We start from the raw sequence: 144,179 nt of genomic DNA, 5'->3' as shown, positions 1-144,179 counted from the left end.
GAAATGCCCCGAAATAGTCCATAAACTTTATGTTTGATTTTTATGTTCTTCAAAACTTGTTTAAACCTATGCAACTTGTGTCTAACACATCTCATGCCTATGTCCTAATGCTTACAACTTATTCCATGGTTGGTTAAGCTTAAAAACAAGGTTGAGACATTTGAAATCAGAGGATTAAACCTCATAAACTTGGTGTTTTGTCTAGGGTTTCAACCCACAAATCATGTCAAACATGGTCTTTGATACATGAGTGATTATGGAACAACTTGGGTTGTCCAAACATACAATCCACATGATTTGATGATTTCTATTAGTTAGTTTACTTTACCTACATGTAATGACCTTAGTTCATGACCCTCCTTGGTTGTTTTTACATCAAGTGTAGTGGTGAACATCAAAGGGGTACCTAAATGGAAGCCTTGTCTTCCTACCCCATCCATGACACCCATGACTCAACTTGAGGTACCTAAATGAAGATGTAATCTTCTACCTCTTACTTGAATACTTGAACATTTGGACTTAATAATATGTGTATATTATACAACCTAAATACTATCTATGTACACTCGAATCTTTGATGTTGAAATCATATTCATTTGTCAAAGTAGTAGGTTATCATCTAAGGACCTAAACCTTGTTATGATTCTTATGGGTGTTCAACTCATGAAATCATTATAACCCTTGTGGTTACCAAGTGTCATACAAGTGTTATGTGTGAAGATGAATATTTTGAAATAATATCTTCATGTCACTTTCATTCCGAATCTCGACTCTAAACATGCTTGAACTTAAACCTTTACGCATTCAACCTTCCAACCTCGTCAACTTTGTCACATTGGATAGTCGGAAAACATATGCAAACTTTGTGAGTATACTCGTATTTCCCCCTTTTACTTTTACCACTTTTGGGGTGTAACATGTTTATCTATCAACAAACTTACACATGAACATTTTGCTTAAGCACATGAACATTCCTACAACATGCTTGTATACGTGATGGCTTGATGCTTTAAACTTGGACTTATCTTATGTGTTGAATTTATCATTAACTTCGTACGAGTCAAACCGTGACATATGTAGCGCTATAGGATTAACGACCCGCCCCTTTATCTCGGTTATGTCATGAGCATATTGCGTTTCCTTGGTTTGATATGTTAGACACATACCATATTTAAAGGCTTATCTTGAATCACATGCTTGCTATGAGGAATTGTTCAAAACTTATCTTTTGCTATGTACGTATCAAACTTGTATACTCGCCTTTGCTTTTGCATTGAACTTTATTTTAACATGTTACAGGTGGATGTTGACGATGCATGGAATCTAGTAGGATGCTTAGATACACACTTAGAAAGAATTATAATTGTATTGTATCATTTTATTATTCATGTTGTTGTACTTTGTTTCAAAACCTTGTACTTGATTCTTTAGAAATGAAATGAAATGATTATTTAAATACTTGTCACAATTATTAGCGTTATGATGTCTCGAGCAATCTTCACACTTCGTCTCATCCCGATGTTTCCGCCATTGGTTGGGGTGTGACAGATTGGTATCAGAGCCATAACTATAGGGAATTAGGAAAAGTAGGAATGTTTTCACCTAGTCTATAGTTTTAGAGCCTTATTCGTATGCTTTGCTTGGACTACTACATGATACTTTATTTGTTACTTATTTATGCTCTTTTAGACATGTATGTTACTCGTGTGTAATATTTGACATGTTGTTCTTACGCATTAATGCTTGTTTTATTACGTGTTAACACTTGTTTCGTTGTTCGATTCTTTATGTGTTATCCTTGACATATTTCTCTATGTGTTAATACTTGTTTTATCATTTCATTATTTAAGTACCATTCTTGATATGCTTTCCTATGTGTTTATACTTGTTTGTGTATCTCCTTCGACATACACTTCCCTCATGCATTTTACTCGATTTTTTTTCTTAAACTCGAAAACACTCATATTATACGAACAGGACGAGTTTATCAAAATAGGCGTGAAACCCACAATTTGGTAAGCAACTCTCACCCCGCTTGATTCTATTTTTCGCATGAAATTCACCATTAGGTTAGGAGTGAAATCCACATCTTAACGGAAATTTCAAATCTCAAATTCTAGTGGACCCTCGTCGAAGAGTTGAAATTAAATTTTGACCCGACGAGTACCAACCACACTTAGGATACGAAATCGTCAAGTTAGGGGTGAAACCCGCACCTTGGCGACTAGTTCCACTCCTTGATATTTTTGTTAAATCCCGCCAAGTCTCGAAATTTCGATTGATTTGGGACATGTAGTAACCGGAAGGGTAAATACCGTTAACCGACTTGTCGGCGAGAGTATTTTACCTATTAGGCCAAAGCATGCTCCTCAAATTCAAAAGACTTTTCGACCACTTTGGTTAGTCAAAGTTCCGTTTGGAACACTCCAAACTTTGGTCAAACATGTGTTTCTATTGTTCATTTTATACGATGCAATCTTTCAACGTTTACCTTTGATTTCTCTTTTCACACGCACAACATATCGAACCTTTTCGATACACTTATATATGCATGATTTTCATATAATTTAAACTCATATTCCTTGTAACAAATAGTGGAGATGTATCATCGAGATTGGAGTGACTTCCTTACCTTGACGATTGACTCCACCCCTCTTCCCTTAAAACGACCTCACCAACGAGTTAGGGGTGATTCCCTTACTTAGGTGACCGTTACCAAAACTTCTCTTTCGAAATATCTTATTATGCAAACTCGATCATACTTTATACCCAAACTGTTTAATGTTATTTAAAAATACCCACTCATACAGATTTCGAAATACATTGTTTTATCAAACGTACTTTTTATTCTACAATCTATTTTCACTCAACTCATATACGCAAAATTCATAATCATGTTTTAAAACGTTTTATTGCTCGAACTTCAAAACCTTACGAAATGCTACCTATCAATTTAATCGGTTCAATGAAACTCTTGCCCATGAACTTCATATTCGACTTAATCACTAAAACACGCCCACCTTCTACTTTTAATCAAAATCCAACCAACCTTTCCCGAATACTTATAAGATCTTATAGAAGTTATATGATTGTTTTACCAAATACCCTTTCCAACACCAACAAATCAATTGTTATTTTATTTTATTTCTAAGTCCTTTTGCTAAATTTCTCTTCTAAAGATCCTAGTTTTCACAAGGACCTCCTAAATTCATAATTTCTTATTTGATGAAACGAACTTACTTTTTAACGAAAACCTTTTTCCTACACCAAATTACAAAACACGCGGGCAAGAAGTCTTCATGGGAACCGACAATCTTTGACTTACATGAAATTTTTTTTAACAAAAGTAGCATTTCAATCATTACAAAAATACATTATGCTTAACCAATTAGTACTTTATATCCTCTTACATACACAACTATATTCTACCCTTTCAACCAAGGTCAACCTAATTTTGATTCGATAAACTCAATGTTTCATTTAAACAACTATACATGCATATCATCGTACACATTTTGGTCGATACCTCGCGATAACATCATTTATATCATTCGTATTTACATACTCGACCTTTTGAATGTTTTATACACTTAGATCCGTGGTGTCCCAACAAACACTATATACGCAATATTTATTTTTCATACCTACACCTATGTTCATACGTCTTATGCTTGTACTTATACGCATACTACTTATACGTTTTACGCTTCTACTTGTACACATACTACTTACACGTTTTATGTTTATGCCCATACATACATGCGTATTCATACTTAAACTTATGCTCATACTTTCATCCTTACTCATGATTCATACATTCGTACCTATACGCGAGCGCAACCCGAGGGATTCGCTTGCGTGGGTCCCACACATACTTAAACATGGACTGGCTTATATACTACATTCTTGTACGTACACATTCTAAACCTTTTTATGTATACCCCGATTCATACACAACTAGTACAAGCTATGCGGGTCATGCGACGATCAAAATAATCACGGGTGCACATGGGATTATAGTGATAGGCGTATGAGAACCATAGAGTGTGCTACTGCGTATGGTAATACATGGAACGTAACATGACACCGAAGACGAAACGGACGTAACATGGTCAAAACATGGTGGATACGCCGCTGGTACTTCCTATAGATAAGTGTTTTCACCATGTTACCAAACCGTCGTAAAACGTGCCATGAGAAATTCAGTGTTTTGCAGACCCTTTGACCTAATACAAACTTTAAATAACTCACAAACGCATTATATCCGATTATCCATGACGAGACTTCATCTTTAACACGCTACTTTCGTCTATCTAATACTTATATCATTCATATACTTGCATTCATTTAGTGTCAATTGTTCACCCCATACTCCTATTATTCTCCATTATCCTTTCTTTCATATGAACCCCGTTCACATTCAAACTTATTTAAACTCCTTTGCCTATGCGCACGCATACCCGTTTTACCTATGCTTAAACGCCTCAACTCATTTTAGTCAAACAAATTCCTATCCTATCGTTCTTCAAAATTTCGTACTTTTCTAAACGTTTCAAAACTCCCAAGTCTCGATTCTTTTAGCCAAAATGCTTTTTCTCCAAGGTCTTCCTCTTGAATAAATTTCGGGACGAAATTTCCTAAAGGAGGGGAGACTGTAACGCTCTGCTTTTTTCATACTTTCCATAATTAGAAAGCTCGCCTTGTAATGCTATTTTTGGAAATCTTGTATTATTGTAGTCGTCTTTTCGTTGTAAAATCCGAGACTTGGATCATAAGTAAAATTCGTATTTCTTTAAATTCACCATCTACATATTCATACATGTTCATACGTTCGAATTCATTGTACATCGAATCCTTATTTGTAATTAATACTTATACTTATTCACGATCCATGTCCATGCTTGTCCTTATATTGTTGATACCTAAAAACCCCTAATAATATGCTTATTTATACAACGGTTAATCATCTAATATGTGACATATACTTGTCACTTACAAACATGTTACATACTTGTACATTACACTTTTTACCTAGTTAAATCATGTTTTATTTCATATTTCACCTTGTTACAAGTTAGGGGAAACATTGTTGCATATTATTACACAACTTAATTAACAAAATTGCTCATTATAATGTTTTAAAAATAAAAAAAATAAAGAAATATGGCAGCCCCAATTCAGCCAAATTCAGCCCCATATAGTTGGGTTTTGTGAGCTAGTTTCAAGGTGTAACCCCTTCTAAACACTTCCAAAGCCCAACCCATTGAAACCCTAATCCTTCCCCTTATAAATACCACTTATTACCAGCCTCCCTACCACTTTTGCAACACTAAAAACTCTCAAAACATCCTCCAAACCGTAGCTGAAAACAAAGGTTCGAGCAGATTGACACCCCTTCACGAAAATGAGCATAACTCACTCAATTCTTATCCGATTCACTTGATTCTTTTTCCTACTTGCTTGGATAATCATGGGGTTCGATTCCTAGACTTCTCCTTGGAGAAATCAGACTTGGAAATGCCCCGAAATAGTCCATAAACTTTCTGTTTGATTTTTATGTTCTTCAAAACTTGTTTAAATCTATGCAACTTGTGTCTAACACATCTCATGCCTATGTCCTAATGCTTACAACTTATCCCATGGTTGGTTAAGCTTAAAAACAAGGTTGAGACATTTGAAATCAGAGGATTAAACCTCATAAACTTGGTGTTTTGTCTAGGGTTTCAACCCACAAATCATGTCAAACATGGTCTTTGATACATGAGTGATTATGGAACAACTTGGGTTGTCCAAACATACAATCCTCACATGAGTTGATGATTTCTATTAGTTAGTTTACTTTACCTACATGTAATGACCTTAGTTCATGACCCTCCTTGGTTGTTTTTACATTAAGTGTAGTGGTGAACATCAAAGGGGTACCTAAATGGAAGCCTTGTCTTCCTACCCCATCCATGACACCCATGACTCAACTTGAGGTACCTAAATGAAGATGTAATCTTCTACCTCTTACTTGAATACTTGAACATTTGGACTTAATAATATGTGTATATTATACAACCTAAATACTATCTATGTACACTCGAATCTTTGATGTTGAAATCATATTCATTTGTCAAAGTAGTAGGTTATCATCTAAGGACCTAAACCTTGTTATGATTCTTATGGGTGTTCAACTCATGAAATCATTATAACCCTTGTGGTTACCAAGTGTCATACAAGTGTTATGTGTGAAGATGAATATTTTGAAATAATATTTTCATGTCACTTTCATTCCGAATCTCGACTCTAAACATGCTTGAACTTAAACCTTTACGCATTCAACCTTCCAACCTCGTCAACTTTGTCACATTGGATAGTCGGAAAACATATGCAAACTTTGTGAGTATACTCGTATTTCCCCCTTTTTACTTTTACCACTTTTGGGGTGTAACATTTTTATCTATCAACAAACTTACACATGAACATTTTGCTTAAACACATGAACATTCCTACAACATGCTTGTATACGTGATGGCTTGATGCTTTAAACTTGGACTTATCTTATGTGTTGAATTTATCATTAACTTCGTACGAGCCAAACCGTGACATATGTAGCGCTATAGGATTAACGACCCGCCCCTTTAGCTCGGTTATGTCATGAGCATATTGCGTTTCCTTGGTTTGATATGTTAGACACATACCATATTTAAAGGCTTATCTTGAATCACATGCTTGCTATGAGGAATTGTTCAAAACTTATCTTTTGCTATGTACGTATCAAACTTGTATACTCGCCTTTGCTTTTGCATTGAACTTTATTTTAACATGTTACAGGTGGATGTTGACGATGCATGGAATCTAGTAGGATGCTTAGATACACACTTAGAAAGAATTGTAATTGTATTGTATCATTTTATTATTCATGTTGTTGTACTTTGTTTCAAAACCTTGTACTTGATTCTTTAGAAATGAAATGAAATGATTATTTAAATACTTGTCACAATTATTAGCGTTATGATGTCTCGAGCAATCTTCACACTTCGTCTCATCCCGATGTTTCCGCCATTGGTTGGGGTGTGACATTTAATAACCCAAGTTTTATTTAAATAACAGTGGTCTTAATATATTAGTTCTAAAAAAATTGTTGAAATGTCGAGATTAGTCATATAGCAATTAACCAGTTAGATAAATTTATAGCTTACAAAATAATATTTAAATTAATCAGATAAGTATAAATTATCCGTAATTATTAAATTATATAACTTTAAATTTAAATATACAGACGTGAGTTGCATCTTAAAAGGATGGTTATTTTTGGATAAATTTATTAGTATGATAAATGTAGTTATTATTCTTCTTGTCTTTTAAATATTTTAAATAAATAAATAATTTGTTAAGCAAGAAAATCGTTCCCTCCACCCTGTTATGAAAATGTTCGATATTTGTTTCAATTATTAAGATATAATTACTAACCTAGTAATTAATATAAATAAATAATAATTTTATGAAACTTTATCCGTAATTTCTTAAATGTTTGAAACATATATTAAATTTAATAATTTAAATTAAATAATAATTATCTACAATTAAGTTAGAGAAGGAAGCGGGAAAACAAAGAGTAGATGATCTAAAATAATGACAAGTGTCCCTTCACTGGTTTCTTTTATTATATAGTACTAGCGGTAAGACCCGTGTGTAAACACGGGTCGTTTCTTAGAAAACCATGCATAACACATATTGACAGAGAGTACAAAAATAATTACTGCAGACTTACAAAATTGATATAAATTAATGATCAATAGGTTTATTCAACAACAATTCCATTATGTTGATAGGAAACCACTGTTGTCTATTAATTGTTAAAAACTTCTGTTGTTTTCCAACAGACTTTACTAAGAACTGTCATCCATTATCTCCAACAGAGCTTGCCAGATGGATAGATAGTAACTATCAGATGATAGTCGAACCATGTTAAAAAGGTCAGTCAACAGAAATTACAAAGGTTAGTAAACAGATGTTGAGAGAATAGTGTTATTAACAACGTATGGTACTGCAGCAAACATTTTGTAAGTTTATTATGTTAAAATATTATTCCTCATTCTTTGGATGTTAAATGTTTGTTACAATTAAGCTGTTTTTTGTTACTTTACTTAAATACATTATGTATTTCTTATTAATTATTGGTATTTTATATTTATTTTTAAGCGTCTGAATGTGAAAGTAGCATCTTTATCAAGGATTCACGGAACATTGAAGATGAAAGTTGAAAATCTGAATGGAGTTGACACTTTAATTGACTTTCGACGGGAGAAGCATGGCAAGGGATTTAGATACGCGGCTTGTCAATTCACCAAGAAGTTCACGAAGCCCAATGGTAGCTACAGAAATATGAGATGCAAATTTGTCTACTCTGAAGAAAAAGTCAAGCTGATCTTAAGGAAAGTCTACAGATAGTTGTGGTTGTTGGTATTATCTCATTTGAGATAAATTATGGGATGGTGATGTATCAAACTTCTATATTTTGAAAACTTACGACTTACGAATATTTAAATTATAATCATGTATGCTTATCTTGTTATTTATATTAACTTAAACCTTTGTTGTACATTCTCCATATATTTTAATTGGCTCTTTATGATACATTACAACTTGAATTATACTCTGTAAATTTACGGGCAGTGATGGATACTTAAAATGCTTCAACAAATTTATGGACAGTCATCGACAATTAAAAGGCTTTTCTTAAAAGGCTTCAACAAATTTATGGGCAGTCATCGACACTTAAAGGGCTTCAACAAATTTATGGGTGATCATTGTCATAACGTCACTTGAATTAACCTCTGACTACAAAAAAAAATTATGCACTCAACCTCTATTTAGATAAAGTCTGACAAACCAAAAGCTCTGTCAAACAGAAAATCTGTTCAAGCAAAGTCTGTTCTTCCAAATGTAACACCCCGTGTTTTTCCCAAAAGTCAAAGTCAAAGTCAAGAGTTGACTGTTATTGGAATTAAAGATCAATAAAGATTAATTTCATTTTAGTTTCATTTTGATTTTCATATTATTTGGAGTAAGTGTTGTATAATCAAACTAATCGGCCGATAATCGAACTGTGAATCAACGACCGACTGTGAATGATAGGAAGTAACAATGCAATAAAGCTAGTCAATCAATAATCAAGCTAATCAAACCAATCATCGAACTCAAGTGTGGATAATTTTAATGCTTTTATACGTGTGTGTGTGCCTTACGTGTTACTTGTGCATGTTACTTTATGTTAAAGTGTGTGGTGAATCAATCAAAATCAATCAAGAATCGAAGGATAATCAAACATTATCGAAACCGACTTTGAAAATAGGTTGTAAGGATGCTTGTATGTCAGATATAGTAGTTGGGACTGAAAGTAATTTGAATAGAAACTCTATCCTACCCTACTCCTCAACTATCGAACTCGGAATATCAAAAATCGTCGCGAAACACTCAAAACCAGGCAAGCCGATCGAACAGGGCAACCTGATCGAACAGGCTAGCCGATCGAACAGGCTGTTCGATCGGGCAGCCGCTCGATCAGGGATGCTGTTCGATCAGCCAACCCTTTCCACTTTTGGAAGCCTATAAATAGGGCTGTCCTTGTCAAGCTTTCCACTTTTGGAAAAGCTCTGACCGACCAGCCTTCTATTCTCGCCATTTCTCAGATTTCTCTCAAACCTGTAAGTATTTCACTCCAATCTTTGTACAATCTTGTTCATTAATCGATTCTCCATCTTTCTATCTTTCAAAATCTGAATTCCAACCGTGAAATCACAAAGATCTAAGCATTCTTGGGTGATGTCATCATGGTGTTCTTGAAGAACACTAAGATTGACATCAATCCGACATGAATAGCTTGAATCTAACCGATTTCCACATAAACAACGTAAAATCTTCCAAAGATCTTAACATTTCACGGTGGAAAAAGATTGAAAGACGGGTTTTCACCAATCTTTCAACTCTTTTACACTCAAACCGGCGAAAACGAAGCTTGAACCGACCTATAAATCATTCTAAACAAACACATGGTTCAAGATTCGGACTTCACCACGAGATTACCGATTACGAGTTAAACGTGAAACTTAGGCCCTTGAACGCTCCCTGACCGAGCTTGGGTGATTCCAGCCGAGTCAGTGAGCAAAGTAAAGGCTGAGGTTTTTGTGGATTCAACTTGTGGTCAAACTATCTTTAAAACATCAACAAAATAACGGGAAATAACCAAGTGCTAGGTGATGGACTAACCAGGTCAGGGGCTGGCCGAACGGTTAGGCTATTCGAACGAACAGCCCAACCGAACGACTACGCCAGCCGATCGACTAGGCTAATCGATCGACTAGCATCTGGGCTCACAAACTCATGAGGTGTAGTATTGACAGGGTTCTGTTCGATCGATCGAGCCACTCGATTGTAAACATTACTCATCGAATCATGAAATACTACACTTCAACGCTAAACCTCTTCGAAACATTGGAATGTCACCCGATCGAGCATGCCACCCGATCGAGTGACAACTTACCAAGTGTGCAATGCTAACCGATCGGTTGGGCCAACCGATCGAACGGACTGTTCGATCGGCCAACTTGAAAGGTAATGCTGCAAAAACTTCAAAAGTACAAACCATCATACACAAACACATCCTTCACATCAAAGGAAGAAACAATCCACTTGAAGGAACCAGCCGATCGAGCCAGCCGGCCGATCGAACGGGACGTTCGAACGGACTTTAACCCAATCGAACAGCCCACTCGATCGAACAGCCGTCCGATCGAATGGTCTATCCGATCCAGTTTCCACTGTTCACTTTTTCCGCATTACTCATTGTATTGTTATCGAACTATTCAGGCTAACCTATTCTCTGTGCTCCTTTCAATCCACAACCAACCACTGTGAGTATACTCGATCCTTTTTTGCTTTCAGCACTTTTGGGTGTTACATACGTAATCTATCAAATTCACAAACGACACCAACTATTTGAACGCTAACCTACTTGCATGTATTACTTGACTAAATGATTGCTGTTTATTATGTTTACACGTGGAGTGCTATCTGCCTGCTTTAGCAACGTAGTACTATAGTTTGGACTCAGCACCCGTTCACACGGGGGTTGCTAAGGACAATTACTTGCATGGATTACAGTGGTAATCATGTATTGCGAACTGTCTCGGACAGTCAACTCGAAGTCGTTGGTATCGATGGTCCCATGTTGATAATTTACATGCATCGTTTGCCCTTGTGTACGTGCTTGGTTATGCGTAAACTTTTCGAACTTTATATGCTATATTAAACTTGTGTACTCACCTTTACATTATATGTATTGACTTTTATTTTAACGTATGTGACAGGTGTTTAAGCTACTAGCGTGCTAGGGAAGCGAGGCAATAATAAGCTTCTAGGAGCCTGTGACCTTAGGACAGTGTCCACATACCTGCTCCAGGGCCATAATTATCTGTAGATCTTGTACTGGCACCTGTAGTCAGTAAGATCTACAGATAGCCGTCTAGAAGTCTTAAAACAATATTTAAATTCGGTCTGTAATAATTAAGAGTTTGAGTTGTCGGAACAGTTCCCATATTGTTTAGTTGATTTCTATGATAACTTGTTATTATTTGGGACACGGTATGGGACGTGTTATATAACTGAATTGTATGATAGTTGTTATGGAAACTTCTGAACAATCTGTTTCGCTCAGTGCCGCGCCCCGATGATTCCGCCATCGGTTGGGGTGTGACAGATTGGTATCAGAGCCATAACTATAGGGAATTAGGTTAGACACGATCTAGTCCGGATCGCTGTCTTAGAGACCTAGACTATAGCTAGGAACCAAGAGACCAAGATTATGTGCTTATTTTATGTTGTTTCCTTCTATTCTATCATTACATCCGAACTCCGAGCCAAATTTCGTAATTTGGACGGGATTAGGAGTGAAACCCGCGAATTCCTGCCTAAATTACAAATTTTGCCAATTACTTTGTGCAAATTTCTATCAACAAACGGGGGAGAATTATACCAAATTAGGGCTGAAACCCGTAATTTGATGAAAACTTTCCTCTAAATTTTCTTAAAACAAGGAAGAAATTGCTGAGCTAGGGGTGAAACCCTAACCTTGGCAGTTATTCCAACTTTATTTTATCTCGCCAAGACAATTGACGGACTCCAACGACCAGAACCCACGAGTATGGCCTAGAATGCGCATGCATAATGCCCAAGAATCGAGGCAGAAACATGTCCCCTAGAGTCGAAAGTGACGACAAGTCAACTGTGAATAGTTAAATTGCCATGGTTAGTCAAAGTCTAGTAGCCGCAGACAATCCATTTCCCGATTTTGAGTGTTGCTTCATTGATTTTATATGATTTACCTGTTTACGTGTTTTAAGATTTGTTGGTTACTCCATTTGTTATCAATCTGCGTGACCTTTGTTGCTATCCTATCTCGATTCAAATCCCTGTTGATGTGATCTAAACGAAACCAGTGTGCTATGCTACGCTATACGACTAAGTTAGACAATACAATGTGATGCTATCCGATATGCAAAACAAACGACACTCGACTTGTGGTTATAGGTTTCTGTTTTCTGACAGCCTCTGTGATAAAATTGCGTACGTGTTTAGGAAATTAAGTGCTCTATTTGCTTAATTGCTTATGTGCTCTAATTGCTTCTGTGCTTATGTGCCTCTGTGATGACGTGCTTATGTGTTTATATGTGTTACGTGACGTGAGATGCGACGTGATTCTAAGCTTTAGTAAACTAAGACGTGCGAGATTCGAATTCGTTGTGTTGAGCCCTATGGCGATGTCTATTGCAGACCATGTCGTCATCATCGAGAACTCGCCAAAACCTTTCCCGTCAGGAAAAGAGAGACCGACGTCTCGCCAAGCTCATCTCAAGGTCTGTAGCGAAAGCTGTCAGCGAGGTGTACGAAAACACCAGCAAGTCGTCGGAAGAATCCCGAACCCTCACTGAATCCAGCAAAGCTCCGTTCAGTTTCAAGCAATTTAAGGCGTGTGGACCGAAGGAGTTCACCGGTGAAGAGGGCCCTACAGGCTTATTTCACTGGTTTGACTCTGTGGAAGTTACCCTTCGTCAAAGCGGATGCCCGGATCATCTTCGAACTCTCAATGCTACCGGTGTCTTCCAGTCGCGGGCATTGGACTGGTGGACAGCCGAAAGGAATAAGCGCGGGAACGACGCTGCCTACGAGCTGACGTGGGAGGAACTGAAGGCTATCATGCTGGACGAGTTCTGTCCTCCCCACGAACGCCAAAAATTGGAGGATGAGTTCTGGACCATCAAGCAGAAGGAGGGCGACAACGCTGGTCTCACCGCCCGTTTCAAACAACTGAGCATTATCTGTCCAGACCAGGTCAAGACTCCCGAGATGACCATCAAGAAATACATCCGTGCTCTTCCGGATTGTGTTGCAGATTTTGTGTTCGCCGCCAAACCCGCATCAATCGAGGAAACCTACTTACTCGCTGCCGAGATTAACGACAAGCGAGTTAAGGCTGGTGTCTGGGATAAGCCATCCAAGTCGTTGCATCAAGTTACTGCCGCATCAACCGACAACCCTGCTGCTCAAGCCTCCAAGTCCTCGAGAAGAAGAAAGAAGAACAAGAGTTGCGCCGCCGCAACCAATGCTGCTCCTCTTCAGTCAGTACCGCCACAACAGCAACAACCACAGCGCACTGCGCCAGTGATCAATGCGCCGCCGGCTAAGCGTGCGTACACCGGCCCCCACCCACTCTGTGCTACATGTTCTTATCATCACCCGGTGGGTGTGGCCTGCCGTTACTGTGCCCACTGCAACGTTTACGGGCATTTCACTACGAATTGCCGCTATGGTCCTCGTCAAACGCAAGCTCAAGCCGCTGTTAACCAAGCCCTGCTACCTGCTCCTCAAGCTCCTCAAGCTGTACAGGCCCCGGCAAACAATGTTCGGACCTGCTTTGCATGTGGTGACCCTAACCACTTCGCAAACCGGTGCCCGAACAGAGTGGTGAAACAAGAAGCCCAACAACCCCAGCAACAACAACAGCAGCCTCAACAACAGGCCGCTCACGCCAGAACTTTCAACATCAACGCACGCCAGGCTCAAGCTGATAACAACGTGGTCAATGGTACGTTCCTTGTGAATGGTATATATGCATCATGTTTGTTTGATACTGGAGCCGATAACTGCTTTGTGTCGTTTGAATTTGAGAAGCTTCTTAGACGTAAGCGCTCTTATCTTTCGTCACCCTTCGAAGTAGAAGTCGCTACCGGAAGAACCATTGCTGTCAATTCTGTGCTCCGTGATTGTACTCTCGAGCTCAACAATCATATATTCCCGATTAATCTCATCCCAATGCAGCTCGGAAGTTTTGATGTCATAGTAGGCATGGACTTTCTTCATGAAAACCATGCTGAAGTTGTGTGTTCCGATAAGATGATTCGTTTTGTGCTAGCTAGTGGAGATACTCTATGTGTTTATGGTGAAACTACTGCAAAAGATCTCAAGCTCATGTCATGTCTTCAAGCTCGCAAATATCTCCGCAAGGAATATCGAGCCTTCTTGGCCAACATTGTTGTAGCAGAGACGGACAAGAAAAGGAAAGTTGAAGTCAAGGATGTCCCCGTTGTCCGAGAATTTCCTCAGGTGTTCCCTGATGATCTTCCTGGATTACCTCCAAGTCGTGATATCGACTTTCGAATCGACCTTATTCCAGGAGCCAACCCAGTGGCCAAAGCTCCGTATCGACTCGCTCCATCTGAGATGCGAGAACTCTCAAACCAACTCCAAGAGTTACTTGAAAAAGGCTTCATTCGCCCGAGCACTTCTCCATGGGGCGCACCAGTCCTTTTCGTCAAAAAGAAGGACGGGTCGTTCCGAATGTGCATCGATTACCGGGAATTGAACAAGCTGACCATCAAGAACCGATACCCCTTACCAAGAATCGATGATCTGTTTGACCAATTACAAGGTGCTCAGTGTTTCTCCAAGATTGACCTACGTTCAGGCTACCATCAGTTGCGGATTCAAGAGGAAGACATACCCAAAACCGCTTTTCGAACCCGGTACGGCCACTACGAATTTGTTGTCATGCCTTTTGGTTTGACCAACGCACCCGCGGTTTTTATGGATCTGATGAATCGCGTGTGTAAACCGTTCTTAGACCGTTTCGTCATTGTATTTATCGACGATGTCCTGATCTATTCCAGATCGAGGGCCGAACATGCGCAGCATTTGCGATTGGTTCTCGAGTTGCTTCAGGGAAACCAACTCTACGCCAAGTTCTCCAAGTGTGAGTTCTGGTTGGAGGAGGTTCAATTTCTGGGTCACATTGTGAATAGTCGGGGTATACACGTTGATCCTGCAAAGATTGAGGCAGTCAAGGGATGGGTTACGCCAAAGAATCCGTCGGAAGTTCGCTCTTTTCTCGGATTAGCAGGTTACTACCGGCGATTCATCGAAGGGTTCTCAAAGATGGCTGTACCGCTTACCTCCCTTACTCATAAAGACAAGCCTTTTGTGTGGGGAACCGCGCAGGAGACTGCTTTCCAAACCCTCAAACACATGCTGTGCCATGCACCAGTTCTGACACTGCCGGACGGAAGCGATGACTTCGTTGTCTATTGTGATGCTTCAAACCTTGGACTTGGCTGTGTTCTCATGCAACGAGACAAGGTTATAGCTTACGCATCTCGACAGCTCAAAATCCACGAGAAGAACTATACAACCCATGACCTTGAGCTAGGCGCAGTTGTCTTTGCCTTAAAGATTTGGCGACACTACCTGTATGGTACAAGGTGTACGATCTTCACCGATCACAAGAGCCTACAACATATCTTTAACCAGAGAGAACTCAATATGCGTCAACGCCGATGGGTAGAACTTCTCAACGATTACGACTGTGAGATCCGTTATCACCCAGGCAAGGCGAATGTAGTTGCAGACGCCCTCAGCAGAAAGAATTACGTGATAGGCGTTCGAAACATCCAGGCTCAGTATAACCTCGAAGCTCTCATCCGCGAAGCACAACACGCTTGCTTTAACGAGCGTACGTTGAAGAGAGAACGAATCTATCACGATGGAACTCAGCTCGTGAGCAAAGCCAACGGGATATTCTATTATCTGGACCGAATCTGGGTTCCGAGGAGGACAGATTTGCGAAAGATCATCATGAACGAAGCCCACAAATCCCGATATTCCATTCATCCCGGTGCGGACAAAATGTACCAGGACCTTCGCTACAAGTACTGGTGGCCTGGGATGAAAAGGGATATTGCTCTATATGTTGGTAGCTGTTTAACTTGTGCAAGAGTCAAGGCTGAACACCAAAGACCTTCAGGCTTACTCGAACAACCGCCGATACCCGTATGGAAGTGGGAAAGCATAGCTATGGATTTCATAACTAAGCTTCCGACCACGCCATCAGGTCACGACAGTATTTGGGTTATAGTCGACCGTCTAACCAAATCAGCCCACTTTCTGCCAATACGAGAAGACTATAAGGTGGCCAAGTTAGCCCAAATCTACACCGACGAGATCATTAAGAATCATGGTACGCCTCGAGACATCATTTCTGATCGCGATGCTCGGTTTACATCGAGATTGTGGGAAACTTTTCAAGCAGCTCTTGGTACGACGCTGAATTTGAGTACCGCATTCCACCCGCAAACCGACGGGCAGACTGAAAGAACGATTCGTACTATTGAAGACATGCTCCGTGCGTGTGTTATCGATTTTGGTGGTAGTTGGAGCAAACACCTACCGTTGGTCGAATTTTCGTACAATAATAGCTATCACTCCAGCATCGAAATGGCACCTTTCGAAGCCTTGTATGGTAGGAGATGTCGCTCGCCTATTGTATGGCACGAGGTCGGTCATTCACAATTGACTGGGCCCGAGATTCTGCAAGAAACGACTGACAAGATCCACCAGATAAGGGAAAACTTGGTGAAGGCCCGGGACAGACAAAAGATGTACGCCGATAAACGACGCAAGCCCCGCGAATTTGCAGTTGGCGACTACGTACTCCTAAAGGTATCACCTTGGAAGGGAGTAGTCCGATTCGGCAAAAGGGGAAAACTTGCGCCTCGATTTGTTGGACCTTTTAAGATTCTGGAAAGGATCGGTAAAGTTGCCTACAAACTCGAATTACCGGAGGAACTCAGCAATGTCCACCCGACTTTCCATATTTCAAACCTTCGAAAATGCGTAGCCGACCACGACGCAATAGTACCACTCGACGATCTTCAGGTCAATGAGACGCTACACTTCGTGGAGAAGCCTGTCGAAATCATGGATCGACAGACCAAGCAACTCAGACGCTCTCGCATTCCTATTGTAAAGGTACGATGGGAAGGCAAACGAGGCGCGGAGTTCACTTGGGAACTCGAAGGTGACATGAAGGCCAAGTACCCGCAGTTGTTCAGATAGATCTGAAGCATCAAATTGGTAAAATTACACGGCGATGTACGGTTCTCGGCCTAATTTCGGGACGAAATTCCCTAAAGGAAGGGAGACTGTAACACCCCGTGTTTTTCCCAAAAGTCAAAGTCAAAGTCAAGAGTTGACTGTTATTGGAATTAAAGATCAATAAAGATTAATTTCATTTTAGTTTCATTTTGATTTTCATATTATTTGGAGTAAGTGTTGTATAATCAAACTAATCGGCCGATAATCGAACTGTGAATCAACGACCGACTGTGAATGATAGGAAGTAACAATGCAATAAAGCTAGTCAATCAATAATCAAGCTAATCAAACCAATCATCGAACTCAAGTGTGGATAATTTTAATGCTTTTATACGTGTGTGTGTGCCTTACGTGTTACTTGTGCATGTTACTTTATGTTAAAGTGTGTGGTGAATCAATCAAAATCAATCAAGAATCGAAGGATAATCAAACATTATCGAAACCGACTTTGAAAATAGGTTGTAAGGATGCTTGTATGTCAGATATAGTAGTTGGGACTGAAAGTAATTTGAATAGAAACTCTATCCTACCCTACTCCTCAACTATCGAACTCGGAATATCAAAAATCGTCGCGAAACACTCAAAACCAGGCAAGCCGATCGAACAGGGCAACCTGATCGAACAGGCTAGCCGATCGAACAGGCTGTTCGATCGGGCAGCCGCTCGATCAGGGATGCTGTTCGATCAGCCAACCCTTTCCACTTTTGGAAGCCTATAAATAGGGCTGTCCTTGTCAAGCTTTCCACTTTTGGAAAAGCTCTGACCGACCAGCCTTCTATTCTCGCCATTTCTCAGATTTCTCTCAAACCTGTAAGTATTTCACTCCAATCTTTGTACAATCTTGTTCATTAATCGATTCTCCATCTTTCTATCTTTCAAAATCTGAATTCCAACCGTGAAATCACAAAGATCTAAGCATTCTTGGGTGATGTCATCATGGTGTTCTTGAAGAACACTAAGATTGACATCAATCCGACATGAATAGCTTGAATCTAACCGATTTCCACATAAACAACGTAAAATCTTCCAAAGATCTTAACATTTCACGGTGGAAAAAGATTGAAAGACGGGTTTTCACCAATCTTTCAACTCTTTTACACTCAAACCGGCGAAAACGAAGCTTGAACCGACCTATAAATCATTCTAAACAAACACATGGTTCAAGATTCGGACTTCACCACGAGATTACCGATTACGAGTTAAACGTGAAACTTAGGCCCTTGAACGCTCCCTGACCGAGCTTGGGTGATTCCAGCCGAGTCAGTGAGCAAAGTAAAGGCTGAGGTTTTTGTGGATTCAACTTGTGGTCAAACTATCTTTAAAACATCAACAAAATAACGGGAAATAACCAAGTGCTAGGTGATGGACTAACCAGGTCAGGGGCTGGCCGAACGGTTAGGCTATTCGAACGAACAGCCCAACCGAACGACTACGCCAGCCGATCGACTAGGCTAATCGATCGACTAGCATCTGGGCTCACAAACTCATGAGGTGTAGTATTGACAGGGTTCTGTTCGATCGATCGAGCCACTCGATTGTAAACATTACTCATCGAATCATGAAATACTACACTTCAACGCTAAACCTCTTCGAAACATTGGAATGTCACCCGATCGAGCATGCCACCCGATCGAGTGACAACTTACCAAGTGTGCAATGCTAACCGATCGGTTGGGCCAACCGATCGAACGGACTGTTCGATCGGCCAACTTGAAAGGTAATGCTGCAAAAACTTCAAAAGTACAAACCATCATACACAAACACATCCTTCACATCAAAGGAAGAAACAATCCACTTGAAGGAACCAGCCGATCGAGCCAGCCGGCCGATCGAACGGGACGTTCGAACGGACTTTAACCCAATCGAACAGCCCACTCGATCGAACAGCCGTCCGATCGAATGGTCTATCCGATCCAGTTTCCACTGTTCACTTTTTCCGCATTACTCATTGTATTGTTATCGAACTATTCAGGCTAACCTATTCTCTGTGCTCCTTTCAATCCACAACCAACCACTGTGAGTATACTCGATCCTTTTTTGCTTTCAGCACTTTTGGGTGTTACATACGTAATCTATCAAATTCACAAACGACACCAACTATTTGAACGCTAACCTACTTGCATGTATTACTTGACTAAATGATTGCTGTTTATTATGTTTACACGTGGAGTGCTATCTGCCTGCTTTAGCAACGTAGTACTATAGTTTGGACTCAGCACCCGTTCACACGGGGGTTGCTAAGGACAATTACTTGCATGGATTACAGTGGTAATCATGTATTGCGAACTGTCTCGGACAGTCAACTCGAAGTCGTTGGTATCGATGGTCCCATGTTGATAATTTACATGCATCGTTTGCCCTTGTGTACGTGCTTGGTTATGCGTAAACTTTTCGAACTTTATATGCTATATTAAACTTGTGTACTCACCTTTACATTATATGTATTGACTTTTATTTTAACGTATGTGACAGGTGTTTAAGCTACTAGCGTGCTAGGGAAGCGAGGAAATAATAAGCTTCTAGGAGCCTGTGACCTTAGGACAGTGTCCACATACCTGCTCCAGGGCCATAATTATCTGTAGATCTTGTACTGGCACCTGTAGTCAGTAAGATCTACAGATAGCCGTCTAGAAGTCTTAAAACAATATTTAAATTCGGTCTGTAATAATTAAGAGTTTGAGTTGTCGGAACAGTTCCCATATTGTTTAGTTGATTTCTATGATAACTTGTTATTATTTGGGACACGGTATGGGACGTGTTATATAACTGAATTGTATGATAGTTGTTATGGAAACTTCTGAACAATCTGTTTCGCTCAGTGCCGCGCCCCGATGATTCCGCCATCGGTTGGGGTGTGACACCAAACAACCTCTGCTGATAAACACAAAGACTGTTATAGCAAATAACCTCTGCTGATAAACACAACCTCTGCTGCTGAATATGAATACAAAAGCATCATAAAGCTAACATCTGCTGTTACTTAAAAGGCTTTTCTTAAAAGGCTTCAACAAATTTATGGGCAGTCATCGACACTTAAAAGGCTTCAGCAAATTTATGGGTGATCATTGTCATAACCTCTCTGATACAAACCTCTGACTACAAACAAATTTATGCACTCAACCTCTATTTAGATAAAGTCTGCTGATACACACAAAGACTGTTATAGCAAATAACCTTTGCTGATAAAACAACCTCTGCTGATAAACACAAAGACTGTTATAGCAAATAACCTCTACTGATAAAACAACCTCTGCTGCTGAATATGAATACAAAAGCATCATAAAGCTAACATCTGCTGTTGAAACAAAGGTCTGCCAAACATAACATCTGCTGATCATTCCACGGTATAGATTGCTAACATCTGTTGTGACTTAACAGAAGATGCAGTTCAACAGAGGATTTCAAACATCTGTTTACACGCCCCTCATGATTAAGGCTGGCAAATCGTGTCTTAACAGGTTTAACAGGTTTCTGACGGCGCGCACAACATAAGTTTCAAACATGATTACGACTCATTTAACTACTTTCTACCTCATGTTTATAAAACAGTTTTATGTTTTATGTACAAAGATGAATAATGATAGATCCTAACATTGTAATTTTAATTATTTTAAAAATTAAAAAAGTCAAAGGGTGTATTTTTCAGTCAAACAGGTCTAATCGTGTCTTAACAGGTACCCAATTGCCAGCCCTACTCATGATGAACATCTGCTGATAAACACCGAGACGGTTCAAGCAAAGGTCTGCCAAAGAGAACCTCTGTTATGGACTAACAGATGGTGCAGTTCAACAGAGAATGTTTAACAGCAGTGCTTTAACAGACCATGATCAACAGATGATAATATAATAACAATAATATTCAAACTGTAGCAATTACATAACATACCTATAATCGAATCAACATACGATTAATGTAGGATCGTTCGTCGACCTGTTTGAGTCGTTCAGAGTAGTTCGTGTCCGAATTAAGAGGCGGAAACAAATAATTCGGTGCTATTGAAGTTGTATACACTTTAAACTTGATGTTGTATTGATATCTTAAAAGATTACACGATCAGACAGCACTTCGGCAGAGTACCGGAACAATACACCGTTAACTATGTGATGTGGATCGCTCTACAGACCTATATATAGAGGTTCTGGTCCGCTCATACGACATGCCGTATGAGCGACTCTACACAGTGACACATAAGCGATCCAGCATATGTCCACATAGGCGATCCTAACCCAACTTGACACAAAAGCAATCCTAGACTAGGTACAGATAAGCGATCCATATACAAACAAGCTATTCTAGGATTCCGTGTCATGTCTGTTCTCCTTAATCTTCAAGACTTGATGGAAGACGTAGTCAGCAGACGTAGGTGCACCAACAGACTCCCCCTCGGATGTTGACGAAGTCTTCATAGATCTTTCCAATCTGCCTTCGCACATGTCTATCGACAATCTTCATCAGTCGACAATCTGCCTCTGAAATATCTGTCGTTTCAAGAATCCTCGTTCTCTATCTTCATCATCATCAACCTCTTCTCTCTTGAATGTTGACACGGTGTCTTCAGACTCCCCCTCTCACACAGCTGGGATCGTAGTCTGGAATTCAAACTTTCACTGTTTCTGAGATCGTAAACAGACTCCTATCAGGTTCAAGATCGTATCCTGGCTCTATAACACATGCACAATCTCTACCCAACCATAAGTTTCTTCAAAGATTAAACTTTTCAACAATTTAGAAACTATGTTGAACCAAAACAGTAATGATTTTGCATTCAAGAATATTACTGGTTTTTATCAAAACAACTTTACCATCTACACAAACACTCTCCAAACCAGTTCTTCAAGTTTAGCACTTTGAATTTTGAAAATCAGCATCTCAACAACAGTTGTCGAAAATCTTTTTGAATTTTCAAAATTTATACTAAAACACACCAAAAATCTTTTTGAATTTTCTGAATGAAAGTAATTGCAGAAATGAAATATTTACAGACAATATTTTTGTGAGTTTGTGCAAGAGGATCATATCAGTTATGAAACATATCACAAACACCGTTAAGCTTGATTACATGATAAGTTCTAAACAATTTACCTAGATTGTCAGTATGTTTGTCCACTTAAATTTTCAACACAAATTTCAATCGATTCGAGATACAATATTAATGTTTTAGAGACTTAAACTTAATTGTGTATCACTCCACTTGAATATACTCCCGTATCCAGATCCCAAATATTCAGTCTTACAGGTGAGTATACCACAGATGATATCTGTAAAGGGGTAGATGCGAAACCGTGAGAGCTCAGGTTAGAACTTCCGTTCAGCAGAGAGATGACGGCTCGACTTTTGGTGGGTCCCCTTTGAAGGATCTTTTGTTACAACAACAAAGATTATCAATTTTATTGTTTAATCAGTTTGCTGAGGGCGGCGCTTATGTTTCAAAGCTTTTTGCAGAAAGTATTATTCGGGGACTAGGTCAGTATTTCCATACAGCAGAAGTCCCGGAATAATACCCCAGATATCACTGAGTATAAAGACCTAGTATCTCAGAATACGGGACCTTTCAAACAAGATTTCGGGGGTTACCCATATATCCAAGAATAGTTACCCACGAATTAAGTAAGTTTGATTTAGGTTTATATCTCATTTCAATTTACTAAATGTGCGAAAATCTACTGACACATCCGCAGTAAGATTGTTTATCACATTTTAACTTTCCAATTCTTTAGCGTGTCGTGATAGTTCACTGATGTACTATCATTTCCTCTTTTATGCAACAAAAACTCATTTTTCAGTTCTCCTTAATCTTCAAGACTTGATGGAAGACGTAGTCAGCAGACGTAGGTGCACCAACAACTAATCGAATCAACATTGGGAGATTGTATATACATAAACTCTAGGGTTTGTCTCGAGAGATTGTATATACATAACATAATATTAATCGAATCAACATGGGGACCAGTCAATCATGGAAGCAACATAATTTTCATCATAGACACTGAAGTATCATAAAACTGTGAACGAATATACCCAATCCGAAATTGTTAGACATTTTCATAAATCTAACAACCATCATCGAAGCTATAACAAAATCTAAACACCGATACACTAAACACTGTTACATAAGAAAAACTGATACATAAATACTGATGTTGAATCCGCTGCAGATACTGAACCACTACTGTTACTGAGCAGTGGTTTTCCTTTGGTTGATCAGGCCTTAGGTACATAAGTGCCTGTCTTTAATAGCTTTGTCTTCAACAGTGGATAGGTCTAATCAGTCTTTAAGTCCATCAGTCTTTATTAGGAGCAATGGTTAGTTGTAACAGTCCTTGGCTTTATGATCAGCTGTTATAACCACTCTATAACCCTTTGAGAGGAAGCAAGTGTCCGTCTATTCAATTGAGAGGAATCATTACGTTACATCCCTGTTGAAAAACAGAATCAATAAATTTAGGGAAAATGGGTTTGAAAGATGATAACCCAACAGTGGAGGATCTCATTCGACAGCTCCGATAAATTCAATGGTATTCTCAAATAACGCCTCCTAGATTTTTGAAGACCGACAAAGACCAACAAATGTCCACAGTGTAGCTTCTTTAGACATTTGTCGGTCTTCAAAAATCTAGGAAGCATTATTTGAGAATATCATTGAATTTATCGAAGATGTAGAATGAGATCCTCAACTGTTGGGTTATCATCTTTCAACCCCATTTTCCATAAATTTATCAATTTTGTTTTTCAGACCTCCCAAAGCCACTTATCCGCCTCCAAAGAGATCGAGACAGCTTGAAGCATAACCTGGACTTGCTGTCATTCCACCAGTTGAGTATTTAATCCCAATATACCAACTGAAAATCAATCTACTCGTAATCACATGGTACACCAATGTAAGCATCTGAATAAACAATAACAAATCAAAGACAAAATCAAAAGCTACAAACATATCAAACAAATTTCATAGAATCGTGATTTATTTTAAACACACATACATCAATTTTTAAACACAAACATACATTACCTCTTCATCAACAAAGTTGAGATCCATTTTATAACCTTGATTACATTCGGAAGCTCGGCCAACGAAATCAAGACTTCAACACCAATTAACAAATCCAGCAAGATCTACCTGAAGAACATTTAGCATACAAACCTTTAGTTTGTGATAAAAAGAAAAAATAAAAAATATCTATTTTTAAACTACCGTTGGTCTGCATAATATTCAAATCGATATTAAACATGATGAATAAACAGACATCACCAGCTTTTCTTATGTCATTGGGATTTCTCCTTTTACAAACATATCAAAATCAATCTACTCGTAATCACATGGTACACCAATGCAAGCATCTCAATAAACAATAACAAATCAAAGACAAAATCAAAAGCTACAACATATCAATCAAATTTCACACATTCATGAAAGAAATTAGGTCACGGATTGTTACCAGATTTAGCGAGAGAAGAATCGATGGAAGCATTGGAGAAGATGATGATTTGAAGAAACTTCAATTTGGAAAACATGTAACAAATCTCAAGAAACCACGAAGAAGAAGAAGAATTGATTACAAAGTGTATTAACAATTACCAAAAAAATAACAACTACCATATTTATTTTAAACACATATACATCTATTTTTAAACACAAACAGACACTACCTATTCATCAATAAAGTTGAGATCCATTTTATAACCTTGATCACATTCGGAAGCTCGGCCAACGAACTCAAGACTTCAACACCAAATAACAAATCCAGCAAGATCTACCTGAAGAACATTTAGCATACAGACCTTCAGTTTGTGATAAAAAGAAAAAATCACAAAATATCTATTTTTAAACTACCGTTGGTCTGCATAATATTCAATTCGATGTTAAATGCAACGCCTCTGTCGTTTTCATCCTCTTCTCTGTATCTACAGTTTTAGAGATAGAGAGTTGAGAGAGAGAGAGTAGATAGAGAGATTGAAATGGGCTTTTGAAATTATGATCGAATTTGGATTTGGGTTTGAATTTATATTTGAGAGAGAGAAGAATTGAATCTCTGATGACATTAGATGCAAATTACATATCCCTATAAAGTTTTAAATTTCAAATTACCCTCCCATTTTAATGAAACATCAGTGGTTTGAATTTTGAATGAACACCAGTGGTTTCATAATTGAATGTGAGTCAGACATTTGAAATTGAAAAGTGGGGCAGTGGTTTAGATGGCAGATCTTTGAATTATGATGTCACTATGCTCCCTCTATGGCTGCCACCTCATCGGGGATGACATAAGAAAAACATTGTTGAACAGCCTCTCCTGCTGACAAATCAGCTTTTCTTATGTCATTGGGATTTCTCCTTTTATAGAAAGTATAGATAGACAGTAAGATACAACACATCAAGCGTAATCAGTAACGGAGGTTAATGGCGGCCTGGGCTGACTTGACCCCTACGGATTTTTTGTTCGTAGTTTTAATTTTACCAAAATTTTGTTTTTAGTGGAAAATTTTGGATTTTTAAGAGTCCAGCCTCTACCGAGTTTTTGTTCAAGCTCTGCCACTAAGCATAATTACATCTGATAACAGAGATGGTTAAAAATTATTTTTACATATTTAATTTAAAATAATAAATATTTGCGTCTATACAATTTATTTAAAACTGGTTCTTATTAAACATGTAAAATAAAAAATATATTATAAGACTATGCGTAATGGAAGGGCAATAACGTCTATATAACAATCATAGATAGAGACACAAAAAAACGTCGCTTACGGTCTTTGATTCATTTTTATGGTTAAGATTTCTCGGAAAAAAAAACGTTCAAAAACCTACGCACCATTCACTTTTATTTTTGTCTTTTCTTGTATACATCAAAATGAAGTTGTATATATAAATTTTATATTTATAATAAAATCGTAAAAGGTTTGTAAACTTACAAATATTTAAATTTAAGAACAAATAAATAAATCTATAACAATTGTTTATAACATTAAACGATTTAGAGATATAAGTTAAACTAATCACGATTTTGAATACAAGTTATCTATACTTAGACCATGTGTAGTGGTTAAACAAAATAATGCCCACACCATGGGGCATTATTTGACACGTGGCAGTCCAGTCAGCATGCGGCGTTATTGCAAAAGTGGCGTAGTGAGAATAATGCCTGATAATGCCCCTTCCAATCATTAAAAAAAAAACAAACAAACTATTTTCTCATTGGTGGGTCAAACCCAGTCAACCATTCCACAAACCATGTTAGGCGTTTTATATATAATGCCCCTCCAATTTTTTTTAAAAAAAATTGCCCTATAATGCCCTATGCTAGAGGTGTACAAAAAAACGGATTTTAGAATCGAAACCGGTTTTTTTTAACCGGTTTTTTTATAACCGTTTTTTAACCGATTTTTTATAACCGCCGGTTTTTATACTGGTTACTATTCTTGACTTCAAAAACCGGTTATTAACCGAACCGGTTATTAAAAAACCGGTTAAAACTGGAAAAAAACCGGTTTTTTTGGGAAAAACCGGTTAAAAACCGGTTATACCGGTTATTGTTTTGGACCTCAAAAACCGGTTAGTAACCGGAACCGGTTATAAAAAACCGGTTTTTATTTTGTGTGAAAAAACCGAAACCGGTTTTTGAAAAAAAACCGATTTGTACACCTCTACCCTATGTAATGGGGAAGGGGGCGTTTTTTTGCCCTATAATGCCCCACTACACATGGTCTTACTATATAATAAAAGAAACCTGATTTGGGACACATATCATTTAGACTATCACTAATGGTGACTTTCTCCCAACCTAGGTTGCCCAAATAAATTAAAAAAAAAAGAAAAATTCTATTTTTCTCCACAACCTGGTTAGCCAAGCAACCTAAGGTTGCAAGAGGTTGCACATGCTCTTTTGCCACTTGTCAAAATTGGATTGGTTCCATCACCTAATTTTCTTTTTTGTATTTTATTTTCTAACTACCAATTCCCCAATAATTTTATTACTCAAATATTTTTTAATATTTAAACTGAATAACAAAACTAAATACACCGTATTTCCTAAAATAAATTTCAGAACATTACGATATAAATTTTATTAAAAACGGAGTTCGTTTGAAAAAAATTATTTTCCAGTATATTATATGTATTGATTGTTTAACTTTTTAATTTTTATATTAAAAATAAGTAACTTTTATTTGTTTTTAAAAAAATAATTGTTTCAATTATTATTTACATTTATTTAATAAAAATTTAGGTTGGGTTGAGTTGTGAATGTGTGTTAAAAATTGAGTTAGGTTGGGTTGGGTTGGGTTGTGTATGTGAAAGAGAGAGAAACTAATTTTTTTATTAAAGGTTGCGTTGAGTTAGGTTGTCAATGTGGATAGTTTTAATGAGAGCATCAATAATTTATTGATAAATTTTAAATTTTAAATTAAAAAGGTTTAAATATTATATTAGAATTTTATTTTGATCGTAAATCTAAAGCATGTGTTTTGAATCTAATCTATAATTTATGGATTTAATTTTGATTTGAAATTATTAAACAAAAACCCATAAAATTAGTAACCATTTAATCAGTTTCGTAAGTTTTACTTTCCCTTATAGAATCAAATTAGATTTTTGTGATAATTAAAGATTTGTCAAGAATATAAAAAATCATTATTTAATATTCAATATATTACATCAAATATTTAGAATTAAACTCCACTTCATTCTAAATACTAGGTATGTTTTTTTACTCTTCATATGCTATGCATATTATCTATGTCACATAGAAAACATCATGTTTTTTTAGATAAGTTTACCATGTCAAATAAGTAATATGCATATTATCTATGTCACATAGAAAACATCATGTATTTTTAGATAAGTTAGATATATGTGTTTTAAAACAAGGCAAACTCTTAACATACATATTTTTCCTATTGTAACTAAGATGTAGAGGTTTGTGAAAGATATCTTCACATTCGGAATGTCATAACTTTTTTTTTTAAATTTAGATTTACTTAGTTGTCGTATGGTGTCTCATGTCTTTGTATTTATTTTTCACTTATATATATATGTTTCACTGGTTCAATTATACATGTAAAGTATTACACTATACATAGTATTTTCTCAACTATAGTTAATTGGTTTTATTGATTCAATTTTTGTCTATTCATTTACATTACTTTTATATGTCTAAAAGTCCATTTTCAGACCTTTCAAATGGTATGAGACATATTACATTATCAATAGTTTTTATTGGTTTCCTTACTAATTGTGATAAAAGTAATTATTTCGTACAATTCATATTGGTTTATAGCTTTCAATAGAGCATACCTTATATTAATGTTAATGCTAATGTTAATGATAGCGAAAGTGAGGAAACTATATTTGGATGGTAGAAAATATAATATTATGCCAACATTAACCCGTCATAATAATCTAGTATCAGATAAAATGAGACACGTTACCTTTGAACAAGAAAATGTCACAATAAATATTAGTAGTGGTACAAAATTTTAAGTTCCTATGACAAATCCTAAAACAAATAACAGATCATATTATTATGAATGACTATACAAACTTCAATATTTATTTCGTATTTGGTCTGCATATTACTCTATATTATATATACTTAGATCATATTATGAATATATATTTTTTTTATTTCACATTATAATTATGATTCACCCCGTGTATTACACAGGGTAATAACCTAGTAATTTTATAAAGAAATATATATAAAGAAATTTAGGGTTGAACAATCCATCCAATCAATTCGAAAACCATCAACCCACCAAACAAACCGAAAATAATTCTAATTTGTTAAATTTATGGTGTCCTCTAATCATGTAATGTTTGATTGATTTTCTGTATAATTCTTGTCACACTTATATAATACTTAAATAAATTAAATAATATTTAATGTTTAGTTTAAGGGGTCTGTTAAAACAATGGTATGACGGTTTATGAACAGGAAATAACAAACACAAACAGAGAAATAGCGACAAAACGTGACCAAAAATCTTATTAACCCAAACCAGAAAAGTACCCCCCAAAACCCTAAGATCTTACAATCGTAAGATCTGTATAAAGAGGAACGATACAACCAGAGTTGATGATCATCCACTGATGATCATCTATACCAACAATACACTGAGATCTCTCTAACAGATGAGAGAACCAAAGATACAACGGTGAAAACACCAACAAACCCTAACTAATACAGTGATGAAGAAAGCGAACAAGAATGAGAGATCTCGAACTCTCCATCTGATCAAAGCCTTTTATATTCTCGAATACAGCATGTTACAACAAGATCCTCATCTATTGCAAAATGGCAGCTTCAGTCCTCAAAGTTACAACAAGCCCCCCTGAGATATTTCCTGAAACAACCACTTGCACAACAACTTGTAACAACTAATCAAATCTGTTATAACAGCCCAAAGCCCAATAACCACATAAGCTCAACAAGGAGCCCAATAAATAAACAAGTTAAAGCCCAGTGAAGAATGACAAAATAATACAATGTATTATTTTAACATCCCCCCTTCATTCAAACGACTTTAAACATATCTACAAGACCGAGTTTTCCACAAAACAACTCATGCATCTTTACACTTAAACCTTTTGTAAACAAATCTGCAAGTTGACTTTCAGAGTCAACCTTCACAGTCTGAACAAAACCTGATGCAATTTTCTCTCTTAGAAAATACAAATCCAGCTCGAAGTGTTTAGTTCTTTCATGAAACACTGGATTTGCTGCAATAGACATTGCAGCACTACTATCACAACACAACTGTATAGGTGTTTTACAGAAAACCTGCAATTCACTTAACAAATTCACAATCCAAATGAGCTCACAGGTGGCTGAACACATCGCCCTGTATTCAGCCTCACCTGATGACCTAGACACAGTACTTTGTTTTTTACTTTTCCATGAAATCAAATCATGGCCAAGAAAAACACAGTATCCAGTCACAGATTTTCTAGTACTAAGGCACTTGCCCCAGTCTGAATCAGCAAAACATAGTAGATCAAAGTTATCACTTTTCTTAAATAAAAGACCTCTACCAGGACTCAACTTAAGGTATCTTAACAACCGCAAAGCCACTTTAAGATGAGACTCACATGGCTTATGCATGTATTGGCTTAGAAATTGAACTGCATAACATATATCTGGCCGTGTCAAAGACAAATAAATCAACTTTCCAATCAATTTCTGATAGCCTGTGACATCAACCAAAGTTTCCTGTTTAACACTTAAATCTTTATTAACAATGTGACTCAACTCAATAGGTGTGTTAACAGGTTTGCAACCAAGATAACCAAATTCACCCAAGAGATCTAAACAATACTTTCGCTGATTTAAACAAATTTCAGACTTATTATAAATTACTTCCAAACCAAGAAAGTATTTTAATACACCTAAATCCTTGATTTGAAAACTCTCACTGAGAAGACCCTTTATTCTACTAATTTCAACACTACTATTCCCAGTTATAACTATGTCATCTACGTATACAAGCAAAACAACAAACACAGACTTTTTATTCAAAACATAAAGGGAATGATCACACCGACTTTGGACAAAACCAACATCACACAAAACATTAGTCAACTTTTCATTCCATTTTCTTGGAGCCTGCTTTAAACCATATAGGGACTTGACCAATTTGCACACTTTGTTATCACTTTTAGAATAATAACCCTCGGGAAGGGTCATGTACACATCTTCTGTTATTGAACCATACAGAAATGCGTTATTAACGTCTAATTGATATAACACCCAATCATTCTGCACAGCAAGACTCAGAACACATCTAACTGTCACCATTTTCACAACCGGTGAAAATGTTTCCCCAAAGTCAAGACCCTCCCGTTGATTATATCCCTTTGCAACTAATCTAGCTTTGTAACGTTCTATTTCACCGTTAGCCTTATATTTAACTTTATAGATCCATTTGCAGCCTATAGGTTTTCTATTAGCAGGCAAGTCAACAATATTCCATGTTTGATTTCTAAGTAATGCTTCCATTTCAGCATTCATAGCTTCAACCCATTTAGGGTCTTTTGAAGCCTCACTAAAACTACTTGGTTCAACTGACTTGTTTAGACTACTAACAAAACACACAGAATCAGCAGTTAAACCAGAACAACTAACTACCTTATTTATATCATATTTAGTACAATTATTCAAAACAAAATCTTGAAACCTCTTTGGAACAGAAACAACTCTAGAAGACCTCCTAAGGCCTTCTAAGTTTCCCTCAGATGGGCTGATTTCATCACTTGACACAGCAGTGTCCTCTGCCTCGCCAAACTCCACCCTATTACTACCATCTTCACTAGATCCTAAGCTATCTAGACCAGGAGTGGCCGATGTAGAGGGAGTTGGCTGCTGATCATCACTGACTATGTCATGAACATCAGTAGCACCCTCTTCATCATTGGGAGTTACCAAAACTTCAGGTGTATTTGCTTCTACTTTATCAAAAAAATTAATTTGATTTAAACTATTATCAACCACAACATTTTCAACCATTTTATTAGACTTAAAAGGGTAAACATTCTCATAAAACTTGACATCTCTTGAGAAAAACACTTTTTTCTCATCCAAACTCCACAATTTATACCCTTTTTTTACCTTGGAATAGCCTATTAAAACACACTTATCAGCATGATAAGCAAATTTATCTGATTCATTTAAAATAGTACTAAAGCAAAGACACCCAAAATTTCTAAGATGTGACAGAGAGGGTTTAAATTTAAACATAACCTCATATGGACTCCTACCATTTAACACAGAAGACGGAAGCCTGTTAACAATATACACAGCAGTCAGAATGCAATCACTCCAAAACCTCAAAGGCAGACCACCCTGAAACATCAAAGCCCTGGCTATATTTAAAAGATGCCTATGCTTCCGTTCAACCACCCCATTTTGTTGTGGGGTGTATGAACAAGAAGTCTGATGTATTATACCTTTAGTTTTACAAAATAATGACATTTGACTGTTAACAAACTCAGTTCCATTGTCACTTCTAAACATTTTAATCTTCCTTTTAAACTGAGTCTGAACTATTTCATAAAAATCTTTAAGATTTTCAAACACTTCCATTTTATTTTTTAAAAGAAAACACCACACAGACCTTGAAAAATCATCAACCACAGTCAAGAAATATTTAAACCCTTCATAACTAGTGACCTTATACGGACCCCATAAATCCAAATGAATTAAATCACCAATTTCTTTAGACTTATGTTCACTCAACGGAAAAGGCACTCTTACTTGCTTAGACCTATGACAAATCTCACAAGGACTATGTTCAGTTGAATTAACATCTAAATCATCTTTTAATATAGCCAAAACCTGATCTGAGGGGTGGCCCAGCCTACTATGCCACAAATCAGACTTAACAACACTATTAAAACACATATTCACAACATTACCATCTTTTCCTACAAAGTACAGCCCATTTTCTTGTTTACCAATCACCAGGATTTTCTTTGACTTCAAATCCTGAAGCATACAATTATTCTCATTAAACAATACATTAATGTTGTTATCTTTGGCTAACTTATGAACAGACAACAGGTTAACACTATATTCAGGAACATAAAACACATCCTTTAACACAACATTATTAATCAATCTTAGTTCCCCAATTTTTAAAACACTCACACTAGTTCCATTAGGATGACCCACCTTTAAACCACATTCAGATACATCTATACAGTTAAACATATTTTCATCATTTTTAACCATATGTTGATTAGCACCAGAATCAACAACCCAATTATGATTATGACTAAAAATGGAACTACTAGAGCAACTAACAAAACTGTAAACACATGAAGACATACCTCCCATATTAGACTTCACCTGATCTCCCTCAGGTTTATCACCAACTAAACTTAAGAGCTTTGCAATCTGTTCAGAAGTAAAAGGCAAAGCAGAAACAGCAGAACTAGAAGGGCCAGTAGAAACACTAGACTTACTAGTATTGTTACCACTATTATTCCTACCAAAAGTCCCACTAGATCTTTTCCTCATACCAGGAGGATACCCAATTATCTCAAAACAACGATCAACAGTATGACCAACCATATTACAGTTAGTACACTTCAAATTAGAATTTGACCCCCTAAAATTGTTTCTTCTTCTAGAATCAAAACTCTGATTTGACTTAGCAACAAAAGACACAGACTGACTCTTTGACCCACTACTTGAGAGTCTATGTGACTTTTCTCTAGAAATTAAAGCATAAGCTGCTTTAACAGAAGGAAATGGTTCTCTTGTCAACAACTGGGTTCTCACAGGTTGATACACATCATCCAAACCCATGAGAAACTGCATTAGTTTGATTAGAGTTGAAAAATCATTATAGTCTTTGGCTGCCTGACAAGAACATGAAGGCAGTTGCACCATTGCATCAAACTGCTTCCACATAGTTGTCAGTTTGTTATAATATTCAGCCACAGAACTACCATTTTGAGATATACAGTTAATTCTTTTATACAAGTCATAAACAACAGAACCATCAACCTTATCATAGGTTTCTTTAAGGTCAGTCCAAACTTCAGAAGCAAGTTTAGAGAAAACTTGTCCTAAAAACAATTCCTCAGATATAGAATTAAGTAACCAGGTTAAGACCACAGAGTTGCACCTATCCCACTGAGCAGCAAGCACATCATTATCTTTAGGTTTCTCACATTTACCGTTTATAAATCCAAACTTATTTTTTGCTTCCAGTGCAAGTTTCATTGCACTGGACCAAACTGAGTAATTTTCAGTACCTTTAAGTTTTAAATTTACTATGGTTAAAGCACTTGAGTCACTAGGATGTAAGTAAAGTGGATCCCCTATGTCCAACTTGCTGATCAGGGTAACAGATGTACCCTCACCACCAGTCATGATTCAAACAATAATAGCACAGATATCACAACAATAACAAGCAACAGATAGAACAAACAATAACTACACAGATAACACTAACAACAACAAGCAACAGGAGAGACAAGAATCAACACAAAAAATAGGCGAAACTGAGTCAGGGACCAGATTCCAGGTTCATCACTCAGAGGTGCCTGGACAAGCCTTTACTCAGGAGCCACACTAAGAACTAGACAGACAGCAACAAACAACAATAACAAATAAGGTGCCGGTCCTCACTACCCCGACTTCAACTAGCCAACAACCAAGAAAACAAGATACAAAGAGAACGATCTTACAGAGGGTGCGATTTTAAAGAGGATCTGAACTACAGCCTTCACTTAGGGCTATAGACTCAGATCAGAAGACAATACACCCGGTCAGTTTGCCCTGTATCCTTCTAGGGTTACAGAGACCAACACGGGTCTTCAACTGCACCGGATAACAATGATTCCACACCAAACCCTAGTTTAGGGTTTCACCAACAAATCACGCCAATGACACACCAGAACACCAGATCTGAGAAGATCTATCACCAATCACCAGGTTTCAAGGAACAAACCCTAAAAAACAAACAAAACACAAAATCAGACAGATAATGCAGCGGAAACTCAAAGATCAACAACACCAAGAGCTATATAGCTCTGATACCATGTTAAAACAATGGTATGACGGTTTATGAACAGGAAATAACAAACACAAACAGAGAAATAGCGACAAAACGTGACCAAAAATCTTATTAACCCAAACCAGAAAAGTACCCCCCAAAACCCTAAGATCTTACAATCGTAAGATCTGTATAAAGAGGAACGATACAACCAGAGTTGATGATCATCCACTGATGATCATCTATACCAACAATACACTGAGATCTCTCTAACAGATGAGAGAACCAAAGATACAACGGTGAAAACACCAACAAACCCTAACTAATACAGTGATGAAGAAAGCGAACAAGAATGAGAGATCTCGAACTCTCCATCTGATCAAAGCCTTTTATATTCTCGAATACAGCATGTTACAACAAGATCCTCATCTATTGCAAAATGGCAGCTTCAGTCCTCAAAGTTACAACAAGCCCCCCTGAGATATTTCCTGAAACAACCACTTGCACAACAACTTGTAACAACTAATCAAATCTGTTATAACAGCCCAAAGCCCAATAACCACATAAGCTCAACAAGGAGCCCAATAAATAAACAAGTTAAAGCCCAGTGAAGAATGACAAAATAATACAATGTATTATTTTAACAGGGTCCTCTAATCATGTAAGGCCGGACGGGTATCATTCACCGATTACATGCGGGGTGTTGTTTTCACCGAGCGGTGATTGGCTGCTGGCAAGATTTTGGTGAGCGGGGAATGGGTAATTCGGTGTATAGTCCCCGATGCGGGAAGTGGAGGAAAGGAAGTGAGATGGGGTTTAATGGTGGGTCTCAACCCCTTTCAACCAATCATATTTTTTTTTTTAAATTTTTTACCACTCTCCAGATGTTTGAATCACTGTCAGTGATTGAGTACAAAATGGGGAGTGAAATGCGGACTTGACATGACATGATATTATTGGCTAGACGGTAACTCAAACACCCTAAAATGATTGAATGATACCGTCCACCCTAATATTTAATTTAGAGTTAATTGCTCGGATGGTCCCTGTGGTTTCACGTTTAGTCCCCACCTTTCAAAAATAACAGGTATGCTCCCTATGGTTTGTCATTTTGTTACTCGGATAGTCCCTGGATAGATATCAGTTAGTTTAGAAATAGCTGGTATGCTCCCTATGGTTTGTCACTTTGTTACTCGGATAGTCCCCAGAGTAAATGTCAGGGGACTATCCGAGCAACAAAATGACAAACCATAGGGAGCATACCTGCTATTTTCATGAGTGGGGACTAAACGTGAAAAATTGTTAAACCACAGGGACCATCCGGGCAATTAACTCTTTAATTTATATTCTCGCTAATTCTTCGACAATTATATAATACTTAAATTAAATAAAATAAATTAAAAAATATTTTTTCATGCACTCTAAGCAAACTACCCTTTTTATTTTATTTTTTTCTCTTTCCATTTGTCACACAAACTCCCTCACTATCTCACTATCTCATCTTCCGGCGAACTTCCGACTACAAAATGTCAACCGCCGACGAGTTTTCACGATCAGTCGATATGGGTCTCAGGCTCTCCAAACGTATATACTACGGCAAAGACGGACCTGCCACGTCAGCTCCAAAACCTCCATCAATGGAGAAATCATTATCATCATCTTCCTCAGCTTCCTCACTCCGGTTACCGTATAATCATCATCCAACGGCACCGATGGTATACGCCGTTATAACGGAGCCCGGTGTTGTGGATAACCCGGATATCCGGAGCTACCAGCCGTATGTTTATGGACGGTGTAATCCACCGGCGTTGATTCCGTTGCATATGATCGGAGTCGTGTTGAAGGTGGAGTGTTATTTGGATACCGCGGTTGTTACGGTTGACGGCGTTTGGCGCGTTCATTGCTTAACGTCAAGTGCATTATGCGATTGTCGCGTTGTGATTCCGATGGGTGAGCAGGTAATATTGCTCATGACAATATGACATTATGTATAGTTATATATATATTTTTTTTATTTACGATAGGATCAAATACAAATAGTCTGTTCGGTGCAGTGACATTTTTGTAAATAGTGTCACGCTAGTGTTTAGTATTTTTTGCACGATAAAATCTATATATGCCCGATACCATTTCTGCACCTATTAGCATTAGGGGATACGGTGTGGAAGAATTGTGTGTCGGTAAACTTGGTTTACCGAAATGGCAAACCAATGCCTACAAAAGTTTACCGATCATAATTGGTTTCATGCGGTGACGGTATACCGATGCGGCAAAGGGAGGAAGAGGAGAGAGAGGGGGTGTGGGGTGGGGTCCATTCCAATCTCAACCAATCACATCTTTTTTCCTTTTTTTTTATTTAAAAAGTTTACCACTTCACCAAATGTTTAAACCATTGCCAACACTTTTCAGTAAAGTTTAAACATTTTTGACTGATTGACATGACACACTCTGATTGGTCGGTTTTTTGGTTTACCACTCCAAAGTGTTTAACCACTCCTTACACCCTTAGGGGACTAGGGGTGGTTTACTAGTGATAGAATCTATCACTCCCACTATCCAATCAAGTCATGCCACGTGCACAACCAATATTCTATCACTAGTGATAGAAATGTAGAGGGGGTGGTATCACTAGTGATGGTATCACAACCTTTTTTATTTATTCCATCACTGTACAACTCCTCAGCACTAGAGTACAACCCACCATACACAAAGTTCCAAAGTTCAACGCGTGACCACCACAACGCGTTAACTCTTCCACGCGTGACCATCACTAGAGGCGGCGGTGTATAACGCGTGACCACATTTCATCACGGAACAATTTAGCTCCACCCCGGGTCCTCTTAGTATGAAAATGAAAATTTAAAGTGTTTTTTTTATGTAAATATAAATATAAAATTTAACAGTTATTGTAGATAATTTTGATATATAAGTGGATTTAGTTTTTTTTGAACGGCCAACGAATCCTCCAAATGGGCTACTGGCGAAATTCACCACATCGGGATACACTCGCCTTCCGAACCGGGGAAAACCCTCACCTGGGGCCGAAGCCCGTGAACACTCGCCCGAAGGCACGACAGTGCGGTGAGGTAAAACCCGCTCAGTTCAAGGATCGAACTAGCGATCGCCGCCTACTCGCCTAGTCTCCCATCATCACCAGGTGCCGCAGAAACTAAATGCTAGGGGCAGGAATTGAACTTGGGTCACTTGGAACACAAGGCCTCTCCCTTACCACTCCACCACTAGCTCATTGGCTATAAGTGGATTTAGTGGAAGCAAACTCTAATGTTATATTAACTTATTGTTTTTATTATACTTATCGAATGATTTGTTAATAAGAAATTTTTATAGATTGGAAATGTGAATGATTTGGTAATAAGAAATGTATATAGATCGGAAATGTGTAACAAAATTAAATATGAAAAATTGTAGTACGTATACATTAAATAGGGTATCATACTTTGTTCAGTTTTTATTGGAGAAGCTGTAACATGTGACAATTAATCATTTAGTCCATGAAAAAGTGGTTGTACAACTGCACCGTTTATCATTCATACGGATGACCATTTAATTCCTAGAGTACTTTTTATAATTACTTTATATTTTCCATTCTTATATGTCTTGCATTTTTCCCAAATTACATCATGTGAGCAATTGAGCATCGTACTTATAATGTTAAGGTGGTGGTTGTTTTTGACGTTTCATTAAGGGTGTACTTATTGGCACATCCATTTGCCTATCTACACACCTTAAAAGATGTTTTTTGTTCTTATATGCACACCTTGCAGTGTCGAACGGTGGCCAAAACGTGGCGTTTTGATCCGGTTAACCTAACAAAGACTGACGGGTCTGTTGACTGGACCAAAACGCCGAGCTTTGGCCGCGTTTTGGTCCTGTCAACCAGACAAAAGACTGACACCCGGTCTGGTTGACAGGACCAAAACGCGGCCAAAGCTCGGCGTTTTGGTCCGGTCAACAGACCCGTCAGTCTTTGTCTGGTTAACCGGACCAAAACGCCGCGTTTTGGCCACAGTTCGACACTGCAGGGTGTGTACATAAAGACAAAAAACATTTTTTTGGGGTGACTATCTACACACCAAGTGTGTAGATAGTTTGGGCCTTCATTAAAGTCTGCGCGAGCTCTTTTTGGTGCAGACTTGACCATAACACTTCTAAGATCTTCTAAGCTCTGGAGAGAGAGAGGGTTAAGCACCACCACCCACCACCACCACTGTCCACCACCCACCATCGTCCATCATTACCACCACCGTCCACCACTCACCACCATCGTCTACCACAATCACCGTCCACCACCCACCACCGTCTACCACAACCACCGTCCAACACCACCACCCACCACTACAGTCCGTACACCATCGCCAATTTATTTTAGAAGTCTACATACGTTAAAAACAAACAGTCTTAATGCAGAGGTTTGGTACACCTCTTCTTCTAAAGATGTGGTCCGCAGACTACAGACATTCTACCTCTTAAAAAACAAACAACACCTAAGTATTTGCTTTTTCTCGAAATATTTTTTAATAAACACGTTACTTTAATCTATCATTAGTAACAATATAATTCAAATCTACTAATTACAATTAAAAAAAGGATTATTTGTCACGCGGGGTTATTTCGTTACATCTAGTGGTCTTTGATTTGGATAATGAGTTCATAGGAATAGCAACAACAAAATGATCTGTCACGCGGGGTTATTTCGTTACATGTAAATCTTAAATAATCAGAACCAAACTCATGTTGTGATCTTTATGGTTAATTTGGCTAACAGGGTTCACTTCTAGGTGTTGAGGTTGAGACCACTAGAAGATCATATTTTACGCGGTTGATAACACCTGAAGACGAACAAGACATGAATGGCCAAGAAACCACAAAAGATGGCTTCTTAATGAAAGGCAATACATACACTTTTCAAGTCTGTCAGGTATATATATATATAGAAACCATCTAATAAGATATATGTAAGTAATTATTATTGCAATTAAATTTGAACGAGTGTTAATATTGTTTTACCTGCTATATAAGTTTACATACTTCAATGGTATAAAAACTAAATGTAAGTTAGACCATATGTAGTGGGGCGTTCTTTAAAAAAAAACTTCAAAAATAACACCCAACCCCCCCCCCCCCCAATTACATAGGGCGTTGTTTGGCATTTTTTTTTTGAAAAAAAAGTTAAGCAGCGTTTTATTAACAACGCTCAACAAACAACTTGCATGAGGATGAGATGTTTGACTAGCCAATGGGAGTGGTCCAAGTGTAAGTTTCATTTTCTTATTTTTTTTAATCATTTTCTCTATAAAAAAATAATTGTTTAATGATTGGAAGGGGTGTTATTGGGCATTATTCCCACTACGGCACTTTTGCAATAACCCCCAATAATGCCCCATGCTGACTGGACTGCCACGTGCCATGGCGAAGCTTGACCATGAAAAGGGGGGGGGGTCGAAAACGTATATACCCAAAATTTTCTATACGAAAACTACATATATAACACTACTGAGCGAAAAGTTCGGGGGGTCGGGCACCCCTCCCGGCCCCTCTTAAGCTACGCCCTTGGCCACGTGTCGCAAAACGCCCCATGATAGGGGCATTATTGAGCTAAACCACTACACATGGTCTTACAAAAGCCAATTTCTCCTACATATAATGATGAAAAATGTGAAACTAGCTAGGTAACATTTTGATGTAATTAATGCATAGGATATTTGACATTATAAAGTCACTTAATTAAATTACTCTTTGACACTAATATTGTAAGGTTGAAGGAGGATCTAATATCCATGTTAAAGCAAGATGGGCACAGAAAATGTCGTATCAAGGCGATGGTTTTTGTTTGTGCGTGCCGTTCACTTATCCTGTTCACGTATTTCCTGTGTCGAAGAAAGTATCGTGTACAGAAAAAATACTTCTAGATGTGAATTCTGGTACATATGGCGCGGTTACATGCAACATTGCTAGCCATCCTTTAAAGGCAAGCCAAAAATACTTACACAAAGACTTTCATACTCGTTTTTTAATTCATACAACTTCCTAAATTGCTTTATCCAAAAAAAATAAAAAATTATCAGCGTAAGAATATTAATTTTATAATCCTAATTACCACATTGGTTGTTTATTAAATATTTTAAAAGTGGGAAAAAATGTGGTCCGTCAATCAACCACACTCTGCTTGTTTTGACCCGTTACTCAACTAGCTAGATCATCTGGTTTCGCTCTTTGTAGGAAGTAAAACGACGAGCTGGGCAATTAAGCTTCTCGTATGAGGCTGAGGTTCTCAAGTGGTCTACTCAAGATTTCTATTTTTCTTATTCGGTAACACGAATGATCTTATATACATCTTCGTACCAATTAATTTTTTTTAGATTTTCTTAGCTAATGAATTTATTATCGGGTTGGCTCCAGGTATGCGCAAATGAGATATTCGGTGGTTTGCTCGTGCAACCTCCATCTCTAAATGATTATGATCAGAGAGATATGTTTTGCTTTTATCTTTTTCCAGGGGTTAACCAAAGCATGAAGGTTAGTATCCAATTATAGCAAGTCAAGTTGGCCTTATAAGAGAAAATTAAGAAAAAAAAAATTGTATTTATATAGTTTGAGAAATATGATATTTTTAAACAATCTATATTTATAATAAGTTAATAACTATTAAATGTTTAATAGGCTTTTAAAAAGGAAGTTGTGTTTATAATCGACATTAGTGGCAGCATGAGAGACGAGCCGCTTGAGAAAACAAAATATGAAGTCGTAGGATCTCTTTGGAAGCTAAACCAAGGAGATATGTTCAACATTTTAGCTTCGAATGGTGAAATTAAGTCGTTCTCTTCTTCGTTGGAGTTTGCGACAGAAGAAACGATTACTAATGCAACTGAATGGATGAACACAAATCTTATTGCTCATGGAGGCACCAACCTCATGCTTCCTTTAAAACAGGTAGTTAATGTAATATATGAATGTCATGATCCGCATCTTCGCACAAGGGCGGACCTATGTTGATTGGTGGGTGGGCGGGCGCACCCCTTGAAAAAAAATTAGTGTATTTTTTACGCAAAAAACCTGATCGCACCCCTTGAAAATATCGTTGAACCCCTCATCTGCACCCCTAGAAAAAAATTTCTGGGTCCGCCACTGTCTTCGCGTTTGAAAATGATTATTGTATTTTTTGTCGTTGAAAATGAAAATGATCGTTGTACTCAGGCAGTTGACATGGTTGGTAAAACCAGTGATTCGATTCCTCTCATTTTTCTCATAACCGACGGGGCTGTTGAAGACGAAAGAGATATATGTAATACGATGAAACATCACATCGGGAATGGACAATTAAATTCTCCTAGAATTCATACATTTGGCATAGGTTCATATTGCAATCATTATTTCTTGCAAATGCTTGCAAGTATTGGAAGGGGATACTTTGATTCTGCACTGGATGTAGGTCAGTTTCAAGTTTTAACAACCGGAACATGTCGTGTTTTATGTTCCTATTTTAGTAATTATTCAACACTAATGTTTTTTTATTTTTATTTTTTTTACTAGATTCAATCAGCATCCGTATGCAAAAACTGTTTGACAATGCCACAGCACCTTTGCTTTCAAATGTAACCCTTGATGCTTTACAAAATCTCGAGTCACACGAGGTACTTTTCTTCTTTTTATACTTATATGGTTTTGATATATATATATTTTTTTCGCTTATATATATATTTTTTATTTAATTATTGCAGATATTCCCGTTTCGTCTTCCAGACTTATTGTCAGGAAGACCGTTAATCGTGTCAGGCAGATTCAAAGGGGAATTTCCTGACACTGTTAAAGCTAGAGGTTTGTTGGCGGATTTTAACACACGTGTGATTGATGTCAAAGTAATGAAGGCGAATGACATGCCGTTAGAAATGGTAAACATTATAGTATGATAATCTTTGAAATAATCTTGTAGTTTTGTCATTTCCAGGCAGGGTGGATAATAGGTTCAGGGCAAAACTTGTGAATTTTACTGTGGGTCAAAATGGGACGGGTCGGGTCGGGTCGGACTGAGCCAACAAAATTTTTTTGACCATACATTTTTGTTAATTTGGAAAAGAGTAAAATGGCAAAATCGTCCCTGAGGTTTAGTCATTTTTGCTTGTTCCATCCAAAATGATATTTTTTTTGTGTAATGGAGCCCTTCAGGTTTGCGTTTTATTGCCATTTTCATCATTGAGTTTGGCAATTTATTGCGACTTTCTTCTCTCGAAATTTGGCCCTCAGGGATGAAAATGGCACCTTAGGGACGAAAGTCGCAAAAAGTGATCAAACCTCATGGACGAAAATGACATTTTACTCTTTGGAAGACGATCCATATGTCTAAACCACATGCCTTACAATATGTCAAAACACATGCCAAAATCAAAGGAATAAATGAGAGAGGAAATGCTAATGATGTTAGTGAATTTTACTAATACAATTCATAGTTGTTAAAAGCCATCGCCTCTTGCGCCTAGGCCCATTTTTCAGGCGAGGTGAGGCAGTTGCGCCTTAAGTCCAGGAAATTGCGCTTTAATTCTCCAGGTGATGGTTCAGGTGCACATTCCGGCGAGATTCCTGGATTCCGGAGAGTTTCCGGCCAAATTTTCTAAATTCCGGCAAGATTCTAGCTAGATCCGTACTTTTATCTAAGGAAAACTACTTTTCTGCACTAATACACTAATAATTTAGAACTTTTGGTTCTAAATAAATGATATAAAGTGTTATAAAATAGATTTTATTTATTTTATTTAAAGAATAGTATTCTTTTTCTAATACATATTATATTTTTAATTTTATTTTCATCATGCGCTTTATTTTTCTCAAGCCCTTGCTTTTTTTGCGCTTTGCGCCTAGGCCCCAGGCGAGGCCTATGCGTCTTGAGTGCGCCTAGCGCCTTTAATAACTATGATACAATTATATAATAACAAAATAAATAGTTTTATTTACAAGTAAAATTTGATTTAGAAGAGTTTAAGCATTTGGATACCCTTTCAGGCGACTTTGGCCCTTTCTTTATACATCTATTTTACCCAATTTGACTCGTTATCAATAACATACAACCCGAAGACTCATTTTAATATATTGCATTACAATTTATCACATCTATTTTCAGGTATGCGCGAGGAGGGAAATTGCTACACTCACTGCACAAGCATGGTTAGACCAAAACACCGAACTAGAGCAAAAGGTTTATGTTCATGTTCTTGATATCTATATCGGATTACAAGTTATCGGAACTTGTGTTTTATTTATTTTTTCCTTTTTTTGCAGGTTGCAAAAATGAGCTTACAAAGAGGGATTCCTTCTGAATATACGCTCATGATTCTAGTTCAACATGAGAACGTAAAACCAGCCATCGAATCCGTTTCACCAGAAGAGGTACGCGTATTTGCATAAACACATGGTAAATCATTGTTTCTATAGAATGTCAAAGCAATGACTTCTCCGTAAGTTTGACCATGTTGACTTTTTTGATGTGGCGCTACTTCAAAATCGACATGTCATCAGACCAAACTGATCTCTATGTTACATGATTATTTATACAACTATGCTAAATGGTCTACTTGTAGGGCTGGCATGTCGTGTATACCCGTACACGATAAGACACGACACGATAAGATACGATACACGAAATCCCATACACGAACACAACACGATAACTTATCGTGTCCTTTTTTCAAACACGAACACGACATGATATACACGAAAATTACCTGTAAATACCTGTTAACACGACTGTTCGACTGTTATACATGAAAAATACCTGTTAACACGAATAAAAACATGAACACGACATGCTATCTGAGAGTTACAGAGGGAGTTTAGGGTTTTATTTTTTTTTTTGAATTGAATGGGGAATAAAAATAGAAAGAAATTAAGGAACCCACACGCAAATGGCTGATGAGTTTTATTTAATTTAATTTCTTATCGTGTACTAACGGGTATTAACAGGTAAACAGGTATTTAACTTGTTTATACACGAAAATTAGCAGGTAATCTCGTGTCTACCTAACCTTCTGGGGTAGCCCAGTTGGCCAGCCTCACCCAGCCTCTTCTTGAGGTCACCGGTTCGATTCCCGGCAATGCCCTAATGGGGTGTTGGGGCTCTTCACCGTGGGTAATCACCGCCAGGCAGCTATGGGGCTAAGCTAGCTTGCGGAGTTGCAATACTCCGGCGGATGGGAGGTCCGTGCAACTACCCCCCCCCCCCCCTAATCTCGTGTCTACCTGTTTGGTACATGATACCTGTTAACTTCGTGTAGGTCCGTGTCGTGTATTCGTGTAAAATTGCCAGCACTACTTGTATAGGAGTAAAGTACACGGATGGTCCCTGTGGTTAACCAAAATTATGGATTTAGTCCCTAGTTTTTCAAAAGTACACGGATGGTCCCTGTGGTTTGCACTTTGTAACGCGTTTAGTCACTAAATGTTGGGAATTAAAGGTTGGACCACTGTCGGCAATAAACTCAGATGGGATTATTATCGGCACTATATGACTACTGTATACCCTCAGTAGTCAGTATTGCTTCTAGGATAAAAAATCTGATATCGTGAAGTTCTAACCTTTTGTGACACTTGCGCATTACAGTATCGTTGAATTATATATGGTGGGATCTTCAGAGGTCGCAAGTGATCAATAAAGGGTATGATTATTAGGAAACTTTTGGAAATGTTTTGGTAACTATGGAGGATCCGAGAATGTATGTTTTTAGTTTTAAATTAATGCTTGTGTAAACGACTTTTTGTTGATTGGAAATGGAACCGATATTTGCTTATTGATATAGTATCATCGCTTTGAGGAAGTTGTTTTTATCGTTTATACATCTTTTGACATTCTGTTGTCGTGATATACATAGAACATGTGTAAGGAACATACATTTCGGACTGAATTGAACACATTACCAGCTAAACCAAGACGATAAACCTACGCATTTTGACAACCCATTGAGCATATACTTTTTTTGGCTTTAAGCTGCTTAACCGGTTTTTCAGATCAAGATTAATAACCGGTCACAAACCGGCGGTTCGGTTATAAAACCGGTTCGAGAACCGGTTAAAACAAAAACCGGTTTCGGTTTTTTTCCCGATTTCGGTTCTAAAACTGGTTTTTTGTACACCTCTATACCTATGCATTAATATTAATAAATGAACAAATCTTTGGTTTCTTTTCAAAACCATAGCAGCTGGTTAACTCGAAAACCACTGAAGTAGCCAGTTTTAACTTGCGTGATTCTACTCTTGTGCTCGGCCAGCCTGTTTTTGAGAACAAGTAGCTGATTTTTATAACATTATATATATATATATATATATATATATATATATATATATATATATATATATATATATATATATAGGGAGGAGCTCATGCGAGAACCACCCTTATTGTGAGAACCTTGAGAACCAATGTGAACACAACCTAAAATAGCTAAAAAACCTAAAAAAAACCTAAAAAAACCTAACCCCCAACACCCCCCCCCCACCCAAAAAAAACCTAACCCCCCCCCCCCCAAGCTAAAAAAACCTAAAAAAACCTAACCCCCACCCCCCCCCCCAAAAAAAAAACCTAACCCCCACCCCCCCCCCCCCCAAAACCTAACCCCCCCCCCCCCCCAAGCTAAAAAAAACCTAACCCCCACCCCCCCCCCCAAAACCTAAACCCCCCTCCCCCACCCCCCAAAAACCTAACCCCCCCCACCCAAGCTAAAATGCTAAAAACTAAACCCCCAAAAAACCTAAAAAAATCTAAAAAAAATCTAAAAAAATCTAAAAAAATCTAAAAAAATCAAAAAAAAAAATCTAAAAATTTTTTTTTGATTTTTTTAATATTTTTTAGGTTAAAATCGCTACTTTTCGAAGCAAAAAAAAAAAAAAAAAAAAAAAATTTTAAAAAAAAATTAAAAAAATTTTTTTTTTTTTTTTGATTCGAAAAGTAGCGATTTTAACCTAAAAAATATTAAAAAAATCAAAAAAAAAATTTTATGTGATTTTTAGCTATTTTTAGGCATTTTTGGTGTGTTCACATTGGTTCTCGCGGTTCTCACAATAAGAGGTGGTTCTCGCATGATCTTCTCCCTATATATATATATATATATATATATATATATATTTGCAAAGAGAAGTTGGGGTAATGCTTGGCACTCAGTCATTATTACGATTTTAACTCCAGTTTAAAATTACGAATTTGCCCTCTTTTCAAAGTTACGATTTTGATCTTGGTTTAACATTACAGTATTGTCATCGCTTTAGCTTTTGGCAAATTACGATTTTACCTTGGCCGAAAATTACAATTTTGCCCCTAATTAAAAATTACATTATGATATGATTTTACCCCAGGTAAAAATTACGAATTTGGCCCTATTCAAAGTTACGAATTTGCCCATGGTTAAAAATTACAGTATTGTCATCATTTTAGCTTTTGACAAATACGATTTTACATCAGCCAAAAAAATACAATTTTGCCCCCATCTAAAAATTAAAGTGTTGCCACAGGTTTAGTTTTTTAGCAAAAGTGTAGAAGTGTTTTATTTTAATTGGTTGACTCGATTTTTTTTTTCGTGTCAGGCAACTGTCTAGTACTCGCTCATTAGTCCTGACAAATTATAGTTTCGCCCCGAGCTCAAAATTACTGTTTTGCCATCGTTTTAGGATTGGTTACATGTGTAAAATACCCGGGAATAATTATAACACATTCCAGGTTTTTTTACTAGGGTCTGGTTCCGGATACGTGTTTTTGTTACAAGCGGAGAAGGTGAAAATAGGTGAATCTTGCACCCTTGGCATATATCGTCCACACCATGTGTTACATACCAAACAAGAGAACCAAAAGACTAGTCTGATGGGTGAGAGAGTCTATTTAGTATATATAAACTCCACATTAATTGCTCATACAACTGATGTGGAACAGGTCCCATACGATAAAATGATATTAGTCATAACAGTTTTCATAGAACAAGAGAGAACAAGATGTTTCTAGCAAGGGCAGTCTTCGTGGAGTTAAGCTCTTAAATAAAAGTATAAGACGTTACGATAGTATATATCATGATTCATGATTGTTCAGGAAAGTATTATTTTAATACATATATATTAAAAGAATTATTATAGTATATGTCATGATTCATGATTGTTCAGGAAAGTATTGGACGGTAAGTTAGACGAACACAGAAGAAGATATGGCAGACATTAATGAGACCTTTTCCCATGCGCAGTGATTAACAATCAATGCTTCTAACTTCATTTTCTTCTCACCTAATTACGTTTCTTTTGCATAATTACTTTCTTAATCATAGTTAAACCTATTAATAAGGACATATGTAATGGGGCGCGAGGAGATGCATAGCGCCGATACGGCGCCCATAACACCGCCCCCCGGGGCGCTATGAGAAAAAAAAAAGAAAGGGCGTGTTTTATTTCGCGGCGCTATTTGTTCTCCATTTTCCACTTTGGTCCCTGCATTTTACAATTTGGTCCCTGCATTAAAACACTTTGGTCCCTGCATTTTACACTTTGGTCCCTGCATTTTACACTTTGGTCATGATGAGGTAGGGCTTTATGACTACGGCCTCAAGCCCCATAAAGCCCCGGGGTGACGTGGCATGCCACATGGCGCATAACGCCCCTTTGGGGGCTTTATGACTACACATGGCCTAATATATGTTAACTTAGAGTTAAGCTCTTAAATGTCACACAAAACAACTTTTTGTTATTAAAACCCTATGGATATAATCATATAAATTTTTTTTTTGAAAAGCAAACGAGACTTTATTCATTCAACCAAAAAACATAGCTCCCAGCCAGAAATTGGAAGCCAAAAGTTACAGTTACATCAATGAAATTACATTTGAGGCCTTACATAATAAAATTAAAATCCCACCATTGTTGCCTTTGAATTGATTTGAACTTTGATCTTTGTTTTAAATACTGATAAGATTCTTCCTTGATTTCCTCTATTATTCTTTGGATGACGCCCAATTTGCCTCTGAAAACTTTCTCATTCCTGGTTTTCCACAGCCACCACACCGTTTGCAAAACTATTGCGTGTATAACCTTCCTCTTATTTCGGCTCCTCTGCAGATCCATTACTTCCTTTAACAGTTGCTTTAGAGAAACTTCTGTACATATTGTTTGGCAGTTGATCCACTCCAGAATAGATTTCCAAACTTGTTTCGCGAAACTGCATAATAGTAAAACATGGTTTGCCGAATATAATCATATAAATACCATAAGTTTTAAAACACACGTGTTTTTTTGTCTTTTTTGAGTTATTTTCTTTTTTCTTTTATATTGTTTAAAGGAGACTTTAAAGAGGCATTATCATGCACCGTGCAAGTTAACGATAAAGCCCTTGTTTATGTCACGCATATGTGGCGCTGATGTAGCGTGACAAAGCCCTCAGGGGCTTTATCCCACACCATATGGTCTAATAAACAAATCAATTGTAAGAATTCTAATTTAATTGATTAGATTAGAACCCCCTCCCCCCTCCCCCCCCCCCCACACACACACACCACACCCTGGCCCAATCTTCGGTGGAAATTTCCTGAGCTCCCCGATCACTTCTCTCCATCTCTCTCTTCTATTTCCCTCTCTTGTTTGAAGAAGGGAAGGCTCCATCCCCCTGATGGGATGGAGAAATAACTGGTGTAAGGTGGAGGTGATATGGCGGATGTAAATGGTCGGGGAGGACGAAACCACATCCCATAGTCTAACAAAGAAAAGTGAAATCCTGACAATTTAGAAGACACAACAGATAATAGACCACAAGCAAGCAACGTCGTAGCAACAATTTACAATGCATAATCATCGTACATGAATATTGAAATGACATCATTCACCACATTCAATAGTAGTGACTTTACCCACATGTGGATACATGTTTGTCTTTTTATCTCCCCATAATAATGGCAATTTGTTCTCCTGTTGAAAACTTTATTATTGTTTCGGGCACACCCATCTCCAGACCAGACTTATTCAATAAGTCCAGACCGTCGATGGTCCCCACGACAGCTAATTATACTAGTAGCGAACACACTGTTAACGCACTATAATTGATCTACGATATTTCAAAATGTCGCACTACATCATATCATGTGTAATAGTATATAAATCTGGTTGTTTGTTGATAACGACAAGAAGATTCATTACATTTTATAAATATATGGACTTTCTGTAAATATAATGAATTCGTTTTGACTGTCTCATCACGAACCACAAGCTTCACGACATGTGTCAACAATGAGACAATTTTAATGCTGGATTTGACAAGTGTTAAGTCAGTGTAGTTTACTGTTTTATTAGTGATATAATTGCTTACCTGCTGTTAAAAAATATATATAATTGCTTACTTTGTTAGTTAGGAAATAATAATGATAAAATTCGATATCATAGAAAAAGTATCTATTATTATATATTTTTTTTAACGATGAACTTCATGTATAATGTTATCACACTCTTCAAATCGGAGAACCCTGTATTGGTCCATTCTGATCAGACGATGTTGTCTTAACCAGGACCACTCTGACTTCAAAGTTTGGCTTTTTTGGGTGTTCCCTTGGCTGCCACTTGACAATTGTTGTGTCACCACAAGAGCATAACTTTCTGGCGTAACATACGATGGGACGAAAACCCGGTTGGGCTCGGGAATCGAATTGACAAACTCACACAAGGCCTAGTCCAAATCCTTTATTGTTTATATCCACCTTAATATAAAAGTAATAGGAATTGAATTTGAGTCTCTATTAGAAAACACAATCCTCATATCACCAGGCCACAAGTGAAAGGACATCTATTATTATATTTCTGAAAGAAACTTGAATGTCGTCATTAAATAATTTCTAAGGGTGTCCGGGGCACCTTAGGTGACCCCTTTAGGTGACTCCATTCACCTATTAGGTGAGCATTGCCAACACTTAGGTGAGTTAGAGAGAGAGTAGAGAGAGAGGGTGAAATAGGTGGGGAGTTGCCGAGAGAGGGGAGGAGAGAGGGAGGAGAGAGGGAGATCTTGACCAATCAAAAATTTTCTTTTTCTTTTTTTTTTTTAAAACCAACTCCCCTAATAGGTGAGTGCCGCCATCAAAAAGGGGTATTAGGGGAGTGTTAGAGGGGAGTTGATGTGGCTTATTCTGGTTGGTTGTGTGTAAGAGGGGGAACTCACCTAAGAGGTGAGCACCCCTTACACCCTAATCATGGACCTTACTGAATGTTTACATAATTGTCACATCATTTTATATATTAACACGTAAATAAGTGCATCTTATAAATAAACTATCTTAAATATACATAAACACTCTAAAAGTAAATAATAAATAAAATATATGAAAATGTTCATAGACATACAAAGTTTAAACTTAAAATAATAAACTATCGATGTCCGAGAATCCATATACCAAAGTCAAAACATACGCGTCCAAAATAGAGAGATATGCTAGTCAATACAATAATTTTGTAATTTTATTTCCGAAAATAAAATATTAACGGTTCACAACTTGACCCATCAAAGTCAATAATATGATCATAAGGGTGAGCTAGGCACTCTCCTAAGCCCTTGTGTAATGGGGCGCTTTGGCCAAGCATGGCGCCCAAAAAACGCCCGGAACACCACCCCCCTAGGCGCCATGTTTCAGAATTTTGGGGGAGGCGCGAATATGTTCGCGGCGTGAGGGAGGAGTGAGGGAGGAAGGTTATTAAGCTTGGACCAATCAAAAAAATGTTAATGTTTTTATAATTATTTAATAAAAACGAAAATTAATAATTAGGTATTGATGGGTAGCGGCTTTATGACTACGGGCTTAAATGCATAACGCCCCATAACGCCCACCCGCACACGTGGCGCGCCACATGTCGCATAACGCCCCTAAAAGGGCTTTATGACTACACATGGCCTAAGAGGGGAGTCCCCTCTCTTACGCACACCGAATCAGGTTATGCCACGTCAACTCCCCTCTTAAACTCCTCTCACACCCCAATTTGATGGCGTCAATCCCCTATTAGGTGACTTGTTTTTTTATTAAAAAAAAAAGAAAATGTTTTGATTGGTTGAAATAACAGATGGGCCCACCATCTCCTCCCTCTTCACGCGGTGACTTCTCCCCGATTCCCCTCCCCGCACCCTCTCCCCGCACCAACGCCGGCGGTGTTCCCGCTAGGTGACTTGGGTCACCGAAAGGGGTTACCGCTGGTGCCCCGGATACCCTAAGGGATAACATTAGATAACTAGGTTATTTTCGTTTATTTAGATAAAGAATAGGTTATAACCTCGTATAATATACGAGTTAAAAAATAAAAAATCAAATAGTTATTAACGAAGATTTAACAATTATAAAACGATATTTTAAGGCGCTTTTATGATATCCAAACAAAATAGTGTGTCATGTATGATCAAAACTTGTGATGTTTGTATCAAGTTCATAAATATAAAAGCATTTGAACCATCGATTAGAAGACAAACTGTATCATCGACTTTCTCACGAGTTTTACCAGTCACGTGAACATACATTTAATAACCCAAGTTTTATTTAAATAACAGTGATCTTAATTTATTAGTTCTAAAAAAATGTTGAGATATTGAGATTAGGCATATAGCAATTAAGAGTCCAGCCTCCACCATTTTGGTTTTGAGAATTCGGACTCTACCGAGTTTTTGTTCAAGCTCCGCCACTAAGCATAATCACATCTGATAAAAGAGATGGTTAAAAATTATTTTTACATATTAAATTTAAAATAATAAATATTTGCGGCTATACAATTTATTTAAAATTGGTTCTTATTAAACATGTAAAATCAAAATCTTCTATACTATATAATAAAAGAAACCTGTTTTGGGACACTTGTCATTCTCTCATTTAATTGATTAAAATTATTAATAATACTAATAATAATAATAATATTTAATCTAAATTAATACAAATTTCATTATTAATAATAATAATACAATGAAGAGATCAAATAAAAATAACTAAATAATAAACCACCAAATATCTAGGTTAAAACTATTTAGTCGGTGCACGTGTAATACCGTGTAATAATATTTTATACTAAATATTATTTAGTATATTAATCACCAATTGTTTTACTAGGTTATAACCTCGTGTATTATACGGGTCGAATAAATGAATTTTATATACTAAATAATAAAACAATATATCTTTAAAAACCTCCTTTATTGTATGGGTTAAATAAATATATTTTATATATTAAATAATAAATATTTATATACCAAATAAAAAAAGTTATATTTTTAAAACCACGTGTATTACACGGGTTGAATAAAGGTAATATTGTTTACCAAATAATAAAATAATACATTTAAAAAAAAAACCTCATTTATTGCACGTGTTGAATAAATGTAATTTTATATACCAAATAATAAAAAAGTTACACCTTTAAAAATATGTGTATTACACGGGTTGAATAAATGTAATTTTCTATACTAAATAATACAAAAAATATATCATTAAAAAACCTCCGTGTATTGTACGAATTGAATAAATCTAATTTTATATATCATATAATAAAGGGGAATTGACCTGTAATAATCCCATCTAGAGCTTATTGGCCATTAATAATCCCACCTCAGAATATTCCCCCACCAGTCCCACCTTTCACATATTTTTCCTACAATGGTCCCCCGTTAAAAAAACTTAACGGAGTTAAGCTTTTTTCCAAATTACAAACAGATTTTTTAGGGCTTTTGATCAGAACGACGATACGAGTCCATTGATGTAAAATTTACTTCGAAATGGTGCTCCAAGTGACTTGATTGTGGTTAATTGGAAATTTAAACACCCAAATTGAAGCGCCGTTTTCATCGTTTGGAGCCCCGTTTCGAGGCAAGTTTTACATCAATGGACTCGTATCGTCGTTCTAATCAAAAGCCCTAAAAAATCTGTTTGTAATTTGGAAAAAAGCTTAACTCCGTTAAGTTTTTTTAACGGGGGACCATTGTAGGAAAAATATGTGAAAGGTGGGACTGGTGGAGGGAATATTCTGAGATGGGATTATTAATGGCCAATAAGGTCCAGGTGAGATTATTACAGGCCAATTTCCCTATAATAAAAAGTTATATCTTAAAAACCTCATGTATTACACGAGTCGAATAAATGTAATTTTGTATAATAAATAATAAAAAAGGTATATCTTAAAAAAAAACCACGTGTACTACACGAGTTTAATAAATCTAATTTTATATACCAATAATAAAAAAGTCATATATTTCAATATACTAATGGATAATACTCGATACGCGATGGATATTGTGATTGTAAAGATCCCTTTATTTAAAACTTATAAATGTTATGAAGTCTCAATAAATTTAACCCTTTATTTAAAACTTGTAAATGTAGAAATGATAAATAATATTAGTTAATTTTTTTTAAGTTTCGTAAAATCTATTTGATACCAAACTAAACAAAACGTTCAAATATATAGTTAATATCAAGAGTAAATTATGATTTTGGCCCATGTAGTTATGTCACTTTTACCCTTTTAGCCAGAAATGAATCTTTTATGACACCTCAAGCCAACTAATCAAAACAATTATCGTGTGTTTTTTTATATGTTTTGTAACAATTAGAAGAGGGGAAAACCCTAAGCATTATTGGTTTTATCATGCATAAAATTTTAATAACATGTTAATATTATTAATCTATATCTATCTATCAATTCATGTGTGACACGTGTTATTCACAAAATGCTTTTATTTTTTATTAGAATATTAATTAAGCAAATAATAAATTAGTATTAAATCTTAGCTTACTTTGAATTTGGAACAGAATGCTTCCCTATAACGAAATCGTTTGTTTTGTTTTTTTTTTTTGCTATAACTTTTTCTTACTGTCACGAAAACCAAACTTTGTATTAATATATTATCATTAGTTTTTTTAGGATATAACTTTTTTTTCTTATTTGGTACATAAAATTAGATTTATTCAACCCGTGTAATACATAGGGTTTTAAAATAAAATAACTTTCTTTATTATTTACATTTTACTATACAAAATTACATTTATTTAACTCATGTATTAATCAAGATTTTTAAAGATATACCTTTTTATTATTATTTGATATATAAATTACATTTGTTAAATCCATACAATGCACGAGTTTTTTAAGGATATATTATTTTTATTATTTAGTATATTAAATTATATTTAGTAAACCCGTGTAATACACGGGGTTCTAACCTAGTTATATTATAAGACAATGCGTAATGGAAGGGCAATAACTTCTATATAACAATCATAGATAAAGACACCAAAAACGTCTCTTACAGTCTTTGATTCATTTTTATGGTTAAGATTTCTCGGAAAAAAAAACGTTCAAAAACCTAAGCACCATTCACTTTTATTTTTGTCTTTTCTTGTATACATGAAAATGAAGTTGTATATATAAATTTTATATTTATAATAAAATCGTAAAAGGTTTGTAAACTTACAAATATTTAAATTTAAGAACAAATAAATAAATCTATAACAATTAAATATACATTAAACGATTTAGAGAAATAAGTTAACTAATCACGATTTTGAATATACAAGTTATAATTTTATAAAGAAATATATATAAAGAAATTTAGGGTTGAACAATCCATCCAATCAATTCGAAAACCATCAACCCACCAAAAAACCGAAAATAATTCTAATTTGTTAAGTTTATGGTGTCCTCTAATCATGTAATGTTTGATTTAGTTTCTGTATAATTCTTGTCACAATTATATAATACTTATATAATTTTTTTTGAAAGGTGTAGATTGATTGGAAACCCATTACCGACTGCGCTTCAACCCTTTTTATAGGAAGCACAACCACCCGGGTTTGAATGAGGGTGAGTACAGTGAAGAGTCATTCCTCGCATTTTGTGGAAACTTAATCCCGACTGCCAGGCTTGAACCCATGACCCCGGTCAGGAACCCTACCAAGGTGGGTAAACCTTACCACCTCACTGGGTCACTTGCAGTTAATGGGGATCAAACCTGAGCCTCATTTGAGAACTCAAGCACTTTCCACTAGGGATGAGCAAAGCGGTATCCGATACCGAACCGATACCGGTACCGCCTAATACCGATCCCGAATTTCAACCAAACTAGGTACCGATACCGATACCGAAACACGTCGGTTTGGTATCGGTACGGTACGGTATCGGTATTTTGAGGGTTGCTATCGGTATTATACCGATACCGTACCGATACCGAAAACGCCAAAAAGTGGATACCGTATGGGATACCGAAAAAAATTCGGTATCGGTATTTCGGGATCGAGATCGGTATAGGATCGGTATTCGGTGGCATATGCTCATCCCTACTTTCCACCACCGGAACACAAGGTCATTGGCTTAAATAATTAAATAATAATATAATATTTTAATGTTTAGTTTATGGTGTCCTCTAATCATGTAAAATTTAATTTATATTCTCGCCACAATTATATAATACTTATTAAATAAAATAAATTAAAAAAATATTTTTTCATGCACTCTAAGCAAACTTCCCTTTTTATTTTATTGTTTTCTCTTTCCATTTGTCACACAAACTCCCTCACTATCTCACTATCTCATCTTCCGGCGAAATTCCGACTACAAAATGTCAACCGCCGACGAGTTTTCACGATCAGTCGATATGGGTCTCAGGCTCTCCAAACGTATATACTACGGCAAAGACGGACCTGCCACGTCAGCTCCAAAACCACCATCAATGGAGAAATCATTATCATCATCTTCCTCAGCTTCATCACTCCGGTTACCGTATAATCATCATCCAACGGCACCGATGGTATACGCCGTTATAACGGAGCCCGGTGTTGTGGATAACCCGGATATCCGGAGCTACCAACCGTATGTTTATGGACGGTGTAATCCACCGGCGTTGATTCCGTTGCATATGATCGGAGTCGTGTTGAAGGTGGAGTGTTATTTGGATACCGCGGTTGTTACGGTTGACGGCGTTTGGCGCGTTCATTGCTTAACGTCAAGTGCATTATGTGATTGTCGCGTTGTGGTTCCGATGGGTGAGCAGGTAGGTAATATTGCTCATGACAATATGACATTTTATGTATAGTTATATATATTTTTTTACGATAGGATCAAATACAAATAGTTTGTTCGGTGCAGTGACATTTTTGTAAATAGTGTCATTCGTCTATTAAAATTTGACCTATATAACGCTATAGTTTCAAAGTACAACTATTAGTTTTCAAGACAGTATAAAGTAATAATCACGCTAGTGTTTAGTATATTTTGCACGATAAAATATGTATATGCCCGATACCACTTCTGCACATATTAGTATGAAAATGAAAATTTAAAGTATTTTTTTGTGTAAATATAAATATAAAATTTAACAGTTATAGTAGATAATTTTGATATATAAGTGGATTTAGTGGAAGCAAGCTCTATAACTTATTGTTTTTATTATACTTATCGAATGATTTGTTAATAAGAAATTTATATAGATTGGAAATGTGAATGATTTGCTGATAAGAAATGTATATAGATCGGAAATGTGTAACAAAATTAAATATGAAAAATTGTAGTACGTATACATTAAATAGGGTATCATACTTTGTTCAGTTTTTATTGGAGAAGCTATAACATGTGACAATTAATCATTTAGTCCATGAAAAAGTGGTTGTACACTGCACCGTTTATCATTCATACGGATGACCATTTAATTCCTAGAGTACTTTTTATAATTACTTTATATTTTCCATTCTTATATATCTTGCATTTTTCCCAAATTACATCATGTGAGCAATTGAGCATCGTACTTATAATGTTAAAGTGGTGGTTGTTTTTCAGAAGACGTTTTATTAAAGTCACGAGTTCTTTTTGGTGCAGACTTGACCCTAACACTTCTAAGATCTTCTAAGCTCTGGAGAGAGAGAGAGGGTTAAGCACCACCACCACCGTCTATCATCACCACCACCACCACTGTCCACCACCCACCATCGTCCATCATTACCACCACCGTCCACCACTCACCACCATCGTCTACCACAATCACCGTCCACCACCCACCACCGTCCACCACCCACCACCACCGTCCACCACCGTCCACCACCCACCACCACCACCGTCCACCACCATCGTCCAACACCACCACCCACCACTACCGTCCGTACACCATCGCCAGTTTATTTTAGAAATCTACATACGTTAAAAACAAACAGTCTTAATGCAGAGGTTTGGTCCACCTCTTCTTCTACAAATGTCTGCAGATGTGGTCCGCAGACTACAGACATTTTACCTCTTAAAAAACAAACAACACCTAAGTATTTGCTTTTTCTCGAAATATTTTTTAATAAACACGTTACTTTAATCTATCATTAGTAACAATATAATTCAAATCTACTAATTACAATTAAAAAAAGGATTATTTGTTGTGGTCTTTGATTTAGATAATGAGTTCATAGGAATAGCAACAACAAAATGATCTGTCACGCGGGGTTATTTCGTTACATGTAAATCTTAAAAGATCAGAACCAAACTCATGTTGTGATCTTTATGGTTAATTTGGCTAACAGGGTTCACTTCTAGGTGTTGAGGTTGAGACCACTAGAAGATCATATTTTACGCGGTTGATAACATCTGAAGACCAACAAGACATGAATGGCCAAGAAACCACAAAAGATGGCTTCTTAATGAAAGGCAATACATACACTTTTCAAGTCTTTCAGGTATATACATAGAAACCATCTAATAAGATATATGTAACTGTTATTGCAATTAGATTTGATAATGCGTTATTGTTTTACCTGCTATATAAGGTTACTTACTTCAGCGTGTGGTCCACAACAACTTTTCGACCCCTCAGGGGCGAGACTTTGTTTTTAGTAGATTAAGGTTTTCTATTCAGAAGGGGATGACGGTGCAGTTTGTTGCTCGTCTACCTGCTATCCTTATGTAATTTGCCCTGGTGATTGGAATGAAATATATACAGATTTTGGTAAAAAAACAGATATAAAATTTAATGTAAGACATAATGTTATGTATGCAACGAAGTCACTCAATAACTCTTTTGACACTAATATTGCAAGGTTGAAGGAGGATCTAATATCCATGTTAAAGCAAGATGGGCACAGAAAATGTCGTATCAAGGCGATGGTTTTTGTTTGTGCGTGCCGTTCACTTATCCTGTTCACGTATTTCCTGTGTCGAAGAAAGTATCGTGTACAGAAAAAATACTTCTAGATGTGAATTCTGGTACATATGGCGCGATTACATGCAACATTGCTAGCCATCCTTTAAAGGCAAGTAAAAACACTTATAGAAAAAGTTCCACAATCGTTTTTTAATTCATACAACTTCCTAAATAGTGTAATAATAGAGTTAATTACTATTTTCGTCCCTGTGGTTTGTCAAAAATCACTATTTCAGTCCATTAGTTTAAAAATTGCGATTTCAGTCCCTGTGGTTTCACTTTCGTAACCATTTCAGTCCCTGTGGTTTCACTTTCGTAACCATTTCAGTCCCTGTGGTTTCACTTTCGTAACCATTTCAATCCATTATTTTGTTAAGTACGAGGACTGAAATGGTTACAAGGTGGACTGAAACGGTTACGAAAGTGAAACCATAGGGACTGAAATCGCAATTTTTAAACTACTGGACTGAAATAGTGATTTTTGACAAACCACATGGATGAAAACAGTAATTAACTCGTAAGAATATTAACCACACTCTGCTTGTTTTGACCCGTTACTCAACTAGCTAGATCATCTTGTTTCGCTCTTTACAGGAAGTAAAACGACGAGCTGGGCAATTAAGCTTCTCGTATGAGGCTGAGGTTCTCAAGTGGTCTACTCAAGATTTCTATTTTTCTTATTCGGTAACACGAATGATCTTATATACATCTTCGTACCAACTAAATTTTTTTTACATTTTCTTAGTTAACGAATTTATCATCGGGTTGGCTCCAGGTATGCGCAAATGAGATATTCGGTGGTTTGCTCGTGCAACCTCCATCTCTAAATGATTATGATCAGAGAGATATGTTTTGCTTTTATCTTTTTCCAGGGGTTAACCAAAGCATGAAGGTTAGTATCCAATTATAGCAAGTCAAGTGGGCCTTATAAGAGAAAATTAAGAAAAAAAAAATTGTATTTATATAGTTTGAGAAATATGATATTTTTAAGGCAAATTGGATTTAAATAATCCCAACTCACTGTTATTGGCCAATAATAATCCCAACTCATTTAATCACCAATAATAATCCGAACTATTCACTTTTGTTTGTAAAATACTCCCAGTTAAAAAAACACTAGCTAGGTTAAAAAAATTGCTGATGTGGCATCTGATGTGGCCCTTTTAGCTGATGTGTCATATGACGTGGCATTTTTTGATGACGTGGCAGCTGATGTGGTAGTCCATGTGGCATTTTTCGATTACGTGGCAACTGATGTGGCAGGTGACGTGGCAAGCCACATCAGCAATTTTTTAACCTAGTTAGTATTTTTTTAACTGGGAGTATTTTACAAACAAAAGTGAATAGTTCGGATTATTATTGGTGATTAAATGAGTTGGGATTATTATTGGCCAATAAGAGTGAGTTGGGATTATTTAAATCCAATTTACCTATTTTTAAACAATCTATATTTATAATAAGTTAATAACTATTAAATGTTTAATAGGCTTTTAAAAAGGAAGTTGTGTTTATAATCGACATTAGTGGCAGCATGAGAGACGAGCCGCTTGAGAAAACAAAATATGAAGTCGTAGGATCTCTTTGGAAGCTAAACCAAGGAGATATGTTCAACATTTTAGCTTCGAATGGTGAAATTAAGTCGTTTTCTTCTTCGTTGGAGTTTGCGACAGAAGAAACGGTTACTAATGCAACTGAATGGATGAACGCAAATCTTATTGCTCATGGAGGCACCAACCTCATGCTTCCTTTAAAACAGGTAGTTAATGTAATATATGAATGTCATGATTCGCATCTCTGCGCAAGGGCGGACCTAGAGCCTCTAACTAAATGTATAAAATTTAATTGTTAACGGTTAATCATGCAGCAAAAAATCTCAAAAAACAGAGTAAATTATCAGCCCGACTCGACCCGATCCGAAAACCGTTCCGACCCGAACCCGTTTTGACCCGAACCCGTTTCGACCTGAACCAAAACAACCCTTTTTTTAATTGACCCATTTCGACCCGAACCCGTTTTGACCCGTGACCCGACCCGACCCGTTTGCCAGGTCTACCTAGAGGTGCACAAAAAAACCGGTTTTAGAACCGAAACCGGGAAAAAACCGAAACCGGTTCTTTTAAACCGGTTTTTTTTATAACCGGACCGGTTTTATAACCGAACCGCCGGTTTGTGACCGGTTACTAATCTTGATCTGAAAAACCGGTTAATAACCGAAACCGGTTTAAAAAAAACCGGTTAAAACCGGAAAAAAACCGTTTTTTTGGGAAAAAACCGGTTAAAAACCGGTTACACCGGTTATTGTTTTGGACTTGAAAAACCGGTTAGTAACCGAAACCGGTTATAAAAAATCCGGTTTTCGTTTTAGGTGAAAAACCGGTTCGGTTAATAACCGAAACCGGTTCTTGAAAAAAAACCGATTTGTACACCTCTAGGCGGACCCATGTTGATTGGTGGGTGGGCTGGCGCACCCCTTGAAAAAAAAATTAGTGTATTTTTTACGCAAAAAAAACCCGATCGCACCCCTTGAAAATATGGTGGAACCCCTCATCCGCACCCCTAGAAAAAAATTTCTGGGTCCGCCACTGTCTTCGCGTTTGAAAATGATTATTGTATTTTTTGTCGTTGAAAATGAAAATGATCGTTGTATTCAGGCAGTTGACATGGTTGGTAAAGCCAGTGATTCCATTCCTCTCGTTTTTCTCATAACCGACGGGGCTGTTGAAGACGAAAGAGATATATGTAATACGATGAAATGTCGCATTGGGAACGGACAGTTAAATTCTCCTAGAATTCACACATTTGGCATAGGTTCATATTGCAATCATTATTTCTTGCAAATGCTTGCAAATATAGGAAGGGGATACTTTGATTCTGCACTGGATGTAGGTCAGTTTCGAGTTTCAACAACCGGAACATGTCCGGTTTTATGTTCCTATTTTAGTAATTACTCAACACTAATGTTTTTTTTTTTAATTTTTTTTACTAGATTCAATCAGCATCCGTATGCAAAAACTGTTTGATAATGCCACAGCACCTTTGCTTTCAAATGTAACCCTTGATGCTTTACAAAATCTCGAGTCACACGAGGTACTTTTCTTCTTTTTATACTTATACGGTTTTGATATATGTTTTTTTTTTCGCTTATATATTTTTTTTATTTAATTATTGCAGATATTCCCGTTTCGTCTTCCAGACTTATTATCTGGAAGACCGTTAATCGTGTCAGGCAGATTCAAAGGGGAATTTCCTGACATTGTTAAAGCTAGAGGTTTGTTGGCGGATTTTAACACACGTGTGATTGATGTCAAAGTAATGAAGGCGAATGACATGCCTTTAGAAATGGTAAACATTATAATATGATAATCTTTGAAATAATCTCGTAGTTTTGTCGTTTCCAGGCAGGGTGGATAATGGGCAAAACTTGTGAATTTTACTGTGGGTCAAAATGGGTCGGGTCGGGTCGGATTGAGCCAACAACATTTTTTTTGACCACACATTTTTGTTAATTTGGAAAAGAGTAAAATGGCAAAATCATCCATGAGGTTTAGTCATTTTTGCTTCTTCCATCCAAAATGATTTTGTTTTGTGTATTTGAGACCTTCAGGTTTGCGTTTAATTGCCATTTTCATCATTGAGTTTGGAAATTTATTGAGACTTTCATCTCTCGAAATTTGGCCCCCAGGGATGAAAATGGCACCTTAGGGACGAAAGTCGCAAAAAGTGATCAAACCTCAGGGACGAAAATGACATTTTACTCTTTGGAAGACGATCCATATGTCTAAACCACATGCCTTACAATATGTCAAAACACATGCCAAAATCAAAGGAATAAATGAGAGAGGAAATGGTAATGATGTTAGTGAATTTTACTAATACAATTCATAGTTGTTAAAAGCCATCGCCTCTTGCGCCTAGGCCCATTTTTCAGGCGAGGTGAGGCAGTTGCGCCTTAAGTCCAGGAAATTGCGCTTTAATTCTCCAGGTGATGGTTCAAGTGCACATTCCGGCGAGATTCCTGGATTCCGGAGAGTTTCCGGCCAAATTTTCTAAATTCCGGCAAGATTCTAGCTAGATCCGTACTTTTATCTAAGGAAAACTACTTTTCTGCACTAATACACTAATAATTTAGAACTTTTGGTTCTAAATAAATGATATAAAGTGTTATAAAATAGATTTTATTTATTTTATTTAAAGAATAGTATTCTTTTTCTAATACATATTATATTTTTAATTTTATTTTCATCATGCGCTTTATTTTTCTCAAGCCCTTGCTTTTTTTGCGCTTTGCGCCTTGGCCCCAGACGAGGCCTATGCGCCTTGAGTGCGCCTAGCGCCTTTAATAACTATGTTACAATTATATAACAACAAAATAAATAGTTTTATTTACAAGTAAAATTTGATTTAGAAGAGTTTAAGCATTTGGATACCCTTTCAGGCGACTTTGGCCCGTTCTTTATACATCTATTTTACCCAATTTGACTCGTTATCAATAACATGCAACCCGAAGACTCATTTTAATATATTGCATGACAATTTATCACATCTATTTTCAGGTATGCGCGAGGAGGGAAATTGCTACACTCACTGCACAAGCATGGTTAGACCAAAACACAGAACTAGAGCAAAAGGTTTACGTTCATGTTCTTGATATCTAGATCGGATTACAAGTTATCTGAACTTGAGTTTTATTTATTTTTTCCTTTTTTTGCAGGTTGCAAAAATGAGCTTACAAAGAGGGATTCCTTCTGAATATACGCTCATGATTCTAGTTCAACATGAGAACGTAAAACCAGCCATCGAATCCGTTTCACCAGAAGAGGTACGCGTATTTGCATAAACACATGGTAAATTATTTGTTTCTATAGAAGGTCAAAGCAATGACTTCTCGGTAAGTTTGACCATGTTGACTTTTTTGACGTGGCACTACTTCAAATCGACATGTCATCAGACCAAACCGATCTCTATGTTACATGATTATTTATACAACTATGCTAAATGGTCTACTTGTATATAGGGCTTGCATATCGTGTATACCCGTACACGATAAGACACGACACGATAAGATACGATACACGAAATCCCATACACGAACACGACACGATAACTTATCGTGTCCTTTTTTCAAACACGAACACGACATGATATACACGAAAATTACCTGTTAACACGACTGTTCGACTGTTATACATGAAAAATACCTGTTAACACGAATAAAAACATGAACACGACATGCTATCTGAGAGTTACAGTGGGAGTTTAGGGTTTTTTTTTTTTTTTTTTTTTTTGAATTGAATGGGGAATAAAAATAGAAAGAAATTAAGGAACCCACACGCAAATGGATGATGAGTTTTATTTAATTTAATTTCTTATCGTGTACTAACGGGTAGTAACAGGTAAACATGTATTTAACTTGTTTATACACGAAAATTAGCAGGTAATCTCGTGTCTACCTGTTTGGTACACGATACCTGTTAAGGCCATACACGATACCTGTTAACTTCGTGTAGGTTCGTGTCGTGTATTCGTGTTAAATTGCCAGCCCTACTTGTATAGGAGTAAAGTACACCGATGGTCCCTGTGGTTAACCAAAATTATGGATTTAGTCCCTAGTTTTTCAAAAGTACACGGATGGTCCCTGTGGTTTGCACTTTGTAACGCGTTTAGTCACTAAATGTTGGGAATTAAATGCGTTACAAAGTGCAAACCACAGGGACAAACCATGTACTTTTGCAAAAGTTGGTGACTAAATACGTTACAAAGAGCAAACCACAGGGACCATCTGTGTACTTTTAAAAAACTAGGGTCTAAATCCAAAATTTTGGTTAACCATAGGGATCATTCGTATACTTTACTCTTATATCCGTCATGCAATGTAAATTGGATTGCAGAAGTATACGAAGTCGAAGAATCAGAAGATAACATACATGACGAATCTAAACGTTGGATTTGGAAATTTAATCGCAACGATTGAGAATTTACCTCCGGGAATCCAAGAATTGAAATTAAGCGAGCCAGGAACAATGATGAAGGCGGCTTCATCTTGCTGGACGATGTTTGTCGATCGATTTTGTTGCAGGTGTTTTATTCAAACATGCGCTCACATGAATGACCAATGCGCGGTTGTTTTGACGCAACTATGCGCTGCCCTTGCTTGCTTTCAATGCCTGAGCTGCTGCTGTGACATGTGTGATTCATGTGCAGAATTGTGCTTAGATTGCCTTTAAAGTTTTATAAAAATATAACATATTTATGCAATCCGTGATGCACTAAACTTATGTAAACTCTGAGAAGGGGGTTAATTGGATTCAATATACGTATTATACATATCAAAACAAAGTGGGCATGAACAGTAAAAGACTTTTTTTAAAGACTTTTTTTTTAATATTACACATATTTTATTTAGTGTTCATTATATTTTTTTATTAATAATATTTATATATTAAAATAAAGGGATTATGAAAAATAAATAACTTTTTTAAAGTATTTGTTTTAGGTATTTGATATATTTTTTTAAATAATTTGTGTACATTAATTATTTAAAAATTTTCTAAACGCGCATCTATGTATTTTTTCCAACATTCTGATATAAATCTTATTGAAGGTTGATATCGTGTTGCCACCATACCGAAAAGAAAACCGACTAAACAACATAAGTGTTGGTATTCATATTTATGGGTTTCAGTAAATCTTATTCAAAATAGACACTGTGTCGCTATTGTACTGAACGTAAAACTGAACGAACAACATCGATATTTGATACCGGTATTTATATTTTTGCCTTTAGTTTCAATAAATTGATGAGTAAATTGCAAGTTTTGTCCTTTATTTTTAGGCCTTTTTGCAGGCGGTGTCCTTTATGTTTAAATTTGACGAGTTTTGTCCTTTATGTTTAAAAATCAAGCACGTTTTACCCTTTGGGCCTAACCCAGTTAGATTTTTCTGTCAAATCTGGTCATGTGCAACGCACATGAGGGTAAAATTGTCTTTTCACCCTATTCTTTAAAAATACATAAAAAAAGAAAAAAAATATATATCATAGCAAAACCCTTTCTTCCCCAAATCAATCCCATTTTGAACAACCTGCAACAATTCTCTTCAACAACCTGCCACCATATCCCTCACACCCGTACCACCACCACCACCCCAAACCACCTTGCCCCACCATCCACCACCCACTCAACACCATCACAACCACCATCTCTAAATCCCCACAAACCGCTGCCCCACCATTCACCACCCGGGTGCTGCTATCGCCACACCCACCCCCAAATCTGATGTTCTAAACAATTGACCCCAAATCCCTAAATTTTATGCAGAGGATTATAAAAAAAAAAAAACCCAAAATTGCACAAACTAACAATGAGGGAAATTAAGAATCGGGTTGACCCACCTCCACCATCGCCAGCAACTCCAGCCACCACCACTCTACCTCCACCTACCGCCACAATACCTCCACTTACCGCCACCTCGCAACCACCATAGCCCTCTCCCAGACTGAAACAACATCTTCCTCCTCCACCTTCCCTCCCACCTCCACCGCCACTGTCGAACCCACCACTAGCTAGAAACCGTGCACCACCACCACCACCGGAGAAAGTCGATCCACCGATTGTTACATTGGATGATCTTTTTAAGAAAACGAGAGCCACTACTCGTATCTACTACTTACCGCTTTCTGATGAACAAGTGGCGGCACTGTTGAATGCTCAGGGGAAACCTGCGAATCGGTAGGGCGTAGGTCAATGTAAGATAACTAGACCCAGATGGAGGAATCAATTAACAACAAAAAGGAAGAATCTTTATGGTATAATAAAGAAAACCCAGATGATTAAATAGGGTTTAACCCTAATTAATGAAGTGGGGGTGCTAGATTTGTATAACTGACAAGAACACAAACACACAGTGAGTGTGTGAGAATCAAGATTCAACTAATGAAGTGGGGGTGCAAGATTGGTATAATTATGAGGTAAAAACTAACAAAGATTAGTAATTATTCAAGGGTTTTGACTGTGGAGATCTTGAGAGAGAGAGAGAGAGTAATCAATGAATGCAGAAATGATAGTAGAGAGAGAAAGGTGTGAGAGAGAGTGGTTTAAGCTAGTATTTTTTTAATTTTAATAAAATGGTTAAATATTTAGTTATTTATATAATTAGTCCTTAAAACGGTGAAATGACAAAATTACCCTCATGTGCAAGGCATATGATTAGATTTAACTGGGAAAACAGACTGGGTTAGGCCCAAAGGGTAAAACGTGCTTGATTTTTAAACATAAAGGACAAAACTCGTCAAATTTAAACATAAAGGACACCGCCTGCAAAGAGGCCTAAACATAAAGGACAAAACTTGCAATTCACTCTAAATTGATAGTATCACTATTAACTGTGACCCAACAACATCGGTATTGGCATCGTGTTTGTTTTATGTTTTATGGTTTTTGGTCGATGTAGATCAGATGTTGATTGCTATACCGAATGCATGTATTGTGTCAGTGCGAAATAAACCGAATCGATACCGATCAAGATCCCGCCGCGAAGCGCGGGGGAAATCAACTAGTTAATAATACAATAAAAGCAGATATTACAGAAATAAAAAGAAAAAACATACCTATTTTTCTTTAGAAGCATGATAAATAGAGTTAATTACTATTTTAGTCCCTATGGTTTGTCAAAAATCACTATTTCAGTCCATTAGTTAAAAAATTGCGATCTCAGTCCATGTGGTTTCACTTTTGTAACCATTTCAGTCCACCTCATAACCATTTCTGTCCGCGTACTTAACAGAATAATGGATTGAAATGGTTACGAAAGTGAAACCACAGGGACTGAAATCACAATTTTTTAACTAATGGACTGAAATAGTGATTTTTGACAAACCACAGGGACGAAAACAGTAATTAACTCTAAATATAAAGTTAACTTAAACCTAATAGAAAATAATATGGTTTTGGGCTGTGTCTAAACGGGTTCAGGTTGTACACGGATTGACTCGCCTAAGTCCTACTAAACGTCTAAACGAGTTTGTGTTTTTGTTGAGTTGTAAACAAAAGGTAAACCTGGTCAAAATTAGAACAAAAAATGTATAGTCTGTAACAATCAATCCTTTACTTGTTAATGACACGTTTAGATAAATGAGTTACACGGGTCGTGTCTGGATTATAGTTAATGCTTTCTACTCGAATACATGGGGTTATAAGGACTGAAGTTAAGTGGAATTATAAAACTGAAACCTGTAGATTTAACTTTTTAAGTGATGTTAAATATCTAAGAGCTTGGGTTTATTTTTAACGAACAAGAAGATTTGAGCAAATATATAGATGTCGTTTAGAGCCCGGCTCATTTCTTGGCCTATTGGGCTATTATGTATTGGACCGGGCTTGAAATAAGCTAAAGCTTATGTATCAGCAAACATTTGGAACACAATCTTGGGCTCTTGGCCACTTGGTGATGTTTCAGTGTTTGGTTTGGTTGTGTACTTCACATATGACATAATCGAAAAGCAAAACCGGGCCAGGTTGGACAGAATGCGCCGAACACGTTTAGGGTGGTTCACATTTTCAAATATTCTAAACAACCGGCTTCCAATTCGGCCCGGTTTTGAAGCCAAATTGTTTTTTTTTTCCTATTTGGTTCAAAATGGTTATTATGGATTAAAATTCATAGTTATTGATGAGATAACCCCTAAGTCAGCATGCACAAACAAGTCTTTGTTCGTGTTCGTGCATTAAGGAAATGAACATTTTCATGACCTATTCACGAACACACTTACCGAACGTAAAGGATCGCAAACGAATACAAATAAATATTCATGAACATAAAAGAACACAAAAGAAAGTTATATATTCACTTTTAAATAAAATCTGCATTTTTCATAGAAAGATTATGAAGAATCCATCAAAAATAAATAAGTACTTAACATGACCTATCCAAACGTAGTTGGCATGATTATTATAAACATAATTGACATAAAAATTACGTAGTTTGTCAAGTTTTAACACAAATTGAAATTGAAATAATCAAATGAGGGATGTGTTGGATTTATTAAACTCAGTTATGTTTATTAGTTTTATTATTATTATTATTCGAACTTATAAGTAGAATTGCATATGATATGTATTAGGATTAGTTAATGATACGCTTATGTAATGATCGGTAGATAAGCGGGCAAACATTTCAAACAACTGTCATTGACAGTTACCCGCCAAATCAAACCGCCAAAAACTCATATGTATTTATTCAAGTTACCGGCAACAATGTCCGGTATCAAGACATTTCTTAATCTTTATGAGATTTGTCCATTCCTTCCTCCGCACTTGTTCATCGATATCATCTTCATTATGCACATTCAATTTGGATCAATTGCTTATGACAACACAAACCCCACTCATAATTCCGCTGCACCATCAATCTCCAATGCAAACTCATCTTCTGATCACCAACAAAGTGGTATCAGAGCATCCACAGGAAAGAAGAAGATGACTGAAATTCGATCAACATCCACACTCTTACCGTGTCAACATTGTACAGACGAAATGAGGGGCAAGAATAAACAACGTTATCGGGAAAAGACTTGCTTTTACTGTCGGAAACCCGGACACCAGATTTCTTCATGTCTGAAGAAAGAAACAGATGAGGCAACCCAACTTATCCGGCAGGCAGTGAACACGGGGATACAGAACAAAGAAGAAGGAGTCAAAGATCATCAGGAGATGATCGTTGTCGGTACCGAAGGAGGGCTATGGAGCGACATATGGTACGTTAGTTCTGTGTTTAAACATCACATGGCTGGAAATCTAAATGTGTTTAAACATATTAAACACATCATTGGGGTTGATACACAAACGGGAGAAAGCAATTTCTTGTTCACACGGGGGGTTGGTTCGGTAGAGATTAAAACAAGTAATGAGATTATGAGAATTCAAAGTGTTTTTTACTCTCCGGAATTAGACCGAAACATTTTAAGCATGGATCAATTGACTATGCAAGGTTTCACCGTCAATAAAGATGGTGATACTTGCAGAATCTTTCCCATGTTTTCTGTTCCGGTGAATAATTATGTGAATGAAGCGAGTGGGTTGACGAGGGAAGAAGAGATTGGGTTAAAAGAAAAGCAAAATATAATCGAAGAAGGGGTATTCGATGAAGAGTTCAAACAACGTTACTTGAATTCCTATTTCGAAGAACTCCATCTGTCTTCACAAGAGACAGATTGGAGTATTATGATCGTAATGGCCATGGAATTCAATGAATTTGAAGATTGTAGAGCATTTATGGATTTACTGGATGATCGAGAATTTGTGTTCAAGTATAAATATATACTCGAATCAAAATATGAAGAATTGGTTAAATGGTTTCTATTCGAATATATGGGAATCACAACAAGGCCGGTACCACCATTTACTCCAAACAAGAGGAAGATCGATTTACTCAGTCTGTACTTACTGGTGGCTGTGGACGGCGGTTACAGGAATGTAACAACGGAGAACTTGTGGCCTGCAATAGCAAGGGATCTAGGATTCAATTATGAAGACGGAGACTACATGAGAGTCACTTATGCCATGTATCTTGATATCCAAGAGTATTACTACAAATTTAAAATTGTTCAAAAGAAAGTGCAGGACAAGGAGACAGTATTAGAAGAAGGAAGGTCCACAGGTGGCTGCCATGAAAGATCAAAGAGTGCAGGAGAGGCTCAACAAGAACCTGCAGGGGCTGCACAAGTTGCATTATTTGCAGGTATTGATGATGAAGACTGGAACCAAGGAAAAAGAAGGAAACGCTTCAATTTCAACTATGCAAGATGGGTTGTAGATGAAGCGAATCAAAGCGTTTTAGATCAAGCTCGGAAACATAACCAAGTTTAAGGGGGGTTATGTTGGATTTATTAAACTCAGTATGTTTATTAGTTTTATTATTATTATTCGAACTTATAAGTAGAATTGCATATGATATGTATTAGGATTAGTTAATGATACGCTTATGTAATGATCGGTAGATAAGCGGGCAAACATTTCAAACAACTGTCATTGACAGTTACCCGCCAAATCGAACCGCCAAAAACTCATATGTATTTATTCAAGTTACCGGCAACAATGTCCGGTATCAAGACATTTCTTAATCTTTATGAGATTTGTCCATTCCTTCCTCCGCACTTGTTCATCGATATCATCTTCATTATGCACACTCAATTTGGATCACTTGCTTATGACAACACAAACCCCACTCATAATTCCGCTGCACCATCAATCTCCAATGCAAACTCATCTTCTGATCACCAATCTGCATTTTTCATAGAAAGATGATGAAGAATCCATCAAAAATAAATAAGTACTTAACATGACCTATCCAAACGTAGTTGGCATGATTATTATAAACATAATTGACATAAAAATTACGTAGTTTGTCAAGTTTTAACACAAATTAAAATTGAAATAATCAAATGAGGGATGTTGATAGAGGCGTATTGTATAACTATGGTTTCAAATTTTAAAAATTAAAACCAATAAACAACATACGGTTGCGAGATCTAACATGGAGTACCGGTCTCTTGCTCCCACAACAACAGAGATTCACTGGATTATGTCATTTTTGTTTGTGCTACATATATCTTCTACAAGTGTTCCCACTCTATGGTATGATAACATCGAGGCTGCGTATTTAGTTGTCAGTCCATCATTGCGCGCAGGGGCGTAGCTTTCAAGGGGCCGGGGGGGGGGGGCGCCCGACCCCCCGAACTTTTCGCTCAGCAGTGTTATGTATGTACGTTTCATATAGAATTTTTTAGGTATATACGTTTTCGACCCCCAGGTTTTATAAAAATCTTTTTTACTTATATAGAATTTTTAGGTCCGGTGTCTTCCGACCCCCCGGTGAAAATTTTCAAGCTTCGCCACTGATTGCGCGAAACACCTTGAGATTGCTTTACAGTACTTCATGTGATATGCCACTCCCATAGACTCTATGTTGGATATATGCCAACTACCACTTAGCTTTTTGAAATTTTGACCATAGATTTGTCTTCTGCCTGGTTTGATACCCTTTGATTCATGATCCACATTGCTAGTCTTCATCCTCTAGCAGTTTCTTAGACCTTTTAGCTTTCCACTGCACTTGTATGTATAATGGTCCGTGATCTAGTTGGTTAGCCACTTAATATACAAAACATTCAAGTATCTTTTGCATTTTCTGTTTGTAACATTTTTAATTTTTTTTTTAAATTGTTACAACCGTATGGTTAGGCCTAATACTATTTAATGGGCTGGTATTCTTGTTGTATCAGTTTTATATGGCAAGTACAATATCTATTGCTCCTTGATGAAGATATGTAGGGGATTAGTAATTTAGTACCAAAGTTGAGGCAATGGCTGGTCTAAATGACTAAATTTGTTATACACATAACACCTTCATAAATATCACTATGAAAGGACACATAGAAAGAAAATATTGGTACCACAACTGATCAAGCCTGAAAGCGTATATATTCACCGTATGAATGATAACCATTGGCCGACGTTGATATTCAAAAAACGGAACAAAAACCAAAAACCGCTAACCCAAAGCAAAGTGAGGCTATTAATTGTGCGGTTAGTGCGTCTTTGATGAAGGTTGGATGACCACAAGTGGTTTTATAAATACAAGTGGCTTGATGAATACTATGGTTGGCAGGCATCATTAGATTAGATTAGAGTGGTTAAGTTATCTGCATTTTAAGGAAGTAATGATGAGCTTCCAAATTAGGAAAGTTTGTTTAACCAATGTGTATTTATTGACCCAAGAACTCTGGTGGCCGAACCTCTTCACATGGCTTTATTTTCTGTTTAGTTAAGACTTCAACTACTAGAAAGACCTTGGTGCCTGTGATTGCTATTTGCTAGACTCAATTTTCTTTAACTTTCCTTAACATGAATCTCGAGGAAAAAAGTATAAATCTAAATAAAACTTTAAATAATTATTGAATGTAAATAGCAAATGGATGATGCACTACATGACGTGTTTTGTTTGCACTCTGCTAGAAATGGAAGGTTATTTGTACAATATATGTAAAAGACTAGCTAAAGTGGTATTAATTGTGTATATATATATATATATATCATAATTGATGGTGTATAAAAACACAGTTAAATGATCAAATAGGAAGTTTATTTTGGCTAGGTAAATCATCATCGCCTCCATTGACACTATGGCTAAAACTGTCGTCGTGAGTATGCTTGCTGCTCACAACTTTGGTGTGTTCTACGGAGTTTTTAACAGCTTTAATTATTAAAGGTAAAGTATTAGCTATTCCTTGGGCTATTAGATTTTCTATAGCATTTTTATCCAAAAGATTTTCATTATTAGCATTAACTTCTTTATTATGTGATACTTCATTCGACATCTGAATTATAAACATTTTCAATTATTAGTATCACAGAATAAAAAAAAGACAATACTTTCAAGAATCATATGTGCAAATATATTTACATATATACATATATATATAAATCTACAAGAATAGCACATATGTTACTTTGTATTAATTTCCTAACTTTATTGTTTGAGTTTAGGTATTAAAAGAACACCTAAATAGCTTAAACAAGTGGCTCTGATACCACCTTCTGTCACAAGCCCCCGACCCCACCCTGGGAGCGAGAGCCGTGAACCAGCCAGATGGTATTGGTGTTTATTAATTACGCAGCGGAAATTTTTTATTTTCATCAGGATCGTAGTTAGGAAATAATTTCAGAGTTTGTAAAATATCGAACTTTTAATATTAAACAAATGGGCTCAAACCCAGTAATAAATACTGGCGAGTTCATTTCATTTTTATAAAATATGTTATTATACCTTACAACATTAGGGGTTTTTATATTTGTTTATATTTACCCAAAACTCAATCAGTATTTGTCACATGGTGGCAGTTTCGATTAGGGGTGCTAAACGGGTCGTGTTCGCGGTTGGCGGGTTCAACCCGACCCGAACCCGAAAATTTTACACAAACCCGAACCCGACCCGAACCCGAAAATCGTATCATACATAAGAACCCGAACACGACCCGAAGTTTCGTGGGTTGACCCGAACACGGCCCGTTCAACCCGAATTTTTTTATTTTTTTTTCTGAAATTAATATATTAAATTAAAATTTACTTAAAAAACACAAATGTATATAATAATATCATATTTAAATTATGAAATCTATGTTAATTTCTCTTTTTAAGTTATAACCCGTCAACCCGACCAGGTTGACCCGAACCCGACCCGTTAACCTAAACGGGTTCACAGGTTCAACCTGAAACTGACCTGAACCCGTTTAGACTAAACCTAAACCCACGAATTTCGTGTTAGGTTCGTGTCGGGTTTTCGGGTCGTGTCAGAAATTCACGCCCCTAGTTCCGATGTGATAGTGGTCATATCACTCATTGGCTCACTTTCGTCCAATAGTGAAGTTTATCAAGTAATAAATATAAAATATATCTTATTATGATTCAATGGTAACGGTCACTAGGCGATTCCCATGACGGTGGTCAAATCACTGTTCATCATTCTTTCAACTAGTGACTCTGGTCATATCAATGTTGATCATTCTTTCAACTAGTGACTCTGGTCATAACACTGTTGATCATTCTCTCAACTAGTGCCTTTGGTCATGTCACTATTGATCATTCTCTCAACTAGTGACTCTGGTCATATTTCTGGTCATATCACTGTTGATCATTCTCTCAACTAGTGACTCTGGACTTAGTAGTGTCCTATGACATTACTTTGTCAATTATATTTTCTATGACACAAAACCACTTAGTCCAGAAAATGAAATATATCATTTTCTGTCAAACTAATAGCTATAACTTATCAAATATAATATATTAATTTAAGAGTTAACTGCCATTTTCATCCCCATGGTTTGGTCACTTTGGCCATTTCAGACCATTTTTCAAAAATGCGCCATTTTTCTCCCCGACGTTCTGGAAAGGTGCCATTTCAGTCCAAAAATCATAACCCAGTTAAGTCGGTTTGTTAATAAGGACTGATTGTGTAAATTTGTAACATAAAGGACCATTTTAGTAAAATGTATAAATATTAATATAATTATAAAATAATATATATATATATATATATAATGTATACATATATATATACAGATCAGACGAGAGAGGGAGAGGGTGAACCGGAGCCGGAACCGGAGCTCCGGTGGTCACCACCGCCGCCGCCGGAACCACCACCATCAACGTCATCATCGTCATCAGACGAGAGAGGGAGAAAGTCGGAGAGAGAGAGAGAGAGATAACGACGAGAGAGAGAGAGAGAGAGAGAGAGAGAGAGAGAGAGAGAGAGAGAGAGAGAGAGAGAGAGAGAAGGAGGCGGGAGAGAGAACCGGCGACGGTGGGGGTGCCGTTTTTCCGGTGAGTTGCAGGCGGCGGCAGTGGTGATGAAGGTCTGATGATGATGATGAAGATCGCGATGATGATGATGAAGGTCAATGATGAAGGTCGATGATGAAGGTCTGATGATGAAGGTCCGGTGAGTTGCAGGCAGCGGCGGCGGTGGTGGTGAGAATGCAGGTCTGATGATGATGATGAAGATCGTGATGATGATGATGAAGGTCGATGATGATCGATGATGATGATAACAGATGATGACGATGATGACGTTGATGGTGGTGGTTCCGGCGGCGGCGGTGGTGACCACCGGAGCTCCGGTTCCGGCTCCGGTTCACCCTCTCCCTCTCTCGTCTGATCTGTATATATATATATGTATACATTATATATATATATATATATATATATATATTATATTTTATAATTATATTAATATTTATACATTTTACTTAAATGGTCCTTTATGTTACAAATTTACAGAATCAGTCCTTATTTACAAACCGACTTAACTGGGTTATGATTTTTGGACTGAAATGGCACCTTTCTAGAACGTCGGGGAGGAAAATGGCGCATTTTTGAAAAATGGACTGAAATGGCCAAAGTGACCAAACCACAGGGACGAAAATGGCAGTTAACTCTTAATTTAATAATTGTAATATTATTATTTAATATATTAACGTGACTAAGGCTAGAAATATAATCTTAGTATAGTAGAATATATTATTTTTGACTATTTTATTATGGTATACATTTATGGAGTAAACATTATTTTATAATGTAAATAGTAATGTAGGTTTATTAAATATATTTTCTTTAATATATATTTTAATAATGATTAATAAAGCTCTATTTTATATACACACCATTTAGATTTATTTCAATCATACATTAAATTTATTAATGATTTAATGTTAAAATAATATTAGTTATAGGCTATGGCTACTGGGACACAATTCCCCCTGTGATTGTGGTCAAGTTACTATTGGCTAACTTTTTGGCCAATAGTAACAAGGGTTAAGTAATGTATAAAACCTCCCATACCGACAGTTATTAAAGAATATAAAAATTTAATCACTGTAAGTATAACTGGTAAACATTTAGGATTCTGGAAAGCTTTTTTAAATATAATTGTATCACAAAAAGGTGATAAAAAGAAGAATGACTCACCTTGTAACTTTAGGATTCAACTAGAAAGCCTCCTGGTATAAATCTTGGGTATAACTCTCGAGCTATTTTAAAATATATATATACATATATATATATATATATATATATATATATATATATGCACTCGTGTTAAGTATAGTAACCATAATTCAACCTTATCCCTACGTCACGAGATAGAACCCCAACGAACTTAGTCGGGCAGAGCCTTAACATGCGTTATGGGGCTCCAGATCAATCGGAAAGGGTATAAGTGATCGGGAGTTAAAACACTTAAAACGGAACAGGGCTTTGGAGTATAACAAATGAAATATTAAAAGAAAAAAAATGAATATAGAATTCAAAGAGAGAGAGATCGCAAGATATAAGAAGGAAAAGAAAAAGAGACATTGAATGTTTTACTACAATGTTGTATTTATACTATGTCCCAAATGCCTTGAATGCATAAAAGTGATACACGTACATATATGAGAATACACGTAGGGTAGTGATCCTGTACATTAATCCAGAAGTGTGAGAAGTGTATTATAACACTATATATAACACTATATAACACCATATAAATGTCGTATAACACTATGTAACACCATATAACACTATGTAGCACTATATGACACTATATAACAAATATAACACTATACATCTATCATAGACATGCTATCTGACAAAATATAGTGTTATATTTGTTATATAGTGTTATACGGTGTTTATATGGTGTTATATAGTGTTATATATAGTGTTCTAATACACTTCTCACACTTCTGGATTAATGTACAGGATCCTGAAACTATATAAACACTTGCATTAAATGTGGATTGTTCCAAGCATGCTTTCATGCATTAGAAACAATTTTCATATTTTAGTTTTTTAATTATTATTATTTTATTATTTTATATATTATAATTAATTTATCTGCTTCACTTATTTAGTGTTTATAACCTTTAAAATATGATGTTCTATAAAACAATGAATATGCCATTAGAACGAGAATATTTGTATCTACATTTTGAACCAAGTTTCATTAAAAACAGAGTAGGTTCAAATATATTGTATTTTTATAATTTAATTATTAAACGGTCTCTAGGCCCGTTTAGGTACTTCAGATTTCTAACAATCAACTTACCCGTAATCTACCTGTCTAATAATATAAGTTTTTATATACTTTTATTTTAATAGAAAAGTCACCCATATACAGGCCAATTAATTAGTATAACATTCCAACCAACTATATATAAAATAGTTTTACAACTATTTGGGTCGAATAATTATATTAAAAATAAAACTAGTTACTAGTGGTTAATAAATTCAAACAATCTATAATTCTTATATGATAAGAAATGAAATGTTACACCCTGGTAGCGGGGTCCCAGGGGCGGCAGCCCCTTGCGGGGTCCAAGGGGCAGAGCCCCTGGCTGGGGTTGAGCTATTGTCATGGTTCAATGCGTTTTAGAGAGAACACTTTCTTTTAGGTTTTTAGGCAATTGCGTTTTAGAACTAAAACATTTTTATGTGTTTTCTGGCCATTGCGTTTTAGAAAAACACATTCTTGAAGTGTTTTTGGTGCATTGCGTTTTAGGTAAAACACTTTTTTAGGTGTTTTCAGTCCATTACGTTTTACAGAGAACACTTTCTTTTGTTTTTTAGGCAATTGCGTTTTAGAATGAGTCATTTTTAAGTGTTTTCTGGCCATTGCATTTTACAAATAAGACATTTCTTTGTGTTTTTGCTGCATTGCGTTTTAGGTAAAACACTTTTTTATGTGTTTTCAGTCCATTGCGTTTTAGAAAACAGACATTTTAAGTGTTTTCTGGCCATTGCGTTTTAGAAATAAGAATTTTTTTTGTGTTTTTGGTGCATTGCGTTTTACGTATAACACATTTTTATGTGTTTTTAGTCCATTGCGTTTTAGAAAGTACATTTTCTTTTGAGTTTTTAGGCTATTGCGTTTTAGAAATAAGACATCTCTTTGTGTTTTCTGGCCATTGTGTTTTACAAATAAGACATTTATTTGTGTTTTTGGTGCATTGCGTTTTAAAAAAATGTCATTTTTTAGTTTTTTTATTGCGTTTTACGTAACTGGGGGTTTTTTTATTGCGTTTTACGCAACTGGGTTTTTTTCGATTAAATTGCTGTAATAAAAATGCATTAGAAAAAATAATTTTCTGTAAATTGCCTCTGGAAACTGCATTGGTTCAGACAGTTCACAGCACAGACAATTCACAGCATAAACAAAACTATTGTCATGGTTCAATGCGTTTTAGAGAGAACACTTTTCTTTGGTGTTTTTATGCAATTGTGTTTTAGAACTAAAACATTTTTATGTGTTTTCTGGCCATTGCGTTTTAGAAAAACACATTTTTGAAGTGTTTTTGGTGCATTGCGTTTTAGGTAAAACACTTTTTTAGGTGTTTTCAGTCCATTGCGGATCAAATTGTAATATCAAGTATCATAAGATATTCGAAAAAGATCCACGGGCGGATCAAAAGATAAAAAGAAACTTTGTTCAACAGACTTGAAGGCATCTAAGCTTGCCAGACTGTTATTTGATGCTAGAAGAGGCCAGCCTATTCCGATTAGTACCTGCACTTAGCCTTTTTGGGAAAATACGTCAGTTTACACTGGTAAATACAATTTAACTGACTCATTTTGAAAAGTGTTTATAAAATTGATTTGAATGCACATGGCATAAAACTTTTTATAACTTGGGATAATTATTTATATATAAACTTGTAAAAGAATTACATGTTCGTTATACATTCAGTAGCCCGGGTTGAATACCGGGTTAAAGATTAATAGACACACCACATGATATAGTCCCGCGGCGAGTTATTCTCGTACGGCGGTTATATCGTATTATATATATATGCACTGGCGGGTGTAGGCCTACACCCCGTGCTAAGGTCGTGGCCATTTAATGAATGATGCCAAGGATATCCGGGACATGGTCATTAACCCCCCAAAGGCTTTAAGCAAACAAAACAATTTAAACGGGTCATTTCAATAAATTAACCTTCATACGATTAAAGATTCAATGCCCGACCAAGCAGTATTTTATATACCGTATCCCAAGCCCGTATAAGGGAAAATAAGTTAAAAGTATTTACCTTTGCAAGTATAATTCGCAAACAGCAAGTGCACGTAGCTTTTACCGGGTCTCCTAATCTGGAACGAAGGTTTTTAATAACCTATTAGATTCCTAACGGTTCTTTAATTAAGCCTAAACTTAGACCGGTTAGTTTTAAAGGAAGATACGGTTCAAACGCACGATTAAGCGAAGACCAGAATAGAATGTGATTTAGACCCGACAAGTTTGAAGACTTGTATAATATGGGTAAGCTAAACACATTCTGGATTTTGAGACAAAAATGATAAGGTTTGACCCGTTTCGGTCAATTTATGCAAACTAATTACATAAACCGAACCGAATGCGAAATATGCGTAACGGGTAACCACAAGAGTCATATACAGGTTTCCTAAGTTAATATGGCTTAAATATGTTGTGACATCAGTAAGATATCTTCTATTATGCCCAAAACGAATTTAAATTCAAATTACACCCCGTAGGGGTATTTTGGTCATTTTAAAGGTTATAAAAGAGTTTAAATATTAATCTGAGTTACAGGTCTGATATAATCTGTAAAAATACTTAATGTAATAAGTTATATCAGTAGAGTATTGCATATATGTGAAATTTATCCTTTATAAGTAAACTATGCACCGTAAGGGCATTTTGGTAATTTCACTTAAGCCTAAAAGGTCAAAACTGAAAATCTGAGTTTAAAACTTTTGCTTACTGTTAGAATATAAAAATTTACTAAAATATCAGTAGGTGTTAAGTCTTATATATTTAAAATAGTTTTTATACATACCATGCGCTTAAAACGCGTAAAAAGGCGGTTTTAAGCGATTTCTGGGTTTTTAAAGAAAAACTGATATTTTTATCATTCTAGAAAGCTTAAAATATTTTATTTATCATATAGAATCAGTAGCAAAAGGTTTGGGGTCAAAATGTTTTGTAAAACTCATTTTATAAGCCAAAAGGGCAAAACCGGCAATTACCGAATCAAGCTTAGAACCCTATGTTATGCTCAGCCTAAAAATAAATAAAAATCTTCAAAAATCCCAAAATATTATTTTTCATCAGCGGGTAAAAAGTTTGGTATCAAAAATTGGGTTTAGATAGGCTATCCGCTAATTATGCCGTTTAATTAATAAAAAGCTTTTCATTTACGCTAATGAGCATAACTCCTAATCTAGACCTCAAACTGATGTCAAATTTTAGGGACAAGTCTATAAATCAGTAATGAAGGTTTCTATTCTTTTATATTTTCAAAAATCACGTTTTAAGGTCATATGGGCATAATAGTCAACATTTAAGCATTTAACGGAAACATGCATATGAATTGGATAACTAATGAATCAAGTTGTATAATCACAGAGGGTTATACTAACATAAAACCTGGTCCTAATATAGCTCTAAGGCATTTCTAAATCAAGCTACATTGAGTCAGAACTGAAAGTCAAAGCAAAAGTCAATTTTTGCGACTTTCGGTTCCAAAACGAGCCTAACTTGAAATTATCGGGTTGAACATGCTTAGATATGTTCTTACATTAATTACCAAGTTATATTAATGATAAAACAGGTTTCATAGCTTCTACATTGTTAATTATGTGATTATTTGAAAATTAACTTTCTGTTGACTTTTTAGTCTTAGGTTTAACCCGACATTTGACCAAGTTAGGGTGATAATCAGTAGGTGTCCTTTTAGGGGTTTATTGCCTACATAATTACCAACTTATAACTATTTCCAATTCAAGAATTGACTGGGCCATTAGTGATTAATCACTAAGTCAAACCTTAATTACGACGGGTTTGACTTTAGGCCAATAAACTAATAAAACTGAATTAAGAAAGGTTAAGGACACTTACAAAAGTCCTAAGTACGATTATGGATCCTAAGGAAACTTGAAAAAGTCCAAAGAAGCTCCAGAGATCAACTTGAAGTGAGTTGCAATGAGCAAATGAAAATGTTGCAACTTGAGCTCCTTATATAGTAACCCAAAATGCACAAGATCATCACACCAAAGTCTATGAGAGTTCTCTGATCAACCCAAGTGTCCCTATGCATGCAAAACTATTGGCCATGCTCCAGTATTTCGAAAACCAGCACTTTAAGGCGGTGCAACCGGTTATAACAGGCAACTACCATTTTTTTGCTGCCAGCGACAGCCTTACGGACCGTAAGTAATAAGTCTTGCGGTCCGCAACCGACCTTGATCTGAGATGCCCAGTTACAACCTTGCGGACCGTAAGCTCTTGGCTTTGAGGTCCGTATCCACTTTTTTTTTAGAAATCAACGCCCAGCTCCGCCCCCTTACGGACCGTAAGGGCTTACCTTTGCGGTCCGTAAGCTTTCATCATAAGACAAAAACTTGAAAACTTTCAAGTTTTGACCATGCAATCTTTCTATCTCCGAATCTCATGTCTTCTTTGCAGTAGGGGGACCATATAGACAGGCTTTGCATGTCCTTGCATGTGTTGCCATGCACATGAGGTTTTTGGACATATCTAAGTTGGCTTTTAAAAATGAATCTTGTCGTAAATGCACCTAGAATCCCATCATTTGTAACTTGGATTTTTATTATTATTTGAAATTATCCGGATTTGAATATTTATCAGATGTTTATAAAACGCATTAAGGTTTAGGATTAATAAGAAGGCCACTCAGAGGTATTAAATTAACATGTTGACACTTTTAATCCGACCATACATCTTTTAACTTGATCCGGGTTCATAACACGTTTGCCTCACATGACACGTATCTTTATTTTATTGGGTATGAATTTTCGAGGTGTTACAATTGCATTTTACAGAGAACACTTTCTTTTGTTTTTTAGGCAATTGCGTTTTAGAATGAGTCATTTTTAAGTGTTTTCTAGCCATTGCGTTTTACAAATAAGACATTTCTTTGTGTTTTTGGTGCATTGCGTTTTACGTAAAACACATTTTTATGTGTTTTTAGTCCATTGCGTTTTAGAAAGTACATTTTCTTTTGAGTTTTTAGGCTATTGCGTTTTAGAAATAAGACATTTCTTTGTGTTTTCTGGCCATTGCGTTTTACAAATAAGACATTTCTTTGTGTTTTTGGTGCATTGTGTTTAGAAAAATGTCATTTTTAGGGGTTTTTTTCATCGCGTTTTACGTAACTGGGGGTTTTTCTATTGTGTTTTACGCAACTGGGTTTTTATTTTTATTTTTTTGAAAATATAGCAATAGTATACTCGTTTTAAAGATAAAAGAACGCTTGTTTTTTTGGTGCAATTTTTATAAAAAAAATAATGTCGTATGAAAGAGTTATTAACGTTTAAAAAATGGGGGGGAATTGAAGGAGAGAGAAACTATTGCCTTGCATTGACTAGAATACCACTAAACAAACTCACGCACCTCTTTTATTCCGTTTAATTTCCCTCATTTAATTTTGGCTGATTAACTAAATGGATGATAAAAATCATTTCCTAGCCTTTTTAGCCAGATAAACTTTCTATCATATCTCCACCCTAAAAACAAAAACACATTATTCTAATTTTAGTTTTTGTTTACAAGTCTTGTTGTGTCTAATTAAGAATATAAGAACAATAAAGTTGTTAGATCATAATATTTGGATTTAGGTTGCAATATGTATATAAGAATAGGAGTGTTATGGTCGCCAACAAGTTGAGATTAGTTTAAGTTCAATTCAACAACCCAAATAACTTAAGAATATATTAAGTTCAAGTTGAGATATAGAAAAAAGTTTAACTTGGATCAATTCAAAGTCAAATTCAAGCTTATAAAAGCTCAACTTTAGAGTTGCTTGTTGAATTAGCGAGCGATTATCAAATACACAACTTGAAAAAACTCGTTCGACTCGTTTTTTTATTCAAAGAAGAAAGTACAATGCATAAAACATAACCCTAATAACGTTATTTAAATAGGTAAGCAACTTTGGAAAATAAGAAAACATTAAATTAGGAAATATAATCCTATTCAACTTATAAGACCATTTTTTACTATTGGTCATTAGACTATGAATGATTTCCTCCTACCACCCCTTGAGATCAAATCTTACAACCATTCTCGTCCAACATTGAACAATTCAATAGTTACCACATTTATATATAATCAAGTGATTACATAAAGCTAAAAGTAAATAGAAGAGTTGGAGTCTAGAACTCGAGTTGTTGTATGTCTGAGTTTAACATGTTTATTTTGTTATATGTTAAGCCAACCTAGTTTTTTTCGCATTCATATGCGAATGAGCTAAAATAACTTAATAACAACTTAGAATAATTGGCAATTGCATATAACGGTCCCAAATAAGAGCAAAGGGCACAAGAAAAGGAGATCAAATACTCAATTGATTGAAAGACGAAAGTTTATAATCCAAATCATCATCAGCTAAAGAACTCGAATTACAAACTTGTATGTAGCGAAAATACAAACAAGAGATCTCATACAACACACTCCTAGAAACAAAATTATATGAGATCAGCGGGACTCACTCAATATAAAATAGAAATTTCTCTCACACAATTCTTACATAGCTGATGACGAAAAATATTAACGACTGATGGATCTAAAGATGTTAATCCCGGTCATTACGAAGTCAAAGGATCTTAGTGTAAACTATGCTTAGTGTGTATTTAATACGTATGCACAAGCCATATGTATTGTGTCAAACTCAAACTTGGTAACTACATGTATCAATTATATATTAGGTTTATGTAAGATTAAATATATTATGTATTAATATTTAATCTATAGCCATTATAATCATTTACATAATATAGATCAAAATATATAATAACCTATTAAATAATTAGTTGGTAATTGTTGATGGACCATATTACCCTTATTAACTAATTAGGTTTTCTCCTGGGTGCTTATATAAGGAGACTTATGTGGAGGTTAAGGGGTTAGACAGTTACACAATTAGAGATACCCCATAAGCATAACATCATCACGTTTGACCTCCCTCTCCTACGGCCGATACCCTTTTCGGTTTAATCAGTCACCATCATCAGTTAGCACCCTAAGGAGGAACCAGATCACATTGACAAAGATGTCAAACTCCATGTCGTCTTCTCTCACTGGATTCTCCACTACACTGTCTGCGGTGACAGATATGTTTTCATGTTTTCCCTTATGTTTAAACAGAACTGAACCAACAGAATCGACACTTCCGTAGTTCACGACCCTTCAAAGCTACATACATGTATATGTCGATGTGTGTATATATTAGGTTTATGTTTCAAGTTTCTTTTTTTTTAAATGAACTCCATAAAATCATAACCTTATATAGTTATATCCCTAACTAGTAACTAGTGCTGATAAAGTGAAAAATATCTTTAAGTTGGCTGTTTTTTGTTTCTTTTTTTGTGTGTATTTATGTGATGGTCTAGAATGTGGTGTCGTATAGTTTATGTTATCTTTTTCTCCAAAAAAATGGGGACGTAGTTTAATTGGAAGCAAGAAGCGTAATGAAGGGATGATGTAGAAGATTGTTTAATAGACAAGGAGGTGGAAGAAGGATTAACGCTTGTTTAATCATAGTTAACTAAGATTGTTAACTTCAAAGACTTCTTAATGATAATTAGGTGATCTCTAGAAAGAAGCTGCTGGACTTTCCTAATTCCTCTTACGTGGCCACTAATAATCCATTACATGCATTAATATTCTAATCAACCTAGAATTAACAAGTCAACACACTCACGCTTGCTTATCTAATATCTCTTTATTATCCGTACACTAGCTTATCAAAGTAACTTTTATTAATTATATAGTAATAATGTGATTATGAGCAAGCTTAGGTAAGCAATGACATATGAAGAATGTTTCGATTGATTTGTTATTTTGTAATTAATCAGAAATAGAATGTAACTCGGGTTGTATTTGTGTCCTCTTTAATACATAAGTTTTAGAAAATTACACATTCTTGTTTTAAAAGAAGATAAAAAACTACACATTCTTGTTTCAAAAGAAGATACAAATCACCTTTACAACTTCTTAATTGAAGAAACACCAATCTAACCAGGCTGTTAGATAATGCTTGACGGATTAATAGGGCTCAAATCCTCACAAGGTCGTCCAATTGATTGACCTGTAAAACTAAATAACACGGTGAGTCCGTTAAGAGAAGGAGAGGTTGGGGGTTCTTCGGTAACTACCCTTCGGCGTGAGAATAATTATTGTTCTTAGGAAAACAACTGTAAGTGAGAGTCGAGAAGGTAAAATGATTTCACCTTGATAGAGCGCAATATTAATAGCCGGAATGGTGGGAGATGATTCAGCAAGACGTCACGATCAGAATATTCCTTTGGTCCCGTCTCTGTTGACCGTTAGTGGTGGCAGAGGACGGTGTGTATTCGGGGCGTGCCATTGACTAGATGTCGCTATCAGGATGTCCTTGTGGTCTCTCCTGCTAATAGAGATTGTGAGGAGCATGAATCCACAGAATGCGATTGGCTGGACGTCGCGATCAGTTGTACCCTTTGTCTTTCTTGTGATAACAGTTAGTGGAGATCGGTGGTAGAGTGGTTTGCGGGACGTCATTGACCACACGTCTCTTTCACAATGTCCTTTTTGTCTCCTTTGTGTTGGTGCATTCAATGCTATAGATGGATCTCGCGGATGACTTATCTTTGCCAGTTGTTAGGGTTATGGGATAAGGCTTTGGGACTAATAGGTCCTGGGTTCGATTCCCACATGGGGGTTTTTTCATATTTATTGGGTTTCCTCCCGAATTGGTGTATAAGTTTTATGCCTAGTGGAGATGGATATGATTGGGTGGTTCCGTTGGTGACACCATGATACTCCAGTGGTCCGTCAGTGATCCAAATTTATCGTTCAAAAAATAAATAAATAAATAAATAAAATAAAAGATGCCCAAAATGAGAAGCCAGGTCGGTTGGAAGTCGCCATAAATTTAAATTTAATGCAAATAAATATATTTTGATTGTAATATTATAATCAAAATAATAGAAATTTTACTCATAGATGCTAAGCTATCTAATACTAATAAAAAAAATCCTCTTAATACCATATGACATTCTCTCGTAATAAATGATTTTATCAAAATGCCATGTGACAATTTATTATACTACATCAACCACAATAAATAATGATAATAATAACTAAATTAATATAAAGGCCATTCTCCACCTTAATAAATAATTTTTTATGCATCCTCTCACTCAAAAGAAATTGATATACCATGATGCTTAAGTTACTAAATTATACTATATGATATATAGATAAAAATATAAGAATTACGTTATCTCTTGAATATACCGATTTTACATATTAAAGATCAAGATTATCTTCACCTCTATGACATATGAATGGTCATTATATTTTTTTAATATGTCTGTATCTAATATGAATATCCTTTAAATTCAAAAGCCTTTCAATCGTAGCTTTATTATTATATATAACAAAACTATTATTATTTTTTTATTATTCTTAATATCCTCGATTTAATTATTTATGTATTATTATATTTACTTTGTTTGATAATAGAACAGCTCATTAAGATTAACTACATATATTTCTAAAACCAAATGATTTAAAATATTAATTAGTGATAAAAATGATAAAGGAACAAATCTACTAATAAAAAGTCCCCTTAATGCTACATATCACTCTAATTTAACTTTTAATAAACAACAAATCTTATATAACTTTTAAGAGTTAAATGCCCGGATAGTCCATGTGGTTTGCCATTTTTTCACCTTTAGTCCCTAACTTTTAAAAATTACAGCTATAGTTCCCAACTTTTGCAATTTCGTCCCGGATAGTCCCTGAAACGGATGGAGGTTAGTTTTTGGTGTTAAATGAGTATAAAATTATAAAAATACCCTTAGGGTTAAATTAATACTAGAAAGTTAAAAGAGATATACTTAATACTTAAAGATTTATGTGGGACCCACCCTGTTGGGATTGACCCCTATCAAAGGAATAGATAATTAAAGCCAAAACTGGATCAGGGTAGTGGATCCAGAATAAGCAGATGTTATGTATTCAAGTCTCTCCCCTTGAAAGTGATTACAACATCTGATGACCTCCAACCTACAGATGTTATGGATCTCTTGAGAGTGTCGGATAGCTTACGAGAAGATATCTAAAAGATCCAATCAAGTGGATCGTATAAGTCCAAAGTCTCACAGTATAGATTCACACACGATATATTAAGGCTCGAGATTCAACAAAATTCACATAGGTTAAAGATTCAAGTTTCTCATAGATTTCAATATATTCAACACCGCAAAACCCACGACCTTCACATGGCACATTGTACGGAGTTTGGCAACACGTCAGAAACACTTATATATAGGAAGTACCAGCGTCGTATTCACCACGCTTCGGGCACATTGCTTCCACCCCGTACTCGGTGTCATGTTACGTGTCGTAAAACACCCTCATCATAGATTCACATAGATTACAATAGATTCACGTAGATTCCAATAGATTCCAATAGTTTCCCATAGATTCAGTATATTCCAATAGTTCACATAGATTCTCATAGATTAGTGTTAACAATCCACAAACAACGAAATCCCGCATGGCACGTGCTACGAAAGTTCGGTAACATGACAGAAGCACTTATATATAGGAAGTACCAGCGGCGTATCCACCATGCTTCAATCATGCCACGTCCGTCTCATCATCGGCGTCATGCTTTATTAACCACAACAGTATATTTTCACCACTTCTCACACGTAGATTAACCAAGTAGGTTCAACCACATAGATTATCCAAATAGATTTCACAACTTCAACCCGAGCCTACAAAACTACGGACTTCACTTAGCGCGTGGTACGAAGATTCGGTAACATGCCAGAAACACCTATATATAGGAAGTACCAACGGCGTTTCCACCATGTTTCGGCATGCCACGTCTACCTCGTATTCGGCGCTAGGCTACGTTTCGTAGTTTGTTTCTCAAGACAACACACACCAGATTACGCTAGAGTACGCATAGATTACACATAGATTTCACATAGTTTCCACATAGGTTACTCAAGTAGTTTCCCATAGCTTAGATTTTCAACCATCTCATCACCGGTCTGCAAAACACTAAGTTTCGCATAGCGCTTAGTACGAAAGTTGGCAACATGTCAGAAACACTTATATATAGGAAGTACCAGCGGCGTATCCACCATGTTTCGGACACGTCACTTTCCCTTCGTATTCTATGCCATGTTACATTTAGCGTCTTACAACCATAATAACACATAGATTCATCAGATAGCTTCACATAGTATCATAGTCGATCAAGATTCCCACATAGATTAACATAGAATAGAGCCTCATAAATTTAGTTTGATCATGAGATTAGAGTTAATGTTTTAGATTGCGGACATACGTGCAAAATTGTGTAAAAACTTCAAAATAGACGAAGAATCAAGTTTAAAACCACATGTAAGATCGAGATAACATAAAAGATAGGCTCGTAAAACATAAGATTGTTCCGGGTAGAGGAACGACGACTAACCAAAGTGATTCGAACCCCTTTCGAATTGAGGCAGCGTGTCTTGACTTACTTAGACAAATACGTCATCGATGTTAGGCCTACGATATTTGTCCTTTTGGTCATTTCACGTTCCTAATTGAATGGAAGTTTTGAGACTTTGGCGAGACATAAAAAGAACATCAAGGAGTGGGACTAGTTATCAAGGTATGAGTTTCACCTCTAACTTGACAACATCGTACCCTAATAGCGTTGGTACTTATCCGCAGACAAGACCTACTAGAATAATATGGAGCTTTTCCATCAAGGTTTGGATGTCACTCCTGTCTTGAGGGAAAATCTCGTGCAAAATACAAACACTGGTTAACAGTGTTTTCAAAGTATTAAGTGTATATTGTATCAGCCTTAGGAAAGGCATGTAAGTTTAACAGGAAGTTGTGCTGCTAGGAAGCAGATACGGTAGAATGCAATAGTCTTAAACAACAAATAAGAGTCAAGGTTCCTAGAACTATAGACTAGGGCAAGTATTCCTACTTATCCTAATTCCCTATAGTTATGGCTCTAATACAATTCTGTCACACCCCAGCCGATGGCGGAAACATCGGGGTGCGAGCACTAAGCGTTCAGATTGCTCATGAGATTCCATAACAATAAAAGTTTCAATATAGATTAATCAAGATTAATGCATAAATTTGTCTAAAACAGCATCACCGATAAAAGATTCAAAATACAACCATCAATCATTGTTCAAAAGTCTAGATTTAAACTAGGTGGGTTTCTAAACATCAGCCCTGGCTTGATTTCCATGGTTCAGCATCTTATCAGCTTGCAATATGTATTAAAATCGGGTCAGTACGAAATGTACCGGCGAGTATACAAGTTTGAGTAATAGCATAATAGATTAAAAGACTCATATCCTTATGTAAATGTTAACAATAGTTTCAGCCATGCTAGTGTTCGCAGTCCAACAAGTGATAGCCCAAGTCTCCCGATGCTTTAGTGTTTTCCCAAGTCTCAAGGAAAACTAGTATCCTCCTAAAAATACCCCCAAGAATAATGGGGAGGTGCATCTCCTATAGCGCTACTATTGTTAAGGCGGACCTACACACCCTGGATTAAACGTCCACATAGCACAAATAGAATACAAGAATCACAAGTTTCACAAGTTTCACAAGTTTCACATACACATAGGATAGAGTTTAGTTTCCAAAAGTCTCGAGTATCATAGTTTAATAGAATACATATTGCATCCCAAAGTTTAAAACAAAAAGGGATCGAGTATACTCACAGTGATTGCTTAACAGGTTAACTGTTATTGGATCAAAGGGAGCTCTTTAGATTTATCCTGATTAGATTACAACAGATAAGTGTCGGACAGAAACAAGTGTCGGATCAGTCACTGGGTCGGATGGCTATTCGATCGGATGGCTATCCGATCGGATTGCCACTCGATCATGGTGACACAAGTGTGTGGGACGGATTGACATCCGATCGAATGGTCGTTCGATCCAAGTGTTGAGATTACCAAAATGTCAGGTCAAGTGTCAACTCGAGTTACCTTGATCGGATGGCTGTTCGATCGGATGGCTATCCGATCGGATTGTCGTTCGATCCAAGGTTCCAAGTTTTCAAGGATTCAAAGTGTTTAAGGTTACGAGGCAAGTGTCACTTGATCGGATGGCTGTTCGATTGGGTGGCTATCCGACCGGATTGCCACTCGATCGAGTTGTCCTTATCCCGTTCCTAAACTTGTAATGTTTCTAAGTTTCTATTCAAACATCGACGACATGGTACGTATTGGGACAACGGTAAACGTATCAGTGTACAGCCGATCTGACCGGGTGGGAATCACCCCAGTCCGTTCAGCCGTCTGTTCGTGATGGTGCTTATGTCAGAATCCGTACTCCGATCATCTTTTCCGGAAACAATCCTTTTCCAAACCAACTCCGGACTAATCATCAAGTCTATAGTCCGTTTAGATCCAGATCTCACCGCTTTAAGTAAAAGCTTAAGAAAAGATGACGATAAAGATAATTTTTAACCAAAAGTCTAGATTTAGTTGATATTTAGTGTAAAAACACTTGAAATTCCTTAGATCTGAGCTAGATCTCGACTAGAATGACATCACACAACTGTTTAGTACCAACCGCCCTGATGACATCACCTTTAAGAGCTCGAATCTTGGGGATTTCATGGTGAAAAGTGAGATTTCAAAGGAGAATCATGTGGAGAATGATGTGTAGATCAAAGATGTATAAGGATCTAGTGTAAAACGTACCGAAATCGCCGAGAAATGAAGAAAAGTAGGAGTGCGTATGTCTGGATCGAGTAAGGTTGTCACATCAGTGAGAATGATGATATGTGTCATGGCCCTCGGCCCCGGTTTGACCCGGCCCAGAGCCGCGAGGCAGGAAATCCTGTGGTATTAACTTTAGGCGACAACGGAAGTCTTTTTTAAAACAGGATCTTTTAATATTAAAACTGCACATTTACATAAATTAGGGATAAAACCCTGTAATTTACTGGGAAATCTTTATTTTTCAAAACATGTTTCTTTATTTATTTACATCGAGCCACTTCTCTAAGCTTGTAGTGCTTCACGACACTTTTTCTTTGCTCACAACAGATCACCTGAAACATGTTTGAAAAAGGTTTTGTTAGCGGGGAAATACTGAGTGAATCATTCAGTTTACTAAAACGACTCATTTGTTATAATTTACAGTATTAAGAGAGATTACAATGTTTCTGATATCAAACCAACTACCCACAATATTTGTCACTCGACTCATTTCGGTGACTGTGGTCATATCACCCATTGGCTGCCCCAATGGTGACGAATATCACTAATTAGGTTCGCCCACCTAAAGTGATAACAACAGTAGTAATGTGCACAATACCCCACATACCGGTTGTAATTTGGTGATTACATAAACTTAATCACTGTAATTATAACTTTGAAAATAATTTGGAGTATTGTAAAACAGTTGATAAAAAGAGAATGACTCACATTGCAGACTTAACGAGCAGAGTATAAGCCTACTGATTAGCCTTTGATTAACCTAATTTAAATAACAATGCACACACAAACGGGTTAGTAACTAATACAGCAGTTATGACAATTCATGAGATTAAACCCTCACAACGATTTACAAGTGCAATACTTAACAATTCAACGGATTCACAACTAATGACAGAGTATAGCCCGAGTTTGGACAGCACTCAAACATTCAAGTCGAATCACGATGAATAACAAAGTATAAGCTCAATTTGAGCAGCACTCAAACAATCGTTGGATAGTTATAATCGATCGGATGTTGAATCGTGATAGCGATCGAGTTATTACCCTGATTGCGGCAGCGTTTCGAGATTTAGTGTGTGTTGCGAATTGTTTCTGTTATAACTCAAACTACCTAAAGCGAATTTACGTCATTCCAAAGACAGAATTCAAGTCCCAAGGTCGGCTATTTATACCAATTTTTGGACCTCGCTTACGGACCGTAAGCCTTTATCCCTTACGGTCCGTAAGGGAAGCAGTCTATTATAGGGTAGCTGGGTTCGGGACTAGGCTTGCTGACTTGACAGAAATTTCGAATGAAATTTTAACAATGAGTTTTGTTGATAATCGTTAGCTAGGGTTTACCCCCCTGAGTTTTAGGGGCCCTGATCCTGATTATGTTTGTTCTGGAAATTTTAGGGTTTACGCAGAATTACTTGGGTGTTTCAATTAGGGTTTCCTTATTGGATAATCATCACACTAAGTATTAATTTTAGTGAGAGTTGTTACATCCTCCCCACCTTAAGAAAAATCTCGTCCTCGAGATTTACTTGAATAAATGAGGATATTTCCGCTTCATTTCTGATTCTAGCTCCCAAGTGTATTCGGGTCCTCTCTTTGAATTCCATTTGACTTTGACCAGCACTAGTCGTTTGTGCTTGAGAAACTTGACTTTTCTATCTTCTATCTGTAGTGGTTTTTCTACGAATTTCAGCTTTTCATTTACCTCTACATCTTGAAGAGGTACTACCAGGGATTCGTCTGATAAACATTTCTTAAGATTGGATACATGAAATACATCATGTACTCCAGCTAGATCTTCTGGTAGTTGTAGACGATAGGCTACTGGTCCTATTCGTTGGATTACTGGAAATAGTCCTACGTATCTTGGACTAAGTGTTCCTTTCTTACCGAATCGTACTACTCCTTTCCAAGGAGAAACTTTCAAGAGTACTTTGTCTCCGACTTGAAATTTTAACGGCTTGCGGTGATTATCTGCATAGCTCTTCTGACGATCTCGAGCCGTTTTCAGTCTTTCCTTGATCTGAGTTATCTTGTCAGTGGTTTCTTGCACAATTTCAGGTCCTGATAATTGACTTTCTCCTATTTCTGCCCAACAAACTGGGGTTCTGCACTTGCGTCCATACAGTGCTTCAAATGGAGCAGTTTCAATGCTTGAATGGTAACTATTTTTATAGGAGAATTCAATTAAGGGTAGGTGGTTATCCCAATTGTCACGGCCCCCGACCCGGTTTAACCCGTTTCAGGAGCCGCGGGACAGAAATCCCGTGATATTTATTTAATTGAGTTTAGCAGCGGAATTTTAACGTCAGGATCGTTTTAAAGCTAAAAACTTTTCCCGATTATTTTATTTCACAATTCGGGACAAAACCCCGATCATTTACAATAATAAGATTTTTCTGATAATCTTTGTTTCAAAACATATTTCTTTATTTTATATTGAGCCACTATCGTAAGCTTGAAATGCTCCTCGGCACTTTTCCTGAATTACAGTAGATCACCTGAAACATGTTTGAAAAAGGTTTTGTCAGCGGGAAAATACTGAGTGAATCATTCATTTTACTGAAAATGACACATTTATTATTATTCACAGTGTTAAGATCTTTTACGCATGTTTCTGATATCAACCAACTACCCACAGTATTTGTCACTCGACCGGATCTGTGACAGTGGTCATATCACCATTGGCTGCCCCAATGAATGACGTAAATCAATTAAAATTAGGTTCGCCCACCTAAAATGATTTAAACTGTAGTAATGTGTACAATACCCCACATACTGGCTGTAATTTGGTGATTACATCAACTTAATCACTGTAATTATAATTCTGAAAATAATTTGGAGTATTGTAAAACAGTTGATAAAAAGAGAATGACTCACATTGCAGATTTAATACGGACAGAATATGATTTAGCCTCGTTAACCTAATAGTAATAATAATGCACACAAAACTGGGTTAGTGATCAATACAGCAGTCACGATAACTCACGAGTTCAAATTCTCACAATGAACGACAAAGTGCAATACTTAAACATTCATCGATTTAACGACGAACGACAAAGTATAACCCTAATGTGGGCGGCACTTAAACATTCTTTGGATATATTGATCTCGGAAAATGAATCGTAATAGCGATCGAGTAATTACCCTGTTTTGCGGCAGCGATTCGAGTGCAGTGTGTGTGTTTAATTGTAGTATTTTGGTGTTAATTTGACGTACAGACAGCAATTGAACGTCGTTTTCATTTCTAATTTCAAGTCCCAATGTCGGCTATTTATAGCCAGAAAATAGCCCCGCTTACGGACCGTATGCTTCAACCCTTACGGTTCGTAAGGGAAGCACATATGCTTACGGTCCGTAAGGCATTTTCCTTTACGGTCCGTAAAGGGTGTAGTCTATTTACCTAGACTAGCTGGAAACGGGACTAGCTTGCATGAATCATCAAAAATTCAAATTCCAATTGTGACAACGGATTTTGTTGATAATTATCAATTAGGGTTTACCCCCCCCCCCCTGAGTTTTAGGGGCCCTGATCCTAATTCTGATTGTTCTGAAAATTTTAGGGTTTAGTGCGGAATTACTTGGGTGTCTCAATTAGGGTTTCCTTATTGACTAATTATCATTCTAATTATTAATTTTAATGAGAGTTGTTACATCCTCCCCACCTTAAGAAAAATCTCGTCCTCGAGATTTATTGAAATAGATGAGGGTATTTCTGCTTCATTTCTGATTCCAGTTCCCAAGTATATTCTGGTCCTCTCTTTGAATTCCATTTGACTTTCACCAGTACTAGTCGCTTGTGTTTGAGAAACTTGACTTTTCGATCTTCTATTTGTAAAGGTTTTTCTATGAATTTCAGCTTTTCATTTACCTCCACATCTTGAAGAGGTACTACCTGGGATTCGTCTGATAGACATTTCTTAAGATTGGATACATGAAATACATCATGTACTCCAGCTAGTTCTTCTGGTAGTTGTAAGCGATAAGCAACTGGTCCGATTCGTTGAATTACTGGGAATGGTCCAACATATCTGGGACTCAGTTTTCCTTTCTTACCGAATCGTACTACTCCTTTCCAAGGAGATACTTTCAAAAGTACTTTGTCTCCTATATGGAATTCGAGTGGCTTGCGGCGATTATCTGCATAGCTTTTCTGGCGATCTCGAGCCGTCTTTAATCTTTCCTTGATTTGTGTTATCTTGTCAGTGGTTTCTTGCACGATTTCTGGACCTGATAATTGACTTTCTCCTATTTCTGCCCAACATACGGGAGTTCTGCACTTGCGTCCATACAGTGCTTCGAATGGAGCGGCTTCAATGCTTGAATGATAACTATTATTATAGGAGAATTCGATTAATGGTAAATGGTTATCCCAATTACCACCAAAGTCAATTACACATGCTCGGAGCATGTCTTCTAGAGTTTGGATCGTCCTTTCACTTTGTCCGTCTGTTTGTGGATGATATGCAGTACTTAAATTGAGTCGGGTTCCCATTGATTCTTGGAAACTTGTCCAGAAATGGGAAGTGAAACGACTATCTCTATCCGATACAATGGAGGGTGGAACTCCATGTAAGGATACTATTTCATCTACGTACAACTTGGCTAACCTTTCCATACTAAAGGTTTCCTTTATTGGTAGAAAATGAGCGGATTTGGTTAATCGGTCCACGATTTCCCAAATGGCATCATTACCTTTTCTGGTTTTGGGTAACTTAGTAACAAAGTCCATTGTTATGAGTTCCCATTTCCATACAGGCATTTCTAACTGTTGTAGTAGACCTGAGGGTTTCTGATGTTCGGCTTTAACTTGTGAATAGGTTAAACACTTAGATACGTATTCGGCTATATCCTTTTTCATTCCTATCCACCAAAAATTCTTTCTTAAATCTTGGTACATCTTATTGTTTCCTGGATGTATAGTATACCTAGATTTATGAGCTTCGTCTAAAATCTTTGACCTTAAATTTCCCTGTTTAGGTACCCAAATTCTGCTTTTGTGGAATTTCCAAATTCCATCATTTCCTTGTTCCAATTCTTTTAGGTAACCTTTCATTCCTTCGGCATCGTCCTTGATGGCCGTTTCCTGAATTTCCTTTAATTGTTCCATTAAATCTACTTGTAGATTTATTCTAAGGGCACGGACTCGCCTTTGCTTCTCATGGTACTTACGACTTAAGGCGTCAGCGACTACATTTGCCTTTCCTTCGTGATATTGAATATCACAGTCGTAATCACTCAGGATTTCCATCCATCTTCTTTGCCTCATGTTTAACTCTTTTTGCCCAAATATATACCTTAAACTCTTATGATCTGTATAAACAGTAAACTTACTTCCATACAGATAATGTCTCCATATCTTAAGGGCAAAAACTATAGCTCCTAATTCTAAATCATGAGTCGTATAGTTTTCCTCGTGCTTCTTCAATTGTCTAGAAGCATACGCAATTACCTTCTTGCGTTGCATCAACACACATCCGTATCCTAATTTTGAAGCATCACAATATACCTCAAAATCTTCTATTCCTTCTGGTAAGGCTAAGATTGGAGCATTGGTTAATTTCTGCTTTAAGATTCTGAAGGCTTCTTCTTGTTTAGGTCCCCACTCAAACTTAGTGGCTTTACAGGTTAGCTTAGTTAATGGTACAACTATTTTGGAGAAATCCTTAATAAACCGTCTATAATACCCTGCTAAACCTATAAAACTTCTAATTTCCATTGCAGTTTGCGGAACCTTCCAATTGGTAATTGCTTCTATCTTAGCAGGATCTACATGAATTCCTTCGTGATTCACCATGTGTCCTAGGAATTGCACTTCTTGTAGCCAAAATTCACATTTTGAGAATTTAGCGTACAACTTTTCTTTTCTTAACAAAGTTAAGAGTGCATGTAAGTGTTGACAATGTTCGACCTGACTTTTTGAATAAATAAGTATATCGTCTATGAAAACAATTACAAATTTATCCAAATATGGTTTACTGATCATGTTCATCATGTCCATAAATGCTGCAGGTGCATTAGTTAATCCAAAGGGCATGACTGTAAACTCGTAATGTCCATACCTAGTTCTAAAAGCAGTTTTAGGTATGTCTTTTTCTTGAACCTTTAATTGATGATATCCGGAGCGCAAGTCTATTTTAGAAAAATATTTAGCGCCTTGTAATTGATCGAAAAGATCATCAATCCTAGGTAATGGGTATCGATTCTTAATTGTAACCTTATTCAATTCTCTATAATCGATACACATTCTCATCGATCCATCTTTCTTTTTCACAAACAACACTGGTGCACCCCAAGGGGATGAACTAGGTTGTATAAATCCTTTGCTTAGTAATTCATCTAATTGCTTTTTCAATTCTAGCATTTCGGTAGGAACTAATCGATAGGGTGCCTTGGCTATCGGTGTAGTTCCTGGAATTAGATGAATCCTAAATTCTACCTCCCTATCTGGTGGTAACCCAGGTAAATCTTCCGGAAATACATCTGGGTATTCTGAGACTACAGGAATTTCCTTAAGTTCCTTACCCTTGGTACAAATGATTACTGAAATCATATATACTATTCCTTGTTTCCGTTCATAATTAGCAACTTTCATTACTAATATGAACTTCAGTGGCTTCCGAGGTTTATCTCCTGAAATCTTAATTACCTCTCCAGTAGGTGCTTGAATTTCTATAGAGTTTCTATCACAAATGATTTGAGCATGGTTGGCTATTAACCAATCCATTCCTAACACAATATCGAACTTAGCTAATTTCATAGGCAATAGGTTTGCAACAAACTTATGACCTGAGAGTTCTATTTCTACTTTTTGCAAAACCTGATTGATTTTTACTGAATTCCCATCTGCGGTTTCAACTGTAAAAATCTGCCTAACGGTAGTTAAGGGTAACTTAAGAGCCTGACAGAATGAAGTATTTATAAAACTTTGGTTTGCACCGGAGTCAAATAATACTTTTGCATAAACGTTGTGAACTAGAAACGTACCGGTGATGACATCCGGAATGAGCTCTGCTTCTTGAGTAGTTAGCTGGAATGCTCTGGCATTCTTCTTAGTAGCTCCTTCGGCTGCCTTGGGTTTGTTATCTACTGGGTTGGCTAACTTAGGACATTCTGTTTTGAAATGTCCGGCTTCTCCACAATTGTAACAAATTATGGATCTTTTTCTACAGTTTTCTTCATGATGTCCTGTTGTCTTGCAAAAGTTGCAAATTCTATTACATTTTCCAAAATGGTTCTTCCGGCAAATTTTGCAGAATGGCATAGTTGAAGATTGCCCTGTTCCTCTCTTCTTGAAATTACTACTATTACCCATCCTAAATCCTTGGGTAATTTTCTGAGCTAGTTCCTTTTTCCTATCTTCATCCCTTGTGCGTATCAGTTCATCAGTTAGGGTGTTAGCTAATTCTACTGCATCGTCAATAGTGCGAGGTCTCGCAGCCTTAACGATATTTCGAATTTCGCTAATTAATCCCCAAATATAACGAGAAATGAGTACCGGTTCTGGCGAAGCCAGGTTAGGTACCACTCTAGCATATTCGAAGAATGTCGAAGTATAACCACGACAATCTACACCTAACATTCGATGGTTTAGGAACTTATTTGCCATTTGTTCCTTTTCATACTCAGGACAGAATTTTCTTTCTACCAGATTCTTGAATTCTTCCCAAGTCATAGCATAAGCCCTATTTCTTCCTTTAGCTTGTAACACCGTGTTCCACCATTCGAGTGCTCCTTCTTTAAACAGATTCGATGCGTACATGACCTGATCATCTTTGGCACACTTACTTATTGCAATTACTGCTTCGGTTTTCTCGAACCAACGCAGTGATGCAGTTGCCCCTTCATTGCCTGCAAATTCAGTGGGTTTACAAGCAAGAAATTCCTTGAAAGTGCAACCAGGAGCTGCAGCCTTTCGTTTCTTAGGGAGCGGCGTGTGCTGGGATTCATTATCATGATTAGCATGATTATTGCCCCCGTTTATACTATTACTGAAGTTATCTTCAATAGTATGTTTACTAGGAATAATATGTTGCGGTTCGACTGGATTTTTCACAGCAGCAACAAATGCTGGAATAGCATTAGCTATCCCTTGAGCAATAATATTTTCAATATCTTGTCTAGTCATATATTGATCCCCTGGATGTTGCTCTGACTGATTAGCTTCATTTATCGGTTCATTACCACTATTAGCCATCTGATAATATATATTAATTAGTATCTTGATAAATAGCAATTTATACACAAACAATCAGAAAATTCATAATGCACGTAAAGTCAAAACTATCGATTTTATATTGGTTATAGTATGCATCAATACACACCAATATTTTACAATGTTTTATTTGTTATGTTACAGACTGATATTGCTATTTACTTTTACTATTACACAACTATAGTTTTACCATCCTCCTATCCCTCATCACTCGTCATCCTAAAAACGAAGTTCCCTTTCGTCATATTTCCAGGCAATCTGTCCCCCTATCTCCCTGATTCTGTTCCCTGCATCCATCAATTCTTCACCGAAATGGCGCAGTTCAGCCATATTCTCATGGCTCATTGGTGGATTAGGTAGGGGTTCTGGATCGAATTGCGGAAGGAAGGAATAAGGGTCGTTGACAATATTTTGAAATTGCCAATCATTCGTCCACCATTCTTCCATTTCTACAGGTTAGGCGTGGACTATTGGTTCTGGGATTGCTGGTGTAAAATTCATAGGGAGTGGATTTTCACTAGGATAGGTAAAAACATTCGTATTGACAGGCTGAATAGTTTCACAGTTTGCCAATAGAAAATCTATTTCATCCTGAAAAGTTATTTCCTGGTTCTGGTTTTGATTGGAGCTCTCTCCGATTTCTATCTGAGTTGGTCTAAAACCTTGTCCTACTTCCATTTCTATATCTTTAGAATATTCCTCAAACTGTATCTCCATTTGCCTAGAATCTTTCTTGACTTCAGTTTCCATTTCTGGCTGTTTACCAGTTTCTTTTGCTATTTCTAAAGGATTGTTTATTTTAGGAAGTTTCGGGACTGTCTTTTTCCTACGGATACGATGTCCCCACACGTAATTCTTCTTTTTCTTTCGTTTTGGCTTTGTCAAAGGTGGAGCATGGAATTCTACAGGTTGGTCCACATCAGCAAAGTATCCAGTAAATTCTTGGGAAACTTCTATATTCACCGGGTAAAGATTGAGGTTCTGAAAAGCTTCAGATATCTCGCTCATGCTGTGTAGCATATATGCAAAATGCACAGAAATGCTAAGTTAAAACTTTGGAACAAAGTTTAACAAATAAACATCGAATTTTATTGCACACTATTTGTACAAAATAACAGAAAAGAACACACTCAGATTTATTTATTTATTTACTGAGAAGTGTTATTACTAGACTTAGGGTATTTAAAGATTTGCATGTTCGGCTACAGTAGCTAGCATATACAAATTTGCCCATTTCTCATCTAGCTTATCTTCCCAAGGTGATTTATTGATTAACTCCTGGGTTTCCTTTTTAATCCTCTTTTCTCGGATTTGCTCTTTACTTTTCTTAATAATCATACTCCTTTTTCTAGGAGAAAGCGGTTTCTCATATTGTGCTTTCCGCACAAATATTCCTTCTTCAGGAATTGTAGGAAGCTTTGAAAATTTAGTTTTGGATGAACTTCCCTCTTCATAGACTGACCTATCTAATTTAAGATAGATATCTTGCAGCTTTTGCTTACCCATACTGTAACTAACAAATAGTCAATTTAATAAAACACATAATCACATAATAGTAATCAGGAAAAATTAAGTATCTGTTAAATACTTAATTAGCTTAACTCAGTGGCTCTGATACCACCTTATTTCTGTCACGGCCCCCGACCCGGTTTAACCCGTTTCAGGAGCCGCGGGACAGAAATCCCGTGATATTTATTTAATTGAGTTTAGCAGCGGAATTTTAACGTCAGGATCGTTTTAAAGCTAAAAACTTTTCCCGATTATTTTATTTCACAATTCGGGACAAAACCCCGATCATTTACAATAATAAGATTTTTCTGATAATCTTTGTTTCAAAACATATTTCTTTATTTTATATTGAGCCACTATCGTAAGCTTGAAATGCTCCTCGGCACTTTTCCTGAATTACAGTAGATCACCTGAAACATGTTTGAAAAAGGTTTTGTCAGCGGGGAAATACTGAGTGAATCATTCATTTTACTGAAAATGACACATTTATTATTATTCACAGTGTTAAGATCTTTTACGCATGTTTCTGATATCAACCAACTACCCACAGTATTTGTCACTCGACCGGATCTGTGACAGTGGTCATATCACCATTGGCTGCCCCAATGAATGACGTAAATCAATTAAAATTAGGTTCGCCCACCTAAAATGATTTAAACTGTAGTAATGTGCACAATACCCCACATACTGGCTGTAATTTGGTGATTACATCAACTTAATCACTGTAATTATAATTCTGAAAATAATTTGGAGTATTGTAAAATAGTTGATAAAAAGAGAATGACTCACATTGCAGATTTAATACGGACAGAATATGATTTAGCCTCGTTAACCTAATAGTAATAATAATGCACACAAAACTGGGTTAGTGATCAATACAGCAGTCACGATAACTCACGAGATCAAATTCTCACAATGAACGACAAAGTGCAATACTTAAACATTCATCGATTTAACGACGAACGACAAAGTATAACCCTAATGTGGGCGGCACTTAAACATTCTTTGGATATATTGATCTCGGAAAATGAATCCTAATAGCGATCGAGTAATTACCCTGTTTTGCGGCAGCGATTCGAGTGCAGTGTGTGTGTTTAATTGTAGTATTTTGGTGTTAATTCGACGTACAGACAGCAATTGAACGTCGTTTTCATTTCTAATTTCAAGTCTCAAGGTCGGCTATTTATAGCCAGAAAATAGCCCCGCTTACGGACCGTATGCTTCAACCCTTACGGTCCGTAAGGGAAGCACATATGCTTACGGTCCGTAAGGCATTTTCCTTTACGGTCCGTAAAGGGTGTAGTCTATTTACCTAGACTAGCTGGAAACGGGACTAGCTTGCATGAATCATCAAAAATTCAAATTCCAATTGTGACAACGGATTTTGTTGATAATTATCAATTAGGGTTTACCCCCCCTGAGTTTTAGGGGCCCTGATCCTAATTCTGATTGTTCTGAAAATTTTAGGGTTAGTGCGGAATTACTTGGGTGTCTCAATTAGGGTTTCCTTATTGACTAATTATCATTCTAATTATTAATTTTAATGAGAGTTGTTACACCAATTACCACCGAAATCAATTACGCATGCTCGGAGCATGTCTTCCAGAGTTTGTATCGTCCTTTCACTTTGTCCGTCTGTTTGAGGATGATATGCAGTACTTAAATTTAGTCGGGTTCCCATTGCTTTCTAGAAACTAGTCTAGAAATGGGAAGTGAAACGACTATCTCTATCTGATACAATGGAGAGTGGGACTCCATGTAAAGATACTACTTCATCTACGTACAACTTAGCTAGCCTTTCCATGCTAAAAGTTTCCTTCATTGGTAGAAAATGAGCTGATCTGGTTAATCGATCCACAATTACCCAAATCGCGTCATTACCTTTTCTGGTTGTGGGTAACTTAGTAACAAAATCCATTGTTATGAGTTCCCATTTCCATACAGGCATTTCCAATTATTGTAGTAGTCCTGAAGGTTTTTGATGTTCGGCCTTAACTTGTGAACAAGTAAGACATTTAGATACGTATTCAGCTATATCCTTTTTCATCCCTATCCACCAGAAATTGTTTCTTAAATCTTGGTACATCTTATTGTTTCCTGGATGTACGGTATACCTAGATTTATGGGCTTCTTCTAAAATCTTATTTTTTAATTCTCCTTGCTTAGGTACCCAAATTCTTTTCTTGTGGAATTTCCAAATTCCTTCATTTCCTTGCTCTAGTTCTTTTATGTAGCCTTTCATTCCTTCAGCATCGTCCTTGATCGCTGTTTCCTGAACTTTCTTCAATTGTTCCATTAAATCTACTTGTAGATTTAGTCTAAGAGCACGGACTCGTTTTTGCTTCTCATGATACTTACGACTTAAGGCATCTGCAACTACGTTTGCCTTTCCTTCGTGATATTGAATATCACAGTCGTAATCGCTTAGGATTTCCATCCATCTTCTTTACCTCATGTTTAATTCTTTTTGCCCAAATATGTACCTTAAACTTTTATGATCTGTATAAATAGTAAACTTACTTCCATACAGATAATGTCTCCAGATTTTAAGGGCAAAAATTATAGCTCCTAATTCTAAATCATGAGTCGTATAATTTTCTTCGTGCTTTTTCAACTGCCGGGAGGCATACGCAATTACATTCTTGCGTTGCATTAACACACATCCGAATTGTAACACCTCGAAATTTTGTGTCCAATGATGTGTTAACACGTGTCATTTGTTTACACGTGGCATCTATAATAAATAAAGGACTAATTTTGACAAACCTTGAAAGTATATAAATTCGAGGGTTATAAATGTCAACAAGGGTAAATATACTGTATAGTATCCCTAAATAATGCTTAAACCTTCAAACGAATAAATTATAGATCGTACAAAAACAAAACGCGAAAGAAAGTGAGAGATTACAAACTACAGGGGTTAACTGTGTCAACATGTTTAATAATACCTCTGAGTGACCCTTTAACGTTCCAAAGACTTTGTAACGGTATTATACACTCACTAAAATAATATATATGAATTTCGCGAAGTTTCGATATGAAACGAGAAAGTTACGATCGAATTCGTAGAAGAAGGGTTAAAAGCGTCAACAGTGAAAGTTAAGGCTTTCCAATATAATTAATAAATAAACCGGGGACTTAATAAGGCGGGTAAATAACACGAGGCCCCTATCGGTAAATAACCGAGGGCCAAACCGCAAAGTTACCCCTTCAAAACCGAAAGGTCAGGTAAATCATTACGAAAGATTTCGTTATTAATTACCGGATTCTGATAATCATGACAAAAGATTTTAAAAATCTGAAAAACAGACTTCTCGCGACCCGCGTGAAGGTTAGGCTTAAGTGTAAGCGGGCCGCGAGCCTCCTAAATAACACGCCTAATATTTAAACTTTAGGCGACCCGCGTTAAAGTGCATGGGAACTCCCATGCGGGTCGCGTAAAGTGCCCAGATGCAGAATTGTTGTAACTACTTGGCCTTTGGACCATTTGAACGATCAAACCTCAATCAATGAGGCATGGGCACCCTACAATTGACCCATATCACTCAGGGGACACCTACCCATCATCATGATCAGTAGTAGCATGTTGTGTAATGATTTTAGGCCTTGTTCTTGGCTATAAATAGCACCATTGTGCTCACAACATTCATCACATTCAAAACTCACTCATCTGATCATTCCAAGAGCTCTAAAGCATTCCCCTGTGTTCTTAAGTCTTCTCTTAAGCTTCTGTAAGTAATTCAACCTTTGTGGTTCCACATTTGCTTAGTATTTAGCTAAAAACCAAACCGTCGTAACTACGGTTTGACTTTACAATAAATCAGTAATGGTTCAGTCTTATGACGAATCAAAAGTGGTTATGAGTTGGTATTTACGTGGGTAATAAACCTCTAAAATGGTTCCCCCTGATCACCACTCTAACTATGTCAAATGTCGAGTCAAACGTGCGGTTAAAAAGTCAACAGAAAGCTATTTTAGCGATTTATGCATAATCTGTAATGTATATGTTATGGAACCTGTTTTGACAATCATAAAACATGATAATAAGTATATAAACCTGTTTGCGCTCGTTTGAATCGATCACTTACTATATTGAACCGGTTCGGAGCCGAAAGTCGCATAAGTTTGACTTTTGCTTTGACTTCAGTTCTGACCCGTTTTAGTGAGGTATAAATATACCTTAGGACTCTCTTAGGACCAGGTCACATGTTGGTATACGCCTCTGTGGTCGGTTCATGAGTTATCCGAGTCTTTTACGTATTTCCGTCATTCGCCTAAAAGTTGACCGTAACGGCCTTTTAAAATTAAAACGAGTATTTCGGACACGTGAACGGACCAAAACCTTGCTTGTTAAATTATAAGCATGTCCTTAAAGTTTCACGTCAATCTGAGGCCTAGAATGAGAGTTATGCTAAAAGGCGCACTTTTAAGAAAGTTTTGTAATTAACGGCGCAATTAGCATAACGCCCATCTAACCCAAGTTTTCGTCACCAAAACTTTTACCCACTGTGGTAAAATAATATTTTGGGAATTTTAAAGATTTTTAAAAATTTTTACCTTGCTCATAACCTGCGGTTATGGCTACGGTTCGGTAAATACCGAATATGCCCTTTTTGGCCAAAACGGGAGTTCTACAAGGTCTTTTGACCCGATTACAGTTGCTACTGGTTTTAAATAATAAATAAAGTATTTTAAGCTTTATAAGCTGTTCGGGAAACTCAGATTTCCTGTAGAACTCGAAAAGCCCTTTTAAAGTCTTTAAAATGACCGAAAAGCCCCTACGGGGCATAATATTAACTTAAACTCGTTACGGGCATTACGGAAGGTATCCTACTGATACCAAAATACTTTTAAGGCATATTGACTTAGGAAATAAGCGTAGGACACTTATGGTTAACCGTATCGCCTATTTGCGCACACGGTACGGCTCATGAAACTAGTTTTCGTGAAATAGCCGATGTGGGTCAAATTATATTATTTGAACCCCAAAATCCAGAGTATGAACTATAAACCCATATAAAACAAGTCACTGAACTTGTTGGGTCCAAATCATACTCCATTCTCGGTTTTCGCCTTTTCGTGCGAATTAACCATATCTATATATCGGAATCAACCGGTTTAAGCTACGGCTAATACAAGGACCGTTAGGATTCTAAGAGGTTAATTAAAACCTTCGTTCCAGATTAGGAGCCCCAGTAAAAGCTATCGGTGACTTGATCTAAATTAAGGATTTATACTTGCAAAGGTAAATACTTTAACTTATTTCCCCTATATGGGCTTGGGTTACGGTATATTAATACCGCTTGATTGAGCATTATATAATTCCATCGCTTAGGTGGTTAATTGATTAAATATGATTGGCTCATTTAAACAGTTTTGTTGCTTATAAGCCTTTGGGGGGTTTAATGACCGTTGTCCCGGATATCCTTGGCATCATTTTACGAAATGGCCACGACCATCGACATCCCGGTGTAGGCGTACACCCGGTATAAAGTGTCGACATTAAAATTAAAAGACGTAGCCGTTGGTTTTTGTACTACGGTTTTACGCAAACGTGGTGTGTCTATAAATCTTTAACCCGGCACGACCCGGGCTACTGAACGCATAAAAGAACATGTAAAACGTTCACAAGATCATTATGAATTTTCCCAAGTTATAAAAGAGTTTGTGCCTTGTGCATTCAAATCAATTTTAATAAACATTTCTAAATGTGTCAGTTGAATGTATTTACCAGTGTAAACTGACGTATTTTCCCCAAAAAGATTAAGTGCAGGTACCTAAACGTAATTGGCTGGTATTAGCTCCCTAGCGTCGGGATAAGTCTCGCAAGCTTGATTGCAGTATCTGATGGAGGGGGGGGGGGATAGTGCACGGTCCTCCCAACCGCCGGAGTGATCTCACTCCGGGAGCTGCTACCCGACCAAGCTAGCTCCGCGGTGACTTCCCCATGCCGAGTTCTTACCCTGGGCGGCATATGCCACTCCCAAGACTCGAACCCGGTACCTCTGGGAAGAGGTGGGTGGGTATCTGATGGAACAATACTTTATATCTATTTACGATCCACTGTGGATATATCCAACCTCTGTAATACATTTTGATATTACGATCAGAGGTTGAAATTTATATATTTATCTTATGCTTCCGCTGTGCATTATATAATTGTGTGGTTTGACTATATTGTTGCCAACATCGTCACGGTAATCCCCCACCGGGCCCACCGGTGAGACACGTGGAAATCGGGGTGTGACAGGTTGGTATCAGAGCCAACTTTGAGTGAATTAAACACTATCCTAATGTGTTTAATCTCAATAACACAATTGCACATACTTGAGTCTAGACAATAACTTAGGACAAATTCGGATTGATACTCCTGTTTGTCTTTATTTTCGATTTGATTTTTAATAAGTTTTGGAGCAGGAAAATGCCACCTGTTATATTCCGAGGAAGAGGAAGGGGAAGAAGAGGCCGAGGAGAAATCGTGACACATCACGATAAAGAAGCTGGACCATCTGGTACAAGACATCCTTCGATGACACGGAGCGAAGAGCCACAACGACGAAGAGATCTTTACGAACCCGCGAGGCATTCCACTTCGCACAGCTCGACGCCATCCTACCGGCACTCCTTTGGGCCAGACTCATAAAATAATCCCAACAACCCACAACCTTCCTTCATACCTCTACAACGTTCGGTATCGCACCGAAATTACGACGACCCTACTCCATACTACATAGGTCAGTTTAATCCGGCTGACTACATACAGGAACCTTCAGGATTTGTTCCGCTTGGTCCACAAGACCACTTTTCTGAAGATCCCATGGAGGAAGATGAGGATCCTACTGAACCAGCTCGTGGTACGCCCACGCATCCGATAGAAGTTTCTGATGGATCATCCTTCCATGGAACGCCCTATCAAGGACCTGACAGTTTCCAAGCGATGTTTGACCGACATGAATGGTACTACACGCCATCTCGACAGACATCTCAACAACCGAGACATCCACAGGATCCCTCTGAGGATTCACGCTTTGAGGCAGTTACGCCACCACCTCCGCCACCGGCACAACCAGTTATACCTGATCCGCCGAGGCGTAGGAGGACAAATGCTCGTATGTCTACACGAGGAGGAGGGGGTATCCACTTCAGCACTCCTCGACATTCTAGTAGTAGCCACTATCCGCCACTACAAGAAGAAGGACCTTCAAGTCCTATACAGGAGGCGAACTCCGCACCAGCTGCACGAAATTCGCCACCATTTGGGTATGACCAACCCATACCAGCTTACACAGGTCCAACGGCTTACAACCCGTTTGAACCATCACAAGCACAATACAACTACGGCTATGAGCGCGACCCATATGTGGTGTCGGCTAGATATAATGCGCGCTACCCTGACGGAGCACATGGAAACATGGGACCACCGGATTACTCAGCTCATGGGTATCCAATACCTCCCAGACCTCCAGTTCCGCATCAAGCGCCGCAACCACGTTTTTCTCCTCCTGAACAGGAAGAAATACTCCATCGACTAGATCGTGTGGAGAGAGAGTTCGAGGAAGAGAAGAAAAGCCACCGAGGATTTCTCAAAGGCTTGGCGAACCTACTAAAGGGCAAAAAGAAGAAACGTGACCATTAGCCCTTAATAGCTGTACTACTGTAATTTCTACTTTAAAATAAGTCCCTGTGTGGACAACTTATCGTATTTCAGTCCCTACGTGGACTTATTTTTAGTCCTTGCATGGACACCCACCTGGTATTAGTCCCTGCGTGGACTTGTCACTTATTTAAAAACCTCTATGGAGGTATGTACTACTTGAAAGACCCGTTTAGGGCAATATGTAATTGTATTTGAGATTTTGGAATGTATGTTATGAGTTTTGTTTTAATATATATAAAAATAAGTCAAAACCATTCCTTTTATATTGATCTGCCTAAATAGAGAATCTTACAAGGTGAAACCTAGCTTGGGGTCTTTTAAGATCTAGTCAAGATGGTACGACCTAACTGAAAAGATTCTGATTCCCTGTTAACCTCTGTACGCATGTTAACATTCATGGCAGATGTGATGCGTTATAATCACGCACGTCATTCTTATACAATAATCCTTTAAGGATTTCAAAACCCAACTAAATGATTTATAAATCGCGGGTTAAATCACCAATGAAGGTGATCAATATTATAAAGATATCCATTAGTGATGCAATGCCTACGGGCCAGTATTATAAAGACATCCATTAGTGATGCAGTGCCTACGGGCCAATATTATTAAAACATCCGTTAGTGATGTAGTGCCTACGGGCCAGTATTATAAAGACATCCATTAGTGATGCAGTGCCTACGGGCCAATATTATTAAAACATCCATTAGTGATGCATTGCCTACGGGCCAATATTATTAAAACATCCATTAGTGATGTACTGCCTACGGGCCAGTATTATAAAAACATCCGTTTGAGATGTAGTGCCTACGGGCCAACCATACTAAAACATCCATTAGGGGTGTAGTGCCTATGGGCCGTAATAATTGTCTTATAACGACAAAAGACAGTGGTGGTCTATGACTCCCTGTCAGAAAGAGATAAAAAGAACTACGGTTCAATTCTCTATGCCTTTGATTCTCTGAAATCTCGGCTAATATTATAAAACATCATCATGATTAGGCTTTATGCCGCCAACATTATCTATATAGCTGCAATAGGATATAATCCTAATATGAAATGAATTAATAAGTTAACCGAATATGGTCTCTGTACCATGGTTGACAAATTGTCATAAAAGACAATTATATAATAATCTCCTAAATAAAATTTTGTTATCTTCTGTAACAGATTCAAGTTACAATGGCGGATCCCAATGGGGAGAACAGCCACACAAATGAAGATGACTATGACAATGCGTCAGTGCATTTGACAGGCGCACAACTGAAGGCTCTGATTGACAATGCTGTTCAGGCAGCTATTGATCGTCAAAATACTGAGTCCCAAGGCAGAACTGTGTCAAAGCCACCCTCTAAACCAAAGACACACTCCAAACCACCCTCTGAACCCAAGAAAGATGACGACAAACATTCGTCTACTGAGCACAGCGTTCATCGCGATAGAGAATATACTGATGCGTCGAATGCTAAGGGTTGCACCTACAAATACTTTGTATCATGTAAGCCCCGTGAATTTACAGGGGAGAAAGGTGCGGTTGACTGTATCACCTGGCTAGACGAGATGGACACGATAGTGGACATCAGCGGGTGCGCTGAGAGGGACGTGGTTAAGTTTGTGTCCCAGTCATTCAAGGGCGAGGCCCTGGCATGGTGGAGAGCTCTGGTGCAGGCTTCAGGTAAGTCTGCCTTATACAAAATGACATGGGGGGAGTTTATTACCCTCATAAAAGAAAACTACTGCCCTCAGCACGAGGTTGAGAAGATTGAGGCGGATTTTGTCTCACTAGTGATGACAAACCTGGATTGTCAAGCATATCTGACAAGTTTTAACACTATGTCACGCCTGGTGCCATATCTTGTGACACCAGAACCTAGAAGGATTGCCCGTTTCATTGGGGGCTTAGAACCGGCGATTAAGGCCAGTGTGAAGGCCTCTAGGCCGACGACCTTCAGGTCAGTTACTGACCTCTCCTTGTCTCTTACACTTGATGCTGTCCGTCTGAGGGCACAAAGGAGCAAGGAGGCTGAAAAGCGAAAACGTGAGGATGATACCTCACGAAAGTCGGGGAAAAAGCACCGTGGAAACGGTGAGAGCAAAAGAGGGTCGGAGGCAAAGAAGGAGGGGCAAGCTGATGGAAGACCTCACTGCAAGGTCTGCAAGAAACCTCACTCCGGGAAGTGTAGGTTTGCGTCTGGTTCACAGTCGCAACAAAAGACTTCATCCTGTGGGCTATGCAAGTCCAAGGATCATAAGACAGTGGAGTGCAAAAAGATAAAGGATGCAACCTGCTATAATTGTAATGAGAAGGGGCATATAAAGAGTAATTGCCCGAAGTATGCCAAGAAGGAGGAAGAGACGAAGAAGTCGAATGCGAGAGTTTTTCGCTTGGATGCAAAGGAAGCGGTTAAGGACGACAATGTGCTTACAGGTACTTTTCTCGTAAATAATATATTTGCAAGAGTACTGTTCGATTCTGGCGCTGATAAATCCTTTGTAGACCAGAAATTTTGCCAACTACTAAATATGCCAATCAAAACCCTTGACGTGAAATACGAAGTAGAGTTAGCAGACGGCACGATAGAAACGGTCTCTACTGTTCTAGAAGGATGTGAAATGTCCATTAGGAACCATTCTTTTCCTTTATCTCTACTTCCTTTCAAACTTGCGGGTTTTGACATCGTGCTAGGCATGGACTGGTTATCCCATAACCAGGCCCAAATCATTTGCGGCAAGAGGCAAATAGTCTTAAAGACTCCGAGTGGTGAATCTCTTATCATTCGAGGGGATACGCACTACGGATTGCCCAAAGACGTATCTATGCTGAAAGCTTCAAGGTGTTTGAACAGAGGCTGTGTAATTTACATGGCTCAGGTGATAATTGAAGAACCAAAGCCGAAGATCGAGGATCTTCCTGTCATTTCTGAATACCCCGAGGTTTTTCCTGAAGAACTACCTGGTTTGCCACCAGATAGACAAGTGGAGTTCAGAATTGACATCATTCCTGGAGCAGCTCCGATAGCAAGAGCACCTTACAGATTAGCGCCAACGGAAATGAAAGAACTGAGGACCCAGTTGGATGAACTGCTGGCAAAGGGTTTTATCAGACCTAGTTTATCTCCCTGGGGAGCTCCTGTCCTATTTGTAAAGAAGAAGGACGGATCGATGCGGTTGTGCATCGACTATAGAGAACTGAATAAAGTTACCATAAAGAATAGATATCCTTTACCAAGGATTGATGATCTATTCGATCAGCTGCAAGGAGCAAGCTACTTCTCAAAGATCGACTTGAGGTCGGGTTATCATCAACTAAGGGTCAGAGATGAAGATGTACACAAGACTGCATTTAGGACTCGCTATGGTCATTACGAGTTCCTAGTGATGCCTTTTGGGCTCACAAATGCACCGGCTGCGTTCATGGACCTCATGAATCGCGTGTGCAAGCCGTATTTAGATAAATTCGTCATAGTCTTCATAGACGATATCCTGATCTATTCTAAAAGCCAAGATGACCACGAGAAGCACCTTCGTTGCATTCTCGAATTACTACAGCGTGAGAAACTCTACGCCAAATTCTCGAAATGTGAATTCTGGCTACGAGAGGTTCAATTTTTAGGACACGTTGTGAGTGAGCGTGGTATCCAAGTGGATCCCGCTAAGGTAGAGGCAGTCATGAACTGGCAAGAGCCAAAGACGCCTACCGAAATCCGTAGCTTCCTGGGGTTAGCAGGATACTACCGGAGATTTATTGAAAATTTTTCGAGGATTGCTGCGCCCTTGACTTCCTTGACCAAGAAGAAAGAAAAGTACATTTGGGGCCCGAAGCAGCAAGAGTCCTTTGAAATACTGAAGCAGAAGCTAAGCAACGCACCTGTGTTGACCTTACCTGAGGGTACAGATGAATTCGTAGTTTACTGCGATGCATCACACACAGGCATGGGGTGTGTGCTTATGCAGAAAGGCAAGGTGATTGCCTATGCTTCAAGGCAATTAAAGGTGCATGAAAAGAATTACACCACCCATGATTTGGAGTTGGGTGCCGTTGTATTTGCACTGAAGTTGTGGAGGCATTACCTTTATGGTATTAAATTTGTGATTTATTCTGATCACAAAAGCCTCCAGCACCTGTTCAACCAGAAAGAGTTGAACATGAGACAGCGCCGTTGGATGGAAACCCTGAATGATTATGACTGTGAAATCAGGTACCATCCCGGCAAGGCGAATGTGGTCGCCGATGCCTTGAGCAGGAAGGAAAGGGTAAAACCCATTCGAATCAATGCCAAGAGCATTGAGGTTAGAAATAATTTGATTGAAAGGATTTTGGCTGCACAGCGAGAGGCTGTGTTGGAAGCTAATTATCCTAATGAAAAGCTGGGAGTAACTGAGGAGCAGTTAACTCTTAGCAAGGATGGAATTCTTAGGCTGAACGGACGTATATGGGTTCCGATTTATGGAGGACTACGAGATGTTGTTCTCCAGGAAGCCCATAGTTCCAAATACTCAGTCCATCCTGGTGCTGATAAAATGTACCAAGACTTAAAGGCAAATTATTGGTGGATAGGCTTGAAAAAGTCTGTTGCCGCCCATGTAGCAAAGTGCTTGACTTGTGCTCAAGTCAAAGCCGAGCACCAAAAGCCGTCTGGCTTGCTACAACAGCCTGAACTTCTCGAGTGGAAGTGGGAATGCGTAACTATGGACTTCATAACCAAGTTACCCAAAACCAGGAAAGGAAACGATACAATATGGGTCATAGTTGATAGGCTGACTAAATCAGCTCATTTTCTACCCATCAAGGAGACGTATAGCTCCGATATGTTAGCCCAACTATATGTTGATAAGATTGTAGCCTTACACGGCATACCTGTGTCTATTATCTCCGACAGGGATACTAGATACACATCTCACTTCTGGAAGAGTTTCCAGCAATCTTTGGGCACGCGTTTGAACTTTAGTACGGCTTACCATCCACAGACGGACGGTCAAAGTGAGCGTACTATCCAAACGCTAGAAGACATGCTTCGTGCATGTGCGATCGATTTAGGTGGTAACTGGGATAAAAATCTACCCCTGATCGAATTCTCCTACAATAATAGCTACCACACCAGCATAAAGGCTGCGCCTTTTGAGGCATTATATGGTAGGAAATGTAGATCGCCTGTTTGTTGGGCGGAAGTATGAGAGGTCCAATTATCGGGACCAGAGATTGTTTTCCAGACGACGGACAAGATTGTCCAGATCCGGGAACGTCTCAAGGCTGCCCGCGATAGGCAGAAGAGCTACGCTGATCCAAAGCGTAAGGATTTTCACTTCGAAGTGGGTGAAAAGGTATTACTTAAGGTATCACCCTGGAAGGGGGTGATGCGCTTCGGCAAGAAGGGCAAACTGAGTCCGAGATACATAGGACCTTTTGAGGTCATTGAACGGGTCGGATCAGTTGCCTATAAGTTGAACTTGCCTGAAGAGCTCAATGGAATTCACAATGTGTTCCACATCTGCAATCTCAAAAAGTGCTTCGCCGACGAATCGTTGGTGATTCCACACACAGATGTGCATATAGATGAGAGCTTAAAGTTCATAGAAAAACCTTTGTCGATTGAAGATCGACAGGTGAAGAAGCTTCGCAGAAAGCACGTACCGATTGTAAAAGTCAAATGGGATGCTCGTAGAGGTCCTGAATATACATGGGAAGTCGAAGCTACAATGAAAGAAAAATACCCCTATTTATTTGAGTAAATCTCGGGTCGAGATTTATTTTAAGGGGGTGAGGATGTAACACCTCGAAATTTTGTGTCCAATGATGTGTTAACACGTGTCATTTGTTTACACGTGGCATCTATAATAAATAAAGGACTAATTTTGACAAACCTTGAAAGTATATAAATTCGAGGGTTATAAATGTCAACAAGGGTAAATATACTGTATAGTATCCCTAAATAATGCTTAAACCTTCAAACGAATAAATTATAGATCGTACAAAAACAAAACGCGAAAGAAAGTGAGAGATTACAAACTACAGGGGTTAACTGTGTCAACATGTTTAATAATACCTCTGAGTGACCCTTTAACGTTCCAAAGACTTTGTAACGGTATTATACACTCACTAAAATAATATATATGAATTTCGCGAAGTTTCGATATGAAACGAGAAAGTTACGATCGAATTCGTAGAAGAAGGGTTAAAAGCGTCAACAGTGAAAGTTAAGGCTTTCCAATATAATTAATAAATAAACCGGGGACTTAATAAGGCGGGTAAATAACACGAGGCCCCTATCGGTAAATAACCGAGGGCCAAACCGCAAAGTTACCCCTTCAAAACCGAAAGGTCAGGTAAATCATTACGAAAGATTTCGTTATTAATTACCGGATTCTGATAATCATGACAAAAGATTTTAAAAATCTGAAAAACAGACTTCTCGCGACCCGCGTGAAGGTTAGGCTTAAGTGTAAGCGGGCCGCGAGCCTCCTAAATAACACGCCTAATATTTAAACTTTAGGCGACCCGCGTTAAAGTGCATGGGAACTCCCATGCGGGTCGCGTAAAGTGCCCAGATGCAGAATTGTTGTAACTACTTGGCCTTTGGACCATTTGAACGATCAAACCTCAATCAATGAGGCATGGGCACCCTACAATTGACCCATATCACTCAGGGGACACCTACCCATCATCATGATCAGTAGTAGCATGTTGTGTAATGATTTTAGGCCTTGTTCTTGGCTATAAATAGCACCATTGTGCTCACAACATTCATCACATTCAAAACTCACTCATCTGATCATTCCAAGAGCTCTAAAGCATTCCCCTGTGTTCTTAAGTCTTCTCTTAAGCTTCTGTAAGTAATTCAACCTTTGTGGTTCCACATTTGCTTAGTATTTAGCTAAAAACCAAACCGTCGTAACTACGGTTTGACTTTACAATAAATCAGTAATGGTTCAGTCTTATGACGAATCAAAAGTGGTTATGAGTTGGTATTTACGTGGGTAATAAACCTCTAAAATGGTTCCCCCTGATCACCACTCTAACTATGTCAAATGTCGAGTCAAACGTGCGGTTAAAAAGTCAACAGAAAGCTATTTTAGCGACTTATGCATAATCTGTAATGTATATGTTATGGAACCTGTTTTGACAATCATAAAACATGATAATAAGTATATAAACCTGTTTGCGCTCGTTTGAATCGATCATTTACTATATTGAACCGGTTCGGAGCCGAAAGTCGCATAAGTTTGACTTTTGCTTTGACTTCAGTTCTGACCCGTTTTAGTGAGGTATAAATATACCTTAGGACTCTCTTAGGACCAGGTCACATGTTGGTATACGCCTCTGTGGTCGGTTCATGAGTTATCCGAGTCTTTTACGTATTTCCGTCATTCGCCTAAAAGTTGACCGTAACGGCCTTTTAAAATTAAAACGAGTATTTCGGACACGTGAACGGACCAAAACCTTGCTTGTTAAATTATAAGCATGTCCTTAAAGTTTCACGTCAATCCGAGGCCTAGAATGAGAGTTATGCTAAAAGGCGCACTTTAAAGAAAGTTTTGTAATTAACGGCGCAATTAGCATAACGCCCATCTAACCCAAGTTTTCGTCACCAAAACTTTTACCCACTGTGGTAAAATAATATTTTGGGAATTTTAAAGATTTTTAAAAATTTTTACCTTGCTCATAACCTGCGGTTATGGCTACGGTTCGGTAAATACCGAATATGCCCTTTTTGGCCAAAACGGGAGTTCTACAAGGTCTTTTGACCCGATTACAGTTGCTACTGGTTTTAAATAATAAATAAAGTATTTTAAGCTTTATAAGCTGTTCGGGAAACTCAGATTTCCTGTAGAACTCGAAAAGCCCTTTTAAAGTCTTTAAAATGACCGAAAAGCCCCTACGGGGCATAATATTAACTTAAACTCGTTACGGGCATTACGGAAGGTATCCTACTGATACCAAAATACTTTTAAGGCATATTGACTTAGGAAATAAGCGTAGGACACTTATGGTTAACCGTATCGCCTATTTGCGCACACGGTACGGCTCATGAAACTAGTTTTCGTGCAATAGCCGATGTGGGTCAAATTATATTATTTGAACCCCAAAATCCAGAGTATGAACTATAAACCCATATAAAACAAGTCACTGAACTTGTTGGGTCCAAATCATACTCCATTCTCGGTTTTCGCCTTTTCGTGCGAATTAACCATATCTATATATCGGAATCAACCGGTTTAAGCTACGGCTAATACAAGGACCGTTAGGATTCTAAGAGGTTAATTAAAACCTTCGTTCCAGATTAGGAGCCCCAGTAAAAGCTATCGGTGACTTGATCTAAATTAAGGATTTATACTTGCAAAGGTAAATACTTTAACTTATTTCCCCTATATGGGCTTGGGTTACGGTATATTAATACCGCTTGATTGAGCATTATATAATTCCATCGCTTAGGTGGTTAATTGATTAAATATGATTGGCTCATTTAAACAGTTTTGTTGCTTATAAGCCTTTGGGGGGTTTAATGACCGTTGTCCCGGATATCCTTGGCATCATTTTACGAAATGGCCACGACCATCGACATCCCGGTGTAGGCGTACACCCGGTATAAAGTGTCGACATTAAAATTAAAAGACGTAGCCGTTGGTTTTTGTACTACGGTTTTACGCAAACGTGGTGTGTCTATAAATCTTTAACCCGGCACGACCCGGGCTACTGAACGCATAAAAGAACATGTAAAACGTTCACAAGATCATTATGAATTTTCCCAAGTTATAAAAGAGTTTGTGCCTTGTGCATTCAAATCAATTTTAATAAACATTTTTAAATGTGTCAGTTGAATGTATTTACCAGTGTAAACTGACGTATTTTCCCCAAAAAGATTAAGTGCAGGTACCTAAACGTAATTGGCTGGTATTAGCTCCCTAGCGTCGGGATAAGTCTCGCAAGCTTGATTGCAGTATCTGATGGAACAATACTTTATATCTATTTACGATCCACTGTGGATATATCCAACCCCTGTAATACATTTTGATATTACGATCAGAGGTTGAAATTTATATATTTATCTTATGCTTCCGCTGTGCATTATATAATTGTGTGGTTTGACTATATTGTTGCCAACATCGTCACGGTAATCCCCCACCGGGCCCACCGGTGAGACACGTGGAAATCGGGGTGTGACACGAATCCTAATTTTGAAGCATCACAATATACTTCAAAATCTTCAGTTCCTTCGGGTAAAGCTAAAATTGGAGCATTCGTCAATCTGTGCTTTAAAATCTTAAAAGCTTCTTCTTGTCTAGGTCCCCATTCAAACTTAACGGCTTTACAGGTCAACTTAGTCAAAGGTACAACTATCTTAGAGAAATCTTTAATAAATCTTCTGTAGTATCCAGCTAAGCCTAGAAAACTTCTAATTTCCATAGCTGTTTGCGGGACCTTCCATTTGGTGATTGCTTCTATTTTAGCAGGATCTACGTGAATTCCTTCGTGATTCACCATGTGCCCTAAAAATTGTACTTCTTGCAACCAAAATTCACACTTCGAGAATTTGGCGTAAAGCTTTTCTTTTCTTAACAAAGTTAAGAGTGCATGTAAGTGCTTACAATGTTCTTCCTGACTTTTGGAATAAATAAGTATATCGACAATGAAGACAATTACGAATTTATCCAAGTATGGTTTACAGATTCTATTCATCATGTCCATAAATGCTGTTGGGGCATTTGTTAGTCCAAAGGGCATGACTGTAAACTCATAATGACCATACCTAGTTCTGAAAGTAGTTTTAGGTATGTCTTCTTCTTGTACTTTCAATTGATGATATCCGGATCTTAGGTCTATCTTAGAAAAATACCTAGCTCCCTGTAGTTGATCAAAAAGATCATCAATCCTAGGTAATGGGTATCGATTCTTAATTGTAACTTTATTTAGTTCTCGATAATCGATACACATCCTCATTGATCCATCTTTCTTTTTCACAAACAACACTGGTGCTCCCCAAGGGGATGAACTAGGTTGTATAAATCCTTTGCTTAATAATTCATCTAATTGCTTTTTCAATTCCAGCATTTCAGTGGGTGCTAATCGATAAGGTGCCTTAGCTATTGGTGTAGTACCCGGAATTAGATGAATTCTAAATTCTACTTCTCTCTCAGGTGGTAACCCAGGTAATTCTTCTGGAAAGACGTCTGGGTATTCTGAGACTATAGGGATGTCCTGGAGTTCCTTACTTTTAGTGTTAATGATTACGGAAATCATATACACCATTTCTTGTTTTCTCGAATAACTAGCCAATTTCATTACTGAAATGAATTTCAGTGGCTTTCGAGGTCTATCTCCTGTAATTAAAATTACCTCTCCTGTAGGGGTACGAATTTCTACGGAATTCTTATCACATAGGATTCGAGCATAGTTGGCTACTAACCAATCCATTCCTAATACCACATCGAATCCGGCTAATTTCATAGGTAACAGGTTTGCAGAGAACTTATGACCGAAAAGTTCTATCTTTCCTTCTTGCAAAACTTTATCTATGTAATAGAATTCTCATCCGCCGTTTCGACTGTAAAAATCTGCCTAAGGGTGGTTAAGGCTAAGTTAAGAGCTTGGCAAAATGAAGTATTGATAAAACTTTGGTTTGCACCAGAGTCAAATAATACTTTTGCATAAACGTCGTGAACCAAAAACGTACCAGCTATGACATCAGGAATTAGTTCGGCTTGCTGAGTAGTCAATTGAAATGCTCGGGCATTCTTCTTTGTTGTTCCATCAGCTAGTTTGCCTTTATTTCCTGCGGTTTTAATCAATTTAGGACATTCTGTTTTGTAATGTCCTGTTTCTCCACAGTTATAGCAGACTATGGTTTTCTTTTTGCAATTTTCTTCACGATGTCCTGTCATTTTGCAGAAGTTGCAGGTTATATTGCATCTTCCAAAATGATTCTTTCTGCAATTTATGCAAAAAGGCGGATTTGCAGATTGTCTCATTCCTCTCTTCTTGAACCTATTATTATTATTACCCATACGAAATCCTTGGGTAATCTTTTGAGCCAATTCCTTCTTTCGATCTTCTTCTCTTGTGCGCACCAGTTCATTAGTTAGGGTATTAGCTAACTCTACAGCATCGTCAATAGTACGAGGTCTCGCAGCTTTAACGATGTTACGGATTTCACTAATTAGTCCCCAAATGTAGCGAGAAATGAGTACCGGTTCTGGCGAAGCCAGTGTTGGTACCACTCTAGCATATTCAAAGAATGTCGAAGTATAACTGCGACACTCTACGCCTACCATACGATGATTTAGGAACTTATTCGCCATTTGTTCCTTTTCATACTCGGGACAAAATTTTCTTTCTACAAGATTCTTAAATTCTTCCCAGTTCAGCGCATAGGCCATCCTTCTCCCTTTTGCTTGTAATACTATGTTCCACCACTCTAGCGCCCATTCTTTAAATAAATTTGAAGCATACATGACCTGATCATCTTCGGCACACTTACTTATTGCAATTACTGCTTCGGTTTTCTCTAACCAACGCAGTGTTGCAGTTGCCCCTTCATTACCTGCAAATTCAGCGGGTTTGCAAGCAAGAAATTTTTTGTAAGTGCAACCAGGCGTTGCAACTTTCATTTTCTTAGGAAGTGGAGCCTGTCGTGGATTGTTATCATGATTATCATGATTGCCGCCTCCGTTTACACTATGACTAAAATTGTCTTCCTGAGTACGTTTACTAGGAATGATTTGTTGCGGTTCAACAGGTTTTTAAGCAGCAGCCATGATTGCTGGAATAGCATTAGCTATCCCTTAAGTGATGATATTTTCAATATCTTGTCAAGTCATATATTGGTTTTCCTGATTTTGCTCAGATTGATTCCCTTCATTAACTGGTTCATTACTAGCGTTTTCCATCTGATAATTATTATAGATATATAACTATTAGCATCAAATGATTGCAGATAAGACAATGGCAAGTAATCACATAAATCTTTTTCACAACATACATATATATATATATATATATATCCAAAATTGTCGATGTTCTCGACTTCTATTTTGTTTTATAGATTATATAGGCATCCATACACACTGTTTATCTTACAATGTTTTATTTCCCATTTTATAGAGTTATATTTTACTATTAATGCTATTATACAACAAACTTTCCAACCCTACTATCATTCTTTGTCAACTGGCAGTTTAGTAGCGACGCTCTCTTTCGTCGTACTTCTAGGAGATTTGTTCTCTCATCTCCCGAATCCTATTCCCCGTACCTATCAGTTCTTCATCGAACTGGCGAAGTTCGGCTAGGTTTTCGTTGCTCATTGGAGGATTAGGGATAGGTTCTGGATCAAACTGTGGAAGGAAGGAATTAGGACTATGGATTATATTCTGAAACTGTCTTAGTCCACCACTCGTCCATTTCGCCTAAAGGTCGAGTGTGGATTAGAGGGTCCGGAATAGCTAGTTCCAGATTTAAGGGAAATTGGATTTCGGCCGGGTAAGGGTATAGATTGTTGTGGATAGGACTAATGACATCACAATTTGCCAGTAGACGGTCTATTTCGTCTTGAAATGTGATTTCTTCGGTCTGTTTCGAGCTCTCTCCAATTTCTATTCCTTTTTGCCTAATGTCTTTCCTTATTTCTATCTCTGCTGATTTAGAACTCTCTCCGGTTTCGATTCCTTTTCCTTTGTCTATAGGGTTTTCTATTTTAGGGAGTTTCCTAGTGGCTGGCTTCCTCCTGCGCACTTTCCTCCAACATACATATCTTCGTCTTTTCTTAGCTTTTGCTTTCTCAGGAGGTGGAGCTTGAAATTCCACAGGTTCCTCTATGTCAGCAATATAACCAGTAAAGTCGTTGGAGACTTCGATTGGTACTGGATATAAATTGAGATTCTGAAATGCTTCCGATATCTCATTCATGCTGTGTAGCATATATGCAAAATGCAAAGTTAAAACTTTGGAACAAAGTTTTACAAACAAGTATTGAAGTTTTATTGTATACTAATTTGTACAAAGGACAACAGGAAAGAAAACACACTAGGATTTATTTATTTAATAGGTAGTGATTTTCTACTAGACCAGGCTTATTGGTTATTTAGAGGTTTGCATTCTCAGCTACGGTAGCTAGCATATAGAGATTTGCCCATTTCTCATTTAATTTATCTTCCCAAGGGGAACTATTGCCTAATTCTTGGATTTCCGGATTAAACCTCACTTTCTTGACTTGGGTTTTCTGGCTTTCCCTAATAATCGAATTTCTTTTCTCTGGGGTAAGAGGATTTTCATATTGTGCTTTACGGACAAAAATCCCTTCTTCCAGGTTTGGTGGGTGTGTTGAGGAAGAGGTTCCTTTTTCTGTGGATGCAGTATCTAGTTTGTGGTAGATAGCAGAAAGCTTTTGTTTACCCATACTGTAACAATTAATCAGTTAATAAAACATATATTCACAGAATGGCAATTAGAATTCCTAAGTATTTTAATAGGCTAAAATCAATAGTAAGCTTAAATCAGTGGCTCTGATACCACCTTTTTCCTGTCACGGCCCTCGGCCCCGGTTTGACCCGGCCCAGAGCCGCGAGGCAGGAAATCATGTGGTATTAACTTTAGTCGACATCGGAAGTCTTTTTAAAACAGGATCTTTTAAAATTAAAACTGCACGTTTACATAAATTAGGGATAAAACCTTGTAATTTACTGGGAAATCTTTATTTTTCAAAACATGTTTCTTTATTTATATACATCGAGCCACTTCTCTAAGCTTGTAGTGCTTCACGACACTTAGGTTTGGTGGGTGTGTTGAAGAAGAGGTTCCTTTTTCTGTGGATGCAGTATCTAGTTTGTGGTAGATAGCAGAAAGCTTTTGTTTACCCATACTGTAACAATTAATCAGTTAATAAAACATATATTCACAGAATGGCAATTAGAATTCCTAAGTATTTTAATAGGCTAAAATCAATAGTAAGCTTAAATCAGTGGCTCTGATACCACCTTTTTCCTGTCACGGCCCTCGGCCCCGGTTTGACCCGGCCCAGAGCCGCGAGGCAAGAAATCATGTGGTATTAACTTTAGTCGACAGCGGAAGTCTTTTTAAAACAGGATCTTTTAAAATTAAAACTGCACGTTTACATAAATTAGGGATAAAACCTTGTAATTTACTGGGAAATCTTTATTTTTCAAAACATGTTTCTTTATTTATATACATCGAGCCACTTCTCTAAGCTTGTAGTGCTTCACGACACTTTTTCTTTGCTCACAACAGATCACCTGAAACATGTTTGAAAAAAGTTTTGTCAGCAGGGAAATACTGAGTGAATCATCCAGTTTACTAAAACGACTCATTTGTTATAATTTACAGTATTAAGAGAGATTATAATGTTTCTGATATCAAACCAACTACCCACAGTATTTGTCACTCGACTCATTTCGGTGACTGTGGTCATATCACCCATTGGTTGCCCCAATGGTGACGAATATCACTAATTAAGTTCGCCCACCTAAAGTGATAACAACAGTAGGAATGTGCACAATACCCCACATACTGGCTGTAATTTGGTGATTACATAAACTTAATCACTGTAATTATAACTTTGAAAATAATTTGGAGTATTGTAAAACAGTTGATAAAAAGAGAATGACTCATATTGCAGACTTAACGAGCAGAGTATAAGCCTACTGATTAGCCTTTGATTAACCTAATTTAAATAACAATGCACACACAAACGGGTTAGTAACTTATACATCAGTTACGACAATTCACGAGATTAAATCCTCACAACGATTTGCAAGTGCAATACTTAACAATTCAGCAGATTCACAACGAATGACAGAGTATAGCCCGAGTTTGGAGAACACTCAAACATTCAAGTCGAAATCACGATGAATAACAAAGTATAAGCTCAATTTGAGCAGCACTCAAACAATCGTTGGATAGTTATAATCGATCGGATGTTGAATCGTAATAGCGATCGAGTTATTACCCTGATTACGGCAACGTTTCGAGATTTAATGTGTGTTGCGAATTGTTTCTGTTATAACTCAAACTACGTAAAGCGAATTTACGTCGTTCCAAAGACAGAATTCAAGTCCCAAGGTCGGCAATTTTTACCAATTTTTGGACCTCGCTTACGGACCGTAAGCCTTTATCCCTTACGGACCGTAAGCCTTTATCCCTTACGGTCTGTAAGGGAAGCAGTCTATTATAGGGTAGCTGGGTTCGGGACTAGGCTTGCTGACTTGACAGAAATTTCGAATGAAATTTTAACAACGAGTTTTGTTGATAATCGTTAGCTAGGGTTTACCCCCCCCCCCCCCGAGTTTTAGGGGCCCTGATCCTGATTATGTTTGTTCTGGAAATTTTAGGGTTTACGCAGAATTACTTGGGTGTTTCAATTAGGGTTTCCTTATTGGATAATCATCACACTAAGTATTAATTTTAGTGAGAGTTGTTACAATATGATAGGCCTATTTATAGTGTCAGGGTGAGTGAAGGCAGTGTGCAGCAGGTCAGATAGCAGCTCGGTCGAATGGCCATCCGATCGGTTGGTCATCCGATCGGATGGCTATCCGATCGGATGGTCATCCGATCGGATTGCCATTCGGTCAATCCTATCCTTACCGCGTTCCCGTCTTTGATTCATTTTGCGAGTTAGGTTAAGCGTTGCGTTGAGTATTATTGGGTATTAGTATAAGTAGATCATAACATTAACACAAAAGTTCCCATAGTTTTCATAGTTTCCGCCAGTGACAAGACTCCAGTCTCTCGTTCAACCAAGTCTCAAGTTTCATGAGCCTCAAGAGTCAAGCACCAAAGTATCAAGAGTCAAGAATCTGGCTTCCAAGTATCAAGAATCATAGAATCAAGTCTCATAGAGTCATAGTATCATAGAATCATAGTATCATAGAATCATAGTATCATAGAATCATAGTTTCCATAGAATTATAGTATCATAGAATCTTAGTTTCCATAGAATCATAGTATAATAGTCTCACAAAGTTTTAAGTATCAAAAGTGTCAAGTTGCATATAGTACAGGGGCTAAAAGTGACAATAGGTAAAAGTCTAGGGACGCAGGAGTTACACTCCTGGATGGATTTATCGAAACTCCATGGTTCATTGTTGTCCATTACGGTTGTCGTTCACTACTGTTATATAACCACCGACAAGTTTTGTGAAGAAGATGAGGAGTCCGGTTGTTCGAGGTCTGATTTCTTCATTTCTCAATTTCGTTTTGTGTTGAAATTCTTAGGGTTTTTAAGTGTAAGGATTGGTCTGCATGTTTTTGTTGATTCAAATCGTTTTGCTTGAGTTTGATGCTTGTTTGTTTGTAGTTATGTGGTAATAGGATGTGTTTTTAGAGGATTTTTTTAAATTGAGTATTGGAATGGTATTTATCAACATATATGAATAAAAAAGAGTTAGAAAAGATGTCTCTAGAGCCAATTTGAATTAGTGAGGGTTGTGGTGGTTATGATGGGTAGGTGGTGTCTAATGGTGGAGGTTGAAAGAGACGGTATGCGTGTGTGTTATAGAGAGAGATATTTATTAAGTTTTTTTAATATATTAATTTTTATGTTTATTAAATTGATTGAATAATGTAAAATGACTAAAATGACCTTGTGTGGGGTCCATTTGGTCAGATTTAACCATAAAAGCTAACTGAGTTAGGGTTAAAGAACATAGCGTGCAAGGGTTTGTGAACATCGAGTATGTTTTTAGTACCTTTTGAAGACAAATGACACACTTTGCAATCAGGTATCAACACGAAGGACAATTTTTTTTAATTTACTCTAAATAATAATATAAATCGTGAAAAGTAACAGAAATGCCCAATTGTTCGAGTTGAGTCCAGTATCGTACCTCATTACCCCGAAAACCAAAGTTAACCGAACCGAACCATTTATATTTTCATATATTTATAGGTTTTATACCTCTATTTGGGGTTGAGTTTGAAAATCACTTATTGATTTTTTTAAAAAGCAATAAGTGAAAAAAATGTTTGGCATTGATAAAAGTACATTATATTTTAGTTTTTTAAATGACTTTTGGCTTTTCTGAACATAAAATTACAAATCTAACCTTTAAAATGTGGTTTAAATACATGAAATGAAAGTATATAATGTTTGGGATTGCTTATTTAACTCTAAAAGTGTTTTTTTTTTGTTAAAAAACGCTTATTGACTTATTACTTTTTTAAAATGAGCTTTCATAAGAAATTGTTTGGATTAGCTTTTAGGCTATAGGGTGTCGTCATGACCCTCATGACTACCATGTCAGTGCCTTGTAACTCACCTCTAATCTATCATCCGAAACCACTACTCTAAGGGTGTGGTCATGACCCAAACCACTAGCCCCTTATTTAATTTAATTTATCTTTGTCTAAAGAAAAAAAGGAAATGATTTGTTGAAAAATGGAAAGAATGACCATGGTTGCCATGGTTTAATCTATGCAAACCATGGTGGATCAAACAAGAGGGTTGGTGTAGCCTTTCATTCATGTTCATAGGTGACAAATCATGTCCCAAGACCCCCACACCCTTTAGCCTTATGGTGAGAAATAGTAAAATGACCATAAAGGATATGGTAAGTTTCCATTTTTCATGTATTTATAAGGAAAAAAATTAACTCAAGTTCGGTTTGGTTATTAACCGCAATTAATTGAACCGCATTGGGAATTCCAACAATCTAACCGAATAAACTGAACCAGTTAACCGAAAATCAATTGGTTGATAAAATAGATTAACCGATGACTTCTGTTTCAATTTTGGTTGAGGCTAATAACCGAACCGTAGATACTCTTGACAATGGTTGTGTTTCCCACCGCATCGAGCACCCTTTTGATTTAGGTGTACGGGGTGGTTGCGGCAAACCCTACGGGGAGGGGTTTTGCCGCACGGGGGAACCACCACCATCACTAAGCTTGACGCGCAGGGAGGAGAATTGCGGTGAACATATGTCGCTTGTGGGGACCTGAGGGAGAGGGGTAAGTAGTGGGGCCCGGTATCTTCTCAACCAATCTTTCATTTTAAAAAAAAAAATGGTTCGGGGAAACCACCCTTTGTGTTTTTGGGCAAGAGAGGAGAATGAGAGGGGAAATGACATTGCATATTATGATTGGATGGATGAAATTTCCCCCCTAACTCGTGAGATATGCACCCCTTACACCCTTAAATACATCCACGTGGAATAACCAAAATGTACCAACAACGAAATTTGAGAAGAACGAAAGAAATAAGAAAAATGGGGCTCGTGTTGATTCATTATTGACCAATGTAAAATCAAGAAATCATAGCACATAAACCCATAGTGATTTGGAGCATCAAGATGGATCCAACGGAGTAAGATGCTGACACGTATACAACTTCCACACACATCCGTCGACATTGTTTAGCATGTATTCTTACGAGGAAACATGGTTGGATTATTAAAATCAAAGAATGTCTACGCATGAGATCAATATCTCTTTTATTTTTAATTCATATTAAACAAGTATAAATAATATGGGATGGTTGGATGTAGACTAGATTTGAAGTTGTTTTGGGAACTTGAAGCCTAGGACTTTCTCTCCAAATTTTATTTTATTTTATTTTATTGTTGTCTACAAAAGCTACACTCTCATTGGCTTCTTCAAACCCGGCCACTGTGCCTTTGCTCTTCAACCATCCTCCACCGTCACCGCTGCTTCCTGCCGCCCTACTCGTTACATAACAACCACCATCATGAAGGTGAGTTATGGTTGTTTTTGTAGGTGGTCATTTGCATTTACATGGTTTGCATGTTTTGCATATATGTTACTAATATTCTGAAATATTAATGCAGCTTCTTAGTTGGATGCAAAATAAATTAATTGGTGGACAAGGGCATAAGAACAAAAATGTTGCTTCTTCTGCTAGTAAGTAGCCTTTGTTATTCTGTTAACTTTATGCTAAATGAGTATGTTATTTCATGTCTTTTAGGAAATTTTAGTCATTTGCATGCATAAACCATACTTTTAAGTTTATGGTTATCAATGTATGAAACTACTATTAGACAAAGTATTACAGTATAGGGACTAGATGTGTAAAATGGTGTTCTATATAAACATCCACCTCAGGTAACCCTAATATCAACTTCTAATAACTATGACTTTGGTTAAAGAGCAGTGCTTTAATTTTTTTTTTTTTTTATACCGTCTTCGACATTAATGATGTATGAATCATGGGTCCAAGATCTAATATACAGTCACCTAAATTTGGAAGACAAAGTTACTGATTAAGTTGGTTTTTTCAAGAATATAGAAATTGTGATATTTCAAATTGAATGGTCTAGAAAACCCGGCCATAAAGATTTAGAAAAATGTAAATTTGCATTATTTTACTTCAAGTTGAAATCAGAATCATGTTTACTTATGTTGCATGGAATATGATCATGCTTCTTATTGGTTTATTTGAAGTATTATTATTTAAAAAAAAGATCCAACTTTCTGTTATTTTATGTCTATTTGACACAACAACCTGATGCTTCTAGTAAACAATACAAGAATTTGTGTGCATATATATATATATATATATACAAGTACCATGTTGCTTTTAAGTTAATATTTATCAGCAAATGGTAATATGGTATTGTTTGTTAAACTTGGATTTAAGGGTTGTTCTTGAATTTATGATCGTAACGTCTCAACGTTAATGATGCATCGGTCATCTAAAATCCAAATCAAAAGTTCTTGGTTTGATTTTCTTAAGAATATAGAAATTTAAATCTTTCAAACAGAATAAACAAGTAATAATCTTGTATATACCCATAAAAGATTCAGAAAAATAAAAAAAAAATGGAATCTTGCATGATTTTCATTCAACTTGAATCATAATTAATCATGTTTATATATCCATTTCATAGATCACATCAAGCAAGAACCTCAAAAAGAAGAGTTTAGCGATTGGCCACACGGGTTGCTGACAATAGGGACGTTTGGCAACAACGATTTACCAATCGAAAATGAAGAAATTCAAGAAACTCAAGTAACAGAAACATCCTCTCCGGATCTTTCTGAATTCACGCCTGAAGAAATTGGAAAACTGCAGAAAGAGTTGACAAATCTCTTGTCAAAAAAACAGGAGATCCCTGCTGATCTCCCATTGGATAGATTCCTTAACTGCCCATCAAGCTTAGAGGTTGACCGTAGACTTTCGGTCAAAGTCAACACCGAAGGCGATGATAAAGAAGAAGATATCGACCGAACTATTAGAGTCATCCTTGGTAGATGCAAGGATATATGCATGGATAACAATAAGAAAGTAATCGGGAAGAAATCGCTTTCTTTTCTTTTCAAGAAAATTTTCGTATGCAGCAAAGGGTTCCCAACGATTCCTAGTTTTCGTGATCCACTTCCGGAATCAAGAATGGAAAAGGTGATCATTAAAATCTTGTTTTCTTTTTGGTTTAGTTTGGTTTCTTGATTTCTGATTATGATTGTGATAAATGCAGCTTTTAAGGGCTATGCTTAAGAACAAGATCAACCCTCAGAATTCTCAAGCATCATCGTCAAGAAAGTTAATCGAGGGCCGAAGATCACCACACAAGAAAGGGAAAATTATAGAGGATGAAAATGAGAAAGACGGGTCAAAATGGGTCAAAACTGATTCGGAATGTGAGTCTCTTTAAGTTTAGAAAGTATAACTTTCTTTTGGACTTGCACAAGTCAATTTGGACTTTATGTTTACAAGATTAAATCTCATAAGTTAAAAGAGTCAACAAAAAAACACCCTAAACTTACTAAAAACTTAATGTAACTTTTACATAACTAAGTCTTTAACTTTAAATTAATGAATTTTTCTTTGTTATAAGTTTAGAGACTAAACCATGAAAACAAAGTCCATAGGCGGCGTATGTGTGAATTCAACAAAAAGTCCATATGTAAGTTTGACGCTTGTTGCTTCCGAATAAAGGGTATTGATAATTTTAATATAAATATGTAGATATTGTTCTAGAGATATGAAATCAAGCATGTAAATTGTGAAGATCTCTCGGCGACCATGATGACAAAAGTTGTTTCGTTTTCTTGCTGATGTTTGAGGGTTTTAAGGTAAAAACATGCCTTGTTTTTTTCTCAACTTCATTGACAAGAAGGATGGATGACCAAAAGTTGAGATCACTAAAGCAAAGGCTAGCTTCTTTGTCTGTTTGTTTTTTCATGTTTGCATCCATCTTCTTGGATCCAAATGCATGTTATGTTGTATTGTATATGAGAAAAAACTCACCCATTCATGTTTGTTTTGTTTTATGAAATTTACATCCCTTTTCCCAACCATACTATGTAATTGTTAATTAGAAGAAATCAATAAAGGGACTAAACTTTAAACTATAATTTTTTTTAGATGGGTTTGTTTGTATATATACCTCGGTGCTGTTTGTTTTTTCTGCTGGAAAACCTCTTCTGCTGCAGGCCACATCTGCAGGCATCTGCAGGAGAAGAGGTGGACAAAATGTCTTCAGTCTGCAAGGAGAAGAGGGTTTGTTTTTTTTTTATATAAAACCTCTTCACACACAAACACACACAAACACACACAGATCTCTCTCTCCTCTCTTCATAACCATAGGTCTTCAAAAAAAAAACCACCACCATCTTCATCTCTTCTGATCCCCCTGTACACCCTCCTTCTCCGGCGACATGACCGGCGGAGCCAGCAACGACTCCGACAACCCCCCACACCGGTTCCAGATGCTCCGAGACAGAGAGATAGAGGAGAGAGAAAGTTTCTAAAAGAGAAAGACGTCGCCGCCGTTTTTCCGTTGATGTTCTTTCTCCGGCCGTTTTTCCGATGATGCGAAGGTGATGTTCTCTCTCTCTCATCTGTCATCAGATATGCTCTCTCTCTCTCTCTCTCATCTTCTCAGAGGTGGATTAGGGTTTGCAGAGGTGGAGGTGGTGGTCGATTTGGGGGTTTTGTTGCAGAGGTCGATTAGGGTTTGCAGAGGTGGAGGTGGTGGTCGATTAGGGTTTGCAGAGGTGGAGGTGGTGGTGGCGGAGCAGGGGTGGTGGTGGTGGAGCAGGGGTGGTGGTGGCGGAGCAGGGGTGGTGGTGGCGGAGCAGGGGTGGTGGTGGCGGAGCAGGGGTGGTGGTGGCGGAGCAGGGGTGGTGGTGGTGGCAGAGCAGGGGTGGAGGTGGAGGTGGTGCCAAGAAGAGGTAAACCTCTGCTTGGAGAAGCTAAGGTCTCATCTCTTCCCCAAGAAAAGGTTGGGGAGAGGTAAAAAGCACTTCTCGAAAAAAAAAAAAACAAACACTCTACAGCACCTAAACCTCTTCCCGCGTCTGCACGGTGCAGACAGAAGAGGCCAGGAAGCTCTTCTTCCAAAAAACAAACACCACCCTCGTCTCAATTGAGGACCTCAAATATATGTAATGCATGCCTTAACCCTAAATATGTATTTCATGATTCATCCCAATTTTATATCGGATCATTCCCTTACGGATAAGATATGGTTCGCTTACATCTCACTCTCCCTTGCTATTGATAGGATTTTACAAGGTATAGTCGTTTTTATTGTTTATCTCGTCTCAGCATAACCGAATGTATACCTAAAAAAACTTATTGCACCACATGTTACAATTTTGCCCAAAATTCTTTTCTCCGCCTATCTTATTTTACCCATTCGTATCATGTTTCTTTATAAAATAATTAATTAAAAAAAGCAAGACAAAACATAATATATTCTAAATCTTCAAAACTAACTATTCCATATATCAATACCTAATTTCAATCGTATTGAAGGGGTATGGTCCCAGTTCTCGCGTCAGCATCGACCGCGAGTTACCATTACCCTTATCAAAACCCCCACTAGCTAACAACCTACTTGTGCCCATGCGGGAACGCATCGACACAGTGGTTGAATCCAATCTGTCCAGTGATAGAGGAGGACTTACCTGGAATATGAGAACGGTATAGTGATGCGGCTGGCACCGCATCTGGTGTATGAAAACGGAAGTATTCACAGCGATGCGGACTGGCACCGCATCCAGTGAACACTTCTATCAATACAGAGAAGCTGACGACGATGCGGCTTGGCACCGCATCTCGCGTATTTCTTGATCGAAGAGTGAGACGCGGGAACATCTGCAGTACCGCAAACAGCGATGCAGCCCGCACCGCATCCTGTACACTCAGCAAGTGGGACTGACACCACAGAGCAAGTAGCACCAATGGCAGCCGCCTGTCAGGTCTACGTAAGCGACAGACTGACGTGGCATCACCTCCACAACCGACATGCCTGACACACCTGCAAAGGTGCAGCATGCCGTCAGTCTATCCATCTCCTTCACTCCTCGGCTATAAATACCAACCCCAAACCAGGTTTGTGGCATCTCTTCACAACTCTCTCACTACTACTACTACTATCATACTTTGCTTCCTAAGCAGACTACTGATTCTCACGCCGGATAGTGGTAACAAGGAGCACCCCCCACCCCATTCTCCTTGTTACGAGTCACGGTTTGTTTCCTTGTGCAGGAGATCGATCCACCGGTGATCCAGCCAGCGATCCTCGAAAGGAAGGGATTAACCCTTCTTGACGAGACCAGTGAGTTAACCCCGCCCGGTTAACCATTGTTTCATCATTGGCGCCCACCGCTACTCTTAGCTCTTTCTCAATCATCCATCTCCCTCTCAAAAGATCATGACTGATCACCAAATCAACACTATCGGGGATAATCTATTCCCCACTAACCCAGGGGATGCGGGGACTGCTCCCCCAGACCCAAATACGGGCCACATTGGCACATCAGCACAAAGGGGTCCATCCTTAACGTTTGGACACGACTTATCACAGTACGCATCTGTGATCCCTCCGGACATGGACCCTCACACCTGGTATGACCAGCAGGCCGCCCTGCTAGCCGCAACATATAACCGAGCTTGCGCTGAAGCGCAAATACAAGCCGGGCCTACCCCGGCACCGCACACACCAGCAGGTCGTATTTTACAATACGACGGCAGGGCACCCTCACGTCCAGCCTCCAGGAGCAGACGTGAGGACCGCGGATCCTCTTACTGCGAGGTCCGCACAATAAATGAGGACGATTCCTCACATGGGTCCCATACCAGGGGCCCAATACAAAGCCGTTTGGGCCCCCAAGGCGGTAAGAGGCGGCAATCCATAGTCCACCGCAGTTCCGGCATCCAAAGCCGACTGGGACCCCTGCCCCAGTATGAAGGTCATGGCCATACCGACCCGGACGACCATACGTATTGCGCGGATTCTCATGACACCAGCAAAAGACCGGGGGGACGCAACTATGTTCCTCCCACTCATCCACGCAACACATACCTCAGGGCTGCAAAGCACCCTGAGAACCAGCCCTACAGGCCGAAAGCTGCGGCCGAAAACTCCAAATTCGCCCCGCGAATTGCCCACGCCCATGTCACCACAACAAAATTCCCATTTAATGTTGGGAAATACAGTGGTTCAACCGACCCGGATGACCACATGAACATTTTCATGGGTGCGGGGTGCAACGGCCAGTGGGATGAACCCACTTGGTGTAATTTTTTCCCCCAGACCCTCACGGGCCTGGCTAGGGCATGGTTCGATTCTTTGCCAGTGGGATCACTGGCCTCATTCGAGGACTTGCATACAAAGTTCCTCGCTCATTTCAGCCAGCAACGACGTCACGAACGCGATTCATTAGACGTCATGAATATCTGGCGCAGGGACGACGAATCTCTAGAAGCATTTGTCGTCCGATACAATACAAAACGTGCCATTATCAAATGGGAGACGGTATCTTATACCGTAAATCATACCTAGGGCCACTCCTACGATGCGTCAACCCCCAGGACGCCACATACCTCATCAGAGAGATACACGAGAGAATGTGTGGCATACACGCAGGACCACGCATGGTAGTGGCCAAGATCATGAATGTTGGGTACTACTGGCCCGGCATGCACCTGGATGCCGTCAAAGAATTGCGCAAATGTATTAACTGACAACGACATGCTCCAAAAACTTTGCGTCCCAAGAACAACTTGGTGCCAGTCACCACCGCATGGCCCTTTCAGAAATGGGCAATCGACGTGGTCGGACCCTTCCCAGACGCACCAGGTGCGGTCAAATTTATCATAGTAGCGGTTGATTACTTCACAAAATGGGTAGAGGCGAAACCGCTTGCCTCGACCACTGCTATGATAACAAGAAAATTCATATGGGAACACATCATCTACCGTTTTGGTCTACCAATGTGCATCGTAACCGATAACGGCACCAACTTTGCTTCCGACGAATTCCAAAAATGGTAAGAAGAACTGCGGATTGAGCACATATTCTCATCAGTGGCACACCCGCAAGGGAATGGCCAGGTCGAGAGTATCAATAAAAGTCTAGTCGAAGGCATCAAAACACGGTTGGGAACAGCCAGACGTGGTTGGGTCGATGAACTCCCAAGCATTTTATGGGCTCACCGTACAAGCCCAAAAACGAGCAATGGGGAAACACCCTTCAGCCTGGTCTATGGTTCAGAAGCGGTGATCCCCGCGGAAGTAGGCCTCCCCTCACCCAGAATGTTGGCTATTGAAAAAATAGACAACAATATGGAACGCAGGATTGACTTAGACCTCTTGGAAGAAAGGCGCGAAAACGCTGCCATCAACGAGGCCAAGTACAAATCCAAACTTGAAAAGTACTACAACTCACACGTCCGCGTTTGTACTTTCAATCCAGGAGACTACGTCCTCTGCGACAACGAAGCATCTAATGCTGAACGCCCAGGAAAACTGGCCCCCAAGTGGGAAGGACCCTACCTCATAAATGAGGTTTTGGGTAAAGGCGCATACAAGTTGCAAACGTTAGAAGGCGAACCTATCGCACGTACATGGAATGCACAACATCTTAGACGCTGTTACATGTAAGCCATGTTTTTTCTTACATTTTCATGTAACCTATCGGGCCGCAGGCCATTTGCAAATAAATAAACGAGCAATTCAATGCAATATTGTTTGTTACTACTATTACAAATGCGTGTTCCACTTTGCGGTATCCGCAAAAACAGATTGGCACAATCTTCATTCGCGATACCCACACAAAGTGCTAACCACACACAAATATTATAATAAGCCAGCAAAAGGCAAAATATTAAGTATCTAGCCGGCTGGATACACAAGTTTTTACAAAACTTAACACAATTCCTAAAACCTCACACAGCGAACAATGGAATTGACGCATACTCATACGACAAAGGTATCAAGTATACTCAACCCCATTCACAATGGGTAGAGTTCCAGACTAAGTTTTTACAAAACTTAACATAATTACGAAAAACGTCACAAGGCAAACAATGGAATTGACTCATACGGCAAAGGTATCGAGTATACTCAACCCCATTCACAATGGGTAGAGTCCCGCATACATACGTCCAAACATGCAAGAAATATAAACACTTGTACAAATGGACCAACAAACTTTATATTCAAAAATTCATGCACCCACGTGGACCATAACGAATTTACAGGAAGTTTCAACATATACAGAGGAAAACAAAAAGGGGCACACAAGCCAACCTAGTCCTATTTTGTACCACTGGTACCCGCGCCATCTTGGCCGCCACCAGCAGGATTTTCCTCTTCTGCGTCGGCATATAGCATCCGCAAACGGTCTACATAATCCGCAGCCTCTAAACATTCGTCCAACTTCTCCACACAAGAGAGAGACGTGTCGTAAAAGGAGGCAACGGCCGCATCAAAGAGGGCTTCGGTGTCCACATCACGGAACCCGGACCGTTGGTCAGTATAGCCGCCTTTAGACATGACGTCCATATGACCGACACAGCGGCTATAACCAGCTTTCAAACCGGCATCGCGGGCACGTTGCTTGACCAAGTCCAAACCAGTCGCGGTTTCAGGCGCATCCATGATAGCCTGAATGATCTGCAATAAAAGAATGATAAGATTCACATGCTAATCCGAGTAACTACAAAGGCATGAGATACTTACATGTGCAATACCGTGACTCCGCATCCACTCACGGTCAGCCTCAAGCTGGTTAAACGAAGAGGTCAAAGCATCTCTGGCCTCGACAGCCTCATTCGCCCGCTCTTCCGCTACAGTCACGTGGGCAGTGATATCTGCGAGCTTACCCTCGCGAGTCTGAACCTCAGCCTTTCAATAGCAAGAAGCAGTTTGCACCAAATTAGTATTCTCGAAAGGCAAATGGAAGAATAAAATAGAAAAAGCAAACCATACCTGAAGGCTGCCAACAACCTGACTCAAACGGGTGCGCTCAACGTTCACTTCTTCAAGAGCCTTAGAAGCACGGCTCTCCCTCTCTTCGGCCTCCCCAAGGGCCTTTGCAGCACGAGCCCCCGCTTCTTTGGCCTCTTCAAGTGCCTTCGCAGCCCGAGCTTCCGCCTGTTGGGCTTTAACGGCGATCGCCTCAGCCGCAACCTTCTCCTTGCCCAAAACAGCGTCCGCTGCCTTGCCATTCGTCAACTCCTGACGAGCACGAAACAGATTGTCATTCTGCTTAGCCCAAGATTCTTTCCACTTCTTGCGCTCATTGGAAAACTTTTCGTTCCAACTCTTGCGTTCATCAGAAAGTAACTTGGCAAGAGTACGAACCTGTTTTAACTCAACAGTTGCAGCCCACTCTGTGGTCTGTTTCTGCTTCTCAAAAGCAGCCCGGTCCCTTTCAAGCTGCTCCGCACCCGCACGAGCAGCCTTCACCAACTCTTCTGCTTCGACCGGCAAGCGGGCAGTTTCCTCCTCCCTGCGGCCTAGCACCTTGTAATCATCCAGAATGGCGTTCGCCACTATGGAACTACCCACTAACATGGTAGAAAGTTGGTTGATGCACAGCCCGCAGGGTGCAGAACGGGCACGTTCAACTTCAAATGGGGTGCCCAGACCACCCAGAATTTCCTTGCATACAGAAGGATCATTAGAAATATTATCCCCCTTCATAACAATCCAGGGGGTCGATGATAACTCGTACTCCGATCCGGAGTATACGTACGGTAGTACCATTCCAACTCAGACTCTCCAGGCTGAATCGGATGTTCTTCATAACCCGCACCCCCAGACGCGGAACCAGAAGCCTTCTCAGCAGTTGGAGACTTCTGCGGTCCAGCCCCAGATTTTTGTGGTCCAACATCAGAAAACCTCAAGTCCAATCCTTCACCATCATTTGGACTAATCAGGTTGTTGGAGGAAGCCACAGTGTCAAAAATCTGAGACGCAGTCTTCTCCACCTTTTTTCCACCTGCACGATGGGATCAGGAACCACCTTAACAAAAGGTGCCGCAGGATCCTTTGGTACCCCCGCATCCGCAGTTGCGGTACGCAAGGGAGACACAGGAGCATCAAAGAAAGAAAACCCTGCATCTTGTGGTTCTGCAATACAAAGAATGCAATAACTATTAATAAACAAGTTGTGCATGCAAAACACTTGCAAAGTTAAACGCTTACCAGCAGGGACCGAGGGCTTCTTTTGAGTCAGACCAGTCCTTTTAGACTGCAGCTTCCGACGTTTCAATTCACCACCAGCAACAGTTGCCTCCTCCGGTTTCCTCTTACCACCATCAAGGGTGGAACCCGCAGCAGCCCCGCCTACAGCCGCACCACCACCTGTAACACCCAAACCCTCAAGGGTATCAGATACTACCACGTAATCAGTATATCTGCGGTAACAAGAACGATAGGTACCTGCGGCCTGCGACACCAAGGGAGGAGCAGCAGAACCCTCAGTCTTCTCCTTACCGCGAACCCGCGCGGTTTTCTTCACTTGTTTCTTCTCCACGTGTTTCTTGAGGATACGCTTTTCAAACTTCCCCAGATCCCCAAGAATACCTGCAGTGAAACAATCAAGCAAAGCAACCTACAAAGGTGAACTTTGAAAACAAGAGCAACTTAGACAATACCTTTACCTTCTGGCACAGGTGCATTCAACACAGCACGTGTAGGTACGCGGAAGTTGCCAACAATCTCCAGATTAAAACCTTCCGGTACATCAACCGCAATCAGCTCAACTCTGCCCTCGAAATCGGGCTCAAACATCCTCCATAGACCAACGACATTCACTGATACAACGCACGCACATTACTAAAAGGATAATTGTCACACCCCGATTTCCACGTGTCTCACCGGTGGGCCCGGTGGGGGATTACCGTGACGATGTTGGCAACAATATAGTCAAACCACACAATTATATAATGCACAGCGGAAGCATAAGATAAATATATATAAATTTCAACCTCTGATCGTAATATCAAAATGTATTACAGGGGTTGGATATATCCACAGTGGATCGTAAATAGATATAAAATATTGTTCCATCAGATACTGCAATCAAGCTTGCGAGGCTTATCCCGACGCTAGGGAGCTAATACCAGCCAATTACGTTTAGGTACCTGCACTTAATCTTTTTGGGGAAAATACGTCAGTTTACACTGGTAAATACATTCAACTGACACATTTGAAAATGTTTATTAAAATTGATTTGAATGCACAAGGCACAAACTCTTTTATAACTTGGGAAAATTCATAATGATCTTGTGAACGTTTTACATGTTCTTTTATGCGTTCAGTAGCCCGGGTCGTGCCGGGTTAAAGATTTATAGACACACCACGTTTGCGTAAAACCGTAGTATGAAAACCAACGGCTACGTCTTTTAGTTTTAATGTCGACACTTTATACCGGGTGTACGCCTACACCGGGATGTCGATGGTCGTGGCCATTTCGTAAAATGATGCCAAGGATATCCGGGACAACGGTCATTAAACCCCCCAAAGGCTTATAAGCAACAAAACTGTTTAAATGAGCCAATCATATTTAATCAATTAACCACCTAAGCGATGGAAGTATATAATGCTCAATCAAGCGGTATTAATATACCGTAACCCAAGCCCATATAGGGGAAATAAGTTAAAGTATTTACCTTTGCAAGTATTAATCCTTAATTTAGATCAAGTCACCGATAGCTTTTACTGGGGCTCCTAATCTGGAACGAAGGTTTTAATTAACCTCTTAGAATCCTAACGGTCCTTATATTAGCCGTAGCTTAAACCGGTTGATTCCGATGTATGGATATGGTTAATTCGCACGAAAAGGCGAAAACCGAGAATGAAGTATGATTTGGACCCAACAAGTTTAGTGACTTGTTTTATATGGGTTTATAGTTCATACTCTGGATTTTGGGGTTCAAATAATATAATTTTATCCATATCGGCTATTGCACGAAAACTAGTTCCATGGGCCGTACCGTGTGCGCAAATAGGCGAAACGGTTAATCATAAGGGTCGTACGTTTATTTCCTAAGTCAATATGCCTTAAAAGTATTTTGGTATCAGTAGGATACCCTCCGTAATGCTCGTAACGAGTTTAAGTTTATATTATGCCCCGTAGGGGCTTTTCGGTCATTTTAAAGACTTAAAAAAAAGCTTTTCGAGTTCTACAGGAAATCTGAGTTTCCCGAACAGCTTATAAAGCTTAAAATACTTTATTTATTATTTAAAACCAGTGGCAATTGGAATCGGGTCAAAAGACCTTGTAGAACTCCCGTTTTGGCCAAAAAAAAGGGCATATTCGGTAGTTACCGAACCGTAGCCATAACCGCAGGTTATGAGCAAGGTAAAAATTATTAAAAATCTTTAAAATTCCCAAAATATTATTTTACCACAGTGGGTAAAAGTTTTGGTGACAAAAACTTGGGTTAGATGGGCGTTATGCTAATTGCGCCGTTAATTACAAAACTTTCTTAAAAGTGCGCCTTTTAGCATAACTCTCATTCTAGACCTCGGATTGACGTGAAACTTTAAGGACATGCTTATAATTTAATAAGAAAGGTTTTGGTCCGTTCACGTGTCCGAAATACTCGTTTTATTTTAAAAAGGCCGTTACGGTCAACTTTTAGGCGAATGACGGAATTGCGCAAAAGACTCGGATATCTCATGAACCGACCACAGAGGTTTATACCAACATGTGACCTGGTCCTAAGAGAGTCCTAAGGTATATTTATACCTCACTAAAACGGGTCAGAACTGAAGTCAAAGCAAAAGTCAAACTTTTGCGACTTTCGGCTCCGAACCGGTTCAATATAGTAAATGATCGATTCTAACGAGCGCAAACAGGTTTATATACTTAATATCATGTTTTATGATTGTCAAAACAGGTTCCATAACATATACATTACAGATTATGCATAAATCGCCAAAATAGCTTTCTGTTGACTTTTTAACCGCACGTTTGACTCGATAATTGACATAGTTAGAGTGGTGATCAGGGGGAACCATTTTAGAGGTTTAATACCCACATAAATACCAACTCATAACCACTTTTGATTCGTCATATGACAGAACCATTACTGATTTATTGTAAAGTCAAACCGTAGTTACGACGGTTTGGTTTTTAGCTAAAAACTAATCATAAACTGAACTATGGATGATCAAGGTAACTTACAGAAGTTAGAACTTGAATATGGAGCAGAAGAGAATGCTTGGGAGCACTTAGAATGATCAGTAGTTGTGTGTTTTGATGTTGTGAATGATATGAACCAATGTAGCTTATTTATAGTGCTTAAGAGCCTTCAAGATCATTACACAACAAGCTACAATTGATCATGGATCATGGGCAGGTGTCCCTAAGTGGTATGGGTCGTGTAGGGGGCACCCATGCTCAATTTATTGGTTGTTTGATCGTTCAAAAGCTCCAAAAGCCAAGTAGTTACAACCATTCTGCATCTGGGCACTTTACGCGGCCCGCATGGGAGTTCCCATGCATTTTAATGCGGGTCGCCTAAAGGTTAAGAAATCAGGCGAATTAGTGAGGAGGCTCGCGGCCCGCCTCAACTAATCCTTAACCTTCACGCGGGTCACCTAAGGTTAAGATTTCAGGATTTTTAAATCTTTTTGCAATGATTGCAGAATCCGACCATTAATAACGAGATCTTTCGTAATGATTTACCTGACCTTTCGGGTTTGAAGGGGTAACTTTGCGGTTTGGCCCTCGGTTATTTACCGATAGGGTCCTCGTGTTAATTACCCGCATTATAAAGTCCCCGGTTTATTTATTTAATTATTCTGAAAGCCTTAACTTTCACTATTGACGCTTTTAACCCTTCTTCTACGAATTCGATCGTAACTTTCTCGTTTCATATCGAAACTTCGCGAAATTCATATATATTATTTTAGTGAGGGTATAATACCGTTACAAAGTCTTTGGAACGTTAAAGGGTCACTCAGAGGTATTATTAAACATGTTGACACAGTTAACCCCTGTTGTTTGTAATCTCTCACTTTTTTCCGCGTTTTGTTTTTGTACGATCTATAATTTATTCGTTTGAAGGTTTAAGCACTATTTAGGGATACTATACAGTATATTTACCCTTGTTGACATTTATAACCCTCGAATTTATATACTTTCAAGGTTTGTCAAAATTAGTCCTTTATTTATTATAGATGCCACGTGTAAACAAATGACACGTGTTAACACATCATTGGACACAAAAATTTGAGGTGTTACATCCTCACCCCCTTAAAATAAATCTCGACCCGAGATTTACTCAAATAAATAGGGGTATTTTTCTTTCATTGTAGCTTCGACTTCCCACGTATATTCAGGACCTCTACGAGCATCCCATTTGACTTTTACAATCGGTACGTGCTTTCTGCGAAGCTTCTTCACCTGTCGATCTTCAATCGACAAGGGTTTTTCTATGAACTTTAAGCTCTCATCTATATGCACATCTGTGTGTGGAATCACCAACGACTCGTCGGCGAAGCACTTTTTGAGATTGCAGATGTGGAACACATTGTGAATTCCATTGAGCTCTTCAGGCAAGTTTAGTTTATAGGCAACTGATCCGACTCGTTCAATGACCTCAAAAGGCCCTATGTATCTCGGACTCAGCTTGCCCTTCTTGCCGAAACGCATCACCCCCTTCCAGGGTGACACCTTAAGTAATACCTTTTCACCCACTTCGAAGTGAAAATCCTTACGCTTTGGATCAGCGTAGCTTTTCTGCCTATCGCGGGCAGCCTTGAGACGTTCCCGTATCTGGACAATCTTGTCCGTCGTCTGGAAAACTATCTCTGGTCCCGATAATTGGACCTCTCCTACTTCCGCCCAACAAACAGGCGATCTACATTTCCTACCATATAATGCCTCAAAAGGCGCAGCCTTTATGCTGGTGTGGTAGCTATTATTGTAGGAGAATTCGATCAGGGGTAGGTTTTTATCCCAGTTACCACCTAAATCGATCGCACATGCACGAAGCATGTCTTCTAGCGTTTGGATAGTTCGCTCACTTTGACCGTCCGTCTGTGGATGGTAAGCCGTACTAAAATTTAAACGCGTGCCCAAAGATTGCTGGAAACTTTTCCAGAAATGAGATGTGTATCTAGTATCCCTGTCGGAGATAATAGACACAGGTATGCCGTGTAAGGCTACAATGTTATCAACATAAAGTTGGGCTAACATATCGGAGCTATACGTCTCCTTGATGGGTAGAAAATGAGCTGATTTAGTCAGCCTATCAACTATGACCCATATTGTATCGTTTCCTTTCCTGGTTTTGGGTAACTTGGTTATGAAGTCCATAGTTACACATTCCCACTTCCACTCGGGAAGCTCAGGCTGTTGTAGCAAGCCAGACGGCTTTTGGTGCTCGGCTTTAACTTGAGCACAAGTTAAGCACTTTGCTACATGGGCGGCTACAGACTTTTTCAAGCCTATCCACCAATAATTTGCCTTTAAGTCTTGGTACATTTTATCAGCACCAGGATGGACTGAGTATTTGGAACTATGGGCTTCCTGGAGAACAACATCTCGTAGTCCTCCATAAATCGGAACCCATATACGTCCATTCAGCCTAAGGATTCCATCCTTGCTAAGAGTCAACTGCTCCTCAGTTACTCCCAGCTTTTCATTAGGATAATTAGCTTCCAACACAGCCTCTCGCTGTGCAGCCAAAATCCTTTCAATCAAATTATTTTTAACTTCAATGCTCTTGGCATTGATTCGAATGGGTTTTACCCTTTCTTTCCTGCTCAATGCATCGGCGACTACATTCGCCTTACCGGGATGGTACCTGATTTCACAGTCATAATCATTCAGGGTTTCCATCCAACGGCGTTGCCTCATGTTCAACTCCTTCTGGTTGAACAAGTGCTGGAGACTTTTGTGATCAGAATAAATCACAAATTTGATACCATAAAGGTAGTGCCTCCACAACTTAAGTGCAAATACAACGGCACCCAACTCCAAATCATGGGTGGTGTAATTCTTTTCATGCACCTTTAATTGCCTTGAAGCATAGGCAATCACCTTGCCCTTCTGCATAAGCACACACCCCATGCCTGTGTGTGATGCATCGCAGTAAACTACGAATTCATCTGTACCCTCAGGTAATGTCAACACAGGTGCGTTGCTTAGCTTCTGCTTCAGTATTTCAAAGGACTCTTGCTGCTTTGGGCCCCAAATGTACTTTTCTTTCTTCTTGGTCAAGGAAGTCAAGGGCGCAGCAATCCTTGAAAAATTTTCAATAAATCTTCGGTAGTATCCTGCTAATCCCAGGAAACTACGGATTTCGGTAGGCGTCTTTGGCTCTTGCCAGTTCATGACTGCCTCTACCTTAGCGGGATCCACTTGGATACCACGCTCACTCACAACGTGTCCTAAAAATTGAACTTCTCTTAGCCAGAATTCACACTTCGAGAATTTGGCGTAGAGTTTCTCACGTTGTAGTAATTCGAGAATGCAACGGAGATGCTTCTCGTGGTCAGCTTGATTCTTGGAATAGATAAGGATATCGTCGATGAAGACTATGACGAATTTGTCCAAGTACGGCTTGCAAACGCGGTTCATGAGATCCATGAACGCAGCCGGTGCATTTGTGAGCCCAAAAGGCATCACTAAGAACTCGTAATGACCATAGCGAGTCCTAAATGCAGTCTTGTGTACATCTTCATCTCTGACCCTTAGTTGATGATAACCCGACCTTAAGTCGATCTTGGAGAAGTAGCTTGCTCCTTGCAGCTGATCGAATAGATCATTGATCCTTGGTAAAGGATACCTATTCTTTATGGTAACTTTATTCAGTTCTCTATAGTCGATGCACAACCGCATCGATCCGTCCTTCTTCTTTACAAATAGGACAGGAACTCCCCAGGGAGATGAACTAGGTCTGATAAAACCTTTCTCCAGCAGTTCATCCAACTGGGTCCTCGGTTCTTTCATTTCCGTCGGAGCTAATCTGTAAGGTGCTCTTGCTATCGGAGCTGCTCCAGGTATGATGTCAATTCTGAACTCCACTTGTCTATCTGGTGGCAAACCAGGTAGTTCTTCAGGAAAAACCTCGGGGTATTCAGAAATGACGGGAAGATCCTCGATCTTCGGCTTTGGTTCTTCAATTATCACCTGAGCCATGTAAA

The 144,179-nt window shown here is 37.9% G+C and overlaps 3 protein-coding genes across 8 annotated transcripts; all 3 read left to right on the top strand.

The window, feature by feature from the left end:
* The first annotated feature begins 36,392 nt into the window (after positions 1-36,392).
* LOC110935466 (von Willebrand factor A domain-containing protein DDB_G0292028-like) lies at positions 36,393-45,766 on the top strand. Of its 2 annotated transcripts, none has more exons than XM_022177846.2 (12): positions 36,393-36,924; positions 39,753-39,905; positions 40,743-40,955; positions 41,207-41,296; positions 41,387-41,503; positions 41,648-41,917; positions 42,182-42,416; positions 42,518-42,618; positions 42,706-42,876; positions 44,100-44,174; positions 44,258-44,365; positions 45,576-45,766. In XM_022177846.2, the coding sequence occupies exons 1-12, from the start codon at positions 36,493-36,495 to the stop codon at positions 45,582-45,584; spliced, it is 1,974 nt and encodes a 657-aa protein (XP_022033538.1). In that variant the 5' UTR covers positions 36,393-36,492; the 3' UTR covers positions 45,585-45,766. The 2 variants fall into 2 exon arrangements, with proteins under 2 accessions (XP_022033538.1, XP_022033539.1); XM_022177847.2 differs by having other exon boundaries at positions 36,411-36,924; positions 39,766-39,905.
* A 10,699-nt stretch (positions 45,767-56,465) lies between these two features.
* LOC110935467 (inter-alpha-trypsin inhibitor heavy chain H5-like) lies at positions 56,466-65,369 on the top strand. 5 transcript variants are annotated; one of them, XR_004891880.1, is made up of 13 exons: positions 56,467-56,990; positions 58,498-58,650; positions 59,011-59,223; positions 59,709-59,798; positions 59,890-60,006; positions 60,601-60,870; positions 61,766-62,000; positions 62,101-62,201; positions 62,286-62,456; positions 62,797-62,961; positions 63,668-63,742; positions 63,826-63,933; positions 65,003-65,369. XR_004891880.1 is itself a non-coding variant. In XM_022177850.2 (12 exons), the coding sequence occupies exons 1-12, from the start codon at positions 56,559-56,561 to the stop codon at positions 65,336-65,338; spliced, it is 2,298 nt and encodes a 765-aa protein (XP_022033542.1). In that variant the 5' UTR covers positions 56,466-56,558; the 3' UTR covers positions 65,339-65,369. The 5 variants fall into 5 exon arrangements, 4 of the variants coding, with proteins under 4 accessions (XP_022033542.1, XP_022033541.1, XP_022033543.1 ...); XM_022177850.2 differs by lacking the exon at positions 62,797-62,961 and having other exon boundaries at positions 56,466-56,990; positions 65,006-65,369; XM_022177849.2 differs by lacking the exon at positions 62,797-62,961.
* A 6,273-nt stretch (positions 65,370-71,642) lies between these two features.
* Positions 71,643-129,924, top strand: LOC110934264. The gene is made up of 6 exons (XM_022177438.2): positions 71,643-71,743; positions 127,394-127,511; positions 127,606-127,678; positions 128,665-129,176; positions 129,253-129,415; positions 129,744-129,924. Exons 1-6 carry the CDS (start codon positions 71,643-71,645, stop codon positions 129,761-129,763), a joined length of 987 nt encoding a protein of 328 aa, XP_022033130.2. The 3' UTR covers positions 129,764-129,924.
* Positions 129,925-144,179: the final 14,255 nt, after the last annotated feature.

Source organism: Helianthus annuus, chromosome 4 (genome assembly GCF_002127325.2).
Source record: "Helianthus annuus cultivar XRQ/B chromosome 4, HanXRQr2.0-SUNRISE, whole genome shotgun sequence".
Lineage (NCBI taxonomy): Eukaryota > Viridiplantae > Streptophyta > Magnoliopsida > Asterales > Asteraceae > Helianthus > Helianthus annuus.
This window is presented reverse-complemented; position numbering and strand designations above follow the sequence as displayed.

Bases quoted from the DNA above. Each gene is read 5' to 3' on its own strand.
- LOC110935467 (XM_022177849.2), top strand. From the start codon at position 56,559: ATGTCAACCGCCGACGAGTTTTCACGATCAGTCGATATGGGTCTCAGG. The intron at 58,651-59,010 runs GTATATACATAG...TAATATTGCAAG, and splicing joins ACACTTTTCAAGTCTTTCAG to GTTGAAGGAGGATCTAATAT. The intron at 59,799-59,889 runs GTAACACGAATG...GGTTGGCTCCAG, and splicing joins ATTTCTATTTTTCTTATTCG to GTATGCGCAAATGAGATATT.
- LOC110934264 (XM_022177438.2), top strand. From the start codon at position 71,643: ATGGAGTACCGGTCTCTTGCTCCCACAACAACAGAGATTCACTGGATT. The intron at 71,744-127,393 runs GTATGATAACAT...TGTCTACAAAAG, and splicing joins ACAAGTGTTCCCACTCTATG to CTACACTCTCATTGGCTTCT. The intron at 127,512-127,605 runs GTGAGTTATGGT...ATATTAATGCAG, and splicing joins TAACAACCACCATCATGAAG to CTTCTTAGTTGGATGCAAAA.
- LOC110935466 (XM_022177846.2), top strand. From the start codon at position 36,493: ATGTCAACCGCCGACGAGTTTTCACGATCAGTCGATATGGGTCTCAGG. The intron at 41,297-41,386 runs GTAACACGAATG...GGTTGGCTCCAG, and splicing joins ATTTCTATTTTTCTTATTCG to GTATGCGCAAATGAGATATT. The intron at 42,417-42,517 runs GTCAGTTTCAAG...TTTTTTTACTAG, and splicing joins TGATTCTGCACTGGATGTAG to ATTCAATCAGCATCCGTATG.